Source organism: Diadema setosum, chromosome 22, assembly GCF_964275005.1.
Source record: "Diadema setosum chromosome 22, eeDiaSeto1, whole genome shotgun sequence".
NCBI classification, from domain to species: domain Eukaryota; kingdom Metazoa; phylum Echinodermata; class Echinoidea; order Diadematoida; family Diadematidae; genus Diadema; species Diadema setosum.
In genome coordinates, this window is record NC_092706.1 from 8,374,705 (window position 1) to 8,518,383 (window position 143,679).

Sequence of the window (143,679 nt, forward strand, 5' to 3'; positions counted from 1 at the left end):
TTAGAATGTACTTAGAATGCAACACGAATGTCCCCTGTAAGTCAAGAATGCCGCCGAAATGGTCTCCGATAGCGTATAAAAATAAATAGTGATTTTTCACCAGTCTCAACCCGATCATCCTTGTACCATGTTGCTTGCTACAGATTGCTGTCCTCCAGCAAGACCTCATTGGGAGTGTCAAGGACAACTACCCCCTGGGCAATTACCCCAGACCCTTCCCATGACCATAACCCTACTCCTAATCCTGAACCTAATTACCCAACTCTAACTCCAAATCTAACAGTAACTCTAACCTTTACTCTAACCTTTTCACTAACCAGTATTTAACTGGGGTAATTGTATATTATATGAGCATGGGAGATATTTTGGCAGAATTTGAGGTGCAACACCAATCCAATGGTAACTTCGATGGAATTCTTGATTTTGATTGGCTGTCGAGTATTGTTAACATGGTAGTTACCATTGGATGGCAAAGTTACCATAATTGTAACTTATATGCAACAGGCCCTTGATGTCACGAAATGTATTTATTCTTTGATGCCTGTGTATCATTCGATAAAATGCTTGTTTCACATATTTCTTTGGACATTCTATTGGAAAAGAAAGAAAGAAATAAGTTTGTATCAAAGTTGAATTAAAAGGAATAGAACGATAAGAAAACTCAAATGCTTATGAAATAATTATGCTCACTCCATTTGATGATATTTGATTATGGTACCAACGTGAGACATTAAAGGCATTGACAGATTGTTACTTGCAGTAGTAATGAAATTTGATCATTTCTCAATAATTTCAATATGTCTGTGTAAATTAAAGGACGGCTCCAGGATCCTGGAGGAGTCGCGCATGTTAAATAGTTCTGTATATAACGTCTTTGATACTGAAATAGTGGTTTGTGATAATAAATGGCAACTTGTAATATATCAGGGAAATATTGATGAATTATGGCCGGAACTGATTAACAAGTTTGGTTTTTTTTTTATGAAGCTTGCATACTATTTTTCTTTTCATTTGTATTACTAGGTGATTTTGTACAAATCTTCTATTACGATTTCTAACCTCTCCATGATGTATTTTTGTGCTTTCCAAGCACAATGATGTGGGCATTACCTATTTTGTATTTTTCCCTGTGTCGAAAATTCCATCTTTTGTCAATGATGTACATAATTTATCATTGTTTTGAAAAATAATGTCAATCCATTCACATTTGGATTATCACAGTGTATCTTATACTCGTACCCATGCAATGTGCCAATCACTGACTTATAGCGGCCTGTTTCATTGAAATGTGTAATAAATACTAACGAATCAATTATTCATGTAGCCAAGTGTCCTACCTTACTGTCAATAAAATGAATGAAGTGCGGCATAAGTATATGTGTGCATAATATATATATATATATATATATTTTTTTTTTAATGTAATTCATCATATCTGTATATATATATATGTACATAATTATGCGTAAAATGTCTTTATTTTTCATCAAGAAAAACAATGGTATGAATTTAGATTAAATCATTTATCTGCTTCCATGAATATATCCACTGTTCAAATATTACTCGAATACTTTGTTAAATTGAAGTTTTATTGTATTCTTGTATGGAAAAATTGTAATGCGTCATAAAAAAAGCCATACTGTTGGGAATATTATATATATGTACATATATGTACATATATAATGTACATATATAATGATATAATATATATATATATATATATATATATATATATATATATATAGAAAGAGAGAGAGAGAGAGAGCAGATATGAAATTGTTCAATTTTAAGCTTTAAATTGATATATGATTTGCCCTATACAAGCAAAACTATTTTTTCATTGTATGTTAGAAAAACTGCCAAAATAGGCTTTACATGCTTTCTCTTCCTGTTATTATCTCTGACTTTACATGGGTAATGTAATGACAAAACACATAATATATATCTATATGTGTGTGTGTGTGTGTGTGTGTGTGTGTGTGTGTGTGTGTGGTGAATGGTGTCAATATACTGTAAGTACGACAAAGGATGCGTAGCGAGCGCAAGTGTAATAATATTATGTACTGCATGAGGACCCTACGCATTTTCAGGTCGTGTCACTTAGTACCATAATGTTAATGGTTAATTTTGTAACAGTTTCCAACACGGAGAGACTGACAACATTCACACATGCGTCAAAACATATATTATCATGCGTGATGGCATCTGATAAGTCTTTATGGTATGAACATAGATCATTGCACAAGTGAATTTGACGTTCGAGATCAATGTATTCCAATATCTTGAAGTGTTACATACGATACCTATATAGAGTGTATAGATTGCATTACCGAGACATCAAAAAAAGTGAATCATGACTTTGCATATATCAATGTGAAGTTTGTATAATGCCGTTCATATTTTAGCTAAGATAACCAGTTTCGAGAGTCTCTTAGGGACTCAAGATCACCAATATTCATGCATTACACCAGACACAGAAAAGTGAAACACACGCAAAGTGTGGCAACTTATGCAGGTGATCGTTATCAATGCCAACAAGACAGCAATGAACACTGAATGGGACACGATCCATCTAAACAACAGCTAGCAAGAGCATGACGGCATATATCTCACGTTTGCTGCTTTGCGAACTACACAGGGTAGTATTAGCCCCCATACAAACATGCCTATCTATGAAATAGGTATATCCATGGTTATGTGTATATATTACGTACATGCTCAAATATGCGTTAATTCGTGGGAATTACATAAAAAATCTTCTTTGCTTCAATACATGGGTAGGCGCGAGAAAACAGTACGAAGTCTTTCACTATTATATCTCGTGGCCAAATATTGAGTACCTATTTTTCATAGTATCCACGGAGATAACGCTCGCCGCGTGGTATATAAATGCCCGATACACAGTGCTTTTCTGAATGAAAATAATTTACTACATCGCTGAACTAGCCTCCTATGGGCACACTGATTCTATCTTTGTTTGCTTCGTGTTTGGAAGGTGAGGGCTAATCGGCCAGTAGAAAGAGCATAAAGAGATATAGGAATACAAGTTGGATATATCTATGGTCACGTTTAGTGTTCAGCAATGAAAACTGAAAAAAAGGCAGTTTATCAAAGAGTTAATAAAACCAACACTTTATTGTTCTGATTGGGAGCACTCGGTGAACCAGAAATAAAGTAAGCACGTATATTGAGGTGATTTTCGTTATTCCCAAGGTTTGTTAGTTCGAAAATGAAATAAGGCTCGTTTACCCCCCCCCCCCCAAAAAAAAAAAAAAAAGTAAAGAGAGTGCGTAGAAATTAACCTTTGTAATCACGAACCTTATATCGTTTTCGGGTAAACGAATTTTAAACAACCTTCGGAATAACGAACTTCTTTTCAGTTTTTGTTTTCTTCCTTGTCAGTACAGGAATAATTTCGCGAAATATTACATTACAAATCCTTGTATTTCAAGTATACTTTACTCTATAAAATGGCACGCATGTCAACAACACAGATATATAAACATAAGCATGACTCATAATTATCTTTTGTATATGTCGTAGAATACACCATATTTTGGTCCCGCGTTATTTCTAACATTTCCCTGGCTAAACATCAAAAGTAGATCACTGTCTGGTCATTTACTGAAAATATATCAAATTCATGTGAGGCCACTCTGAATGAACAGCTCTTGTTTGATTTATTACATCCAAATAATCGTAACATTATATATTCCACCGTAACATGCAATACAATCACACACAAGAATGAAAATATACACACTTGCATAAATTAATTCACACTTTTTGTGTAATGTACTGGGAGAAAGCAGCAACAACACAACTGCCTTCATGCTTTACATTTACGTATCTGCGCGTGTGTAATAGAGATGCACCTTGATATGATATACATAGGAAGTATAGACTATGGCATATTAACTATGATTTAAGGCACTGGTACACTGGTTGCAATTCTATTTCACTGCTGGTTTTCAATTTGTGTGGAAAAAAAAAAACACCCAAAATTAAATTAAGGCATTTCTTTTTTGTATATGCGAGAATATGCATTGCCTTTTGTACAGTGATATTGTGTTTTTCTCTCCTTTATGGAAATTTAGTCAAAATATTTCTGTTTATCGTCTAATGGCGAGAGAAACATACCGTGCAGTTAATTGAACGCTGTATACCATGACATTTCTTGAAATAACACATATGACAAAGGTTATGGAAGTGCACAATACATAACCTTTGTCATATGTGTTATTTAAGTGCACAATACATGCGTGAGCACGTGCCTTTCTGCCAGATTTTTTTTTTTTTTTAATGCACTGTTTTTTCTAGTCACGTTTCTTAAATATGTGTTATGGCAAAAAGTGCTTTTAACAGCAGTTGTGAAAATACAATTACTTTGTCAGTAACAATGCAGCTACGATCTCTCCTGCATGTTCGGTACATCATCTTTTCTAAAGAATTAAATATTTATCTGTCCACCTTGTTCATACTTGTTAAACTTTTTTTAACAGTTTATCTCATGTACACTCCATGGTATTCTTGTAATCTTACGCATTCTCAAATTAAATTGTGACAAGTTGATTTCAATAAATGACATTTGTCACCACAAAGTATACTTTTGACTCTCCAAAACAACGCCGGCCTAATCCTGCTTCTCAACCTTGGATTTATTGGACACTGCATAAACGGGATCCGATGATACCTCGGCCTCTGCAGCTGAGGAGGAGGTTGAGGGGACATCATCTCTGGAGGTTGATGGCGTGGGAGAAGGCGCGGCTTTGGTCTTCGCTTCCCCGTTCTCTAGAGCGGTTGCTGAAGACTGGAAGTACACATTGTCATTGTATTGGCTTTCTCGTCTGTACGATAGTTGCGAAGAAATACACATAGCAAAGCAAAGGGAGAGAGAGAGAGAGAGAGAGAGGTAGATAGATAGATAGATAGATAGATAGACAGATGGAGAGATATGAAGAGCCATTTGGAGGATGAGAACGGAGAGAAAAGCAATATGATGCATTTGGTGTGACAACGAGCATGACAAAGTGAAGGCGAAGAATATCGGCATGAGATGAATTATTTTTATTTTTTATAGCAGGAATGGAAAAGAGAGAAAATAGAAAATATAAGTATCATGTAGAGGAAATGAAAGAAAACGTAGAAAGTTCAAGCATATGACGCACAGGAAAATCATCATTACGATTGTAAACGGAAAATTCACAGGCAGAATAAGGATGGTGAGAAAAATTGCCATGTCATTGAAATGCCATGTTAAAGGAAATTAAGTGAAAGAAATAGAAAGCAAATATGGCAGCAACACAAGAATGGAAAACGATTGAATCATAAGATATTAAGGGAAAACAAATAACGTTATAAAGATAGCAAAGGCATGGAGAAGTATTATAAAGAAGCGAATTATGAGAGAGCACAGGAAAGAGAGATATACAGAAAGAGAGGGAGAGAAAGACATAATTACATTAGCTCAAGATACCAAGGAAGGCAGAAAGAAAGATAAACGGAGTAGAGGGGAGTAGAGGGGAGTAGAGGGTAGATAAGACGGAAAGGCGGACGAAAGATAAAGAAAACCACTTAACACGAATTGATCGACAATGCCCGAAACATTTTCTGGGTTTGATTACATCACAAGGTCCATTAAAAGATTTAGAAAAATAGATATCTGTCAAGAAGGCAAACGCCATACATTCAATTACAAATTACTCGTGTTTAATAATTCGTTAAAAAAGCACAAAATATCACCCGGCAAGGTACCGATCTATGTCACTTTTTTTAAAAATTCAAAATCTTGTGAGTCATTTGTTACATTTACATCATTTTTAAAGAGATTGAAACATCGGAAACAGTAACAAGAATTACAAGAAAAAAACAAACAAACAAACAAACCAATGTGTTCACGCGAGTATGACATATATGAGGTGGAAGTGTCGGTTCAAAACACAAGTGAACAATCCGAGACTTTTTTTTAAACTGTTTAAGGACGTAAACGTACGTTAAAACGTAGCTGATGCGCTTGGCTTCCGGCTTATGTTACACGAACTAAATTATATGAAAACATGAGTGAGTGTCGTGAAAATGACAAAAACAACAACAACAACAACAACAACAACAACAACAACAACAACAACAACAACAACAACTTATTGAAAGTGGGTGTTATAAGAAGGGACACACCTTAAAAAAAAAATAAATTCAAGAGATAGACAAAAAAAGCACAAAAGATTGAATACAGAAACAAATGGGCAATGATGGGATACCAGTGACTGAAGAATCACATGGTTTTTCTTTTTTTTTTCACTGCTAATATCTCAACAAAAAATGAGGTTAGCTCGTTTTGGAAACCCTGCATATGTTTCCCTATACATGCTATAAGCGCTTAAATGTGCCAGCGCCACACAAAGTCAGCGAAGTTGTTATCTGTAAACTTTTATTAGCCAGTATGCATCAATACATAACGTTTCAAAAACCTCCTTACATGATAAGAAACAAAGGCAGTTTTGAGGACAGCAAATCATTATCATTTTTTTTTTCGCTTGAGCAAAACTGTCCTACCTCACGTTGTTAAAGTCGTCACATTGCTTACCCCCCACAAAAAAAGAAAAAAAAAAAGGAAAGTACATAAGCACAACATTGTCCTCTTAAACTTTCCCTTTGTTGTTTGCACCCAGCATAGCTATCAGAGTACAAACTCGCTCCATTTTTTTTTTTGTTTTGTTGGAACTGTCATGGAAACATCAGAAACAAGGGGATACCGTGTGATAATCCCAAAACAACACATTCATAGCACCCTCCGTAAATAAGCAACACACATGGAAAGAAAGACTAACGGAAAGTGACAAAGGTGTTTTAATTCTAGTCCATGGGTTTTGCAGAATTCGATTTTACAGTAATTGCGCGTGACACCCAACACCCAACACCCAACAGTAAACGCACGATGACGTGGGCATGGTCAGTGGCAAGGAACATGCTCCTGTTTCTCGCAAATTTTAGTCCACGAACTAGATATGAACCATGTTTGTAAATTAAGCTATACTTCTTTGCATTCAGGCCATTAATGTTTAATCACCATCACCGGTGTTTGTGACTGAGTGCAATTTGCTCACCTGTCTTTGTGGTTATTGCTGCCATCCGTGGTGTCTGTTGTTTGATGTGAGGTTTGATCAAATTACGCAGCACGCGTGGGAACAATGAGAAAGGGAAAAGCACAATGTAGAAGATTGGTCTTTTTTTTTTTAAGTTTAACCTTTCTCTTTCTTGTGGTGGTTGTGTTGACATTGCTTTAACACACATATTCTTCTTTCAACAACTTGCATATTTTTTCTCTTTTTTTTTGTCTTTTGCATTCCACATACGCAAATGACATTTAAAAAAATCAGCATATTAAAAAAAAAAGAAACCCACACATAAACAAATACGAAGCAAGATTTCGCAATCTTTTATGAAAGCGTTTCAATGCAATTCTTTACTTACCAGTGGGTATGCATTTATATTACCTTTTCATAGATTATGGTGATCAGTGGTGTACGTTTCTGCTGCATGTTGTTAAAGTTACGTGCAAAATTGACAAGCACAAAAAACAATAAAAAACACGACAATTTTACATTTCGTCATTCTGTTTGAGCGGACTACTGCAATTAAGAACAAGTGTAGCAAAACACGAAAAAAAAAAAAGCCAACACAAAATAACCACTACAACTGTACAAGAAAAACATATTCCTCCGGCACTAAGCTTACTGTCGCGTGTAAATCACTTATCATTACCTAATCCATGTTTCAGCCCAGTATTGTTATTATCATTATTATTATTATTATTATTATTATTATTATTATTATTATTATTATCATCATTATTATTATCATTATTATCATTACTACTACTACTACTACTACTACTACTACTACTACTACTACTACGACTACTACTATAATCATTATTATAATAACAATCAGAACCTGGAACACTTTTGCGGCAAAAATCACCACCCTCTCCTCATTAGATCGGCAACTCTGGACATAGCTTGTATCTTAAATTGGAGAAAGATTAAGGGAGACTGGGTGAGTTTACTAAATCTGCACAATGTCATTAAATAGACCCTTCTCATTAGAGAGAAAAACCAGTAAATCTAATGTTCTAAGACCTGCTTCCAATCTAATAAATCAGTTATGCATTTAGCAATCAAGTGGCTTTAAAGAGTTCTGAAAAGAAACTAACATTATTTTGTATATGTCTTTCTGAAAGGTCAAATAAAAGGGAATTTTACCCCAACCTTATCAAACACAAAGAATATTCATGAAAAATTTAAATAAAAAGAAAAAGCATCAAATCTATAAAAAAATGTGGTTCTATCTATCTCTCTATCCTTGCCCTATATGTCATTTATTCTTAGAATAAAACATGATGAGAATAATAATGATGATGATAACAATAATAACAAAAATGATAATAGCAATAATAATAATTAGTGTTATTATTATTATCATTATCATTATTAATATCAACATTTTTTTTCCAGATATGACGTTTAATGAAAAAATACATACCGTGCGTCACCATTTCGAGCGTATCCATTGATCCAGTCTTTTTTGAACTGCAAAATATCAAGCAACACGGAAAAGATTGTTGAGTGTGTTTTTCCTTTTTTTTTTTCAATGAAACAGTATTCCCAAACTTAAGGTTCTAATATAATCGCCGATTTATGAGACAACAAAGATCAAAATTTGAATTTGTAGTGATAAGGGGCCGTCATCATCGACAACTAGCAGAGGCATTTAGCCTTTTTGAAGTTTTATAACTCTGGGACTTTGTCTTAAGTGATGCGGAGCGATAGTACATTAGAGAGAGAGAGGAAGAGAAAGAGAGAAAGAAGAAGAAATCAAGTTTGGAATAGAATTTTATATAACTAACATATAAACTATGAAAAAATAAAATATATAATACGTTATGAAATCTAAAATATTAGTGTTTCATAAGCGCCAGTGTATACATTGACACACATGCAACATTTCTCGAGATCCAAAAGTGTCCATAAACTATTTGAAAAAATTCCTGCGATATAGGAAATAGAATTTGACTTGAATTGAGTTGAATTGATAAAACACAACGAACGTTCATACGACATCTAATTTCTGACATTCCGGCCTTTTCATGCAGCGTACTGAAGAGTCGATACATTGTCTTTTTTTATCGCGGATAGAAGGCATATCACTATCAATTTTTGAAACGATAGCGTTGGCATAGAGTAAAACCATATAGACTGCGTTCAGAGTGCAGCTGTTGTTCATAGTGAACACGTGGATTTTCTCTTGTAGGCCTACTATTCACTGGCCGTTATGTCCTTTTTCCCCCCTTGGCGGCTACGTTTATGTACGATGATTTTGAATGACAAAAGAAGTGGCTGAATAAAGACATACATTGTATGAATACGTATTCATATAACAACATATCATATTAATATGTAAAGAGAAAAGACCTAACTCCATTCTTGTTAAATTGAGATATTTGCGATCGATGGAAACGTTTCATTTTGCTCCGTCTGATGATGATGGACTTACATTATATCATGTTACAAAAAGAGGTTAAACCTTTTTTGCGATTAAACTCTTCATAATAATTCATATCATAAACACCTACTCTTTTCTCAAGCAGTCTCTGATAAGGACGACGCAGAGGAGAAGGAAGCAGAAGGCGAGGAGCGTGACGACCACGATGACCCAGGGCTCCTCGATGGCTGTCTTCTCGGGACCCTGCACGGAGTAGTCGAAGCTGGGCCCGTTGTCTTCCTCGATCTGGCTCTCGTATTCGACGAGGAAGAGCTCCAGCTGGCCGGCGTCCAGGGCCGCGCTGGTGCCCGTTGGGTCGTTGGGGTCACTGATCCAAAAGGTGACAGCGACGTCGGAGCCCTGCTGGACGATGCTGGTGATCATGACATTGGATGGCCTGAAGAGAGAGAGAGAGAGAGAAAACAAAAAAGAGAGAAGAAAGCAGCTGTGAATATAAAGTAATATACCGGGTACATGTATACAATTATGCATAGTATACCCATACACGCACACTAATATAATCATAATGTCAATATATCTGTAAAAATATGAATATGTAATATACATATTTAAATGTAGAATTTGTGCATATATATACACGTTACAAGCATAATATGCATGATAAAGACAGGTAAGATGATAGAATGATTAATAATGCTCTGATTATTGGTGACCATCAATAATGGATAAAATATACATTTTCATTACATTTACAAGACATTTTCATCGCAGAAATACTGGCTGTACAAGGAGACATGATAAATGTTCTTTAGTTGTCTTCGAATCTGTGCAAGAAATCAATACTAATTCATGAAACTGCGATGAATGCTATCGTCTTCACATTGTATAATGAAAGAAAACCTGTTCAGAAAGGATGATTATATTCACAGGTGTGTGACCTTTACGTCACAACTGGGCTTTTTCAAGGCATTGAGGGCGCTGTCACTTACGAAAACTCTGTGCCACCCATATTTGCAAGACAATTCTCCTCGCTGAGTGCACAGAACACGTTCAGCTGGGTAGCGACGCTCTGGGTGAACCGCAGATAATCATCTATTGTCAACTGTAACACAACGCAATACAAAAATAAAATAAAATAACAACAAAACAAAACCTGTCATCAGTCTTTGACATTAATATTTTTCACCTAAGAATCTAATCCTTCTCCTCCTCCTACTTCTAATCATCATCATCATCCTCCCCGATATAAACATCATCATCATCAACACCATCATCAACACTTCCTCCTAATCATCATCATCCTCACCAACATAAACATCTTCATCAACACCAATATCAACATCATCATCAGCATCACCAATATAAATATCATCATCATCATTATCATCATAATCATCATTATCATCATAATCATCATTATCATAATCATCATAATCATCATCATAATCATCATCATTTTTTTTTTCATTTTGGGGAAAAATTCATCATCACCATCCTTAAAATTAAAGAGCGTCACATTATTGCATAGCTGTCAAAAACACAAAGTCCCCAAACTTTGCAATATTTGACGTTTATTTCAATTCAATTTAAATGATTTTATTTCCTTATAAAGTAATAAAGAGCAGTATACATGAGTACATATCATTTTTTAGGAACTTTGAATCACATACGTTTCAACAAAACATGGATACAATATTATAATGATATCAATTTTGGTTTTACTAACCTAACGTAGAGCTCGTCACTATTAAAAAGTCACCCTAAGACTTTTTCATAACATACTGCACTTGACTCGTGCAATTGAATATCTAACATTATAATTCACAGAACAAACCTAATTGAAATGAAAAAAAAAAACAAACAAACAAATAAACAAACTACATAAGGCAAAAGAAACATTTAAAACGAGATAAGTTGACTAGATACTCGCTGCAAATGAATTATGATTTCTCGAACAACAAGTCCATACTCTGTACTGTTATTCGCAGAAGATAAAACCGAAACGTTTTAGCATCCTTGCAAGCACATGTCAGGTGTTATGATATGTTGCAGGGCATGCGCTAGAAAAAAAGAAAAAAAGAAAAAAAAGGTACACTTACAGGTAATGAATGACGGTATCATACAGTTACAGCGCATGCGTAGGAAATGACACACACACGAGTAAAACATTACCTCAGCACACTCACCGTTTCTACTGTTGTATCATACAGGATGATTGTTACAGTGCCAATCAGCTCTCCCTCATTGTTAGCTGTATGGTGTCGTCAAGGGGGCAAAAGGGGAAAAACATGGGCAAAATGAGAAAACACACATACAAATTTCGTCAGCACTTTTACTTGAATTTTAACGTTGGTATATTGACCGTTAGGTTATCATGTTTATAGCATTATATTATACACCCAAACTGGGTATCATGTGTCATTTTATTTCATTCCGTGTCATTCATCTTTACTGAGAATTATGAAAGTAAATCTTAAAAATTAAAATGATATATGTGATCTTAAGCATTTCTAAGTGATTCCATCATCACATAGAGCCAAACAAAACCCTTCCAGTAACACCTTACTTGCAACCTAATAAGGAATATTCTTGAAGTTATAACTGAAAATATCCTCTAATGAACGCATTACATGTATCACATGAATTTTGTTAAATTTACGTTTTTGCAATTATTACAAATATATTCTGCTTATACATTGCATACAATTTTCTCTGTTTATTTTATGGAAATGATGATAGATATGAAATTGAATCTGAATTTGAATTTGAACATGCGTAATATGACATGAGATATAATATAAAACAACATCATAGATATGACACACCAAACTGAGCAAAATCACTTTCCTCTGCCTATTCACAGAAGCAATATACACAATGACGTTGATGTGAATAGAGAGAGACTCATTGTTTGAGATTGCCTAAAGGCAAAGGTGATCAGTTAAATTGTTTCCTCTTTTCTTTTTCTCTCATTTTCTTACTTACAGGGTGTATCTTTTATTAGCTATTCATAATTACTCTTTTTCTTTCTCTCCCTCGTTCGTTCACACTCTCTTTGATCTTTTCATGCTGATGTATTGTGATATCTACTCATAATTGTCACCAATTTCAAACTTCAGATCTCCCGAAAAGAAACACAAAGCCCCTACCTTCGACGGCTTCGTAGGACAGCGAGAAACCCGAGGCAGTCTCCGACTCGTCGGAGAAGAACCTCAGCCACATCTGGTTCGACGTGGACATCAGCGGCTCGGCGGGAACCTCCGACCCGGTCAACCAGGCGAGGACGTTCTCGTCAGCGTTCGGACCAGACCCAACGACCAAGAAGTCTTGGCTGAAATTTGAAATTTGTTTGGCAATTTTAAAAACATTGTTTGAATAAGGTATAAACGTCTTTTACTATGTACTTCTGAGCACTTAACTTTTACTAGTATGAATCCCACTAGTTTTCTTTTACAGTCAAAAACGCACGAACACAGAAAATTGTATAGTATAATGCTTTTCATGACCAAACAAGTAAATAGATAAATAAAGAAATCACGCTTTGATTTCGCACTTGGTAAGACGAGCCTAACCTCTTTAATGTATGAGATGTATTTCATATCTTTGGCAAAATGATTCAATATCCTGTTGAACATAACGTAAAAATGACTGCTGTAAAAAAAAACAAAAAAAAAACGGCAAAATAAAAGGAAATATTATTGTGACAATATCATCTTACGATAGGAATTTTGAGAGCTATATCTATAAACATACATTCACAAAAACAAAAAACAAACAAAAATACATACTATATACAAGCAGGCAGGCAAGCATACAGAAGAGAGCTGGGAAATAAAGAAAAAAAGCAACTGAAAAGGACTTCTAGATGGCTATCTTTATTCTTATCTTGGTACCTACCCAATAGATGACTGTTAATAACCATAAGACCCATATTTTAAACGCCTTATTTCATATACAATTGTGTTTCTCTCTGAAAGATCACACGTTTTCCAGCCAGAGAATGGCAGGTAAGGCTTCATGCACATCTGAAACACAATGGAAGATAAGAATAAAGGCAGAAAAAGAAGAAAGTAGGAAAGAGACGATAAATCAGAAAGGGAAAAGAGGTGCAAAGGGATGCTGTCTACACCATCAATTGTCAATCTGAGCACCGTTTCATGAAAGGTGTCAGGCCTGACAAGTTGTCATGCTGACAATTCCAGTTAAACCCTTGGTTCTGATTGGCTGAGAAGCTATGGTCACTAACTGTAACTTTGGTGATTGTCAGAGACTGACAACTTGTCAGGGCTGACAACTTTCATAGAACGGTGGCCAGAAAAGTAAAAGGAGGAACAAGAGGATACCACCGACCTCTCTTCCAGATCCATCGTCTCCACAGTGAGCTTCACCATCTGGGATGTCTCCGGCAGGGTGATGGTGTAGAGGCAGTCCTGGTTGTTGGAGTACGGATCGGGGTAGTTGGGGGAGATGATAAAACCAGACTCCTGGAGGAATTCCGTGTTACCACACTCTCCGCCTATCGATAGAACATTAGTTTTTATTTTTGGTGTATTTTGTTCTGTTTTTGGTTTGTTTCCTTTGTGTATATTTTTGTTGATACCACAACTCACAGATGCATACAGGATCCGCGTACTCATACGTGCATTCCATTAACAAGCAGAAACTGTGACTGAAAAGAGACTGTTCGTTCTATCGTTTCTTTTGTTTCTTTTTTTTGATACACTTACTACATCTGTCCGTATCGAGGTAATTACTCCCAGAGGGCAATTACCCCGGGCTAAATACTGGTAAGTGGTAAGGTTAGAGTAAAGATTACGGTTAGTGTTAGGTTTAGGGTTAAGAGTTTGGGTTAGGGTTAGGATTAGGTTCAGGATTAGGATTAGGATTAGGTTCAGGATTAGGATTAGGATTAGGACCAGGGGAAGGGTCCGGGGTAATTGCCCAGGGGGTAATTGCCCTAGACCCCATTTGTCACTTGAGAACTTATGGGTCAAATGATTTAAAAACACGGTATTTTCCTTGTTTAGATAAATGCAGTACAATGTGTATTTGCATCATTTTTTTTTTTTTCATTTCAAACTCTGTAGGTAGTACTTGAAAATGAAAATGTGTATAAATACTTACTGGCCGGTGTGTCGATGCGCGCCGAGCCGCTGGCAGTCGGCAGCTCTTCCGCAGAGGTGACGGCCGCGATGTTGAACACGTAAACGGTGTTGGCGTCCAGGTTCTTGACGATGGCAGAGTTGGTCTCGCCACCTTCCACGTCGAAGCTGTCACCCTCGCCTTCCTCTGCCTCGGCGATGGTGATGTAGATCCGGTAGCCGATGACCTCGCAGTTGGCGTCCGATGGTCGCCACTGAAGCTCGACGGTATGCGGGTCGACCGCCTCGCCGCGCAGGAGAGTTGGGTTTTGGTCGAGGCGCTCCCAGTCTGGAGATGAAATGTGTACGTGCACGGGCGGGAAGAAAACAAACAGAGTCGTCACTGTCCGGCAGTGCTTGTTTCATAAAAAAGCTTTGCATTTATTTTAAGTTACCATAACTTATGCCATTGTGGTTATGATTCAAATTCCATATACTTCCGTCTGACTGTTGCTGCAGCTGCCATAGCAACTTCAATAATTATGCCTAATATGTGATCTACTGTAAGTAGCCTTATGAAACAATGCCAAGGTGTTGACAATGCTATGCTACAGGCGAAGAAAATTCGGTTGCAGTGGAGTTCAATTGCGACTTTTGCATAATGGAAACACACTAGCTGGCTCAGTGGTATCCAACACAAATATCTGACTGGGTTATTTTTGATCATGGATACCATCCAAGTAGACTCCCCAGAGAGGTAATCCCTTTCATGGATGTGGTAGACACCTATACACGCGCTTCTATCATATCCAAATAAAACGCTACACTTCAAGGCAACAGGGAGGACAGGGTGGTTATCTCCATGATATTAAGCTTGTCAATTCCCATCCAAGTCGTATACCATGTTGCAAAAAGCAAGGTTTTTTGGTTTTCAGGATTAAGAAAGCAGGATGGTCGTTCAGATCTTCATTGATGACAGGAATTCAGAAAGATTTCCTGCTAATGTGACCTGCCTCACTCACCATGATGGTGCAACCTGTCCAAGCTTTAGTCACACCCTTCAAAAGTAAACTATACCGGATATTCAGCTACTAGTATTAACCCTTTCATGGACAGTTACCTCAACAGACAACTCACATTATGTAAAAACCAGTTCGCCCCTCGGCTGTGGCAGGGATAACTCACCCTTTGGTGTGACTTCACAGATGTACTGGCTCTCGCGGGAGCACTCCCAGTCGTACCAGGTGCCGGCGTTGCTCATGGAGACGCAGTCCTGGGTCCCCTGCAGATCGTTGGGCTGGCCCACGGCCCAGTAATTCCTGACCCAAATTGCGGGGTTCTGGCAGTCCACCCAGCGGAAGCTGTCCTCCGTTCCCTTGTCGTACAATCCTGTGATGACATTGATAAAGTGTGATCTCATCAACCAATAGCCTCTTGCCGGCCGTGATACTGATATCATGATATCACGTGGGTTTGTATGCACGTCATAGTCGGCTCCCAAATGTGACGAGTTAAAGACACGGCAGCGTAGGGATTCGTGTTATGGTAAGGTTGGTCCTATTTGGATATATTCAAGAATCCCTTTAACGAATTGTGTACAGCTTTACCACTGATCTTTATATAAGTGCACACACACCCAAAGAATCTCAACTGGAGTCGAACGTTACCGAGGAGCATACGCTTTGATAGCAATTTATTGTATTGCAGCAGGCTGCTTTAGTCGTTGTTTTCGCATGTACCCCGGATGGAAGCGAATGCATATCGATCTAATCGAGTCACGCTTCTCTCGCCAAGTTACAAACTCGTACAAGTAGCCATTTTGTTTTCAGGGTGAGCTCTAGTCTACTGTTAGGCTCTGAATGCATCCAAACAATTGACTGTCGTAGGGAGACATTGTGAACTAAACGTCATGTTGAAAGGAAATACGATGCAGCATTTAGGTGACTTTAATAGCCAAAATATATGCATCATTCCTCTTTTGGTAAGCTGAATACATCTGCTATTTTAAAGCGTTGACGTTTATACTGACGTTTTAATAATAGATGTTCAACCTTCTTTAAGTTTTTTTTTAATGATAGATAAGGAAATCAGGAATATTATCTAAATTGACGTCATTGTTTTTTTGCTTTTGCAATCATGCAGAAGTGTATTTTATCACCTTTCATTTTGGTGGTTGCGCATTTTCTCAGACTTCCATCATTTTGTACAAAACGTACATCGGTAGATTAAGGTAACTGAGTACTCCTCAGGATCGCTAAGTATTGCTCAAATCATAATGGGTCATGTAGCAATTACTTATAATATATATACTTATATACTTATAATATCCTTCCTTTTGTTGATTAATCCAATGAGCTTAATATACCTATCCAGTAATCGCCCTGTTCAACATTGCTCAGGATGTAGTTGTACTCTTCCTCGGTCTCCATGACAACCAGGTCACCATCGGTGATCGCCTGGCAGTCGGCGCGGGCGTCGTCCCACGAGCGACTCTCCGTGACCACCTTGTAGCAGCCGTAGTTGTAGCCAGGCGCCCAACCGGGCTCACACAGCTCTGTGCGAAAAGAATTAGATACATTTAGGTCGACGATGCTAGGGAGATTGCTGATTGATTGATTGATTGGTTGATTGATTGGATGATTGATTGATTGATTGATTGATTGATCGATCGATTGATCTATCTATTCATTTGTCTATTTATTTATCTATCTATCTATTCATCTACCTATCTACCTATCTATTTATCTACCTATCTTTTCATCTATTTTGCTATCTATCCATCTATCCTTTTATGTACCCACCTATCTTTCTATCTCCATCATTGTATTCATGTAATTGTCTATTTGTTTATCTATTGATCGATCTATCCGTCTATCTATCCATCTATCTGTTTATCTTTTCATCTATTTAGCTAGGCGTGTATGTATCTCTTTTTATATATCCAGCTATCTTTCAATCTCCATCATTGTATCCTCGCAATTGTCTATTAGACTACCTACCTATCTATCTATCTATCTATCTATCTATCTATCTCTATCTATCCTTCTATATTTGTATGTACCACTGCTGTCTTTCTATTTCCATCAACATATCCATATTGTTATCTATCTTCCTGTCTATCTGTTTCTTTCTATGTAGCAATGTTTATGTATAACTTTCCCCATGCTCTCCCTGTCTTACCTTCCAAAGGCGGGGTAGTGACAGTAGTTGTCTGAGCACTCTGTACCGGACCTGACGACAGGACCGCCGAAAGGGAGAAATTGTACATGGTCCCATCTTCCAATTCACCAATGGTCAACGTTGACGAATCAGCGCCCTCTACGTCAATGACGGTCGGCTCGTCGAGACGCTGATCCTGGAAGGTGACGCGGTAGGCGACGACGTCACAGCTGTAACGTGCGGACGGTTGCCAGGTGAGGGTCACCGTGTTCGGGTCGACGGCTGTACCGCGGAACAGCTGTGGGTTGGCCTGTCTTGGATTGTAACCTGAAAAATTCACCAGAACAATGAAGGTGATTCGGTTATCGTTGCGCTGAATGGAAAGTATAGTGGTCTGATGAGTGAGAGTCTAGGATACGAGCCTTACCATGCATGGGACTTGTTACCAGCCTCTTCCTTGATGAGCTGCTGTGCCTAATGGAATAACCCACTGATTCTCAACAGTGAGGCCGGTAGATCAAGGCCCCACGGCAGCACCGACTGTGGCCTTAGGCAAGACGCTTTAACTTGCTCTAAAACACTTAAGTGACTAATTTTTTTCTTAGTGGTTACGTAAAATGAATAACTCACCGACTTGTTCCCATAGGTGAAGACTCCTTATCCCTTACGATCCTCCTTTTCAGGAACGTAAAGAATGACACCTAACAAAATACTGAATCTCGAGACCTCGGAATGTCTGCATTTTTGTCGTAATTGTAATCTAATGACGATTTCCTATTATACGCGTCAAATGATTACGATAGAGGAGGAAGAAAAAGATCTAAATAGGAACTGGTAGCATTTAATTACCTTTTTCCCAGACCTCGCAGATGTACATCATGGTGCGATCGCACTCCCAGTCGTTGAACATGCCCGAGTTGACAACTTGGCCACAGTCCTGTTTGCCGTTCAAGTCGTTGGGCTGACCAGCGGCCCAGTTCGTCTCCACGAACGTGGTGTCGGCCACGCAGTCCACCCAGCTCCACGTTCCTTCTCTAGCCTTGTCGTACAGTCCTTACATTGGAAATGTTCCACAACAACAACAACAACAACAACAACAACAACAACGACAAAAACAGTACAAACAACAAACAAAAACAAATAAATACAAAATAAAACAAATGCATCAGAATTCAAAGGGAAACATAAAAAAGGAGTAACAGGACGATTGGTACCATCAAATGAATAGAGATCAAGAATCGAGAAGATACGACACTTGTCTAATTATCAGGAGTTGGTTGGTTCGGAATCCAACCCGAGTTTGTAGGCCTTCGGGTTTTGTTTTTCTTCTTCATCATAGCTACCAAAAACACAGTGAATAATCGATACTTATTTACGTCGATGAAGAGCAATTTGACAATTATTTGGAAGAATCGACACATTTCATACATTCAATCAATTCGATTCAATTCAAATAATTTAATTTCCATATGAAGGGTAATAGAATAGGGTAATATACACAAGGTTTACATGATAATTACATTACAGTTATCGCGGCAGCGGAATAAGATGTGACTGATGCTACCTCAATTATTCATTAAGCTAATAATGGAAATACGCTCTAACGTCACAATTTGTACTAAGGGTGAGATCGATATGATTTAATTTAATTTAATTTAATTCAAGTCAATTCATTTATTTCCATTCTATTTTTTTTTTCAGCAAAACATAACACAGAATAAATCAGAAATTATATCAAAAGCTTGAATTCAACTTTGCATAATGCTTAAAAAGAAACATGCTTTAAAAGAAGATTGATCACGGAAATTGACATAAAACAACAATCAGTTTAATATGATGATTAGCTAAGCCTAAACGCAATGCAGATGTTATAGAGTGAAGGGAAGGGATGGTAAACGGGGTTGTATTGTAAAGGAAATAGGGAGCTTTAGGTTTTCGGGATAGGGACGTTCAGAGGGAAAAAAAAAACTTATTTTGATCATGCGCAGATCGCGTATCAAAGTCGATCTGTCTATCGCTTGCGCGCCTGAGTTTTCATGACGGGTTCTGGGCTATTTTTACGTCCGCTCAATTCACGACGTAGAGAGCTTCTTCATGCACCGATGATGATAATGGGGAGTCATTTGATCTTTTATAGGTTGCGTCTCTGCGTAATCTAAAGCTACTTTTCAGCACGACGCAGGGAAGAGGAGAACGTCCAGCTCAAGCGTCGTCTCAAACGTCCGCGCCGCAAATTTAAACCTCCCTATTAAGTGAAATAAGACAACCCACCTATCCAGAAGTCGTTGCCACCGGTCGCGTTGAGGATGTAGTCGTTTTCTTCCTCCGTTTCGATGATGACCAGGTCGCCATTCGAGACCGACATGCAGTCGTTACGAGCCATGTCCCAAGTCTCTAGCGTGTAGCCGACCTTGTAGCAGTGATCGTCGAAACCAACAAACCAGCCATCCTCACACGGATCTACAACAGAGAGTAATCTTTATGTTAGTATTTACTTCTTCTTCATCTTTTTTCTTCTTCCATCATAATGGATAAAGAAAGATGATATATGACTCTGATGCTGAATCAGTAGTAATGGTAGTAGTGGTAGTTGTAGTGGTAGTAGTAGTAGTAATAGTAGTGGTAGTAGTAGTAGTAGTAGTAGTAGTAGTAGTAGTAGTAGTAGTAGTAATAGTAGTAGTAGTAATAGTAGTGGTAGTAGTAGTAGCAGCAGCAGTAGTAGTAGTAGAAGTAGTAGTTGTAGTAGTTGTAGAAGTAGTAGAAGTCGGGATCTTATGGTAACTGAATCTTAGTTTACCACTAAACGCTAGCCTTTGCAGTCTAATCATAGGAAAGCACAAAGAAATGTTGATGGACGGAAGTTGTTGTTATTGCTTTTTTTTAATAGTTATTGCGCCTAATACAACTATGGCTAGAATCATTATTTTAAAAAGTTTGCGTAGGAAAGTCCTTGGGGGAACAAAAACAACAACAACAACAACAACAACATCAACAACAACAACACCAACAACAACATTTGCAACAACAGCAATTGCAACAGCAACAACAGCCCCGCCAGCAGCAGCACAACAATGACAACAACAACAGTCATCGTCTGTCGACCTACAAGTACATGAATTCCCGCCAAGGCTTTAATTTTTCTTTTTTTCTTTTTAAACCAAAGCCCGCCCTCTATTTTGGCTCCTTACTCTCTGGAGGTTGCGTGGTGACAGTGGCAGTCAATACAGGGCTGGTGACGTTGCTGGGTGCCGACAGAGTGAGCGTCCGCAGGGTGAACTGGTACTGCGTGTCGGGCTGGAGGTCCGTAATCAGCTGCCGGCTGGTGTCGCCTCCAGGGACGTCGACAATCTTGAGACCGTCGTTGTTATACGTGATGCTAACGAAGATGACCACGAAACAAAAAAAAAAAATCAAAAACATGAAACACTTCACGTAGTGTTAAGATTTATTTCTTGTGCCCCTATGGAAGCAAGGTTTGCCTGTGAATAATTAACTTTGGGCTCGACTAGGTCCACTCCACTTTAACTCTCAATGAGCACAAAATGAACCATTCATATCCTATAAATAACTTGTGCTAACCATGCATGTCAGGAATATTGTATGTGTCCTGGAATAGAATGAAAACTACGAAAATACAGGAGTGAAATTATAATCTATATTATGAATGAATGAAAACAGACAGACGCTATCCATCTCAACTTGTCATCTACTTAAAATCACTGACGTGGTACACTTTCTTCCTAAACATCGGCAATAAGACACAGCTACGACATGAAAGATCCACAATACAAAAATATCCACTCATATGATATCTGAATATCATTATTAATTCATAGCTACAATCATCATAAACAATGTAATGAAGAAGTAAATTATTTCATACTATGATTTATTTCCTTAATCATGATTTTTTTTTTCGGTCAATCACGCATAAACTCGATGACTTTCATCTACCTGTAACCGCTGACGTCACAATTGTAGTCCGATGGTCTCCATGCCAACAGTATAGACGTTGGGCTGGTGGCCGTTCCGATGAACAGAGATGGATATATGTCTTCTGGAGTGAAGTCTGTGAGCCAAGCATTGACAGAAAATCGTTAACATAATTCTAAAAGTAGGCACTACGATAATACACAGCACATCGACAGGTCTTCGACGCTTGAATCAACATTCGATTTCCCAAATAGTATGTTTCTGCAGACAAAGATTTACCAACATGATGAAAAAATTAGAAGGTAAAAAAACATGTGAAGGCTTTGTAGGAATTCAATTAATATGTGACAATGGAAATGTTGGAAGCAAACAAGAACTTCTGCAGGTATTAAATAAAAAGCCATTGCAAAGAATATGAAAATAAATCACATTTCGTAAATGGAGGAACGTTTATCCAATCCATCGTGCAATTTAAGTCGGACACGAATCTGACATTATGTTCAAATCCGACCTAAGGGGAATGTGTCAAAATGACAAATGGAAAAGCTTGCATAGTTCTGCGTTCACTAAACGGAACTCATGCTGATATAGAATGAGATCGAAATCGGGGATTATCTGTGCAATTAAAAAAAAAAAATTGCTTATACAATGTAAGTTCGTGGCCCGTGATCTGTTGTCCCTCCAATCAGTTAATCCCCAAATCTGGGGGGGGGGGGGTATTCTCACTCAGTATCAAGATGAGTGAGAGCAGCTTTAAGTTTTAAATCCTACCTTTAACGGTGATCTCACAGACAAAGGGTAGCGCCCTCTCACACGCCCTGTCGTTAAATTTAGCATTGTCCTGTAGCTGGCCGCAGTTCTCGCTGCCGTCCACGTCGGACGGCTGACCGACGTCCCATTGAGCTTGCCCCCAAAGGGATAGGTCCGAGCAGTCCACCCAGCGGTATGACCCTTCATCCGCCTTGTCGTACAAACCTGTCAGTCACACAGGGAGAAGATATGAATGATCAATCTTTCACTTGCTGTCTGTTCTGTCTTAAAGGCATAATTTACCATTTGCAGATGAAACAATAACTCAGCTTTAGTGCTTAGAACAGTCGATGGAATGTGAGTTGGGGATGGAAATATCCGGTGTACAAAAGTTAATCAGTACAATCAATGTGAAGTATTGTTAAATATACAAAATGTGAACAACAGTTATAGTATTTTATTTTTTTCTAGACTAAACCATCTACAGTTACCATTTCGGTTACGGTTTAGTGAGAAAAATAGTGACATCTTCCTATATTTTAGGCATTATTGCAAAATTTCTATATGATATGATGTTTTGTGATACCACTGACCTACACATTAGCATCAAATGTGATAACTCGAACATTTTTTTTTTAAATCACTGCTCCCAATGGTTAACAGTACCTTTAAAAGAAGACTGTGCATAATCATGCATAATCAGGTCTTCAAATGACATGTAAATGTGACCGGCAATTTGCAGAGGCCATGTACGGTATTTCAAGACATGTAAATGTGACCGGCGATTTGCAGAGGCCATGTACGGTATTTCAGGATAATGTGATTATGATGGATTACAGTGCTAATGCTGAAAGTACCAAGAGGACCCTTGCTCGAGACACGATCCTTTTATTTTTGTTCTGTGAATCTTCAATGTGAGTTGTCTAAGTGTGAACAATAATATCGTCGTTATCATACTTTGATCACCATTGGACGACGCTGAGTTTGATTTCATCATTATAACAGTGTAGCCTTTCGAAGGGCAAGTTTAACATGCACTGTACCAGCTGAAAACAGTCTGAATAATTATTCGAATAAGAATACAACATTTGGCAAATTCATGTGAAAGTCTGTGACCATCTATTGATAACTTTCAGTAGACGTTCTTGGAGAGTTTGCAGAAGACTAGCGGTATCTATTAAAGAAGACATCAGGCCTGTGAGCTTTTCATTGCCCTTCTTCTTCTTCTTCTTCTTCTTCTTCTTCTTCTTCTTCTTCTTCTTCTTCTTCTTCTTCTTCTTCTTCGTCACCACCACCATCATCGTCATCATCATCATCATCGTCATCATCATCATCACCATCCTCTTCGTCTAAGCTCCTACTCCCTACTCACCGATCCACCAGTCGTAGCCGCCGAAGCCGTGCTCGACGAAGTAGTTCATCTCGTCTTCCGTGTCGACAATGGCCAGGTCACCGTTGGGAGCGGTCATGCACTCCTGTCTTGCGTCGTCCCAGTTCCTGGCCTCGGTCACGAAGCGGTAGCACCCGTAGTCGTAGCCGAGCTCGTATCCGGGAGGGCAGATGGCTGTTAAAAGGTAGAGTAAAGGCAAGAAATATTGATCTCTAAAAATGTACATTCATGCGTATGGGTTTCCCACAGGCTCGCAATGAAGGTAAATTTTTACGTTTAAATTTATGTTGTATAAAGTCAACGATAGAGCCGGTATGGATTCTTAAAAAGTAACAAAATGCACCAAAAACGGAACATTCAACAAAGTTCAAAATGTCAGTATTATAGGACACAATGATAACAATAGGAGGATGCTTTTGCATACATTATTTCTGGGAATGCTAGGATTGAAAAATATTTTTTGTTTTGTTTTTAATTTTGAGATTTAACATTACGTAACCGGATCAATCTTATCCTTTCCCGCTAAAGCAAACATACGAAGTGAATTACTACAAGTTCAAGTTCAAGTTCAAGTTCAAGTTCAAGTTCATATTTATTCGTTTTTTCCACAATATACAAACATAAATCTCACTTTCGTAAGTGACAAAAACAATGCATACAATTGTACAGAGAAGACAACAATAATAGGAAAAAAAAAAGAACTAACAGTAGCGATACATTGCAATAGTTGCTAAGATAACGAAAGTGAAATAGTTTTCAATTTGTGCACTGTGTGAAAAAACGGAGGGACCCACTAAAAAGACAGAGCTTGTAGAGTGTGGGCCCCTCTTGTATTAGAAGCCCGATGTAAAAATTGAATTGAATTGAACTACATGTAATTTAATGAGGACAAGATGATGATTTCTTGAGCAAAATCATTCTAGGGATTGAAGGGGTGATATGACTAATGTAGAGTTAAAAAAAAAATGATACTAACAATTGAGTGAAGCCACTTACTAGACTCGTTGAAGGTCAACACGAGAATTTGGCCAATTGGTGGCAGCATTCCCTGGGCTGTGTAAGGAGCAATGGAGACCACGTAAAGTGTGTCCGGCCGCAGACCCGTTATAGTTCCCTGGACCCGGATCGAGCCCGGGACGTCGACAACAACGTCGTCGGTGATGCCCCCGTCAGAGGCGATCAGGTAGTAACCCAGCAGGTTGCAGATCGACATGCTGGGCTGCCAGGTGGCCGAGATGGTTAAGGCCGAGGTGGCCTGAGCAGTGAACTGAGTTGGGTACTGATCCTCGTCCGTGAAGCCTTCGAATACACAAACATAAAACGAAAATAAAGATGAGCAAACGAAACGGCGTCATTAAACTATGATTATGAACAATAACTGAGACATTTAACAAGCTCTATAGAACTATTAATTCTATATAATTTACTAAAATAATTAGCTCGAATGGTAGAGGAAATTAAATCCTTGGGGGATTTTTTAATTCAAATCCATTTAGAAGATACATTGACAAAAAGTTGGGTTGATATCGAAGTCATGTTTGGTTTGATTCAGTGTTACCAATAGATTTTTAACGGAAAAAGAAAACACAGTTGCGGTATTTCTAAAGAATATAAGAGTGCGCTCTTCAATGCTCTCATAAAAAGATGCCCCACGTAACCAGTAACAGAAGACAAATAATCCCGATTATTCAAACATAAGCATGCAACGAGGCGACAAGGAGATGATTTGCTGGAACACGAAAAATCGATAAGTAAAGGGCAGACCGATACAATTCAATTCAGTTCATTTCAGTTCAGCTCAATTTAATTCAGTTCAATTTGTTTTAAATTCGTATCTAAATTTAGATTGAATTAAATTAAATTTGATTAATTGAATTAAATTCAATTCATTTGAGTTTATTCAATTCAATTCAATTCGAATTATTCCATACTTCTTCCACAGGACGTAACATAATGTACGGAAATCACAAAATAAACTTGATTACACAACACATTGTAGCTGACTAAAAATCAGCGTATCAGGGCAATTACCTCCCGATACTGCCCGAGGACAATTACCCCACCCCCCCCCCCCCCCGGCTAAATACTGGTTAGTGGTAAGGTTAGAGTAAAGGTTAGGGTATGGGTTAGGTTTAGGGTTAAAGTTTACGTTAGGGTTAGGATTAGGTTAAGGATTGGGATTAGGGTTAGGGTCAGGGGAAAAGCCTGGAGTAATTGTCCAGGGGGTAATTGTCCTGATCCAAAAACAGAAGTAATCTCCGAATTGAATTGAACTGAATTTAGTTCGAATCCTAGAGCTATAGAAGTCCGGTTTCATGCAGGTTCTTGCATGCTTTTGCATCTCTTGATTTCGCTGGTTTGTTGCCAGATGAAACGGATACATTACAATTATGTAGTTATGGTTTTAAACTTACTTTTTTCTCTCTCTCTATAACGTAACGTCATAATACTTTGTCATACTGTCGCGAACAATTTTGCCATTTTGAGAAATATGCAAAACAAAAATTTAAAACTAAAAAAAAAAAAACCTAACAAAACTAAACAACGACAAAATTTCATAAAATAACGTCGTACCTTTTCGTTGTATTTTGCAGGCATATGACATGGTGGTGTCGCACGAGACATCGTCCCACTCGCCGGCGGAGTTCATCTGGACGCAGTCGTTCGTGCCACGGAGATCTTGCGGCTGACCAGGGGCCCAGTTCAACGTCTGCCAGACGCTGAGCCCCTGGCAGTCCACCCAGCGGAACAAGCGCTCCTGGCCAAGGTCGCTCATTCCTGGGGACGCAATTTGAAACACACACGAGAAATTGAATGTACATTATTCTGATAAATCTTGATACGAGGGAACTTAACACTTGTATTCGATCTAACGGCCTGTCTCCATATTTCTGATACGACGGGGGTTACTGCGGGGAGTAATAATTTCCCTTTTTAGTTGTCCGTGTTTTGCCTGAGAGAATGCAAGGGTCAGCAAGCGACCAATTCTAGACTTTTATTAAAGCAAATCTAATGATAAGAAGACACCACAAAATTAATACAGTTGGAAAATCACATTGGCAGAGTCTCGTGACCGCGGTTGGGTCGGTAATCTATTGGTTGATTATGAGTTCCTCCTGCAAACAAAATCATTGACCTTTGAATAAACCCTTGCCATCACTTACTTAAACCCTCTTAAGAGAGAAACATACTGATTCTTTAAACTTTCAAAATTATTATTTTTTTTTGATCCCCTAATTTAATTTTAATGGCGCCTATGGAGGGCCATGATGGACCAGAAATGTACGTGTCTCAATAACACGAATGAACATTGTATGTCGTACAGATTATAATTAGTTTTCATCATTTTGTACAGCTGTATCTTTGAATAACCTCTCCTGTAACATAGACTCATGATTCTGTTTTAGTCTACTGCCCCCATATTCAACAGTGTAGCTGGGAAGAGATAAAATAATATACATTCGTTTTCAGAAGAATCTGGCATGATCGATACCCACCTATCCAGTAAGTTGCTTGTTCTAGAACGCGGGACGAATTGACGAAGTCCAGTTCTTCGCGAGTATCGATCACGGCTAGATCGGAGTCGGGGTCGTCTGCCTGGCACGCTAGACGAGCGTCGAACCACGTCTGCGGCGCCACGCTGAATCGCCAACAGGTGAAGTCGGGGCCCTGCTCGTAGTTGGGCGGGCAGTTGGTGACTGGACCAAGGGGAGGTGACGGAGAAGTGTCATTGTATATTGGACACTGTTCAGGATTCTTGCAATGATCATAAGCTCTATGGACACGATTGTTCAATGTTCAGGGCTGAATGTGAGTGATACCCAGAAGCTGCTACAACACCAGCGCCTATTGCAATTTTCCATTATCAATAACTGCCATTAGTGGCCACAGAAACAAAAGAACCTAGATATTACATCTCTCTCGTATGGGGGGGGGGGGGGGGTATTTCCCCTACGTGTTACTTACACTCTTACTTCAAGTTCAAGTTCAAGTTCAAATTCATTCGTTTTTTCCACAATATGTAAACATAAATCTCACTTTCTTGAATCACAAAAAACAATGCATACAATTTGTACAGAGAAAACAACAACAATAAAAAAAAACTAACAGTAGTGATACATTGCAATAGTTGTACTGTGTGAAAAAAACGGAGGGACCCACTAAAAAGACAATGCTTGTAGAGTGTAGGCCCCTCTTGTATTAACCCGTTCAATACGGGAACCTGGTGGCCTGTGTATTAAGTCTATGGGGATTTCAGAATTTAGTATGGAATGGCTTAAGTGATCGATGCAAAAATTGAATTTAATTGAAAACAGCAGCAAATCAGCACAAAAAGTTTGTCACAAAAAAGTTTGGCAGCCCACTGAGAGACAGAAGGACAAACAGTTACACACAAAACAACAAACAGAGTAAAGAGCATAAGACAAGACTGGGGCAGCAACAAGACTACTCGTAGGGAAAGAAACTGACTTGACGACACGAAAGGAAACAAGACTATAGCGTGATAAAGAGGTAATAGAATAGACACAGGAATATGCAACAAAGACAACGATCCACTACTAGACGTGAATGGGGATCAGAGATAAGAAAAAAAAAAACCCAAAAAAATTGGGGGGGGGGGGGGCTGTGCAGAAACAGTATTTCGTAAAGTCTAGTATTATCTGTATAATTCATACATACATCAACATATCAACAACAGGTTTTCACCTTACATCGACTTCGTACACAATAAACATTTATAAATAAGATGCACTCCTATTCTGATAGTTGAAAATGCTAACCTTGGGTCGATGAACGTGAAATATTATGATTTAACAGTAAATATTAAAAACACACTAGTACCAGACCAGACATGCCTAAGCAAAATTAATATTGACATCTGATAGCTCTGAACATTGTGAACTTAATATTATTTTCAGCTGATTCCCGATCTAATATAGGAGATGTTGGTTGTTGTATAGTGAGAAGAGAAAACAAGAATACTCATCAACTAGAACTTCATCAAAAGAAAATATAACAAAAAAAACAAACAATTTATGACGATTTACTAATAGGGATTGAGCGCAGCGACATACCTCCTTCAGGCAGTGTTGTAGCATTGATTGAACCAACATCCGGGAGACTTCCGAAGGTGAAAGTTTCGGCATTCAAAGAGACAATGTAGCTTGTGGATGAGGATAGGGAGTCCGCGTTTATACTTGACGTGTCGTAGCCTTGGAAAGTAATGACCTGATAAAACGCAAAGAAAGACAAAGAACAACAAAATAATTATGGCAAAGATGATGGTGAGGGAGACTCAGGTAAAAAAAAAAAAGAACCCTACAAAAACACAAAATGCCATAGATCAAACAGCCAATAACTCCCCCCCCCCCCGCATTTGACTTGACTTACAATGTAGCTCATTATCAATCTGGGCGAGGGGTTGGGTTACTGAGAGCAACTTCTCGGAAGAAATCATTGCATTCCCATAAACCATGTCCAATAACTGCTTGCTATCTAGTTTCTTTCGACTATGTACTTTAGAGATTCCGTTTTTCTACTTTGTTTTTCTTTGTCATCTTTGTCATGAAAGAGCTGATTTCATGTGCCCGTTCTTGAACGGCCTTGGTTAGACTTAGCCAACAAACAAAAACAAAAACAAGTTTCTCTAAAATAAAAAATTAGAACGTGGTTTATTTTTGTAATGTTACATGTTCGTCGTACTGCTATTACAATATTGATTATGACCGACGGCTTTGTGCTAGTCTTTGCAGACTAATGTCGTTTTAAAGATGAAAATCTCCTTTAATTAAGTAAGTCACCACTTTGCTTTAATGCTTGGTATGGAAGCATATTCGGTGAGGCATTATTCCTCATTTACCCACTTTCTAGCAGTCTTGTTTATAATCAACATTGCAACATTGGTACGATTTTGATTAAAATGAACCATCTCCATACCCTGAAGATGAGATGCCGTTTTTATAAAGACTGTTCTGCAAAATTAATTTCCCTTTCCAGCAAACTTGGTCAATCATGATAATAGGCACCATTTTCCAAGAAGCAAGTGTCTTGGATTTATCAAAAATATTTATTTTTACATCTTTGAGCCTCCACAGTCTTTTGGTCTACTTTGAAGACCCTATACCGTGCTGAAAGAAGGGTGACCCGACTGAACCGATTTTCACTCGAGGAACGCTCGAAAACCATTTACGACTAGTACAGGCCTGCTGTCATGGAACTGCCCGTTAGCGAATATGAAGCGTATGCTTCGACTTCGGTCGAGCTGCTCGACTTCGTTTGTATTGACATATGCTTAGAGATCAATGATAAGGCTGTATACACAATCTATTACGGGTATTCCCTATCCGAGACAGGCCAGTCTTCTAGTTGCATGATACTCAAGTTACCATATAGGGCGATGTCACCTGTGGATCGCTCTTAAATCTCGAGAGTGAGAGTGGTACTCTAGGCCTAAGGTAGGCTACTCACCCTGCTCATGTTTTCTGTCTCGAGTGTGACTCTATATCCTGTGACGTCACAATAATAAGAGCTGGGGTTCCATGAAACACGTAGCGTGTCGGAGCTTACTGCCTCCACATCGAAATCGGTTGGGTTGAAGGCATCCGGGATGACATCGTCAACTGGCAAAATAGAACAGGAGATGGGGCTCCGTTAGATAACGTCTGGTAGGGGGGGGGGGGGGGGAGGGGGATTTAGTTGCAGGTACCTGCAGCTAGATCAACGTAATCTGTGGAGGCAAGCACTTGTAAAGGCAACTTGTCGTTATCATTGCTTTTTGACCCAGTAGACCATTTTGACCGACGACATATTATTTTGGACAAAATACCATTGTAATCGATTTTGCAGAATTTTATGTATACCGACAAGTTAAGTCATGGGTTTCTTTGCTAATTTGATTACTGTAGAAAGACAGGTACTTGGGAAATTATAACTCAGCTTTCATTAAACATCTTTACGGTAATTTTAGATCAGGCTCTGTACCTGCTCACAAATTTGTACATGAATGTATTATGTTACTATTATTATTATTTTGAATAACCTTCACGAACCCGTGCAGGAACAATTCTTAAAGGTAAATAATATGTGTATAATGAAATGACAGAAAGATTTTAGTGAGAGTTTAGGGCTGATATTTCAGTCAAGATAAGGAAACCGCACAGCGAGGTTGTAAGATGTGATAGGGATACATTTTTCGTATAGAACATTTTTGACGTACGTGGTCTCCGAGTCACGATATATTATAATGCAATGTATGCAGTCCCATTCAAGGTATACAATATTGGGAAAAGGTGTCATTATTGTCCATGAATGTAAGACAGGGAGAAAGAGAGAGAGAGAGAGAGAGAGAGAGAGAGAGAGACGGAGGGAGGGAACGCCAGCTCGATTTGTGTGTATTACTTGAAGTTGAAAAATATGCCTGAGCGGACCTTTAAGCGTCTCGCAAATGTATGGCTTGGCGAGGTCGCAGCGGTCATCGTAGTAGTAACCGTCGGCGCCCTCGATGTACACGCAGTCCTCCAGGTTCCCAGGGACCCTGCTCGGCTGGTCATCGCCCCAGTTATAGATGGCCCAGTTGTTGGTCGGAGTGTCGCACTCGACGTAGTAGAAGATACCCTCTGATGCGACATCATAAAGACCTGTATAGGGCAGCATCAACAGGAACACGAGAATCAAGCTATGATGGCAATCTCAACAAAGCGTGGTAGTGCGCCATTTCGGGATTCTTAAAGATTTTAAGAACGTTAAGATTTCAGATTGACCGACATAAGCTTGCCAGCACACCAACCTGACAGCAAAAGTGGTATGTGACAATGTTACATTCGATGCAAAAATAATGAGATGGATGGTCTCCTAAGTGTAAATTGACAAACCAGTGGTCATCAGGTTCATCCTTTGCTTGAACATGGTTGATGGATTCCATAAATAAACGTTATTGTTACATTGCGCAACTTTTTCATGCCCTACCTGACATTTAGTTTGAAAAGGAGTGAGGTACCTAACCAACTAAAAACAGAGAAAGGTCTTTTGTACTCATGTTCACATGAACTATCTCCGAACTGGCTTATTCACGCTGTCTGTTATGTTAAGGAGTACGGACCGCTCCGATCTGGCAGAACACCCGCCTTTTACTGCGGTATCTCCATTGCGCAAGCGTATGCTGAATGCATGATTATATTGCGGCGGGGTGAGCCGGTTGCCGCATATGATTATATCATGCATACGTCAAACGCATGCGCACATGGGACACCGCAGTTAAATATTGCGGATTTTTATGTGACGTCGGATCGGTCTATCAACTGTCTATACTAAACCTTCTGTAAATTGTTATTCATGACGTCACAATCGACAGGACCCTGGCCAGACCAAAAAGAAAAAGAAACGTCGACTGCGCATGGCAGATATCAAACTCACCGATCCACCATTGGTCGCCGCCGGAGACATCCCGGATGTAGCGGTTCTCAAGTGCGCTTGTGATGACGGCGAGATCGGCACCCGGCGTGGAGCGGCAGTCCTCCCTCGCAGCCTGCCAAGTAAGGGGGGCGCTTCCAAACTTGTAGCAGGTGGGTCCATTCGCGTCCGCTTCGATGTAGCCTTCGGGACAGTCGTCTGCATGAATGTGTGAATGTGTGTGTATGGGGGTGGGGGAGGGAGGAAATGGATGTAGAAAGAAGAAAAGTGTGGACGATGTGATTGCCGCTACACATTGTTCGTCGCACACGTCTGCTAGTTTGCCTCTAATCACCTACAACGCTATGCACAGTAAAGTTCATAGACCCTTAGACTTGGAAATATAGTAGACATACGTGTCTAATGATACGTGGTTAGTTGCAGTGGACTGAAGGTATGAATGATGATAAATATACTTCAATCTCCTTTTGAAAGCATTAGCATGTACAATTGGCTCGTTCACCTCAGTTTATGGCTCAGCTCTCTATGTTCATACTCAATCTGTATGTTGAGGTCGAAAATGAAATTTTGGGCATGAAGAAATGTTTGACCTAGTAGATGTTAAATATAGCACGAAGAAATTCAACGTTTCCCAGATAAAACTTCTTTTCTAGTGAAAATCATGTTTAACGCACAACAAAATAAACCATACATTATATTTCGTGAGATGAGGGCCACTAATTCTTCATGTGCCGTAGCACTTATCGATTGCTGTTCGATTTTTTTTTTTGTTTTGCCTTTAATTATTGGTAATTCCTCTGAACTTACCCGTATGGTAAGTTTTAGATATAATATCATCGCAGGATATGCTGTCGTTGATTTACACTTCCTCTCTCTCTCTCTCTCTCTCTCTCTCTCTCTCTTCTTACGTTCGTTGTATAAATCCCAACTAAAATCAATTCGAACAAACTTGATTCTCCAGCTGAAATGTACACTGCATGCGGAGACACCAGCGGTGCTCCTACGGGTAATAGCATGGACTTACAGAATTGTTCGTAGGTGAAAGAGAACCCGGTCGCAACACCAGCTGAGTCGGCGGAAAACCTTATGGCAAGGGTATTCGCCGTACTGATGACGTCATCGGGAATGTCCGAACCGGTCAAAACCTGAATATAAAGTAAATGCATTAAAAAATGAGAATGTTTATACTGCTACTCATTCTTCTTGGTACCGTTTAGATCTCTAAAATTCCCTCGAAATAAACCAGTAAATTCTATGGGATGCGGGATTTTCAAGGCTTTCGATATAAATCAAGGTCAGAATTATATTGAAACGTACGCTTTGTTCAACAATATGGTCTATGAGATTTTTTTTTAAACATCTCGAATCTGGTTGAAGGAATGAATGTCACAATAGGAATTTGACCTGCACATTGTACTGAAAGTGTAATCTTACTCAAAAAGTACGCATCTTTGGACAAATATTACTTTTTGTGTCATATTTTTTGATTGCCCTCCATGAGGGAAACATTTCCTTAATAGCCATTTTACACATGAGTGTTAGGCTGTTATCCAGTCATCTCTGAAAATCCCAACCCACTTGCGGGATGCAATTGCAATTGTTTTCAGAAAAAAAAAAGACCCGACTAATCAAGTTAAATTTGAACATCAAAAACAAACAAAGAAACAAACAAACAAACAAACGACTACAACACTACCACCGCCACCATCACCACCACCACCAACAATAACAACAATAACAAGAAGAAGATAATTATGATGTAGTCCTCACCAATGTTCCGAGTGGCTCAGCGCGGCTTCCCACAATGCCGAGCGTGTCACGGCCGGCTTCGAGGTCAAATCCGGAGAAGGTCAGGCGGATGTTGTATCCCTCGGTAACCTGGATAACCCAGTTGCAGAGGGCATGGTTCGGATACTGGAAGCCGTAACCCGGGGAGGAGATGGTACCGGACAAGTCCGTCAGTACCTCATTAGAGCACATGTCTGTATAAGGAGACGCAAGGGGAAACATGGGGAAAACACTTTTACATCTTCATTAGATAGCAAATCCGATGGTTCAGTTGGCTCTAAGCTCACATGAATGAGAGAAAAAAGGTGATAAGATATGACACTATGATGATAACCTCTGACTTCTATGAGATCAATGATTACAAGAGGGAAATGAAGAAAATACCTCCACATCTTCATTAGATAGCGAATCAGATGACTTATTTGGCTCTAAGCTCACACAAATGAGAAAAAAGATGATAAGATATGAAACGTCGATGATAACAGCTGAATTCTTTGGGATTCCTGACTTTTACGATCAGTGGGAAAAATAGCGGTTATTTTTAGGAAATGCTAAATTTTACATTTTGTTTTCTACCTTGACATTCGAGATTAAAACATGTTTCCTTCTAAGAACTTATATATACAATTATTACCAATTCGTAGTTTATTTATTTATTCATCTATCTATTCATTTTCTATTTATTCATATTTATTGTTTTTGTTTTCTGTTTTTGTTTTGTTTTGTTTGTTTGATTTTACAGATGAAGGGGTGGTGCATCAGTTGGTTTTAACAGATACAAACCATCGTAGAAAGTAATGCTGAAGCCTGGCATGTTGGTGCTGCCGTCAGAGGTGAAAGCCAGCCACATTGTGGCGGAGTTGGTGGTGAAGGACTCGTTGACAGGACCAGACAACTGGCCTACCCTGGTGGTGAGGTCGACAGCATTGTCCCCTGATCCCGGACCGAACTCCAAAGTATCATAGGGGCCCTCTGTAGAATTACATTACCGAAAACCAATGATGATAATGTATTGATAATTAGATCGAAGACGGTAATCAGTTACAAATCTACTAATGAAAATAATGATGGTAATAGTAATAGTAATGGCAAAAATGATAATGATTCAAGCACCACTTATTATCACTGCAATATCGATGTTATCGTGATGTCAATTGTAAAAGTAGTAACGACTGTGAAAACGAGTAAAAAAGTAGTCTACGAATCAGGCGTTCTTTTCCATTTTATCAACCATAGAATCGGGAATGTGATCAAAACCACATGGAGGTCTATTTTCAAGTTGTTTTTTTTTTCATTTGTGATTCTTTTGTAGGCAGAAATTATTTAGTTTAGTGCACACTCTCCTCCCCCCCCCCACACACACATTTTAACATAACAGTTATAAACACACCAACAAACTCTTACCTGTCATAAAATCGGTGACGACGGCTCTTATTGGTAACAATTGTTGGCAGAAAACGGTCCAAAGGCAGTACTCGTCGTTACCATAATTCTGCGGATAGTTAGGCGAGGAAATGGTCGCTGTTCCCTGGACGAGCCGAATCGTCTCCTCACAATCTGCACGAATCCCGAATAAATATGTTTTTTAAACGAAACTAAACACAGATATATATATATATATATATATATATATATATATATACATATATATATATATATATATAATTATTAGAAGAAAGAGTCTCAAGTACGCCATGGATCCAACGATTACAAAAAATACTTATTACAAAATTTTTCGGTCTGCCTCAGACCTTCGTCAGTGCAAAGACAATGAATCTATATCAATGAATATATATATATATATATATATATAATTTATCTGTTCATAACAGGTATACACACACACACACACACACACACATATATATAAATAATTATATATCCTTGAAATATATATATATATATATATATATATATATATATGATAACATGAGTATTACTATCCATAGATTTTTTTTTTTTTGCAATTTACTGCAATATTCCGTCTGAGGCAAAGACGTCGAAAAATAATCTATATTTCTGGTATTATTCGTTAATAAAAAGAGTTTACAGAAGGAAAGCATGAAAATGGAAAACACAAACCATGATCTTGCTCCGCAAAAATGGAAAATCCACTGGACGCATTGGCATAATCGGAGGTGAAATGGATCCACGCAGCAGAGTCCTTGATCATGAAAGACGCCGGTTGGACGGTGCCGGAGAATTCGGCGTACTTCGTGCTGCTGTCCGTAGGGTCATCTCCGTTGCCAATCTCTAGGACGTCATAACTGTGCGAATCAGGAGATAATGAATTAGAGGAGCCCTCTCCACCACCACCACCACCACAACAACAACAACAACAGTAACAACAACAACAGCAACAGCATCAACAACAATAACAACAAACAGAACCACAAAGGAAAACAGGTGAAAAAACAGACCATATCCAAATGCACGGTGACCTGTGTTTCTCGAGTTTAGACAAGTTGTTTTAACTGCATTGAAACTTGGAATTGACAATGATAATATCAACGATTATAAGGCTTTGGAAATCGCAACACCCGTATTGAATTGATGAAGTGTCTCTCAATGAATGGATTTACATGTAAAATTCCGCTTTAATAGAGCGTGAAAGTCTACTTTCGAATTCAAGTCGGGCGAGGGGAAAAATATTATGAGAGTGAATGTAATCTCAAGAGTTAGGATTTTTGCCATCGCCGTCACGATCAGCGTCCTCGTATCATTGTAATCATCATGGTTACAATCATTGTTATCAAAAAGATGATGTCTGATGATTGAAATAATTTTCATTGTATATTTTTCTTCTTCTTCAATATATTCTAATATCATCATCATCATCATCATCACCACCATCACTATCTTCCCCATCATCATCATCATCGTCAGCAGCAGCAGCAGCAGCAGCATCGCCGCTGTCAACATCCACAGAATCATATCATCATGATCGTCATCACCAACACCGGCAGCACCATGGTATCCTCATTATAATCCTCCTCCTACTCCTACTCCTCCTCCTCCTCCTCCTCCTCCTCATCATCATCATCATCATCACCACCACCACCACCATCATCATCATCATCATCACCATCATCGTATTCATTTCCGTCATCATCGTCATCATCCAAGATCAGGTCGTTGTCATGACAATCATCATCAACATCATCGTCTTCATCTTCGTCATCATTGCCATCATCCAAGATCAAGTCGTTGTCATGACAATCATCATCGATTTGCCAGGGCTTGGCAGCCACACTCACAAGTATTCCGTCATGAAATCTCTGATGGACAGCCTGATACGGGCCTGGTCAGTGGTGAGGTACCAAGTACAATCAAGCCTGTGCGGGTAGTCCTGGGGGAAGTTCGGGGACTCAATGACCTGGACCCCATCGACTGGGACGGCGACATTTCCCCCGCAAGTTATGTTCAAGGGCGAGTTGTTACCAGGTGCCTTATCAGCAGGAACGTCCTCTGGCATACACAAAGACAAACATATACTAGTAGTATTAATCCGCATGCTGCCCTTTGTGTGCGTATCATCTATGGTAAAATGAGGGATATAAAAGTGACACTCAAAGGCTGTCCTGTGCAAGGGAAGAGGCATTTCATGCCTTATGTGAACTGTTTCGATATTTTAGCATACAGCTGCAGAAAGACAGCAGTGGTGCCATGCATCACAAGCGGAATAGTTTACACACTCGACGTACATTCTAAAGAGGGCATGTTTTAAATCCAAGGACTAACATACCCAGGGCAATATGTGGAAACGTGAATGCCTCAACGTATCTTCCATCCTTGCATGGTAACGTAGGGGCAAGGTCAATGTACTTTTGATATACAATTACCGAAAGGAGCAAAAGGCTTCATACTAATGGCTTTCATATCAAGCATAAGATGTTATGTGAGATGGAAGTGCTAGACATTGCAGTGTAGTGGGCACTCGGCATATGGATATCTGATACAATACGATACCTGATATACATTGTAGCAAGCTCTTTTCTCTGATCAAAGATGACCTTTATTAATGTGTGCAAGTTTTGGCGACTGCTATAACGTTATACTTGCCATAAGGACGTTTTTTAGGGGGGGGGGAAGCATCACGCATCTCTTCATATTGAAATTCCACTGCACTGAAATTGGGTGGAGTGTCATTTCTGCAAAGACAGGTATTGTGTAACATGGGGAAACACGCGCCGTGCGTGAAAAGGCCTGGGGAGCGAAGTACTAACCACTGTTCCTCTCGCTTAGAGAGAGCGCGAAACCCTTCGCCGCGTTGTCGACAGTTGACGAGTCGGTCTCCAGCCGGAGCCAGACCGCCTCGTCGGTGATGGTGAGCAACTCCTGGGTGGATCCGGTGAAGCGGTAGACAACTGAGCTCGGGTCAGACGGGTCTGAGCCCTGGCCCACCACCAGGTAGTCGTAGCCGTTCTCGAGAGCGATGTCGCGGAAGTCCAGCTGGATGATGTCGTTGGCCGCTATGCCGACGTTGTTCGTCGACGGCGGGGTCGTGGAGGTGAAGACCCAGCTACAGTCCTGATAGTCGTCGTAGCCGCTTGGGTAGCCCGGGGACTCCAAGAGGAGAGGCAACCCGGATTTGAGGTCATAGAAACTCGTGCACATACGTTCCATAGGCGCCTCTGTGCAAAAAAACAAACAAATAAAGAGATCAACATGCGACCATCACCACTTTTGAAAAGGCGGAAAAATATTGAAAACATGACGAGGTTCGATGAATCTTACAGGATGTCACTCTCTCAAATAGCACGTATTGATGGTGTGGTCTCTCAAAAGAATTCTGCAAGCAATGAAGTGACGTCTAATACATACTTGTAATGCTTTACGGACTTACCAACGTCGTATTCACTGTAGGTCAGGAGGAAGCCCCGGCTCTCCCTACTCTGGTCCGTAACGAACTCCACTCTCACCGCGTTGGAGGTGCTGATGTAGTTCTTGGGCAGGGTGAGGCCGTTCAGCATCTGTTTAAAAAACGAGAACGACTTACTCCAAGACCGTCTGCAAATATTGGAAAGCTGTGATATAATTTTATATAACAGCTGCTAACTGCTGATCAACCGTGCTTTTTGCCAGCAGAATACATTGCTCGTGTGGCTATCCTTCAGAAACTTGTTGATACAAAGGTTGAGGCAGTAAAGGTCTTATCTACACAGTGTCAAGATCAAGAGAGTACGTGAATCACGATCAATGCTATGAACATACACCCTAGATGAAATTGAAGAGCATCAAAGGACGAAAACAACAGGTAGAATACCAGAGAATAATACTAATTTGAAATACAGCATGCATTTATCACACCTTTCACTAAAATGACCGGTTGCATCATTTGCCGATTAACGTAATGACATCCATCGTGTTAAACACCACGGAAACACATCATTTTAAAGAGGCAGTAGCGTGGGGAAATATGGGTGGTCCGATTGAAACGATATTCATTCGCTGCCCACCGGGGTTGCATTCGCTTAACTTTCAGTATGCTGATCGGTATGAGGCAAAAAGGTAGAAATGAAAAACGGGTCTAGGACAGTTACCCCTTGGACAATTTTCCCAGACCCTTCCCCTGACCCTAACCATAATCCTAAATCCTTAACCTAAACCTAACCCAAACTCTAACCCTAAACCTAATCTTTACTCTAACCTTATCACTGACCACTGTTTACACTGATTTAGCCGAGGTCGGGAGGGGGGGGGGGGGGGGGTAATTGCCCTGGGAGGGGTAATTGCCCTGATACGATGAAGAAACAAAGAAAAAAACAAACAAACAAACAAGCAAACAAAGAGGTTCACATACCAGCGTTTCTTCGTATTCTCCGCTCTCCCTCATCTCCGAGATTCGAAGGAAGTCGTTGGGGTCGGGGACGAAGAAGAGAAGCTGGAAAGTGAGCTCGACGCGAGTCTCCAACATGATGTCGTAGCGACACTGCAGGTTTGGAGGATAGTCAGCGGGGAAATATGGGGAGGAGATGTTGCCTGGTGCCGTTGTTATGACGACGGTCTCCTGGCATCCTGTTAGAGGACACAGAGATTATCCCAATGTTAATGTCGTGTGCACATGGCGTGTTTGATATTTCATTGTCTGTACTTGACATTTTAATCTAATGGAAACCGTTTGTTCTATTTCTTTTTTTTTTGGGGGGGGGGGAACGTAACTGGATCCAAGTATCCACGGAATATAACGTAATGTAGCAGCACAGTTTCTGAAATGGGTTTTCTCCCTGTCTGTTTATTAAGTAGTATTGTAGAAAGGAGCTAGAATCTCACGTAAATGGTGACAATAAGGATCTTGAGGTGTGAATTTCTTCAATCTGTCTCCCCTCACAAATGAAATGTGTGAAATCACAACTATTGATCCGCAATTTAATTATTGAGGGAGACAAATTGAAGAAATTCACACCTCAAGATTATTATTGTTCCCATTTACGTGAGATTCTAGCTCCATTTTACGATACTACTTAATAAACAGACAGGGAGAAAATTCACTTGCTTTCAATAAGGATATTATTAGAACGCAAAATGATATCCTAACGTCACCTGGGTATTCCAGTGTACTGGCATCGACGGGCGGCCCGTAGTCGTACTCCCTGTCGACGATCACGAGGGGACGGATCTCGAAACGGTATGGAGTGCTGGCGCGCAGTTTGTCGATGACGGTGGAGTCAGCGTTCCCGCCCGCGATGACTCGCTCCCCCTCGGAGTTGAGCTCGGCAAGGTCCGAGTAGCGGATCTGGTAGGCGTACACGTCACAGTTGAACTGTGACGGCGCCCAACTGAGGAGGATGCTGCTGTCGGAGACTGGCTCTGCGCTGAAATTGGCGGGAAACACTTCGATGGGGAAGAAGTCTGGAAATACAAAATAACAAACATTCACATCCACATTATCACACATTTACAAATTTAAAAAAATAACATTACGCACCTAAATTCTCGGCAAAAATTTGAAGGGTATCTGGAGTGTATCATTATATAATTGATTTACTTATACTTCTAATGCGTCTATATTAATTTGTAATCCGTTGAAGCGAAATGGATTATACTTTTACATCTTGCTTTCGAAAGGACATAAATGTACACCAGAAAAAAAAAAAGCCATTATTTTCATCATACGACACTATTTTGGACGTTGGCTTGTCGTATTATGTCCACAGCATTTATAGACTGCAACATAAAAAGAAAACAACAACACACAAACGGAATAATCAACCAGTGAAAATGATCTGATAGAAATGTTCAACATTCTAGAGACAAAATTTAACAAGAGACGTTAGCAAATTGGAAGGAAAGAATCACAAGACACAAGAGTGACAAATGATAAGAAATGAGGTAATCAGTAATAGGAAAAGAAGTATTAGTAAGATAAATGTTCTGTAGATCAGAATCACGACGCAATAAATACATATAAACGGGACTACGACCCCGAGGATGACAAGCAGTGCAATGAATGACATCCCCCAACAAAAAATGAAGCCGCTAGTTAAATCGTCAGGAGATATAGTCATATAGTACAGGGAGTAATCAACAGTAAATCAGATCATAACTTGCTAATCGGCGGCCGAAATTTCATAAAGAATATTTCCAATGCGTATTGATAGATGCTGAAAAGTGTTATATCAAAGCTTTTTTCCTCAACCCAGGAATACTCAAAATTAAAAAGTAAAAAAGGAGTAAGAGGCACATTTTGGAAGATAGCAAAGACTACGCGCTTACCCTTCGCGAAGATTTCGCAGATAAACTGGTTCGGGCGTGCACAGGGCCAATCCATCCACTGACCGCTGCTGATCATCTGCACGCAGTTCTGGTCAGTGGCCCCGACGTCCGGCTCGTCCGGTGCCCAGTTGGAGGTCTGCCATGGGGTCATCTGGCTGCAGTCGGTCCAGCGGAAGGTCCCCTCGGTGGACTGATCGTGGAGACCTATAGGTGGTCAAAAGCAACAGGTGATTAATCACTCGGATGTCAGATGCGAATTTGGTGTCGTACGGATTGAACGGCTGCGGGCAAAAGGCGAAGCTAAATCGCGACTGATTGCGTATCGGATTACAATAACTCTTCAGTTTTTCATGCCTTGCGTAGCACTAATTTTCTTCTTCGGAATACACGGTACGTTTTCGCTATGCGTATTTCTATTGTAAACATGATTTGCACCTATTTACGAAAAAGCAATTATAGCGTGTATATTGTTGAATGCAACATGCCAATTTATTATCATCACAAGGTTCCACAATTATGCTCTTTTCGTTTCACATAGTTTTACTGACCTTACTGATACAAGAGAAAATGATAAAAAAAGTGATGTGTAGAAGTAGTTTTTTTTGGCGAAAAATTGAATAGAAATCTGATTTGAAATTGAATTGAACCATCAGTCATTTCTTGGCTTGGCTACCCTCCTGTGGAATAGTGTATGATGGGAGTTACAATTTACTGCAGATTTATCATTAGTTGTAAAGTTATGCAACAGAGCCCTGGAGAGACATGGGGGAGTAAGGGGAATCCGCCAAGGGATTCGAACCTGCAAACTTCAGTTTGCTAGTCCCGTGCATCATCTCACTGTCTATAACGCATCTATGTACATACCAATCCACCAGTCGCCCTCCACAGTCCTGTTCTTGATGTAGTCCTGCTCGAGCTGGTTGTTGATGACCACCAGTTCTCCACCGGGATCCTTGCTGCACTCGAGTCGGGCCTGCTGCCATGTGAGCACGTCCTGAACGAAGCGATAGCAGCGGTTCAGGTAGCCCTTCTCGTAACCATCTGGGCAAATGTCTGTAATATAAAAAAGAAAAGAAAAAAAGATGAAACAGAAAGCAGGGCAGAATGTTAAAAGATGGGAACACGAAAAAGACATGAAATCGGAAATGCCCTCCCCTGCAAAGTTCTAATCGTATACTTCTTTCGTCTGAGGCATTAAACATTAGGATAGCACTCTTGTTACTTCAATATATGGGTGTATCTATTTCAATTTTGCAACATAACTTATCTCTCCTCAGTAGACGATTTTTTTTTTTTTTTAGCCCAACCTGTCAACTTCATTTTACTTTCATGGTTGTCGCTGATGAAGGAAAAAATAGCAATAGGATGTTTGTAAGTTTGTAACCACGTAGAAGCTGATTCTTATGCAAACAGTTGCTTGTCTTTTTCTTTTGTTTTCCCAGATAGAACTTGACCAATAACCCAATGTGGAAACTGTTGTATAACTTGTAGAAATTTTTGTGAATCTGTGCGTGTACCCGTCTCGTTGAATGTCCTGGCTGTGATGGTGTCACTGTAAGGCCCTAGTCCGAGATCGGTCACAATGGCGATTCGGAACCTGTACTCTGTATCGCGCATGAGATTGTTGAGCGTGTACGCGTTGGAGTCGCCTCCTTCCACGAGCGCAGTGATGGAGTCCAGTCCCTGCGTGATCCGGATGCTGTAGCCAATCACATCGCAGTTGTAGTCGGACGGCATCCACGTCAGTCGTATGCTGACAATGGATAGGGTCGTGGCTGTGAATTCGGTCGGGGTGGGGTCTCCAGGATTGGCTGTTATCAAGAGCAATTGATTTTGATAATGGGATAAGTGGTATTTACAATTAGCCTTCTGATCAACATTTTAGTCACGGCGAGGAAGTGACAATTTCATTTTTTTTTTTAATGTCAACAGATGTAATTGCACATCTGATTCAATTCCCTGCCAATTCACAAAATCACGATACTCTTCATCAATTTGATTTCATAAAAATGAACTTTAGCAAAAAATTACAAATCATCATGATCATGATCATCATCGTCATCAGCACCACCACCACCACCACTATTCTCCTCCTCCTCTTCATCATCATCATTATCTAAATAGTGTCATCACTGTACTTCTATTAAATCTCAAGCACAATGCTGTCAACGTATAACTACTCCATTTTCATATTATTGAGTTGCACTTTATCAGTCAATCATTTTTTAGTTTCTTATGATTTCTTCATTCACATTGACGTTGAATAACACATCAGAGGTGACACTTTTCTTGTTCATAGATGTACCCCATGTGTAGAAACTGAACTTAGGCTCTCTCGTCCTATAGTCATGAGCCCCAACCACTGGTCGAAAAATAACCCTTATACGTGGCGTTTAAATCCTCTGCCACACTAGATTAAATATTGAATATAATGCTTGGAGTAGGTAGGCTCTCTTGTTTTACCCAATGGGTCAAGCTCGCAGATGAACATATTTGGACGCTCGCAGGGCCAGTCCAGCCACTGTCCAGTGGACACCATCATTCCGCAGTCCTGGCTTCCGTCCTCGTCGTCCGGCTGTCCAGCGGCCCAGTTGGACGTCTGCCATATGTTCATGTCCGTGCAGTCCACCCAGCGGAACTCCCCTTCTTCAGACTTGTCGTACAGCCCTATTGGGAATAAGGAATGGCAGATCATGGGTTCGAATCCCGAATGGATATGGTTCCAAAATCCTCGTTTTGCAGAATGGTTTATGCAACGTATACACCTGCCATTATGCAGAGGTCTTGAAGGTTAAATGTTTTTTGATGTGTGAAGATCTTCAGGCAGTAGCCCACAGCACCCAGACTTTTGAAATCATTAGCAAATTGTTGATGTTGAGATACTTTTTTTTTTAAATTAAATGTTTTCATTTTCCTAATCACTTATTAGGACAGCCTCCGAGATAAAAAGTAGAAAATCTTCAACATCTGTCATGGCTGTAGTCAGATTTAAGCTGTTAAAGTTTGTTTACAAAGTACAAAAGAGATAGATAAAGAAAATATGGATAGATAAGAAATTTGGCAGGTGCGATTAAGTTCGGACAAGTTGGCTTGGACCTACAGAGAGAGATGGGCGCAAAAGACGGGGATGAAAGACATGCGTAATATAAAATATGGCACAGGAGCGCACTTTAAAGTAGGATACCATTCACAATTGTGAGAATGATAGTACGAAATATTAAATGAAAGAGTACAAATGTACTGCCTTGCGGAGTTTCTTTTTTGTTTCTTTTCCGTTGGATGGCGGAAATTGAATACTCACCGACCCACCAGTCTCCCGGGCCAGCGCGGCTGGTGATGAACTCGTGCTCCTCTGCAGTCTCGATGACGGCAAGATCTGCGCCGGGATTCCGTTGACAGATCTGGCGGGCGCCGTTGAAGTCCACGGTAAGGTCGTTGCGGAAGGAATAGCAGCGACTGTTGTTGCCGAGCTCGAAGCCGCCAGCGCAGGCTGCGGAGATTGAAGAAGAGGATGATGATCGATGATTAGCGGGGGGGGGGGGGGGGGATGAAAATTAAGAAGAAAAGAGACAGAAGAAAGACAGGTCGGGTCATACTTATGATACCATTCCGCAGAGACTCAACAGCTGCGGGCCCAACTGTAATCAGCGATGTTCGGGTAATCATGCAAAGTGTTAAATGGTTCAAACTTCGATGGCTGGAAAAAGACCTCAAAGAACTCAAACCCTATAATCTGCTTCCACAGACTCACTGTTGCTGTGGTCTCACTCTAGCATTAAAAGGATGATAAAGTTTTGGTAGAGCTGGGGCTTCAAATTTCCAACTTTTTTTCTTCTGAGATAATGAGAAACCTCTAATGAAAAATATCAAGACCATACAATTCGTGTATTTCATTTTGTTTTCATCTTGATATTTCACAAGTGGTTTCTAATAATCTCGAAAAAAAGTTAAAATCTGAGTCTCCCATCTCAACCAAAACTATACTATCCCTTTAATGATATTAATGATCGTTATTATGTTCTTTATCTGTTGGATTGACGACTGGATTGTCTTCTTACCTGCCACGGTTCTGACCTCTGATCCCGCCGAATTACCAAGACTGCCGAAGCTGAAGGTGATCGTGTCGATGAACACCGAGTAGAGAGTGTCGGGCATGAGATCGGTGATGAGGTAGATGTCGCTCTCGCCCCCGGGAACCGCCTGCACCCCGCGCACGCCGTCCTGGCCGAGCCAGGCCAAGGTGTAGGACAGAATGTCGCACTGTCGAGAGTTGGGCGTCCAGCTAACGGTGATCGAGGACGGCGACCGGGAGTCAGCGCTCACGCCGGAGGGTGAAACCGAGTTGGGCTGCTGATCTGCAGGCAGGTACGAAAAGAGAGGATTAACAATGAAGATTTAGCTAGGTAAACTGAGAAAAGAAAAATTGATAGATATGGAGATAGATAGATAGATAGATAGACAGATAGACAGACAGATAGACAGATAGACAGATAGATAGACAGATAGACAGATAGACAGATAGATAGATAGGGAAGTAAGGAGAGAGTGAGAAGTGAGAGAGAGAGGGAGAGAGAGAGAGAGAGAGAGAGAGAGTGAGGGGAAACAATTAAAACAAAACTAGAAAAGAAAACTGGAAGACAGTGCCGGGAAGAATAAATAGAAAATGTTACAGCCATGTGACTTAAGTTGCTTTTATTTCTTCCTCTCCCATATTCCTCTTTTTTTTTCCTTCCTTCCTTTTAACCTTTTCTTATGCTCTCTGTTCATTTCGCATTCGAAGTCAATTTCATGCCGTTTATATCATATTTCAGTGGCGTGATTATGAAGCATTGCGTGCGTATTATATTTTATATTAGTTTTTAAATAATCGTACTTTTTTATTTCAATAGAATGAATGATATGAAACGAAACGATCGATGCATTCAGATCAATGCCGAAATACCTCTTGGCCTGATTTCGCAGACGTAGCTGAGAACCATGTCGCAGCTGAGGTCGGACCACTCGCCCGAGATACCGTTGATGGCGGCGCAGTCCTCCTGCGGGATTAGACCATTCCCCGGCTCTCCGGAGGCCCAGGACACGAAGGTAGGCGTCATGCAGTCTGAGCCCCATCGCCAGTCACCCTCATTGGCGACATCGTACAGTCCTGGTCCATACACACAAATAGCACATTATACGTCATGTACGTGTCGTATTATCATAAACTTTCCCGTTTCCCGTTGACTGTAGACAACATAATACGTCTACAGCATTTATTTGATTTGATTTGATTTCATTAATTTCCATAACTGAATTACATTTTTTTCTTTTTTGTCCTGTCTGTCTTTTTATGGCTGTCTTCTTCAGAATGACTTTATGTTTTTTTTTCTTTTGCAAGTTTTTGAGCTGATTGTATGAGTTGTACATGTACAAGCTCTGCTTTGAGTGGACTCCTCATTTTTTTTTTTTCATTCCTCAGAGCTTAGATAATGTAAAATGTGAGAAGGTTCGATTGAAAATTGTTAATATGAAAAGTAGATGGAAGGAGGTTCATACAAATTTGGTCCTTTTTGGCTTGTTTTTAATTTACTTCCATTTCAATTTGTTTTTCGTTCACGTAGCAAAGATCAAATATAGGCACCTTTATAGGGTAACATATTTCAAGACAGTGCAGCATTTTTGTTTTGTCAAGAGTCCAACGTACCGATCCAATGAGGCGCAGACGCCGTCATGTTTGTGATGTACTCATTCTTCTCGGCACTCTGGATCTCGACCAGGTCTGAGTTCGTTTCCGCGCGGCAGTCGGCGCGCGCGTCGGTCCAGCTCTTTATTTCGGTGGCAAATTTGTAGCAGAAGCCTTCAAAGCCCTGTACGTAGCCGGTTGGACAGGCTGTTTCAGGGAGAAATGTGAGCATAGTCTAAGTTCTCATATTCAGTGATATATGAGCTCATCATATGAGATATATAAATTGAATATTAGTTTGTTTATTTCAAACTCATTTAAGTGATACTGTTGATAAGATATAAATTCACCATAAAATAAATGCCTCTACATTGTATCTATGAATTATATTGCATCGTACCGTAAGTTCAGATCTCTGCTACAGCGACTTTATTTGGCACTAAGGCGTTAAACTGATTATTCTAAACCAATGTCAACGTTGTCATCACCAAAGCATAATGCACTGACATTTATTAAAGCGTTGCACAGACTAATCAAGCGGCAATTCAGTTTTCACGTTGCGCTACGCAATGTGATCGAGGAAAGATTGTATTTGCGTAGAGTTGCATTTGTAAAAAAAAAACAAACAAAAAAACAAGAACAGAAACTAAAGTGTTCACAGACAAGCATGTAAAAGAGTCCAGTTACCTAAATTCATGCTTTGAGCTCCCATAGATTGATAAGGCTAAACAAAAGAGTTGAAGGATGCACTTTTGCCCAGATAATTGTAGTATCATCTTGACAAAATTATAGGAGAAAATATCAAATTCATGACGTTCTTCCGTCGAGATGTTTTCATTGCAACTGATTGACAATTGTCAATCAGTTGCAGAGTTTGGTGTTATGACATTGATAGAACGTAATCCACTATTCATCGGCACCATGTATCTTGATAGAGAAACAGCCAAGCAAACACAATTAGAAAGACTCTATCAAAAAAAGTATCGAAACATACGAAGGACTGGTTACCAATGGCTGGGTTAAGACAAACGTGGGATGACACAATCAAGTGAGGATGGTGGAAACACTCAAGAGTTTAACCTACGTGGTCCCTCCAGTGTGGTTACGCTGATTGGAAATGATTGCGGGTAGTCCTGGTACGGGACTACGGGAGCGATAGTGAAGAAGTACTGCGTGGAGGGTTCCAGGTTCATAACGCGCACGGAAGTTTCTTCTCCCCCTTCCACCTGTAAGGAGAAGAGGAAGGAATGAATAAAATACAGGTGCAAAAGAAAAGAAAAGAAAAGTAGAAAAGTGAACGAAGAGGAGCAGAAGGAAATTGAATAGAAGAATCAAACAAGAAACAGTAGAATGATGAAAAACGAGGATGAAAAAAGGAGCAGAAGAAGAAAACGGAAAAAGATGATAATTGTTATTGAACAAGATACGAATGAGTTAAATTTTCGAAATCCATTTAAAATACTTTGATGCTGTCATGAATTCATTAAAAAGAAAACACACGCGTCGAATACACCGGAAAAATAATAAGGATAAGCAAAACCACGTGTGCGTGCAGGTATGAATGCAGATATGAATAAAGCAGACAAATAATTTTAATGCTTCTTAAGTCGCGTTCAGAAAAAATGGCCACTTCGTCGACGAAATGACTGGTTTCGTAACACTTGGCTTCCCATAGAGCTTATCCTCGATTTTTGATAGCTTATCCCCGAAGATAAGGACAACCGTCTGAACGTAACTACAATTGTATTGTATTTCAAAATGTGGTCGCGTTTCATCAGAATACCTCATTAAATTCACATGGTAACTTCTTCTTTTTTTATCAATAATGATAATAAAATTACTACTACTACTACTACTACTACTACTACTACTACTAATGTCTCATTTATCCAGGATATCCTCTTTAGTGTTGCAACTGCTCTACCAGAGTGCAGTGGCGTATCTAGGGAAAACGGCCCCCGGGGCAAGCGCGAAAATTGCGCCCCTAATTTCTGAAAAAGTGTTCAACCCCAACCCCATCCCGGAAGGGACTTTAAAAAAAAGTCAGCATGATATGCTTTTTCAAGCACTTAAAAGGGGTCTCTTGAGGGTGATTTAAATGTAATTATAGATTTAGATAAATTTTGGCGAGCGAGCCGAAAATTTTTGTATTTCAGCTTACAAAACATGGAATTCTTGTCATTTTTTGCTTATTAAATCTTACAATTCTAATTAAGAAAATTAATGGTGACGGCCTTATAGATAACGATCTATACCAACAAACTGAGGACTTGAAAAAATACTCCAAATTAGTGCGCACGAGTGAGCCGAAATTTGTATATTTCCGCGCCATCATCACGTTTTGTTCTTATGTTCTTCTTTTTTTTTATAAATTTTAGCGAGCGAGCGCAGCGAGCGAGCCGAAAATTTCTGTATTTCAGCTTACAAAACATGGAATTCTTGTCATTTTTTGTTTATTAAATCTTACAATTCTAATCAAGATATAGTGACGGCCTTATAGATAACGATTTATACGAACAAAATGAGGATTTGAAAAATACTCCAAATTAGTACGCACGAGTGAGGCGAAATTTGTATAGTTCCGCACCATCATCACGTTTTATTCTTATCTTCTTCTTCTTTTTTAAATTTGAGCGAGCGAGCCGAAAATTTCTGTATTTCAGCTTACAAAACATGGAATTGGTGTCATTTTTGCTCATCAAATCTTACAATTCTAATAAAGATATAGACGGCCTTATAGATGAGGGTGATTTAAATGTAATACATTTAGATAACTTTTGGCGAGCGAGCGTAGCGAGTGAGCCGAAAATTTTTGTATTTCAGCTTACAAAACATGGCATTCTTGTCATTTTTTGCTTATTAAATCTTACAATTCTAATCAAGAAAATTAATGGTGATGGCCTTATAGCTAACGATTTATTGAGTACCAGCAAACTGAGGACTTGAAAAAAAAAAAAAATACACTAAATTAGTACGCGCGAGTGAGCCGAAATTTGTATATTTCCGCGTCATCATTATACGTTTTGTTCTTATCTTGTTTGATTTGGTTTTTTGCGCCCCCCCGTATGTTCGACACCTTTGGCGCCATCGTTTGATCCAATGGGCGATCGCTTCAGAACGAAAGAAATAAAATTGCAGCCGCTGCTCCGTGTAACATTTTGCCTTCTGACGATGGCATGTGTGAACACAATATACATTGTCATTTTGTCCGCGTCATCGTCACGTTTTGTTCTAATCTTCTGTTTTATATATATGAATTTTGGATCGCGAGTGCAACGAGCGAGCCGAAATTTCAGCTTACAAAACATGGAATTCCTGTGTGAACACAATAAACATTGTCATTTTTTGTTTTTATCTTGTTTGATTTGGTTTTCTCCCCCCCCCCAAGTTTTTTTTTTTCTTCTTCTTTTCTTCCCTTCTTTTTTTCTTTTTCTTCTTCGTTTTTTTTTTTTTTTCGTTTTCGGCGCCCCCAAAGAGTGGTGCCCGGGGCACGTGCCCCTCTTGCCCCCCCCCCCCCCCCTAGATACGCCACTGCCAGAGTGCTCTTCCATTATCATTACCCTAGAATTGCCAGGTATCCATTTATACACCTGCGTCGAGAGGGACATGGTCACTTGATGGTGGGTAAAACATCTTGTCCCAGGACGTAAGCACTGGGCGGGAATCGAACTCGGGTCCTCCGATTAGGAGTCGTAACCACTATGCTACATTCAATTCAATTCAATTCAAAATGATATCATTTCCATATAAAGTAATACAAAGTAATATACATAACGCTAATATACATAACACATTACGACAACCGTCATGATGACGCCATGTCGAATATGAATCCTTACAACAAACAAATAAACAAATAACGAACAAACAAACAAACAAGCAAGCAAACAAACAAACACTCGCCTGGACTTCTGAGCGTGTACCGTCATCGTTGTAACGGATGATGTAACCCGTCACCCAGCAAACGTCCGCGGGGGCATTCCACGACAGAAGAACCTCTTCGGAGCTGATGGGCGTGGCGGTGAAATTGGTAGGGATGGGGTCAAATTCTGGAAATGGTACAGAAGAAAGTAGAAAAGAAAAACACTTTTTTTAACAATTAGATACATTGGGATAAGAAACGCTACTTCTAACAATCACAGAACTCACTCAAGTTTATGTTAGCTCTAGTGCTGCCTGTACTTGCGCCAGGTACATGACCCTGTTACTACAAAACGTGCGACCAAGTCGAAAAATAGCTCATGAGATACCAGAACCATGGTAGAATGCTCTCAATCTGGCATGGTGTGGTTAGGGACGGTTTGGGTCTGGTTTGGGTTGGCTTCGCTTTTGAGCACTCGAACACAGGTGCGTTCTTGAGCCTTTAGGCAGACTGTTCCCATCCCACAATCACGGCAAAATTAATTACACATACACACTTCATGAGAATCATTACCTTCTACGGCTTCGCAGATGAAAAGATGTTCTTCTGAGCAATCTTTGGCCACAGTGTCGCTTCCATCGATGACAACACAGTCATTGCTGTCGCTGTTACCTTGAGGGGTATTCCACGAGTTGCCCGATGATGGCGAACAATCGGCCCACACGAAAGTTCCTTCCTCTTCAATATCCGAGTATCCTGCAAATGGACGCGTTCACACGTGTGCATTTGAAACGATGCTTCCACCAAAGTGTAACTATGGATAATGGAGCTATTATTTTTTGTAGCTCCATGGTTAGCACTTTATTGTTGACTTCCTCGAAAAATGTCACATTACATAGTGGAAAGAATAAAAGTTGTGGAATAAGCAAAGGTATTACATCCTGTACATTTTGTCCTTTCCAATGTTCTGGCGTAAACAAAGCAAATAAATTTGTGCCAAATGGTATTTTTCTCTGAATGTTCACTTTAAGGGAGAATTGTCGGATGTTGGAGGAAAAAAAAATCATAAATAATGTGCGTGAGGAATAAAATGAGGGACACAAAATAGATTGAGGGACACAACATCATAGAAGGAGGATGGGAAAACAAGGACATCTACTCATTTTGAAAAAAAAGGGGGAAAGGAACACCAGCACAGTACCAGTCTCTTTTGGATATAATCATAGTACTAACAGCAGGAATGACGATTGAGTCTGCATCATGTAACAAAACAGACAAATTAAAAAAATTATGAAGACAAAAAAAAAAAACCTGTGTGGATTGACGTAAACAGACTCGTAATAATGTAGTTACAGTTGATGTGCGTGTTACACGCTAACGCATGTCACAAACACAAACCTTTTTACACTTGCGCGAACACACACACAAACACACACACTCACACACACACATACACACACACACACACACACACACACAAACGTTGGTCATTGTACAGGTCTCCAAGGATAGACAATAGATTTCAACGTTCAAGGTTCAAGCTGGTTCATTCACCTATCCACGCGGGCTCAGTCATCCTTTGCTGGAAGTAATCGAACTCTCCTTGAGTGTTGATAGCCGCCAGGTGGGAGCCAGGATTCTCTGCACAGGCTTGCGCGGCTTCTTCCTGAGTGACGGGAACAGCACCCATCCTGTAGCAGACTCCGTTGGGCCCACCCTCGTACAAGTCAGGGCAACCTGAAGATAGTTTTAAATATGTGATTATTCGCAGGAGCAGATTTAGACCCCCTGCCAGACGCTAACTAGGCGTAACCCACGTGGATAATTGCTTAGGACAGCATATATCATAATCATGATTTGAGGATATAAAAGCGGAGACATTAGGCCTACTCTATCTCAGCTCAATTAAGTTCAATTCATTTACATATTTCTCAAAGGAATAACAAATCTATGTCAATGGTACGACAACAGCAATACTAAATATACATTCATATTACTGTTAAAGGTCGTATCAAACGCAAATGCCAATGATCATCTCATGGTCTAAAGGTGTCGGAAAAAAGTAAAAAAAAAAATTCTATAATCATTTTCGGATTTATAAGATTCTAATTACACACACACTACTGCTTATGGTGCTGCAAGGTGACACATGCACGCACAAACACACACGCTTACAAATCCCTTTTGGACTCTGCATCTTACATAAATCAATAGTCCAATAACAAAGTTATGAGATACTGATATCGAACTTCATCATTATTGTTGGTTAGACCACGCCATGATATCATGTTCAGGCCTTAAAACCTTGGTACACACACATAATCGTATCCAGGATCTTATCTTGTGCACGCGTGATCAGCAGAGTAGCAAGCCGAGCTACAGTAGTTTACATACCTGTAGTCTTGGCCGAGGTCAGCACGACTCCCAAGGTGGTGCCAAAGGTAAAAGTCACGGGTTCGAGGCTGAAAACGTAAGTGGTTCCGGGGATGAGACCAGTGATCAACTGCTCGGACGACGCACCCCCTAGAACGGTCACTTCTTTTACTAGTCCGCTCCAATCAGACACGTTGATATGATATTCCAGAATATCGCAGGAAGCGTCGACTGGTACCCAGGTCAGAAGTACGGTTGAATTGGTGGGGGAGCCGCTGAAGGAACCCGGTAGCAGGTCGGTCGGTGCAGGAACCAGTGGGTCTAATTTCAAAGTTTGTAAAGTAGGAAATAAGTCTCTTCGGGTTTCAGGTTCTATGGGTTCATTTTATTTTACAAAACATTCTACAAAACTGTTCTGTAAAGGCTTCTCCTTTGATTCCAGATCATCCGTTTTCTTTTTTAATACATAAACGATTGAATGGAAACACTGCTTAATCATCGTGATCATACGATAAAGTTTGTCAAATTGTGTCCCGTGTTGCTATGATAAATCAAATAGAGATTAAATTGCCGTATATTATCAAATCACTCACATGATCTACTAGTTGATGGGTATCACACGTACCTCACAGGATAAGACTTGTGTCACACGTACAGAGAAAATGCATAATAGTCTCCACTTTTCATTGCCAGTGTGTTTGAAACAACAACAACAACAACAACAACCAATTATTGTCAATGCAATGCAACGATGTTTGTCCTACAAGGAAAATTAAATAAGAGATTCCTTTAATTGTGCAGGTCCCACAAAGCTCTGCAAAAAAAAAAAAAAAAAAAAAAAAATCCAGCACACCAAAATTAATATTATTTCGAATTTCTTTAAAACATCACTCTATACAGCATCCTTGAAATTGTAAGCAAAACATGAGTGGAAAGTCACGACAAGGCTACCGATACTGGCGGCCATGTTTGACAGAGAGGCTCACGAACCTCTATCCCTTTGTTCGCAGATATACCCCGACACCGGCATTGAGCAGTCGGCATCAGACCAGGACCCAGTGGGATCCATGGTAACACAGTCTAGATCGTCGTTCTTGGGGTGGTTGGTCTCGTTCCAGTTCCTGAACGGCGGCAGGACGCACTGACCGGTCCACCGGAACTCGCCCTCCTCCTCGACATCGTACATCCCTGTGATAAGAATAAATTTGAACTTTGAACTTTGAAGTTGAGGTTGGAGGAACTTCGCAGTGGGTGTTGAGAAGGCAATAAGAATTTAGAAAAAAAAAGAACGAAAGAAAGAAAGAAAGAAAGAAAAAAAAAACAACAACAAAGAAACAAAGAAAGAATGAGAGGAAGGTAGAGAAAAGAAAAGAAAGACAAAGACTGAATAACAGACACACTTGATATGACAATATCATAATGTATTATACTTATTCAGAAATATAAAAAAAAAAACCAGCATAATAACTCTTTACTTTGCATTGCGTCAACCATTAATAAAAAAAAAAAATCATTGTGTCAAGGTAAGTGTGATAAGCCTATAACAAACATTAGCTATACCTCGGTACACCAGTGCATTTTGTCGCATTTCAGATGCGAAATTACAGTGCAGTCACTTTTCATTTTATAAGGTAATCCTACGCTTACCTCTCTTTTATTTTTATTTTTTTACAGAATTTTGTTATCTCTCTATGGCATTATAATCATCAACAGGTAACATCCTGACTGTAATCATGCAGAAATACAATTATTTAGGATTGGCTATTTACAACCAGATAAAACGATCATCTGCTACAATTTTGCTCTCTCGATGGCAAGCAAATTGCTCTCTTGCCATTCTGCACTTATGGTTTAATGATTATGACATCTCACTCTTGATAGATATGCAATTATTTAAATCGCGTCCAAAAAATCGCTGACATGCAACCTTCAATTGTTAATTTCAATTTCAAATACTTCTGCATTTTTTCTTCAAGTATATAGTGTACAAACGAAAATACAATTACATAGAAATTATGGTGCAACAGCACTTTCTAAGGAAAGCCGAAACAGTTACAAAAAAAAAAATCAATAAATAATTTAACAAAACACAGAATATTGTTGCCTTTTCTCTTGCATGATATGTCCCTGCTGCAGGGATATGCATTATAAAACATACACTGTCATCTTTGATGAGATGGCAGCCCTTTCATTCGTGACGAAACGATTAAGAAACTATTCTCAAGGGAGGAAAAGAAGATGAGTAAACAGGTACAAGTGCATGAGGGGAGAGGAAAACCATAATTACTGATGGCCAGGTTTGATTTTACTTAAAAAAAAACAACAACAACAGAATTTTGCTCCGTGACAATGAATTAACTTTTACAGTCTGCTTTTTTCATTTAGTTACAAATGCTACACTGCATTTCAACACATTTGATGAATATAACAATCTATTTATTATTTATCATTTATTATATTTTATTTGATTATCAATGTACTAAATGAACATAATTATTCATCGACTTATCATTGGTATATTGAGGCTTAGGTCCAAGTTACGTTTGGGAGCAGTGATTTTAAAAAGTTCAAGATCACATTTGATGCGCATGTGTAGGTGTGTTGCATCACAAAACATCCTACCACATAAAATGTTTGCAATAAAGCCAGAGATATCAATATATTTCTCAATAAACCATAACTGTAGATGGTTTAGTCTGGAAGCATTCTTATTATAATTATTGTTGACATTTTGTGTATTTAACAATACTTAACATCACTTATACGGATTCAAATTTTTACAGTGGTTGTTTCTGTCCCTAACTCACATTTTAGAATTATTTTAAAGCACTAATGCTGTTTTTTTGTTTCATCTGCAAATGATAAATTATGCCTTTAATTTGTAGAGTAACGCTCAAGATAAAGGTTCAAATGATGTGAACTTCACTCACCAACCCAGTACGCTCCACTGTTGAGCAGCGGCTGCAAAAAGTTATTTTCCGCCATGGTCTCGATGTTCACGAGGTCAGCATTTTCGTCTTCGCCACCGTCGCCGACGCACTCCCGTCTCGCCTCACTCCACGTGAGGGCTTCGTCAAAGACCCCGTAGCAACTGCCGTCGTAGGCGTACGTGTAGCCCGGCTGGCATGCTGGGTGAGGGTGGGGGGAGGGGTGGGGTCAAAGGATAAAGGGTTGAGTGAATTTATTTACAAATCATGTGGAACGATAAAAAAAAAAACACAGTCTTACCCTGGCATTGAGAACAGTTTTGCGAGATGTGCTATGTGCGTACGTGTATGTGCTTACATCTTGTATGTGCTTACATGTTGTTCCATGTTAGTGTGTTTGACATTGGACGTGAAATCTCTTTATTGTACTAAAGCATATTTCAACGAATAGTTAAGTCGCTTTTATGTCAAACTCAGATCAAATTGCCATTCCATAATTCGTACAAATAGATGACAAATACCAATGTTCAGGACTTTCTATTGACAGATGTAATGATTGCAAACAATCAATACGTGATTACAATAATTTCCACGCCAATCAGTCTATGACAACACGTGTTTTTCCTTCCCCACTTTAAAGCGTGTTTTTCCGTTTGTATGATGTTGATTCTTATCGACACACATTCCCCACCAAACAACTGCAGCCTTTACCGGTAGTGCTTGCCAGAACGGAAAGTGCAGTGCGGTAGGAGTAGCAGCCGTAGGTGACAGTGCAGGTCGTGAGCTCGAAGTGGTACGTGGTGCCAGGCTGGAGCCCCATCACTGTGGTCGTATCCGTCTCCGCACCGACCAGATCGATGTACGTATAGTCTGCGTCTGTATCATTGTATCGGATCTGAGCAGAGAGATAGATAGATAGATAGAAATGCATAGATAGTTAGTTAGTTAGTTAGATAGATAGATAGATAGATAGATAGATAGATAGATAGATAGATAAAGAGAGATAGACATACAGATAAATAGATAGATAGATAAAGATAGATAGATAATTGGATAGATCGACAGATAAATAAGATAGACAGATAGATAGATAGATTGAGATACATAGAAAGGTAGGTAGGTAGGTAGATAGATAGATAGACAAATAGATGAATAAATAGATACAAAGAAAGGAAGAGAGATAGAAAGAGAGAAAGAAGCAAACAAGATAAAACAAGCGTAAGAGATAGGTTAGTGATATTCTAGTTGATGTTTGGGCGTTTTACTGTTAATGATGATACCAACTGAGCATATAAGACATTATAGCCAATGTGAAATGGTGTTGAATGCTATGTGATTTGAGAAATTAGATGTTCTCCTATATAGGTGCACCGTGTAATTTGATGATACAGTGAAGAAACTTTTATGACAGTTGGGGCAATTATTTAACATTTCAAGCAAATTAGTTTAACTTTATTCAAGAAAAGTTATTACTAGTAAGCAAAAAGAACGCATTGTGACAATGGGGGTAGACGTGACACGGCATCTCAACCGTTTTTGTTGGTTGATTATACGTTACAAGCTGCGTGACAGTTGTATACTATTTGACTGCATGGATTTTCGCCGCAATAAAAGAGGCTCTTCATGTACCACATGACAAAACTACAACTAATGACATAACATGTAGCTGTTGCTGCAAAGAATTCAACTAAACAATTTCACTAATCTTACCTGTCTTCAAAATAATATGCGTTTACACACATTATAATACATAATCATAGAAATCAGACTTTGAAAAATTATACCCACATAAATTATGTAAACCTACATTCACTTGAGGCAATTGGATATACGTATATAACTATCTTTAATCTTGGCTTTAGAATGGATAACAATAAAACCCACCTGATAGCCAGCAACATCACACAGATATTGTGAGGTGGTAAAAGCCAGGCTGACCTCACCGAACCCAATGGACTCAACCCGGAAGGAGCTTGGGTAACAGTCGGAGTCGACGTAAGCTGATGACAGAGAAGAGAACACCCATAATCTTTGTACCTTAGTTTTAAATTTCCATACCAACTCTGCACGGAATTTGACGACTCTATACTAAACATGTGGAACCGTATAGGCTCATAATTTCAAAGCTCGATTCTACAAAGCATCAAAATCATTTGCAAATGATAGTCCCGTATAACGGCAGCGTATGAAAATAGTTTGGGTCAGCTGTGAATAATGGTCAACTTTCCACAAGCACATTGTTCAACTCTCAGGACAAGCTACTGCTCTGCTTCACTTTCGTCCGCTGGAGTGGAAGCATTTTTAAAATCATGCTCTTCAGAGAACATCCAGATGTCATTAGAAACAATATAAAAGAAATTACGTTGATCAGCAGTCAAAACAACAAAAGTCAGCAAGAAATATTTCTGACCAAATTCTACCCAACCCTCCGATTTGGGGGAGTATAACGGGCTATTTTTCAGAAAACGGCAGGCATTCATTGTGCATATATAACCTCTTTATGTACAATGTGCGCAATTTGCTTTTCATACCACAAGGCTCAAATAGGCCGGAATAATGTGACTGTCACCGGCATAATTTCTAACACACATTAGAACTCATATTACATGTACACAAACAACAAGGAGTAACCATAGAAGTAGAACAAACCAGAATACGGAAGGCGTGATTCTATTCGCCAATAGAAACCTTGTATTCAGTGCGCGTGTACAATCCGCTATGTATTTAGTTCTCTGGTTACCAAATGATTATACAACGCATGCAATAACTGTCCGTTAATATTGTGTATGTTTCAAATGACCTGAGGGGACTAGAGCAAAGTGGCGCTGAATGGTGCATTAATGTTCGTGCATGTGTTTCCCTTTGATTGAGACAAACCTACTCACTTTTGCGGGTGATCTCGCATATGTAGCTCATGTTCCTTGAGCACAAGGAGTCGTCATAGCGACCATTGTCGGAGGAGGTGTAAGCGCAGTGCTCTAAGCCGCCATCGGGCGCCCCGATTTTCCAGTTGAACCTGCCGAACAGCGTGCTCTCGGCGCAGTCCACCCAGACCCACGACCCGGGGATCGCCTCGTCGTAAAATCCTGAAAGCAAATTGGCATCACTCAGTGCTGAATGAACAAAATACTACATGCTTACCATGAACTAGCACTCTATACAACTGAGACATGAAATCTTTATACGTTTTGTTTTCTAAAAGGTCCCTCCATTTGTTTTTCTTAGCCCAGAGCTTTGGAAGCAGGCTTTCCCGGATTGTAAAGGCAAAAGATTACCTGTAAATGACATACTGTATCTGATTTTCTTTTTGTCATATTCTGGTTTTCTCTTTGTTCTTTCTTGGTTGAAACATGAAATGCATCCCTTGTATTTTACTCTGTTAGAATCAATTAGTGCATGAGCAATAACGATTTTGATAATCATACGCCTTTAAAACAACAACAACCACAAGAATCTTTAGTCACGTAATCACGATTGATATCTCACCAATCCACCACGTTTCTGTTTCGTCGCCCTCCTGCAGTTCTTTAATCCTATCCAAGATGTAGGAATTCTCTTCGTCGTCACCGATCACGACAAGGTCACCGTCCTCCACGTCGTCGCAATCGTAGCGAGCCTCGTACCAGGTTTTTGGTGTCTTGGAGAACTTGTAGCAAGTTGTGTTGGTGCTGTCGTATTCGTAGCCTTCAGGGCAATCAACTAATGATTGGAATGACGAACAAAGCAAATTTGTTATATGAAAGAGAATGACACTCATAGATAGAAAGATGATAGATAGATGATAGATAGAAAGATAGAAGGATGATAGATCAATAGCTAGCAAGACAGATAGATAGATGAATTAATAGATAAATGTACAGATAGATGATGGATAGATAGATGATATAGATAAATAGATAGATAGATAGATGTTATGATTCCATTTCCACCAAGTTCTTTATGAAACAAGATGTATCATAATTATGTTACAAGATATGTTATCATTTGACGTTTGTATTACCTATGTATATTGATTGGAAATGACAATAAAAACATTAATGAATGAATGATAGATAGATAGATAGATAGATAGATAGATATATAGTCCATCTTCTGTCTTGCCTTCATCCTGAGGCTTTGTACTACGCAATCCGTGGAACATTCAATTAACCCGCTAAGTGCCACATCAAATTTCTGTACATAAATTCGTGTATAACATTTGTGTCTATTTGACTTGCTGGCTCAGGAAAGGTTAAAGCTGATGTTGTGGCACGAAGTACTTACAGAATTCCTGGAAGGTCATCTTAAAGCCCCTTCTGGCCACAGAACTGTCCGTCTTGAAGCGGATATTCAGGCCGTTGTATCGGCTCACCACGTCTTCTGGCATTCCGGATCCTGTTAGCACCTATTTCAAAAAAAAAAAAAAAAAACCCAGCAACAACAAGCCATCAATCAAGCAAACTGATAAATAGAAACGAAAGAAGAGTCGCCTGAGTATAATATGCAAATTCAGTGTCACTTTAATCGGGCAACGGACAGTCGCAATTCAATAGCGTGACATAAGAGATGAACGCGTAGTATCTAATATGACAGAATTTCCTATGCAGGTAGGCAAGGACGAGTAGACACACAATTCCGAAGGAGATGCACTTACGAGATACGGAGAGTACACATCGTCATCGTTTGGCTGCGTGCCTCCTATGATCAGCTGGTCGTGACCGTTCTCGAGGTCGAACTCCAGGAAATGGAGACGGACTTGGAACCCGCCTCGCACCTGGATGATCCACTGACAGTCGGCATCGTGCGGGTACAGGCCGTTCGGCAGCATCGGGGAGTCGATCTCGCCGGACTGGTCCAAGATCGTCTTAATCTGGCAGGCATCTACCCGGGCACAAATAACAAAACAGGCCGAAGGGGTAAGAGGTTGATTGGGGAAAATTTTCAAACGTTGTTATTCTGTCAGAAAGTGTCCCTGCTACATCACCATGTACATAATTATTGTAAGGCCATGTTAGAATGATCAAGGAGGTTCAAGAGAATGGAAACACAACCGGCTTATTTCCTTTGCTAGATGTTCGATGCCGCCGCTCAAAAATATTTGAAGCATGTGCCAAATAGGATCTGCCACGCAAATAGGAAGACAATTGACTTGTGTCTCATTGCATAATCACCAGCCACTTCCTAAGGAAGATATGTCTTTGTGATGGTAATTACTTTTCGCTATCCCTTCTTGTAAAAGGTAGGCTGTACACATGAGGATGCTCGAATAGAAATTGAGCAAAAAATGCAGAAATGAAGATGAAAATTACTCGACTGTGCATACCTGGGCACTAATCTGATATATCTATCAATAAAGAATTATACTTGGAGATTATGGCATATTAATTCTATTTGTGAAAATTAAGTGGAAGAGAGATAAAATCGGCTTTCCGGGATGATACAGTTTTAAACATTTTCACATGATGCAGCTCTGATTTACACTTTTGTACAATTCCTGGACGGGATTGACTTTTCTTTTACATGCTTTATCATTCTGGAATTTCATTTCATTTAATAAATGAATAAGCAAAATATGACCAACATTATGTTAACGTTCAAAATGAATCTTCAGATTGCTCAGCAAGACGGCGACTTCGAGCATCGATCATCAAAAGCACAAATGCACCTGTGAAATTCTTTTGTACATCAATAGTAAACTGACAACTGTTTGAATAATTACAACCAGATGGAACTCCAACTCTTAAACCTCCTTGGAATGATCAACGTCAGAATTTGCACATTTTTTTTTCTAAGTGTTCATATGGACGCTGTAGATGAAATAAGAAGACCAGATACTCTTTTGAGGATCGCGATATTAAAGATAGTAAAAGGTACTCCAACAAAGTGACTGATGGGACTTTAAAAGCTGCTTTGCTAAAGAACTGTAGAACAGGCGACGAAACTACCATGTGATTTTCTATCGTTTACGGATTATACCTGGATATATATTTTTTCTATGTTTAAGACACATCCTGAAGTGTTTGATTTTATACATAAATTTCATCCGAGATTGTTTCGCTTTAATGAAAAAAAAAGTATTTGAATTATATGACTTTACTTTCTTTATTCCAGCAGCGGCAAGCTTTAGCCATGTACTTGTACATTTGTTTACTTGTATTTACGTAAATATCGTATGTATATCTTTGATTGATACACATAATAGAATAGTTTTGCTCACTATCGTCGAAGGTTAAATGGACATTGATGTCGTCGCTGTCCTGCAGATCCTCTGCCGAGAAGACCACCCATAGGTCTCCGTTAAAGGTGGAGTACGTCTTGCTCATCATTTCCCCATTTTGCATCAGCAGCTTCTGTCTGGATCCGATAACAGTAGGGTTAGACCCGTGCCCAATCTCGAGGAAGTCGTAGTTGGCTTCTGTGACGAGCAAATAAGCCATATGAAGTAGCAGGGCATTCAGAGTTTTCTTTTATAATCTTAAAGACTTACATCAGATTGTACGGTATTATATTCCTAGCAACGATACAGTGGACTTCCGCTATAATGAAGTCCTCTGGACAGGTAGTTTTCCTTTGTTGCATCGAAATTTCGATATAGATGAACAAATAAAAAATAAAATAGAGCGGATGATGTAGGAGGCTGAGTTTTTACTTCGTTGTAACTGGATTTCGTTATAACAGTGTTTGGTATAACGGGAGTGCAGTTTATTAAGGATATTGATGACCATCTATTTCCTCTGATTTTCCCAAACATGATTCATGCCTTACTGTTTTATTGTCTTTCTTGGGAAATACTTTGCTATTTCACAATTTCACGGAATGCAGCCACAACTCCGGAAGACTTATTTTAGGGGGTGACAGTACTCCTGTGACAAAGACTTAGGATTAAGATTGTGATAGTGTTTTAGGTTCAGTTTAACGTGATGATTAAGATTAGGGTTATGTTTGCGGGTGGTATTTATGTTTGGCTTAGCATGCAGATATTTCATGGGAACAAGTATCGCAGGAGCAAAAGTCATGAAACCACTTCAGGGATATATCATTCAATCTAAACAGCAAACGATGTAACGCTCCTCATGATGCCGTATTATCATACAACAATTTGACTTTAAGGGTATTTTCACAAAAGAGATTTCATTGTATTAAAACCAGAAACAAAATAACTTTTCTTAAAGAATGCACACGATCCTGTGCTTGAGATCATTGTTAAAATATAAATCTAATGACAACTCGAGTATCTTTGTTCATTCATCTTTCAAAGTAATGATTTTATATATTTTATATTTAAGTGAGAGACACGCGACCGGGAACTATACCAAACTAGCAGATACTTTTTGGAGTTTATGATTGTGTTACAATGTAATACTGTTGAATCGTGGGAAACGCTGGTTATCATTCTATTGGAAGCAATGGGGGACAGAAATGCTGTGAGGCCTTTTGACCTATGATCACCTGAACAGAATGAGCTGACCATTACCTCATGGGCTGAAGAGCCCTCGCTTTCTGTCTCTGTACTGACCAGAGAGAATTTTGATCATTGTTATGATACCACTCTTGTACTGGAAATACTGTGTCTATGGTAAGCCATTGAGGACTGCAATGCGATAATGCGTATCATTACGGCTGGCGTCGCGATCGATGTTACACCGTCTTGGGTTAAAGACCTCACGCTTCTGGCTACTCACCAGCCACCATGCTGTTGACCATGACGTTGATATTGGTGAGAAACGGCGTCTTGACGAGCCATTGACAGTATGTTCCGTTGACATCCATAGGGAAATTACCAATTGTGAGGTTGGCTGACTGGCTGTCTGTAATATCGATCTCTCCTCCACAGGAGGGACCATCTGAAAATGTGATTAAGTCATAAAGATTAAACACAGAAAGTAGAAAAACAAAACGACTGGACTTAGTAGGTAAAACCTTTTCACATTTAATTTCTTGTTGAGATGCAGGGTATTCTATATTCTGTTTAAAATCTGTAGCTATTCAATGAGAAAAAAAAAAGGAATAAATAATGTACTATTAGAGGAACCAGTTATTTTGTCAAATCATTGAAGAAAATGTTAAAGTTGACGTTTGTTCTACTGCTCAAAGCAGTAGAAAAGGAAATGTGATTCTTTTCAAAGACGCGCTATGCCAGAAGAAAACATGCACAAGTCAAAATTACTTGAATTACTACACGACTAGCTTTGCATCAATAATGTAGTCGTTGTTGATGGATAGACAAAGAAATTTGTACATGCTCGCTATACTCTATCAAAACTTGATAAAAAAAGAGGAAGAAAATCACAGGTGGTACCAATGCAGTATTTTATAATCAACTGACTGAAAACATCGGTGTTAACGTACAATGTAGATCTAACCTTGAACGTAGCCAATTGTAAGATAAAATTGCCGGTCAAAAGTTGCACTTCCCGAAACAAACACAACGGTGAGGTCGCCCCCTTCTGGAATGAACACCCGCTCATATGACACATCTCCGGTCCAGCGACGGCGATAATTCCGCCAGTCCGAGTGATCAAGACCAGTTGAAATTTCCATGAAGTCAACCCTAAATAAGCGAAGACAAGAAAACACTAAATAGCCGTGTAGTGATTGATCTTCCCATCAACCATGTCAACACTCAATATCTTTTTAAAATTGTTGCTCTAATCACCAGTCTAGACTCTGATGCGTGCGTATACGCGCGCAACATACCAGGGCCCTGTTTTATACATAGAAAGATGAAATCAAACATAAGTCAGTTATCAGCCAATCAGAATCGAGTATAAGATTATAGAGATTTAAGTTTAATTTTCTGGTTTACGTTTGATCTCAACATTTATGCTAAAGGGGCTAGACCTATAGTAGATTTCGCTTTATCCCAACAATAAAGATAGGCGTGTATTTTGTAACAGCCGTGGAGATTTACAATAAAGTTGGTACGAAACACGATTCACATTTAGACTGATGATTTAAACACTAGACATTTCGTCGCTACTCCTATATCTCCTATCTTCTCTTGTTGCACCGTATGTTTTAGCGTTGTTTAATTGTCCACTTTCCGTGTTTTGTCAAGTGATCTTTTCTCCGTTTTCGCCTTTATTTGCATATGTCGTATAGGTTTCCATTTCATCAAATGATAAAATAGACAAACGCAAACACGACACACCAACACACGCCACACACACCCACACATTTGAAATTTAGTTTGTTTCATTCCTATAATAAAAAAAAAGTTTCAGTTTTAGTTAACTGTACAACCATTACCTTTCATTTGGTTCTTCAAAGTAATTTCGCAAGAAATACCTCTTTAAAGAAAAATGAAATAAAGAAAAGGAAATAAATTGATATTGTTTGCAGTGTGCTGACTAAATATATTTGAATTCTGTTCTCTGGTAGGCTGCCGAAATTTTGTGATGGTATACAACAGCTTACCCGTCTTCAACGGAAAAGTCCCGCACGGTCACTTGAAGCCGTCGGTTGGGAAGGGTCCCAAAAATCTGCCACAAGCAGGACAGATCTGCTGTGTTCGGAGGTTGCATAATCACTACATCTACGAACAGACGAAGACGAATTAAAATTAATGAGAACTCCGGCTGATTTTCAGACTTTTACATTTGAACAACTACATATGGTTATACTTGGCAAAGGGTTTCAGAATTTACAGTGATTTGACTAAGGAATAAGAATGCTTTCAAAATCTATTACAGGAATCACAATGAACAAGGATGATGACATAGCGGCTTCACCATGAGAAAGCATCAGTGGCGGCTTAAGGAAGCAGAACAACAGAAGTAAGCATGCAGATATTCTATGCAGGTGGCTTGTTTTAAGCGAGCGGTATTGTAATGGAATTGCACTGAAACATTTCTAAAATAATTATGTTAGCCTCCTTCTCATGTATTCTTATGGTGAGCCCCCTTTCATGCATTCTTATGGTAAAACTGATACCTTGGTCAGTGTAATTTGTTTGGGTTTTCATAGTAATGGTTTCTAAGGATCACGATTAATTCCACAAATGTAAAGATAGAGCTGTCGATTTACGACTACATGACATGAAGTTATGAAATTCGCTTGGACTTCCCCTCTAAACCAAAAGTTAACAAAGAAAACTTGTCACAATTTAAACATCACGAATGGTTTTAATCTTATATCAACGAATAGCATTTGGAAACTGTTTTTTTTTTCATACGCTAACGTTACATTGTAGTTTTACAATGATGGTGTATAGATTTGAAGACGAAAATTATGTAGTCGTAAAGTTTAATGTAAAAGAATTTGTGATAGTCCATGTCTTACCTGTGTCACTTAGAGTGATGTTTTCAGCGCACGTCGAGGGCTCTGGAATTGTTCCGCTTTGAACAACTGTTAAAAGTGAAGACAAGAACAGTGCGTTAAACACTATTCTAGGAGAAAGGTATTTCACTACATTCAAAATAAGGATATCATATACAGAAGGTGATCCGTAATCATTCACTTATCACCTAATGAATATCGCATCATTTATGCTGGTCTCCTTAATCACAAATTTCTGCAAGTACATGTACATAAGTGTATATTAGGGAGCTTTAGATTTTAGACGCGCGGACGTTCAAAGAGAAAAAAACATGACCTGAGCGTGCGCAGTAACTTGATCCGCGCTACAGCGCACGCTCAGATCATGTTTTTTTTTTCTCTTTGAACGTCCGCGCGTCTAAAATCTAAAGCTCCCTATTATACAAATAATGAAAGTTTATGAGTGCAATGGACAGAATATTTCATGAGGTGAACGATAAAATGATCCATTCAACGAGGCGCAGCCGAGTTGAATGGATCAAACATTTCATCTTTCACCGACTGAAATATTCCGTCCATTGCACGAATGCAAAACATTTATTATTTGTTTTATATAACGCCTAAAAGAGATCCTTGCTTTTCGTACTTTATTAATTTAGAAACAAGAGAGAATCTGAAATCGCGAGAGTGCTCACTGAGCCATTTACGCTATAGCGCGCTGTCGCATAGCGCATACATGTACACTGCAAGACGCAAGCGTATACGCGTAATGTGCCGGGCTCTCAGTGAGCGTGCAATGGAGCAAATCGTATGGATCCAAAATTGCACGGTAAATGGAGTCGCAATTGCACGGATGGTGACGTCATAGTGAAATGGGCCGAATGATCAATGGCAAACAACCAATCAAATGACAAGGATCTCTTTAGGCGTTATATAAATGAATATATATACGAATTACGAATTATTTAGCCCATTATACGATATACTTCCATTTTTGTCGCCCGCGGAAAACATGGTAAATGAATACAAAAAAGGTATATTCTTTGCTTCTTTTTCATTTTGTCTAGAAAAAAAAAAATGCTTAAACTTACAACTGTCAGGTTCAAGGATGATATGGAAGCCACGCCCACTTGTTGAGAAATCCGAACGGAATTCGATTGTGACGTACTCAAAGCCAGTGACTTGTCGCTGTTCGACTGGATCGCTCGGCGTCCCAGATGCGACCAACAACTGCTCTGATTGGCCATTGGAGTAGACGGCAGTTATATCGAGCCAATCGCGATTCGCCTCTGTCGCCATGTCGACTACCGTTATGACGACTTCATTTGTGGGTGACGTAATGTTCCATAAATAGTGCGAGTAGTCGTCGTAAAGCATAGGGTAGTCGTTAGAATATAGATGGAGTGCTTTTCCTTCCTTAAGTCGGATATCTTGCTTCAACTCTTTATTTTCGACAACGTCTGACGGAGTGAAAGAGGGGAAAAATATGTCCTCAATCTTTTCAACAACAAAAACAGAAATGTTGATAATATGCGGAAAGGTTGTCCCTTTCAAAATATAGATCAAATTTAATTCATTTTATCTTCACATACGGTGCAACGACAGTATTATATCTATTTTCCTTCAGCAAATTAACTTTATTCAGAGATATACAGTCAACTCGTCCAGTTTATTTTGTCTATAAAAATAGAAGAAATTTCATGATATTGTAAAAAGCAAAGTGTTTTCAGTTCCTATTGTAATACTCATGAAAATAGAATGAATTATTTTGAGAAAAAACAACTGACAAACTTACAGGATACCTCGAACTGCCGGGAAAAATGTATGTTCTTTTACCTCTTGAGTATTCATCATACGATATGCTGAATCCCGTCCCATTGTTTTCGACACCGTCTGACGTAAAATTTAGTTTGAAGCTAAAGCCGAGGAAATGCTTGGGAATGGACGATCCTTGAAGAATCTGAAAACAGTAACACATACGAAACGAAGGAACAACATGCTTCAGTAGCTTGAATTAGAAGGTATTGATATACCCTGTTGCTGTCAATATTATTGTCGTACTTGACTATTAATCTCCTCTTTTCCTATCTCGTTTTTCATTCAGTTTCTTTACAATGACAATTTATGTTTATGTAAACACATATATGCTTTAAGGGAGATAGAGAATACCATTGGTGATACCATTATGACACGCGAAAACGTTCTTGAAAATTAGATTCAGTTATATTTGCCCGCAACGAAGAAACATTTTGGTTATCGGAAGACGGTAAGTTTATCTATTATGATTTCATCCCTGTTTTGTAAGAATATCTATTCGATAAATTCGCTGTAGTTAGCAACCGCTATCAAAATTAATGGAAGAAGTTTGTTGATAATTATTGTTTTTGTGATACATCAATAAAAGGTTTGTCATGAACGACACCATAGAATATAATTATTACCGTGGTATAATTTTGGTGTAGTAATTTACTTCAGTTCAATCCAGTTGAAAGACAATGCGTGAAATATAGATAAACGAACTTTGATTATAGTTATCTCAATTTTTCTTACGACGAAGACCTTCCTTTCCAAGGATGATATATTTTTATTGATGGTATTTTATTGCCATCAGATTATCATCTTTAAATCTATTACGGTGAAATCCCATTTCCGCAATTATTGATCTTTCCTGCATCTTAAGATTTCTCACAGATAAAAAAGCTGACCAAGTATACAATTTTGATAAAATCCCAATGATCACCTGTCATTTTTAAGTCATTGATTTACAGGGATTACATGTTCGCAATTTGCCATTTTTTTTTATATAGAAACTCAACAAAATCAACTTACCATCCAACCAATTAACCAACCAATGAACCAAGCAACCAAGTAACCGACCACCAAACCAAACAACCAACCCAACCAAACAACCAACCAATCAAACAAACATACGGTATCCCCCACCAACATTTTCACAAACAACGACAACGACATAACAATGACATAAAGAGCTATTTTCTGCATTAACTCTTCAAAAATGATAAAAAGATTTTGTCAAAATATAAAGGGGAAGTTGTCAGTTGCTACTGGGACGTTCGTATATACCGTAATGTAACCGTGCTCGTCTGTGACAACGAGTCGGTCGTCGCCATCCACAAGATCGAACTCGTCGAACCGTAGCCGAAGAGGCTGATCTCCGGGCGCCGTCATGGTTACGGTGCAGTCCTCGTTGACTCCATATTTGTCGGGGAACTCTGGGGATGTTACCTCGCCGGACAAAAAATCCGATGGATGGCTGGCCGGGTCGCATATATCAAAGCCTGAAAGTAGAGATGGATTGTAAGAAATCGAGATATAGCATACAGTGCACTCCCGTTATAACGAACACGGTTATAACGAAATTCCGGTTACAACGAAGTAAAATTTAGGTCCGCAACATTGTCAAATCTATGTATTTTTATTGTTTATTCATTCGGTTATGACGAAATTTCGATATAACGAAAGAAAATTGCCGGTCCCGAGGACTTCGTTATAACGGGAGTCCACTGTATTGAATTTCATTTTTTAAGTCAATAATAAGCTTAAATGTATAAAATTGAGATCATTATCATTCAATCCATGCACCGCAACTGTTTTTTCTTCCTGTGAAAAAAAAAAATCTGGACAAGGAATAAAATCTATTCAAATCTGTATCAACATTTCACATCTCAGTGCGCAAGTGTATTTTCAATTATATTACATAATTAGCAATGATATTCCGTGATCTTAAGTTTAATGCACACCACAAGGTATCAGTGTTGGATGTCAAATCGTTAAGTGGCGTGCCAGAAACTTCTAACATCGCTTGAATCGCTGTTCCCCAAGAATTACCTACTGTCAAATATTAATCGTTGGAGTTTTATATTCATTAATAAGTGCCATAATGCATGTCATTGTTGAACTTGAACTGACCACGTCAAAGATTTTAAACAAAAATTATTTGCATGTCATTGTTGAACTTGAACTGACCACGTCACAGATTTTAAACAAAAATTTTAAACAAAAATTATTCAAGCATAAATAATAAGTATGCTTTAACTAACATAGATTGGTTTGACTTGGCGTATGGCGTCTTACAACGTTCTGTTTGAATTTCTTATGAAGGATGGAGGCATATCAGATAAAAGGATTGGACTGTGTTACCATGGTTACTGCTGATCATTCTTTTTTTAATTCTAAATCACTACTGATAATCTTGTGCTTCACCATAAAGCCATTTTCAGGACAGAAACTCCATACCCCATTCTAAGAACTATTTCTTCACCTTTCCCCCTTTCCCATCTTTCTGACTCTGTTTTTAGTGTACCTTCCCCAAAATGTTTTCTCTTCGGAAAGGAACAGATTAATGAAACCGCTTGAGGACTATACGAAAGTTGATGTTTGCATAAGAATTGTTATTTTCTTCATATGTAACAAGCTGACCATTTGATAATCTGAACAGCGTTGGGCAAATGCTGATTATAATCTCCTCGAATCACGTTTTCACCCCATGGTGATAATGGAGCGATACTAAAGTCGAGTGGAACCTTAAACCCATCAATCTGGACCACGATGATAACGACAAGTATCAAAGCTCGGCGTAATGGAATAGCAAAGATTAAAAAATAAAAGATCAATAACCAAGATCGAGAATGCCCAACGCTAGGTCAAGAACTTCTTTATCACCGTTTTCATATTTGTTAATTAGAAGATAGCGGAATCGAAACGTGCAGATCCTTCTTTGTTACCCCCAGAATTTGAACTTTCCTATTTATTGATTGCGTACTCAACAAATACACATTAACGAGAATGGCGTAATGCTTAATCCTAACTACTGAAATGGTAGATATGAGCATAAACAATTCCTAACTGCCTTTAGGTGCTAATGTATGACATTAACCAAATTTAAATTGTTTGCTATTCAATTATGTCAGGAAGGAGCCAAACCCATTACCCGATACCTCGTGATTTAGTTGGGTTTAAAAAAATGAAAGTACCTGATTCTCAATAGGCGCCAATTTCTTCAATTTAGACAGTCAAAAGGTAAAAAACAACAACAATATTCAGTAACAAACTCAACTACTAGGGGAGTCTATAAGAATTTCGTAATATTCAAACAATCATTTGGGATTCTAATCTTTGATTTATTTGCAAACCTTTCAGTCAGATTAAGGGTGCAATTATTTTCATCTCTTTATTTTGTCCCCTTGAGAATGAGGCAAACGATGTAAAGATCATTACGAGCTTATTACACGATGTTCTTCAAGTGATGTGAAAATTTGAATAGGCCCTATTTATCGGTCAGGTGCCCGCATTTATCGTTATCCCGCATATTTCTAAGCTAGAGGGCAAAGTTCTGTTCAAGCTCTAACATGTTGTCTGAACTTTGAAGGGACCCGAAATCACTATATAGTTTACTCAGCAAGATAACGATATCATGTTTTCTTGCATAAATTGGTCTTGCTATCGTCATGTAATCGCACCAAGTTTCAAAGTTTAGCATAAAAATATTATTTGAATTTCTTCCGTTGTCATTCTTCTGTTTCTAAACAATATTGTCTATCTTTTAGCCAGGCAAATATTGTCTTTATTTATAATTCAGGTAGCCTTAGTGAAGCCTCAGTCTTCAACTCCCCAACATCTCTATTCAACTCTTAAGCTCAACTCTTTGACAAACAAAGTTACAGTGTGTTGTCAAGAATGTTATGGAAAAAAATAATGATGTATACAGTTATACGTCTCTTGCAATGAACTATAAAAAGGTCGGAAATATTTCTTCCTAATTACAAAATTTATGTCTGATTAATCCTTGTTTTGACAAGCAATTACAGTAGTCGACTGACTTTTGATGCACAATACTTTTATCTTTTTTTTTTTGTTAATGAACGACGGGGTCTAATGTCTAGCAAAGAAAGCAGTAAAGAAATCACAAGGACATTCGGAGCTGAAATGAGCTCTAGATTGGCGGGGAATCGAGAGAATAGTTGAAGTAATTAGGGTTTTACATTAATACCTATTAAAAAGAATAATCATTTATCCTCATATCACGGGAAGCGACTCTGTAAATGATTCACACTGCCTATTTTTTCCTCTTTACATGTCTCTTCTATCTTATGGTAAATGTATGATTTTACAGAGCACATGCGCGTATCTAAAGATCGATTCATCCATTAAACACCTGTTATTGTTTCGTTTTATTCATACTAACTTAAAGCTACGTTTTCTCCATAAGGCATAATTATCATGATAGAAAAATCAATGTCCCTGTTCAAATCATTCTACAATATACATCGCAAAACAGAGAAATTAAAATGGCATGGTATTATCGTTGGCTACCAGCTGGCTACGTTCTCATCTCTCCTTACAGTGAGATCTTTGAATTTGATACGATGAGCCTAAACAGTTGATGATTCAATGGCTTGACGAATGACATAACATACAGTGTACGTGAGCGCTGTCTTAACGTTACTAGAGAGTGTTTTAGGTTTATGGACATAGCTGAAAGGAACAAAGAAGGTTACACTAGCAAATCAAAAGAATCCAGGAAAATGGACATGACTTCTCGTCTTCAAAGAAAGAAAAAATGCTACCAGTGCCCCACTCTTAACACTGTAATTTCCGATGGTAAATACAATATCCCTGGAAGTTTACAACAATCTCACTTTCGAGAGGATATAGAGTATACGTTCTCACCATTTGCTGATGTCAAGGTGATGGCCAATAGGAATGCCAGAAGAGGGGCTATCGATCCGTTCCCCATGTTGGTAGAAGGGTGCAGAAAGCCACGCCCAACGGGCCAAAACTTTCCTCCACAATTGTGGTACACTATTTGACGGTATATTTTCAGGGCCAGGGATGGTAAATGAGCTTATATCTTTTCTTCTCTTGCTATAATACGTCCCAGGAGAATAGAAAGCAACGCACGGCCCGAGCAGAATCAATAACTAAATAGCCATCTTCTCTTGATTCAGAAGGACGTTGATTTGATGATTGCGACTACCTTCTCTTTGCTTGGTCCCGAGATCAAATCACCTTCTCTGCTAGCGGCCCATACCCAGTTATTGCTGTCAGGCTGGTAGCCCGTGGTGTATCTGAAATCTCGCTCGCGTTTTGGCGTCCTCTTGAGAACTTCTCTTTGCATAACGGTTCGAAGATAATCATCAATTAATTATTGACCTATCACTGCAAGAAGCATCGGTGAGTTCAGACAGCAGGCTTGTGAGGTTATAACACCGTCGTGATTGCGCAATATTAATATACCGTTCTCTTGGGTATTTCCGGTCTTTCCTGCGCGTGTATTGTTTCATATACCACATGAAAATTTTGATGAGTTTTAATGTGAAACTTGATTAATCCTATCTGATCATAACATCAGATTACGTTCCTCACAGAAAAGCATTGCTCTATGTATTTGACTGTTTGTGATGACGGTAAAGTGGGGTTTTGATTGATCTGATTAATTTTTCCGGCTGACAAAGTTACATGATGATGACGACAACAAACCTCAATCTATAAAGCACATAAAATAATAGCTCGCTGTATAAAAGTAATACCTTAATGATTGTAAAATATTGTACATCATACACAATGTCGCTAAAGGGAATATAGAAGAAAGCTTCAAAATTAATTGTCCATCAAAGATCATCAATTATCATGTCTTCCTACGAATGTCACAATTATATGTCTGCACAATTATAAAGTCTGCCAGTGTGAACACTGATTGGGTAATTTCTTCTTCCAAAGATAGAATTATGTATGTAACGCAGTTGCACGAGATAAATGATAGCGATCTTAATCTCAGCGTAAACACTGCGACGCCCAAAAAGGGGTAGGTTGACGTGATTAACGTTGACTTGTGATCTCAGGGCAAAAGATGGCTGAAGAAGATTGCCAAGACTACTGTAGCTCCCAATCTTAGAACTACTAAAGGAGCACAGGTAATCGCAAAATGACTCTACAGCAAAGACAGTAACATAGCATGATATTCTATAAAGTGTTGTCAGGATGTAACAAACAGTTACAAGACAGATAAACATATCATCTTTCTTTAAGTGCTGTGTTTTTACTTATTTTTTTGCCACTCTGTCCGATGTGATGATTATGAGAACGTTTTGATCGATTTGAGTGGTGTTTTTCTTTCCTTCTCAGCATTAAGTCGTACGGAAAGCAATATTGCCCGTGCAAGGGTCGATGTTACTATATATTAGCCTTTTCATCATTGTTCATTATAGCTGCGTACTTGAAATTGAAAAAGATAGATTAACCAGTTATTACTCCATTACACCTGTCATCTCTGGCAACAACAACAACAAAAACAACAACAACAACAACAAGAAACAAAACAAATCAAAGCAAAAAGGCAGTTCTTGATAAGATTTGTTTGGATGATAATTATGTGTGTGTTTTGCATTTGTGTGTGTGCGCGTGCTGTGTCTTGCAATATGCATGGGTACCACTACCAATTTTAGCAACATCTCATGGGATTCTATTCTCCTAATGAGAACGAAAAACAAATGTAAGACATAAACACCACATTTCTTCAAGTGATAGATTGGTTGTTCTATTTATCTTGAAAAACAGTTCATTTGAAATGTTTAGCTAACATACATACATATATATATATATATATATATATACATATATATATGCATGTATACATATATATATATATATATATAATTATTATATATATATATATATATATATATATATATATATATATATATATAATTATATATATATATATATATATATATATATATATATATATATATAAGTTTCATATGTTTTTACATGCAGGTACAATTTGTGTGGGAATCATCCTGTGCATCCACATGCACAGTTACACTGTCCTCCTTATAGCTTAACACCAGACCACGGTAAGAGTATACATATATATATATATATATATATATATATATATATATACATATATTTCTTTTTTTTTTCATTCTCTGCTTGTTTGTTTGCTTGTCTATTTGTTTATGAATCTTGACCATGATGTAAGTCTTTTTTCTTTTTTTAGATGGATGACGTCAGAGAAGCACTGACTGTGCAAACTGATTCTGGACTGGCGCTCCCAGCTCTTAAAGGATGACCGAGAATGAGACAGAGAGCAGGACAAGATATGAGAGACCACGCTGTTCTTGATACCTCCTTGGACAAATTGTTGTTATCAAGGCCCCCTTGCGGAAAGGAGCAGAGGTTACGCACCACTAGATACCATTCTGTATTGTTTGGTGTTTGAATTAGCCTGCACGAAGACCACAGATTAGCCATTCCGAAAACGGAAGGCGACTTGCTTTTCTCCATATCCTCAACTGCACTGATCAAAAGTTGCTTTCTTTAATTTAGTTGTACTGAGGTTAGTCTCGTGTCTTGCAATGGGCAGCCCTTTGTAAGAGTTGGAATCTACACGTTCACGAATATAAACTGCGATAGTGTAGTGGAAAAATGCATATAGCGGCAGTAAGATAGGCAGACGCAGTAGTAAACCGTTCATGCTCTCAGTATTTGTCACTCACTTACTCGTAAAATAAAGAATTATTTGTCCTTTTCCATTTCATAATCAAGTTTCTTGTATATCTTCATAAAGGAAAGTCTAAATTTTGATACGACTGATATTACTCACCGCGTTACAGTTTATATCAGTCGGTACCATTGAAACATCATTGCAATCAATAATTCATAGAAACCAAAAAATTCTCAGGACCTTATGTTCAGGTTCAAGTTGTTCAAGTTGATGTTCCAACAAACAAATGATGGGGAATACGATGAAATGTTCGCACATACAGATACACCAATGCGATGAACATAAACACATGTATAAAAGACACAGGTATATTATCAACAGAGATACAAATTAATGTTATATCATTATGGTAGAGGCAGAAACAAAAACTGCTGGAAATGGAGGGGACTGCTAAAAAGGCAGAGCTTGTGGTATGCAGTCCCCTGTTTCATAAGCAACATTAATTTCACATCTGGCTTTGTTCCAATGATTCAAAGCTACAAATAAGTTAAACCTTCATTTCATTTTTAAATGAACCTCAGACTGTCACAAAGCTGTGAAACTAAGACGTTAAAACCCCAGACGAATTGTATGATGATTTTGACGGCTTTCTGGAAGTCATGGAAAATGCAAAAGATAACTGAGAAGCACAACATTCTTTAAAAAAAAAGATTTGCTACCAGGTAATGGGAAAGCGTTCCACATAGCATGCACCCACGCAAGTTGGTGTCTACTAACTGCTGACAGGCAGAGGTTAGATCATGCAATTTCAGAGCAGTTCATAATGCATGTTTATGGTAATTATATTTCATAGATAGCAGTGTGATTTGTGGCATCTTGATTTTTGAGACTTTGAATACTTTCTGGCAGGTCTTTTATCCGGAATGGGAAACCAAGCGACACCAACGTTCATCATTTACCTTTCATAACAGAAGTTGTTCTTTAGTCCATATGGCGAGATAAAAGTGCCAAGTCACTGGCCAGTATCGCAATGTAATAGTGGTTGTGTCCATAAGATGGTTACTACGGGTATCCCAATGGACACAAATAATAAGTGGTACAAACTTGTGGAACTTTGAACTGGCTTTAAACATCTTGTATGATGCGATAAGAGCGCCCAGCCCTTACCTCCGCACGTGTTCGAGATTATTCTGTACAAGAAATCGCAGATTCTCAATGCCTATAACCAACGCTAAGAACACACTCAAATACAATGTATATGCGATGTACAATGATGCAGGAATTAAAAACGATAAAGGAAAACAAATTGTCAACACTAATGTAGGTGTGACTAAGCGAAGGTTTGTTCATCTATAAAAACAGAAAATGAAGGAGGAGAAACAAGGTAAGGGATAGGCCTAATCTGTTACCTCATGATACGAATGATCAGTCATGTCGATGGCTATAGTCAATCAGTCACAGCAGGCGAATCAAGCCAGTGTACAAACCAATCCAACATTCTTGGGCTGCTTCATTTTTATTAATTGTTTGATTGATTAATCTGTTTACTTATTCATATATGCATTTATTTAATTATTTATCTATTATTTGATTAATTAATTTATTTATTCATTTATCTATTTATTCACCTACTTTGCTATCTGGGCTTTAAAAGCTTATCGAACGCAAAAAGCGATATATTGATTTTTATCAACTCGTAATATTCGATGTTGAAGCTGGAAATGATCTGAGAAAATAATGAAAATATGCTTGATAATTTCGAGGTTCTGAAAATGTTCTTTATCTGTATTTGCTTTCAAAAAAAGTCTTCCATCGCAGATTACATCTATACCGTAACATCAGTAACTTAATGACATTTAACACCTCAGAGATACCGTAGATGGTCAGGCTGGTAAAGCCGCTAAATGGAATAACACTTTCAAAATAAGGCAGCAATGACGAAGGCCAGCTTGCCAGAAAATCCTGCAAGCTGCTTTAATTTTGTCCCGAGTGCTCCGACTACAACAAGGACCTGCATCTTCCTTCTCAAAGTCCAGAGACGGCGAAATAGCCAGGTCGTGGTATTTTTTTTTTTTTTTTTTTTAATCTTTTCCTTTTCCGTCTCGGTTATAGCTGCTGTCTCCCAATACAGCGACATCGACGCACACCTTCCGACCCCTTTCTACGTTGACGATACCGGACGTCTATGCTAGATGACATTGTCAGTTTGGACATCAAAATCTCAAGACAATTTTCATTTGGTCATTTTCAGTTATTCTCTGAGGCTCATTAAGAAATAGTTTTTTCTTACTCTCGCATGGCATTCCATGTTTTATCATCATTATCATATCATGATACTGTATCTCTTATCAAATGCCATCATGATTATATAATATCAAATTTGATAATAAACTTGATATATAACTTTATACAAATCATTAGATATCAGATTCAATAAGGAAAATATGTATGCTATAAGAAACGATAAGAATATTAATTTCTTTATAGCTGGATTAGAATCTCAGAGAAAATCATGTAAAGCAAAGTTTCTGCTAGCTTGATGACTTTTTTTCCATATATCAATCTTTTGGTGTTGACAGCACAATTATAACACTATTTCCCTTTTCTCTTGAGCTTGAATATCATCGAATACAATCATAACAATGGACTATGGCAACACTGAAAATGAGTGGTCTAGGGCAATTACCCCCTGGGCAATTACCCAGGACCCTTCCCCCAACCCAAATCCTAATCCTAATCCTGAACATAATCCTAACCCTAACCCAAACTCCTAACAATAAACCTAACCCTAACCCTAATCTTTACTCTAGCCTTACCACTAATCGGTATTTAGCCGTTGGGTAATTGCCCTCTGGGGATAATTGCCCGGATACGGGCATACATACATGTATTACGTTTAGCAGTGTCTTTTTTACATTGGTAAAATCATTGTCATTTTCAAAGGCCCTTTATTATTGGTACTGTCATTACTTTGATATCAACATAAAACATTATTGTCATTATCATTTGATATCATTGTCATCATTATGATGATTAGTGTTGCCATAACCAATATCAGCAGAGCTGTTATAGTCGATTTATAAACAACATCGTCAGAACCAATGCCGTACATAAAGAGAGTCTGGCCAACTCGGTTTTCGGCTTATGAGTTTTGAAGCCTGGGATTGGTCAAAAGTGGTCCCATGATCTTTACGGAGCCATGTTGTTACCAAAGTGGGCTCATACGTACTACCCCTTATTTGGTAGGTTTTCATTATTACGGCTGAGCGTACACGCTAACCCTGTTAACGCGTAATACGCTGGGCAAAGACATATGGCGTCCAATTTACGAGTTGGCCACACAGAACTACATGTATTATAGTTCTGTGGTTGGCCAGACTCTCTTTATATACGGCACTGGTCGGAACCAATTTTAAAGGTACTAGCCTAAAGTTCTTCTTCTTCTTCTTCTTCTGATTAAGTCTGCCTCCTTCAATAGACTGAAGATTCTTGCAGACTGGTGCTATTTACATTATAATACAATTTATTTACAGATATTTACAAGCACATAGAAAATTTGACGAAAAAAAAAAAAAACTAGCCACTGTGATCAACCATTAGACGGCTTCGAAATGATCCCACAGATGGCGCTGAAACAATTTCTCACGACAGGGAATTCCAGGGGTGGTATTCTGAGGTCGTAATTAAGTCTGTAATTAACTTCGTGATTAAGTCGTGAAGTTAATAGGCCCTTAATCATGGGCAAAATCGGTATTCTGAGGACGTAATTAAGGTATGATTAAGTCCCCTGTAATTATCTTAGGCCCCTCCCATCTAATTGTTATTCCATCCAATCAGACGCGTTGTTAGAAGCCAAAATGATGACTACACGCGCAAATATGCCCTCGATGCGCGCTCCTGCACGCCCCCTGTAATTACACCCAAGAGCTCCGTGCGCACACTCCGGTATTTGATTACAACCCCTCACCTACGCACGCGAAGATCTCAACCTCTTTGCTCACATAAAATGACAAAATTCCTCGAAGATCGGCTATATTTCTTTTTTCTCTGAATTCTACGGATACCATGATAACAAGATTCAACCGCTCCTCGGTTATCGAAGACGGTAAGCATCGTTGTGGCAGAGAAAACACGATGTAATGCGTGATATCGGAGTAGTTAATGACACTCTTTGGTATCATTAAGTTTTCCATTAACTTTCATACTTAATTACACCCTCAGAATACCGATTCGTAATTAACTCTGTGATTAAGTCCTCTCAGATGTGCACGCGCATTGATACGCGCAAACGCGTAGGTCCTTCCCGCCAAAACGCTTATTGTCATGGTAGTTAATAAACCCCCTACTTAATCATGCTCTCAGAATACCAATTCGGTAATTTAGTGCTAATCAGACACTTAATTAGCTCTCAGAATACGGCCCCTGCAGTTCCTTACAGTACTTGGGAAGAACGAATGGCGATGCGATTCAGTTCTCGAATATGGTACCTGATAGGAGTGTGGTTGCGAGGCTCTCGTTAACTGAGTAGCCTGTTTGATAATATAGTCCTGTGCTGAAAGAGGACTTTATGTATGGTAATTGGGTTAAAAAAAGAACACATATTGTGTGGGTTCCACGGTGTACCTGTTTCTTGCACCGCTGTAATTATGAAGCAGTGTGGCAAATAAAATGAAACAGGACATTTAACAATTGCAATAGCCTCGATCTGCTCTCGGAAATCCCGACGGCAAACATGGCTCATGTACAGGATTCCTGATACCCTCTCCATTGTTTGGCGTTCGTGGGCCGACAAAAATTCGCGATTGATGACTCTGAGAGATATACGTGTTTACAAAGAGATATACCATGTTAAACAACGTCTCGGATCTTTCCGTATGTTCATGCGGAATCATTCCTCTGCTATCTTTCCACGCAGAACAGAATTTTCGTTGGTCGAAACAACCTGTGCACGACGTACTGGTTTGCGTCTTTCAAGACGGACTTTCACAAACAGTGGCAAAGGTATCAAAAGCAAGAAATAAAAAGATATACAGATTGAAACTAAAAAAAAAAACACAAAGGAAAACAATAAAAGGAAAGATACTAATAACAATAAATAGCGAAAGCAAAAAGACACACAGAAATACACACCCATACATACGAGCACTACACATACACACACACACAATGTTCAAGCGAAAGAGAAAAACGAAACGCTTGGCCACATATCATTCAATAGACCTACTAACATCAACCATCTTCAAGAGGTCTTGTTTATCATTTTGTTTGTGTTTTTAATGTTGCTGTTCTCCAGCCAGAAATCTAAAGACGAGAAATTTCTTCACTTCGTGACAGTCATGTTTAACTATTGTTAGTATACAGTATCCGTGTGTGTTTGTGTGTGTGTGTATATGTGTGTGTGTGTGTGTGTGTGTGTGTGCGTGTGTGTGTGTGTGTGTGTGTGTGTGTGTGTGTGTGTTTGTGTGTGTGTATCTGGATGCATTTTGCGTGTGTTCTTGTGTGCGCGTGTATAAGCTTTTTGATTTTAAAGTGAGAACCTGCCCAATACAGTCGGTGTATGCACGTACCAACATGTAAGCAGAACTAATCATTTAAACAAAATCTGAAGGTATACGACATCATCATAACAACAGAGTATAACACACAATCGCGGAAATATCATCCTTATGACTTTTGTGACTGAATGTTTGTAGAATCTGGAGGGGTCACTTTAATTGAGGTCATACAAAAGAGCCCACACACAGCACTGTGAACTTTGCTAGCATGCATGAAAAGATATCAATTTTCGCATAGATTTGATTGAATACCTTGAACGTACTTCAGAGAGTCAAGTCAACGCTCTTACACCACAGGTGGTGTTTATCAACATCAACCATCCGTTCTAGAAATGCAAGTTTATGCGCTACCAATCATTTGAGAATGGTGGAAGGAAGGCAATTAAGTGAACAGAACGATGATGCGTGACTACAATCAAACTATTATTTCTTTATTTATTGTTTGCGGGAACATAAGTGGGTAAACAACATAAGTGGAATGACATTGAGCGCGTTCTAGCTTCATATCGAAATTCCTCGTCATGATTCTGTTGTTGCTGTTGTCGTTTTAAAGGGGATGGCTAGTAACTGATCAGTGGGAATCAGTGGGAATGCTGAGGGATGATTGTTCCAATCCTTGTGGGATTCAATTAAGAGTACATCATATATCTATTCTTGTGTGAAAATAATTTGCTTCAGAATGGTCTCATATTCAAGTACTGTGCAGTTTAATGTTTCCAGGTAAGCGTCCCTGGTCAGTGACGGGGCATTAACCTGCACATCACTTGAATATGAGACCGTTCTGAAGCAAATAATTTTCACACAACAATAGATATATAATGTACTCTTAAATGAATCCCACAAGGATTGGAACGATCATCCCCCAGCATTCCCACTGATCGGTTACTAGCCATCCCCTTTAAGTATGCACAAATTATTATGTGAGTGGTAAAATCACACGTAAACATGATTTAATCTGGATTCGACATTAACTTGTTTTTTTTTTCTCTCTGATAACATGTTAAGGCCATTAAATTCATTATGTTTAAAACGTTGTAGACCGGAAAAAAAAAAACCACCACCAACAACAACAACAACAACAACAACAACAACTCGAAATGAAAGGGGAAGGGTAGTCTGATTTGATTTTAGTTGCCCGATCGGGCCACCCCCCCAAAAAAAAATAATAATAAAAAAATATGCTTTTTGCAAGATTAGTAGCACGTGTCGCGACACGAATTGTTGTGGCCCTGGGCCCTGGGCCAACCGTTACGCTAGAATGTCGAACCCTGATTAAAGTATTGACCTTCCACAATCCAGGGGTGCGATGATGTTTGACGCGAATCAATCACAAAGAATAAACACGCGATAACTCTTACCGTTGACAGAAAAATTATGGGGTTGACTTAATTGGTTGTCGGCGATTTAGGGCCACCGTCATTATTCATTATCACAAGTACCGTGACCAAAGTCCGTGGTATCACGAGATTTGACAAAATGGAACGCCCTTGTGCGAAGTTCGTCATTATCTATTTCTCGTCGGAGTCACGCAAGAGATTCATTTCTGTGGTCGAACACTGTCGAAGTCAATCTTGCTCAAGTTGTCAGTTTTGGTGGGGCCACGACGCCCTCTCTCAAGCAATCTGTATTTAAGATTGGATTATTTGCACCCGTAGAGTAGAGGCCATCTTTATGTGCAAAATGTTAAAATTGATCACCACAGCTAATACCTGTAAAGGAAGATGGAAATTTTAACGACGTCACATTCTTGAAACACTGAATCTTCATGACGGAGCAAAAATGCACTGAGAGGCATGAACATGATGAATCTATATAAATAGGGCCTACACATCTCTTGAAACAATCTTAATCGTCTTATCGTTCGATGCGTTTTCTGAAGGACAGTGCTAATGTCAGTGTTACACTTAAACAATACTTTGGCAACGGAGGCGGGGATAGGTGGGGGATAGGAGGGGGAGGATGGTTTCATATACCTATGTACACAAGACGATGTTAAGCATACGTGTGATAGATACCAGATTGACAGTCGGTGTGCAGAACAAGTAAAGGGGAGGGAGCCTTTCGTAGTTAACATCCCTTAATCCTCTGATTATCACACAGGATAAGATGAACGTCACCACGTAGATGGATCGGGATAGAGAGAAAGAGGATAGAAAAAGAAAGATGTGTTCACACCAATGGAGAGTGATGCTGATCAAATCCCCAAGTGCCAAGTAAGAGAAGAGGGTGTATTTGTTAGATATTCGATGTTACTGTGCGGGATAGCCTTTTCCATTCCTGCCTACTTTGGTTGAACCTGATGTCAACGCGGAATATCAGCGAGTAGTAGATGTTATCACTCCATATTCTTGCAATCACTATCCTCATCTTCATCACTGTAATTAAAGGAAGAAAAGAAATGGGAAAAAATGACTTTAAGCGACCGAAATTGAGGAAAAGGAGAATATTTTATTGTGCGATCCAGCAAATAAGATTAAAATAGTATTTCTTTATATACCAGTCGGATTAGTAGAATAAATCTTCTTGATCTAATAGGATTAGCCGCGGGTAATGACAGTAAACATTGTCATTCCCCAAAGAAAAAAACTAAACATTCAAACATGGAAGAAAAGAAGCAAACAACAGAACGAGAATCAACCGATAGTGCCCCTTTTGCCTTCCTCGTGGTAGTGATCACTTTATACGGGTTAGGTGTAAATATTCATACATTTCTGCATTTTTGTTACCTAACTTGGTGGCTGTAATTATGTGATGACTGGTACTAGTCTAATCCCCTGTATGGTTTTGATGACTCGTATTCGTAAAGGAAAGGATCCGAAGTTCTCAGCCAGCCTTTATAACGTTACTGACACTGTGGCCTTTACAAACGGAGCGCTCACAAAATGTGTCCTACGAAAGACGGTAATCGACAACTCGCCTCGAACTCGAAGAATAGCAGAGTCGATATCGCCTGATTCTTTCGTCAACGGAAAGACACAGCTTCTTTTCTACGTCATCGTCATCTATCGACAAACGAGGGCGCCCTGGGCCTGCTTTGGCTTTGTTCGACTGGGTCCGTGAGTCGGCATCAGGAGATGTCAAATCTTTGAGATATAATTTCTTCAGTAGTGACAAAGAACTGCACAATGAAAAAAAGGAAATGGAGATAGATAGATAGATAGATAGATAGATAGATAGATAGATAGATAGATAGATGGATAGATAGATGGATAGGGAGTGAGAGATGGAGATGGAGATTGCAAGGATTGTTACAGTAGTTGAACGAAATTTACGTAAGTTCATTTTGTTTTATCTATTATACACTGAAGATCTGCAACAACGATATACATTGCAAAGGTGTGCGAAATTGAAAAGAAAAGGACCGTCTTTTTTAGGGGGTTGGGGGTAGAATCTAAACATTTGCTGTGTATTGAGAGATAGTTGTTACTTAGGAAATTTCTTTATAAACTGCAAGACAAGGAAAATTAGGTTTTCATCTACCAAGATAGTGTAATGCGAATGTTGAATAGATTTTCAACTGTATTATTCGTGAGTAATAATTCCAGGACCAAGACGAGAATGTGTGTGTGTGTGTGTATGGGGGGGGGGGGGAAGGGAGGGGGGGGGGGTCTGAATTATTAGAAAGGGATCTATAGAGTTCGTATCTAAAATATTGCGTACATAAACATAATTGACAATCATGTCAATTTTCACATCTAGACAAATTCCCTCCCATAGAGATAACACGTCATAATGAAGATAAAGAGAGAAGTACATATGACCTTTGACCCCACTTTGCACAGAGAAGATGGCATCTGAGCAAAAAGTGGTTATTTTGTGAAATGATCCTTGTAACATGGTCTTTACGTGTGCAAAATATAGGAAAGATAGGGCAGGTATTCACCAAGGTACAGGATGAAACATTTGTGACCTTTGACCCTAATTTACATACCTAAGATGGCGTCTGATCAGGTAGTTGTTATTTTATGAAAAAATGTACGTGACATGAACTAAACATGTGCAAAATATGGTGTTGATAGGGTATGTTTTTCTTGAGTTATTGCAATGAAAGTTGCAGAAAGAAAGAAATATTTCAATACATCGAAGATAAGCTTTAATTTCAACCAAGTTTTTTGACGTGATCCCGACATGGTATGAAAAAACGAAGGGCACATCCATGATAGCCCAAAGTCTCAGCTACAACATATTAAAATCTGGGAGAAATTCACCGAAGCATAAGTGAGCTAGTGCTCGATAGAAATAGTCATGTCAATTTTCATTTCCAGAAAAACTGCACTCCCATAGAGATAACACGTAAACTGGACAAATTCGACAAGATTACTTTCAATCCATTTTTACGAGGTCATGCTTTCATTCAATCAAAATTGTATTATTACATAACTGATAGAGCATTAAATAAGCTACAGCATCCAGCTTGAAAATTTCATCATCCTAACAAGAAGTTAAACATCATGTACCTGCTACGCAGAGGCGAACATTTTCTGTTCATGGAAGCCCGCCTCTCACGGCAGAGGTGGCATGTTATTTTTCTCGCAGACACCGAAGAGGGCGTATCCGTTTGAGTTGTCGTGCTCTGGGTTTGAACGCCAAAACTGTCCACCGAACTGGGGTCACAATCCACGGGAATGCCCGGCGGTAGTTTGGCGAGAAGAACGGCGGAGTCGGATGAGCTTGGTCGCAGTGCAGAGTTGTTGTTATGCAGGGCTGGACTGTTAATAGCACATGAGACCCGTTGCACATCACAGAATATAACGTTACACTGAATTCAGTATTCATAAACTCTTATTAGGGAGCTTTAGATTTGCAGCGCGGACGCTTGAAATGACGCTTGAGCTGGACGTTCTCCTCTCTCCCTGCGTCGTGCTGAAAAGCAGCTTAATGCCCCAGTCACACAGTGCTTTGCGATGGGTTACGTCCGCCGCGGATAGATACGAATGAGTGAACGCAGAGGGACGCAGCGTGGACGCAGGCATCCGCAGGGACGTATGTAGACGTATCTGTCCGTAACTCATCCGTAAAGAAACGCACAATGACGGCGCCAAGCCTGCGAAATTTTGAAATGTTCAAAATTTCGCAGAGGGATTCTACGGATGCAGACTTACGCAAGTAACCGCAACCAAACGTAATTTTCCGTAACTGAACGTAACTATCCGTAGCCTGGACGCAGACCATCCGCAAGAAATTTCACCTCCCGTCCGTTTGCGTTCGTTTACGTCCACCGGAAGTATCCGAAAGTAACCGCAAGTTAACGTATCTCAACACTTTAGTCCGCTTACGGATATTTGAGGACAGCTACGGATGCTGCGGACGATTACGTCCTTCCGTTTTCCACTGGCATGGGAACACAGAGACTCGTGGGAAGCCACATAACTCGTGTTGCCAAGCTGCAGCGCATTTACCTGAAGGAATGCTACAACACAGTCGGAGCAGTGGAGAGGCAGAACCGCATGGTCAAATTATGACATTTCTCCCACAAAATGGTCATTTTAGGTGGCACCCATATACTCATGACATCGGTTGACCCTTTGTTCTAATTTTTTTTTTCTTGCACTCTATGAATGTATATTGTTTACGAAAAGGCAATATTTTGGGTAAGGGATGGGATGACAGCATTTCATTCACTTTTCTGGCCGGGAAAGGTGTGTGACAGCGATAACTATATAAAATTCTCTATGTCCATGTCAAAATTCTATATGTCAATGATACGTCAAATTCTTCAAACATCCTCTCTTTCATATTGTTTGCGGATGATAATACTGTGTTTTATCTGATTCTGATTCTGATCGATTATTGATACTTTAAACGGTGAATTAACGAAGTTACTCCATTAGATAAGAGCGAACAAACTGTCAATAAATTTGCAAAAAAAAAAAAAAATGAAAACAAAATGCGTGCTGTTCAGTAATTCGCCGGAAAATTTACCGAGAAATATCACTATTACAGAAAAAAGCTCTTCGTATCATTTTTTCACGAATCGTGGAGAAGTCATACTAATAATTTACTTCACGAAAATAATATTTTGAAAATTTTTGACCTTAATCGTTTGCAATTAGGACAATTCATGCACAAACTCACTAACCATTCTCTCCCCCTTGTGATTGATTCCATGTTCTTAAAGAATGAAACTGTTCATGCATATCCAACCCGTCAATCCCATGAATATCATTTGCCTTTGACTAGGACGGTTTTTGCAAAATCTTTATTCTCATTTTCTGGACCAAAATTCTAGAATTCTCTTGACAATAATATAAAAGAAGCTTTAAGTTTTAATACATTTTCTTTAAAGTTAAAGAATTATTTGAAGACTTCGTATGCAGAAAAATAATTAATTCTTTTTTTTTTTACTTTTGATTTTCAAAATCGTTGTTGCGTCGGTTACCTCACAACTCTTTTGTTTATCAGCGAGCCCGTGCTTCTGTGCCTCCAGTGCCCTGGTTATGACCCACCATTTCCCTCTCCTCCGCCCTTTCCACCTCGGACTTCCTACCTTCCTTACTATCTTTCTATCCTCTCATCAATCTTTCCTTATAAAAGAGCCGCTTTGTGTTTGTTAATGTGCGTTGGTATGTGTGCATGTATTGTATGTGTGTATTACTCTGTCTGTCTTTTTTTTTTACTACCGTTTAGGGAAATTCTTGTTGTTGTTGCTGTTTTTTGCAATTATATATATGTGGGTTTTTTTTTTTTTTGTATGAGGGGACTGCATTCTACAAGCCCTGCTTTTTAGCAGTCTCCTCCATTTCCAGCAATATTGTTTATGCATTCACAACAGTGACGTAACAGTTATTTGTATCTCTGTTGATAATTTACCTGCATGTATCTCTTTTACGATGTTATTCTGTTCATCGCATTGTGGTACTGATTTCCTGACATCTGTGTATTCGAGTGTTTCATTGTATTTCTAATTATTTTGTTAGTTGGAAGTGACATAAATCAACTTGAAAACTGAGAACAAATTTTCTCTATAGTCTTACCCATTTTACGCTCCATGGAATATGTATTACATTTTTTGTATATATATTGTACTTGGGTGTGGGAGGGGTGTTTGAAGTCTTGATGTCTTTTTTTCTCTGGAAATTTAATAAGCATTGTTTTATTATAAAAATCTCCTTAACATAACCCAATAAGTCATGAATATCGCTGCACAACGACAACGTAACCACAGTTTGTCTATTCCATGACTGTGAGTAATAATTTTCTTACTCTGATGTTTAACTTATCGATCTATATTATTGTATATATTTGTGGTATAATTATGTTATGTATTTTTTACATTTATGAAGTTTATTCATATTTGAGTTGCACAAATAAAATTCAAACCTCAAATTCAACATTTCATATATCTTTTATCACTGTACAGCAAATTAAAGGATTACGAATTTTTCACAACTTGTACGTAATTCAATTTCGGTTTTCCCCAGTCATGCCAGTGTACAATGTAAGACAGTCCAATATGTGATAACCTTGCTGTCATAATACACTGACTTAGCAGGGATCGTCACAGAAAACAATACTGTCCATAATTATTTATAACAATCTGTAACTATCCGTAACTATCCAAAAATATCCACAGCTCTCCGCAAGTGTTCAGAACTATTTTGTGCCAATTCGTAAGAATATCCGCAAGTGGACGCAAGTATTCGCATCTGGTCGTATTTGTCCGTATCGCACGTATTTTCCCCGGTATGTTTTGAATAAATTTTTTAGTGACGGCAAAGGATCCGCGGGAGTCCGCAGAAAAATGACCTTTTTTGGACGTAACGCCGGACGCAGAGCATTATGTGACTGGGGCTTGAGATTGCGCTGGGACGCAACGTATGAAAAATAAAATGGCGCCCCCATATGATCGCTGAATGAAGTAGCTCTCTACGTCGTGAATTGAGCGGACGTTACATAGCTCAGAACGCGTAGTGAAAAACTCGGACGACGCAAGCTATGAATAGATCGACTTAACGCGCGATTTTGCGCATGCTCAGAACATGCTATTTATCTAAAGCTCCCAATGCAGAGCATGCTAATAACGCGTTGAAATGACAAGTTTGAATGCATTTAAACAGATAAACGCCATTTTCACATCACATTGAAATAAAGTCATCATCACATGGAGCAAAATAACATCTTTCCAATGATAATCTTTCTAAAAGGATTGTTACGTAACAAGATGTATTGCAAAAGATTATCACCAAATATTCTACAAACATTCTAATCTTTTCCTTTGTTTTTTTAGTAGCTTTAAACTCAAATAGAGCCTATTTTGAATAACTAACAATAGATAAATCTGGTTTGCAATTAAACTCTACAGTAGGGCCTACAGTTTCTTGCTTTCAGGATTATGAAGCTCTAGTACAAATGTGATGCTATTGCTTGAAATGCATCGGAGGGGGGGGGGGGGTCACTTTATTTTGTTCTTGTTGTTCCGCAACAGCATGCTTTATAGTTTGTTGCTTGTGGTGGATAGTACATCTGATGACATTATATACTGAAGCTTGAACATATAGATTATGCTTTCTCGACTTGTGCATTATCTATACAAGTTACATACCAGTAGTCTTCATAACTTACGATTAACTGATGCAAGTTTTAACGAGAAAACGTCTGAATAATTTGTACTTACAGGAGCCCTGAAATCCAAATGCACGTTGATTTGTGTTGATTTATGATACCGTCAACATCACTTTTGCGGTGAAAGGAATATCTAGAAACATTCCATATATTTTTAACGATTTTTTCTTCTATTTTTCTCCATATTACTTGGGAACGCCCACAAAAAAAAAAAAATCCTTCCAAACCAATCAATATTAATATTCTTGAGATGACCTCATGTGTCAATCATTGCTTAAGTACTAAAAAACTGATGTTTAACAAAAGACATTGGAATGCACCTTCCCCTCGACTCAGCATAACTTGCATGTTCCCTCGCCATTTCTTTTGTTAGTCCCATAAATATGACAGAAACATGCAAGTTATGCTGAGTCGAGAGGAAGGTACATTCCAATGTCTTTTGCTAAACATTTCAGTACTTTAGCAATGATTGACAGATGAGGTCATCTCAAGAATATTAATATTGATTGGTTTGGAAGGATTTTTTGTGGGCGTTCCCAAGTAATCTGAAGAAAAATAGAAGAAAAAATCGTTAAAAATACATGGAATGTTTCTAGATATATGTTTTACAGCAAAAGTGATGTTGAGGGTATCATAAATCAACACTAATCGACATGCATTTGGATTTCAGGGCCCCTTTAAGCAATCGACAATATACCATTTCAATAAACGCCATGCACCCCTGGAGACTTCTACAACATCTAAACGATTTCGTTTCATACAGAAAGACTCGGCATGAGAAGAATAAAACACAGGCTAACCGGATCATTATTACTAGTAGTGTATTCATAAAGCATTCTACGATGATCACTGATTATGATGATGATTTGATGATGGTACTGATTATCATGTAAGCATTATTATGAATAATTATTATGATTTTTGTTACTTTAATCATTATCGTCATCTTTATTAGTATCATGTCATTGTTGTTGTTTTTGTTATTGTTAATGTTCAGAATGTTGTCACTGAAAACAAATAAAAGAAGAAACGCTGTTTAACCCTATTCAAATAATATCAAACAAACAAAAACATGGGAGATTGAAAGTGACTCGCGTATACACGACACAGTCCCTGCCCATTCACAGACATGTGACTCACTCGATGCGGCAGGTTCTGGCATCTGCGGCAAACCCAAGCCGCAAGAGGCGCTCGACCTTTGCCCATAGCCCCTTGAGAACTATGGGGGCGCTCGTCGACGGTCTGGCAGAAATATCAGGCGGCGAACGGAACTTTCTCCTAGATTTAGACGGTGACCCCGGCTCGTTTACAACACCAGGTATACTCCTTGATGGAGAGGGCGGCGGGAGATCGGCAGAGTACTTCACGTCTGGTGCCTTCTCTCGCTTCCATGGTTTGATGGCGGCCGAGCCCATCGTTGTTGGGTGTGGTGGTGGACGTGGTGGTGGAGGTGGCGCCTCGGGAGGGGACTGACGAGAAATATATCTACCGTAGATGGCGCGCTGGTCTGCAGTGGTAGGCTTTTGATGCTCGCTCCCTCTGATATGCGCAGAACTTGGCAGACGACGCGACTTGGGATCGATATGTGGATTGAGTGGATCGATAGTGAGGTACTCGCTGTGTGCAAACCAAGAGGAAAATGCGGTGTCAATATGGATTACTATGAAATCTAAAATGCACATGCTATTACACACGCGCTGCAGTAAAAAAAAAATAAAAAATAAAAAAAAAATAAATAAAAAATCGTACTCTACTTCTGTTTTTTTTTTCTCTATCTTTTATTACCATCGCTGTGTCTTTATTTCACGTATCCCTCTTGAACTCGTGATTGATAACATTGTCGTCCGTAAATCTTGATTTGTACCGATAGCTCTGATACAGCTCTTGAGCGATTGATACTCACGACAACTGTAGCCTCACTGACTCACTCACTGCTCAATCAAATCATGCTTTACATATTTGTGATGATTTTCTTGGATTACGCATTCTTTGCGAAGGCTATGCTTATGATTTGTAAGCCTGTGCAGGTGTTGTGGCCGAGTAGATAAGAGCGCACGTTTCAGAATCGCATGAGCGTGATTTTTTAGGTTTGTGGGTTCGAGCCCCACAAAGCCATACACGTTTGCCCTTCGGTAAGGCACTTTATCTATATTGCTGCTCTCCATTCAGGAATATAAAATGGGTACCCAGTAGGATGAGAATGTTAATGTTGGTTGATCAGCATGTGCGCGCATGTAAAATGGCGGCTCGCTGGAATGCTCCCCAGGGAGTAGAGAGTGAGCACTGTTAGTGCCGGCGAGAAATAAAGATATCCAGTCACCGGGGAAAAATAGTACATGTATGTATGCACTTTGAACACTCTCTAGAGTGGATTTAGCGCAATTAAAATAATTATTTTATTATTATTATTATTATTATTATTATTATTATTATTATTATTATTATTATTATTATTATTATTATTGATTATTATGTTACACAAGTTAATTTATGCATGAATCATCTGATTGACAGAAGATGATATAGACCAAATGAAGGAGAATTACACAGTTATTGTAAAATCCTTTGTGGAGATATTCATTATGAGCTCCCTCGTGGAGACATTATTTTGTATATCTAATAATAATGTTTAATTTGTGTAAGATTTGTTATGGTCAGATTTTATGTCAGTGTTGTCTGGGGCAAATTGTTTTTAATCGGGTCCCATTTTTTCCTCTCTTCTTTTAGTCTTTCTTTTTCTTTTTCAAAACCACAAAAGCAAGAATTGCACTGTTACGTAAACTCAAACTGAAAATATATACATGCAGGTAAATGGTCAGAAGATGTGTGCGAGCTTACTGCTTCAAGGGACTGATTTTGTTTTTGTTATTAAATCTGTATTCGAAAATGTGCTGGATGATACATAAAATGTTCCAACCTTAACAGACAACACAACAACAACAACAATGATTGGCACATCCTCGCAACACCTCTTATGTATATAAGACAGAAACTTCATTTGACATTGGCCAAGAATGGCCAGGCCCCAGAAAGCACTATAATATGCCTGAATCTCCCACTCCAAAGAACGGCATCATAACAAATAATATTATTGTGTTATCAAGTATCCACGCAACGTCTAATCGCCCTATCGACAAACTCAGCCTGGTGAACATTAGCCCGTCTGTTGATCTTTGCCTCCAACGTTGAAATAGGCAACTGAAAAAGAAATGTCAACAAACAACCGAGGGCTCAGATGATTTGTTGCTAGGTAACAACAGAGAGGGCGCTATTGCACCCGTCTCAATCGCCATGGCAATAATGATGGCAAAGAATATTTCTGCTAATTACCTCAATTCATCGACACTTGTTATTGTAACGCACTCACGGAGTATACTGCTCATCTGGGAAAATTAAAAGCCTTTACAGCACACACGCTTGGACGTAAAATGGTAAGTGTCACTACGGGGCGAAGGAGTATTTCTACCATGAACAACGTCATTTCTGTCCTCTGTTACGAGGCAAGTATCAACTTCTCTATATAATATTTGATCTAAAAAGCGATTTATCAGCAACGAACGATTACTACGCCTTTTCTAATAATCAAAGTGACAAGAAGAAAGAGAAGATGGTTGGAAGAAGAAGAATAAGAGGAGAAAGAAGAAGAAGAAGAAGAAGAAGAAGAAGAGGAAGAAGAAGATGATCATGATTAAAAAAAAAAAGAGGGTTAAGGAGGAAGACGAATAGAAAGAAGGACAGGATAAAGAAGATGAAAGAATTAGGAAATAAGCTGCAAATTTTGATAAACAGACATGTGCCAAACTTCCAGAAAATGATATTTGAAGAGGAGGCTACTCTTATTTATTTTTTTTTTTATTTTTTTGGTCACCGTCAGAAACATCGACAACGAGCTTCAGATCTTCGACGCGAACACTTTAAGACGACGTTATTTAGGGAAAAAAAATATCGTGGTTTGCACATGCGCGAGACAGCTGCTGTTTCCAATGTCCAACCCGGGGGGCTGCGTCGTCTTAGTGTTCACGTCGCAGATCTACGTATTGTAAAGCTTGCTAGTACTTAGATAGCGACTTAAGATCTGCTAAGCGAACGCTAGGACAACGCTAATTAGGCAAAAAAACAAGCAAACAAACAAACAAACAAACAAAACAAAACAAAGAAAAAAAAAACAAAAGTATTCTGCACAAGAGCGAGACAGCTAATTTTATTATCCCACCAGAGAGGCTGCGTCCTCTCAGCGTTCGGGTCGCAGATCTATAAAAAAAAAAAAAAAGATCGCTAGAAGTACGTACGTACCTCTGTGATGAATACGATTCCCGGGGCTGGTAAGAGTCTAAAGCACGATTGACACTGGTGACGTCATCAAAGCTCATCGCCTGCCGAATACCTGACCGTTTTTCTCTAAATTTAGAGTCAAAGCAAATAAAACAACAAAACAGAGAGGGATCAAATCGAAATATTTTGTAATGATTTAGCAAAGCTGTTATGATGATTACGAGATTCCTTTTCATAACTATCATCCTCTCTATTTCCCATAGATAAACAATAATATCTTAATTGCATTGTATTTTCTCTCACGCCATGGAAATTCGTTGTACTTGTTTTATGATGTCTATGTGAGTTTTAAAAATCGTTGGTTGACCCTCCATGTTAAATCTATTCTGTCCTTCATAAGTATTTTATCAATTTATTTATTTATTTATTTTTCTAATATTGCTTGCCTTTCTGCCGGCTTCCTGGCCGTTTCTGTGTATAAGGTGTGTTGTTACTCTTGCAGCTGTTGTTGGTTTTATTGTTCGAGTGCCTGTGTGCGTGTTTAAGTGTGTTTGCGTATGATTTCAAGAGGGACAATGACAGAAAAAGAAACGAGCCTGGAGAACGCGAGATTATCAAAATGGGGAGATCCTTCAAAGAGACCTGCATGTTAGATAATGAAAACAGAACATTTAACAAACCTGATGAACTGGAGCAAACTTAGGAGCAGGATGAGGCAAACCAGGGCGGAGAGAGACCCGACCATCAGCAGCGGGAGAGGGACGGAGGGCATCCAGGCGACACCGATCATCGATTCGTCCTCGCCACCGAGGACTGCTGAAGTGTTGGGAATTTTTTCCGAGGCCACTTCGAGTTCGGCCATCCTACGTGAGATACAATATTGAATGAGAATTAAAAAAAACAACAACAACACTTTCGTTTGTTTGGTCACGTTGGTTGGCTATGTTTTCTTTCAGACAAAGTTCATGATCAAACGAAAAGAAATTAGCAACAGCACCGCCACCACCACCACCTTCAAGCGACACAAAGTATCCAACATTCCAAATACAGAGTAGGTAAAATGTGTCATCACTGTTTTCACGATGTTCACTTCTGTTTATTGTTACTGTTATCAATCACTTTCAAACTTCGTACCTGCCAAACTCCTACTAATACAATTTTGAATATCATTGTCATTACTACCGTAGACTCTATGTGAATGAAAAGAATGAAACTGGATTGAGTTGATTTCTTCCTCTTAAGTGGCAGCTAAAGGAAGCAATGAATTAGGGAGGCTAGAAAGCAAGTAGGGCCCTAACCACGGGACCGACAAATTACATATTAGTCCCCTCCGGAGGATGAAGAAATGAAGATTAGGGGCCTAACTTGTTACACGCCTTGCCTATCCAAGAGCAGTCTGCTGCCGAGGGACTTGAACCAAGGTCTCCAAGGACCTCGTGATCGACAGTCCCCTGACGGATTAATGTTTAGACACTCTAGCTCCTCTCCGTCCCTATCGACATGCATGATGGCACGTGATGAAATCAAAACGTCCGTGTGGTCAAAATCTGATGCGAAATTAGACGTTGAAATAGATAGACTAGACTCTAGTTCTAATTCGTTACCCGTAACGTTAGATCTAATCTGTTACAGTATTGAAATCGACTTGCTTACATTCATAGGGTTCTTGTTAACTTAGCACATCTAGTCTATTAATAATCTAAAGATACCGTTATCGCGATACAGACATCTGTGTAGACACTGGGTTGTTTGAGTACACTGATGTTTTGACCGTCGAAATTGTCTTTCGCTTTGATTGACACCAGTAACAAAGCAAAACAAACAGTTGAACATAAAAAACCCCAAAGGTATAGGATGAAACCAAACATACCTGTACTAGTCCACGAAGAGGAGATCGCCGATATCTACCCTTGTGCCAAAATTTCACCTCCTTTTTACTTTCCTCGTATGTTTTTGCCACCTTGTCGAAAGATGTAACTGCATGAATGCTGACAAGTTTTGTGCAATTTCCATGCAATTGCGCTTTATTATGCATGAGGTTGAGCAACACAAATGTCCAATGCGCGCAAGATCACATACGCAAAGCGTCAAAGCGCGCGCGTAATATCTGTGTGTGCGCCGAATGGATAAGGCGCAGCCACACTGGCAAAACGTCATGATCTTAGATCGCGATATTTTTGTACTTCGCGATCTTTTGCCAGTCTGACCGTCGGTGTCTACACCCTATATCTCCTTGATTTCTCTGTTTCGTGATGTTTAACACCTCCCTTTTATCTTTAATTTTGAATGTATTTTTTTAATGCTCTGAATTCAGGATACACACTTGCTTCAATTTGTGCGAAACATGTATATAAACCTTTACAAACATGACCAAAGTATGATGATTTGGCAGTTGAATATTGAATCTTTTGTTACTGTATGTAGCAGCTTCTTCTTCTTCTTCTTCCGATTAAGTCTGCCTCCTTCAATAGACTGAAGATTCTTGCAGACTGTGCTATTTACATTATAATACAATTTATTTACAGATATTTACAAGCACATATAAAATTTGACGAAAATAACTAGCAACTGTGATCAACCGTTAGACGGTTTCGAAATGATCCCACAGATGGCGCTGGAACAATATTTCTGACGACAGGGAATTCCAGTTCCTTACAGTTCTTGGAAAGAACGAATGGCGATGCGATTCAGTTCTCGAGTTACCTGATGGGAGTGTGGTTGCGAAGCTCTCGTCTGAAGTAGCCTGTTTAATAATATAGTATAGTGTTGTGAAAGAGGAGTAAGATTATTGTGTATTTTGTACATCATAATTAGCCTCTCATTCTTTTTTCTGCGTTGTTCCAGAGTGGTTCAATCAAGTTCTTGTAGCATTTTGGTCACACTTGAGGTGTTATGGTAGCGATTTAAAGTGAATCGCGCAGCTCTTCTCTGGACCATTTCCACTTGGTGGATTAGGTTCTTGGAAGATGGGTCCCAAACTGTGGAAGCGTACTCAACAATTGGTCGAACCAACGTTTTGTAAGCTGTGGCTTTAACATCAGAATATTTTATGCGAAGATTGCGTCTTAGAAATGCAAGGACGTTATTGGCTTTATTGACAGTATTGTTGATGTGTTGAGTCCACTTCAAATCAGAAGTGATGGTTACACCCAAGTACTTCACGGATTCAACAGATTCAAGAGGGGCGTTATTTAGATGATACACGTGTTGCACCTGTCTTCTTTTCCTGGATATTGTCAAAACCTTACACTTATCTGTGTTCAATACCATCATCCATTTTTTCGCCCAGTCACCAATTTTGTTTAAGTCCTCTTGAAGATTTTGCGTATGATGTTGATTGTCAATGGTTATGTAGGAAATTGCATCTTCGGCAAAAAGGCGAACTTTTGACTCTAGACCATCAGGCAAGTCATTAATATAAAGCAGAAAGAGGCAAGGCCCAAGAACCGACCCTTGAGGCACTCCAGATCCTACCGCTATTGGAGAAGATTTAATACCATCTAGAACGACCCTCTGACTTCTCCACTGAGAAAGCTTTGAATCCATCTCAGATTTTTCCCCCTGATACCGTATATATAGTCCAGTATCAGCTGCTCTTTATAATCTTATTCTAGCCCCAGTGGGGGTTATAGGCCTATGGCTTATTATTTTCTCTTTCTCTTCGTTGTCTTCATTTTTCATTCGTCTTCGTTTTGTTTTTGTTTTTGTTTTTCTCCGTCTCGGGTCTTCTTTCATCTGTTGTCTGCGCAATCAACCTAATCTAAATTGTTTTCGTGTTGTTCACACACAAACGCAAACACACACGCACACACACAAACATGCAAGCAAGCAGACAAACAAACAAACAAACAAACACAGAAACAAACAGAGATTTTCGTAGACTATGTTGTTTATGATGACGTTGTAATCTGTTTGGCTATTATAACCTCGCTTTTATATGCCGATTCTATTTACGACTTGTTCAGCATCCACGTAGAAACTAATCCCATATAGACAAGAGCTCCATTTATGTTTAACCACATCGTCCTTTTACCGCATATACATTTCTCAATATTCTGTCATTTCGTATTGAGCAATGCATGACATTCAGTGACTGGGAGAGGTACCAAAGCATCTTTCCTCAACAAATAGTCCTACATAACACCAGAATGACACAACCATATCATGTTGGTCTCGAATACAGAGGATAGTCTCACGTATATTGTCAGGTTGTTCAGGTTCTATGATTTGCTCCTGCGACATTTGCTTCCAAGGACAATCTGCACATTAGGTCAAACATAAAATCTACCCGCAAACATAATGCTAATCCCTATCTAAATCTTCACATCAAGCTAAACATAAAACCATAGATATAAAACCTTAACCCTAACCCTAAGCGGTGTTCAAACTGTGGACCGATCTAGACGATAATCTGCCAATGAATTCGATTCACCTCTACTGAGTATACTCGCCATATGTGACCCTGCACCACAAAATACACAAAAAGTTGCCAGACATGGATTTTTAGTTAAGGACAAATTCTAAAAGAACAGACTCTAACCTTTAAAATGATGTATAACTCAACTCAAATGGACTCTCCTAACCTACCTAGATATTGGAAAGAAGGCGCACACTCTGGAAAAGTGTGAACCGAGAAAAGAGGGTCTGAAGTACATGCTCTATCTGTTTATTCAAGCGTTTAATCTGTACCAAACCGTGCTAGACTGCTGTGCTATGAATGGGACAAAAACAGCATGTAAACCACTGGAGCACCAACAATGAAGGGATAATCAGATTAAATTGAAATTGAACATGCTCTATTAACATAATCGGTCCATGATTAATGCCAACTTTCAAAGCAATAGCATCATCACTTTAAAAGTTATCAGACTTGACATTGAAGAGTGTGCAAAGGGTCATCAAGAAAGGAAAAGGGACATCGAAGACATACCTGATCTCACTACTCTACAAAAAATGGGTTGTAGAAAAACTTCTGAAAATGCACTTTCCCATTCATTTTGTGATCCCAAACTTAAGTATAATGTAGAAGAAGGGTAGCTCTTTAAGAAGATATGCAAAACTCAATATTGACTTGGTTGACCCATTTCACCTTTTTTGAGTCCTCACGTGAAATCAAGGGGTGCGACTCTTTGTTTGTTTTGTGATGCTCGGTCACCACAGTCACATATTATTCCTTACCACTCCATTTAATTTTCCTAACGAATATCTCCTCTATACTCTCGATTTCTCTCGCTGTTGCCAACCATAGGACCGGCTTTCTTCGTCTCTTACCTTCTCCTTCTTCCACATCAGAGTTCATTTTACTACTGGCGCCTCCCCGGTGGTAGACTGTAAACTTGATACGGATGTACAGCAGAAACCATGATCACAAAAAAATTCACAAACCGACTGTTTAATGCAATACTGGTTACGTCAGATCATCATATTCATAAAAGCTCGATAGAAGTACAATATATCTCTTTAGTAAACAGATTTAGATTACCTCTTGTGCTATATACTTTACGTTCGATCGTTAAGCTTGTGAAAACATAGTTTTCATAGTGTCAGCAAAACTGTAGATTTTGCTCTTAAATGTCGATTTTGCTCTAAAATGTACACATGTGCATAAGAAATATGTGAAATAACGCTGTAATGACATAATATAACAATTTCATTGTTGTAATGACAAAAATGTTAAATAGTTAAAAGGATCGCCGGAGGTATACTACTGTATAACAGTCTAAGGAGCATACCCGATCGTGGTTATTATGTATTTTTTTTAAAAAAATTGGTTAATTGGTTCGTTTTATTTTGTTTTATATCGCTCTGTAGCTTAACTCATTACTCGCTGTTTTGTGTATTTTCTTAGGGTCCCATATCGTACAAGCTTTAGTGGGACCCTCCATTTCCATCCCCATCCTTAATTAACTTGTATTATATGCATATGAAGATTTTGTTTGCAAAAACCGATAAGTCCATATTTGCCAAATGGAGATATTTGCGATTAAAGGTCAAGAAAAATAAAGAGAATAATAAGAAAATTTTTGCTTCTTTTGACCATAACTTCAAAAATATACCTTTATATGTAAGGACCAATATATCATTTAAAAGGTATTATTTTGTACTTTATTACAGAGATCGTACTTCAAAATCTTCAAAAATGGACTTATCGGTTTTTGCAAACAAACCCTTCATATATATCTAAAAATTGCAATTGCGTTTTCTTCATCTGTTACTCATTTTCACATGTACTTTGTTAAATCAGGGTGGTTTTTTTTTTTTTGCAATCATTATAAATATCTTCTGCTTATACATTGTATATAATTTCTGTGTTTATTTGATGCAAATGAAAAATAAATTTGAATCTTGAATCTTGAGTCGACAAATCCGGCAACAGGTCCAGTGCTCATCGATCGTCAGCACTTGACTGAATCGCATGGAGCTTGTTGGAAAAAAACGGTTGTTAGGGCACAAACGATGGTCATGATTATATAATCTACCTACCCACAATGTCAAACGGGGGGTTCTTCTGGAATAAAAGTCGTGTAATTCGATCGAAATTATTCTGCACTTTTGATCTTAGAATTCTCCGAAACAACGCATCATCCTGGCAAATCAGCCAGATATGTTTCTTGATAGATCCTTTAGGTGTTTTGCAAGCAAATTCCGAATGGTGGAAGATGAAATTTGAGCCCTTCTTAAAAATTGGTTTTTGCATCATGCCAAAAAAGGCATAATCCATAGGCAACAATATTTTTGTAGAAGAAAGAGAAGAAAGAGTAAGCGTTGTTCTACTCGAAATTTACAAATACCCCATTCAAATCGCCGATTTCTTTGACAAAAAAAAAAAAAAATGTAGTAGCAGTCAGTGGTCTTTTCTGGTTAAAAACTTGTGAAATAGTGAAGTCAACAATTTAAAGAATACAGACAGACACACACACATACACATACACACTCTCTTTCTCCTTCCTTTTTTTTTCTATCTCTGTATAGTCTCTAACATGAATGTTGATACTCCGAAGTTTGAAGCACGTTCATTGGCTTCTGTAATGATGGGAATACCTTATTCTGTTAAAGACCCATTGAAGCAAGTGCATCTAGGGCACTGCAGTATGGACCTCATTGGATGCTCGTTTCCACGTTTTCCTAAACCTGCTCAGGCAGTCGGAGAAGTGATTCCAAACAAACGCTCTCGCCTTGAGAAAATCTGGTTGACGCATCGTGTAGAGCAATATACCGATAGCGGACGCATTGAATGCCATCAAAATGATGATAGTCAGAGCGTTTAAATGCTTCAAATTGTGCGTCTCACTTAGAACCACGAGATCTAGAGTGACGATTAGTGGGATCCAGGCAACGACGCAGGTGCAGATGAAAATGAAGAAGTCGAGTATGGCCTTCGAAGACATGGTTCTAATACCCATAAAGCGCTTCATACGGTGATTGTGGTTGGCGTGGCTGCCGCGACTGACGCTCGCCTGGCCGCTGGACGCGGATGGAGAGTCCGCGTGACTTTGCTCGTGCCACACGCAGACTTCTTGTTGGTGGATCTGGAGGGCGTGCTTCCGTGCTGTGCAAACGATCAACACTGCGGCGACCATGGTTACAATGATGATGACTGAAACAAAGAAAGTCACAAAGACAACGAAGGGAACTACGTAGACAACCACAATTCCTTGAATGACGCACCGGGCATCACTGATGTCGTCGTCTTCGACGTAAACCATTAGAATGACAATGCCGCTGGTGACCGCACTGAGAGTCCAGGTTAGCAGTACAACACCCACAGCCCTGCGTTCGGACACTTTCCTTATGTAAGCGAACGGGTAGCGAATCTTGACGCACATGTCCAGGGAGTGAAGCACAATGTGAAGTAGAACGTTTGCACTGCAGCCGGTGAGGGCGGCAATTCTTCCCCTAATCTGCATCGCCGTCTCGAAGTCGCAAACGTTCAGGGCATACGGTATCGTCATCGAGATGACGACGTCGATCGCCAGCTGGCTCATGATGAGGGACAGGATGATGATTTGGGTTGGGTTGAGGTTCGAGCGGTACTTCATCGTGCCAAGCATGATCAGCGCGTAGCCCAAGAAGTTTAATCCAGTCATTACCCACAGTAAGGTCTGTATGGTCTTTACTGCCCAGTCTGGTATTATAGTATTACTTTCCACTATTTCGGTTAGTGAAGTCTCATTCAAGATTTGAAAAGAGGTTGTTTTAGTTCGTAGTGTCATAAAGATCGAATGCATTGTAGGACTTGCCATGCTGGGTGGGTGTTCGATTCTCAGCACTTGCACACAAGAATCATATAAAAAGCAAAGAGTCAAAGTTTTTAGCTTTTAAATTGACCTTAAAGCTCCATTTGAGAAACAGCAGGAATGCAAGAAGGAGACACTGTTATCACTTCACAAGAGGAAGAATAAAAAATGCACTCTTTTGAGAGGTTTCCCAATCTTCAGAAAATCGACAATCGCAACCTCACGCTTCTTATTGTACGACAGAGTGTTTCGTCGATACGCAGAAGTTTTGTTTCCCAGTCGGTGACGAGGTCCTTTTAGCTGATCACATTGGAACATCGGAAGCCTTCATCATCGAAATGGTTGACGATCCTCACATTACCGTGAATACTCCATGTTTAGGCATTGGACTCAAAGGATCTACCCCCCTTCTGCAAGATTCAGTGGATGTTGGCATTGGAAATGAATCAAGTTTGACATAGAGTGTATCCCGAGGTATCCAAAAAAGACCACGAAGTCTCAGTTCCCAAGAATATGAAGTCAGGCGTATCAGGCCTGCAGCAATATATCCAGAATGAGAACCAGATGTACTGGCAAGACGACTTCGTTTGATTTTTTTTTTCTGCTTCGTTCTCGTTTCTTATTACAGGGATCACAGTGCGCTGGTCCTCACGTTGACGAATCTGCCTTCGCGACTTTAATGATGCACTTTAAGTACCTAAAAGCAAGCAACGTGTAGACTGTCCGCACTAGGCAGCGCGGTGCTCTTTTAACACTATTAACTCTCTTTTGGCGACGCCCGGGGAGGGTACCTCGTATTTGCGGAAGTCGAAAAGTCGAGAGTGCTTAACTTCCACAGGCCTTTGCTTTTGCTCATTAAGCCTTGTCCCCACAAAAGAAAATATAATAGATTATGATTAATGAATTTGCCGAGGATGGGGATATTGTTTATGGCAGAGTAGGCTTCAGCGGCGATGGGTGAATTTTGATTTACAGTTCCTAGAGTGGAAAGGCTCAAAGGTGGTTGTCTTCGCTGTTTCCTGGTCAACATCATTCATGCCGTCAAGGACTTGTCCATGAAGTATATAAAATGATAAACTATGTCCGCAATGACGTACTCACTCATTCCTATCCACGGAGCCATAAGCATAAATAACCCAATATTGCCGACACACTTTTACACACACATCAGTAGCACGCACACACACATCGACGGACATACACAGACATGCGCAGTGGGAGACAAAACAGTTATCAAAGCTCCTTCCCAAATGAAATAATACCAAATTGAAAAAAAATAGAAATGACGAACGTTCTACGGTTTACATCAAAACCTAAACAACAAACTCCAGTATATTTTGATGTAAAACTCTCAAAATGAGGAAAGGCCCGTTTTCAACGTAAAGTAGGGTCTTACTGAGATTTTCTTGGAGAGTGTCGATGAAAACGTCGGGCTCCTTAAAATTCTCTTCTCCATTTTTAAAAAAATCAATTTACTGTCATGTATGCCATTCAAACTACATCCGCCACATTGCACATTACATACGCTTTATTTTTAGAGTGGTACTCATTAGACCAATAAGTGTTTAGTATGGATTCTTTATAATATTGGTGTTGGCATATTACGCATTGCCCTTTACGTCGCCAACCCACATGTTCGATGTTAATCAGCTGTTTTGCTTTACCTATAGAATGTTAACGGTGCAGTTACATAATAATGTAATTTGAAGAATTAAAGCCAACGGTGGAATGTTAAATGTGTAATTTGATTTATGACGTATGTAATGACAAATACGAGATTTGAAATCAGAAATGTGAAATATAAAAATAAATACCAAATAGGAACGTTAAATGTGCAATGTAAACTTTGAAATCTTGCACATGACTATGTCTTCTACTCGTGTCTTTGGAAGACTTTTTTTTAAGTCTACAGATAGCGTAATCGTTGGTTGGCTGCCGATTTCGTCAGGGCGTGAAGCATCCCTTTCCGTGTCAGGGATTTAGGACAGTGTGTACAATGCTATGGGGTTCTCTATGCCAATCGGGACTCAAAGAACACGGATTCGCTAAATGCCACAATCTAAGCTTAAACCTTAATAGTATTCTTCAGAGGGGACTTAAATCCGCTGGTCCTATGCATAATTGTTTATAAACATTCATTGCTTCTTTTTCTGCTATGTATAGAACAAAAGGTTATCACTCAATATAAATTGATCATCTGCTGATAACTTTTTTTTTCTGTTAAATGGGTAATTCATTTCGAATGGTGCATGGAATCACCCAATTGCTTCAGCAAACGATTTCAAAAGAAGAGGAAATAATACTGATTATACTTTGTTTGTGGACTCTATTCTGTATACTATAGTTCAGTTACTAACAATATAACCTAGCTTTATGATATTATGTATACTTTTCTGACAGATCTTTTTAGTTCTGAGTGTTACGAACAACTTGAAAGAAAAGTTTTAAACATAATCACACGACATAATTGACACACTGTCATTTTTTTTCGGTTGTTTAATTTGAATCTCTGCACCATACGAACGTGAATAACAATGGATGTTTCGTTTATCAGATAGCGCCATCTGGTGACTAGGAAACAAGCTGAGTCGTTTGGTAGCCAGGATTTTTTCTTTCTTTTTTTTTGTTTGCATATCAAATTCATAGCAACCTCTCCTCCCCTCACTCTACTTGTTTGTTATCGTATATGCCTACAAAGACGTGTCATATTACAGTGTACCTGCTCGTAGTTGTATTGAGCAACCTGCTGAGGGAGTTAATTTCTGAAAGGTCATTTTGGGGATATTGTTTGTTTGTTCATTTCCATCCGAGAAGATGGCTGGATAGCCCATATTCAGCTATGCTAAGCTGGTCTTCCATGGGGTCCAGTTGGATGTGAGGTGGGACCACTTCACCGGGTTAAACACCCTGCCCTTTGCGATGAATGAATGAAGCGGGATCTTTTACGTGCATGAGCTGTGACTCTCTCATACACGGGACCTCCATTTTATGTCCTATCCGAGGGACAGAGTGTTTTGCCTCTTGCTAGAGGGGACGGTATGTTTACACACAACATTGCTCAGTCCAGACTCGGGTTCGAACCCGGGCCGCCTGATCGTGAGGCAGACGCGCTACCGCCTGAGCCAACTCAGTATTGGGAAGTCGAATGATGTGTAAAAACAAATACTAACTTTCAACTGATTGAACAAATTACACTACATGGACGACAATTTGTGAATCAGTTGCTACTCAAACAACTTTATGCAAGGATTTAATTAATTTGAATTAACTACATTCGTATTAAATTTACAATTGCAAGTGGTACTCTCAAACCACAGATCATTGTAGTTTTATGCAGTTCGATAAATTTTGGAGAAAAGGGCTGAGTTGTCATATTTCAAGTCTCCTTGCAGGAAATAATGAGGACTGTTTAAGACTTGACAAGTTTTTAACAGATTAATCAGACGGTTGTGTGTGTGCTTTCGAAGCAGTTTGAAATGATCTCATATTTGAAATATGGCAGAGTGACAACTACCCGAACTGCCGAATGTCGGCAAATTTCAATATTAGCACAAAGTCTGTTCCCATGACAAACCTCACTCCTGTCATGCCCGTCAAGCGAGTTTCAAGGCATGTTTTAAGCACTACGTTTTCATAGTACACAGTCAATTAAGAATGAAGATGCGATTTTAATAACTTCCAATTACACGTAAGCAAAGACCGGTCGCCAACCATTCTACAATCAGCGACTACCTCTATAAATCACTGGTCTGCCGTTGGCTGTCAATGGCCGTAAACAGATTTTTATTCTTTCTTCCTTTCTTTCTTTCTTTCTTTCTTTCTTTCTTTCTTTCTTTCTTTCTTTTTTTTTTCAATTCTGCAAATAGTTGTGAGCAGTCGGCGACCGGTTTTTGGTTTTCGATGCTGTGTCTAAAATCTTTTTGCCTATCAAACCTGTCCCCATAATATATTTTTTTCCGTCTTTCAGCGAGAAGTTCGGCAATAGGTCGCCAACTGGTAGACAACCGCGTTAAGACTGAAACTGAACTCCAATGCTTTCTTCCCCTTGACATGGATATTTTTGGTCGGCATACGTCTTGTACAAACAAAATGCCAACCAATACAAGACTGATAGTCAACCATTTGTCAAGTGGTAGTGGACCAGACTGTAACAACTACTAAAGGGCATGGTCACAAATATAGGAAGACTGATCCCCAACATCCTGCAACGACAACAATAGCATCAACGACAACAACAAAAACAAAACAACAACAACAAGTTGCAACTGTTTGTCTATCAGAAATAAATGCCAAGGGACACACGTCAAGGGACACACGACCGATTGTCAAATCGGTCGGCAATTGACCACCGACCAAAAATGGTCGGATGAGATAGTCTTTGAATAATATGTTTGACTGGGGTCTAACCCTATCTGTGCTAGGATTATATAGGAACTCGAGGCAATAATAATAGCGCTGTGAGGTTTTCCGTGCCAAACTGCGCTCAAAGCACCCATAGGTTTAACAATTTACACGACTACAATGTACCTCTCCCCTTTCACCGACACACACACAAACACTCCCACCAACTACCAATGGAAGCTTTAATTCTTGATTATGTTGCTGTCATTATGAATGTTTACTCAGCTTTTCTCAGACGATAATTACGCTGGTCTGCATTTGACGATGTTGACTGCTCGCTCCACAATCTTTGCTCCATGGAAACGGAAAGAGGATGGTGTTCATCATAATTGTTGTACCTCGTTCTCTTTATATCTCTTGATATTTATCCATATCTGCATTTACAGTTAATTTTAATTTCATTTTCAGCATGTAGTGAACATAGTGTACACAGGTATGTGTGAATGGATGTATACATCTATGTAAGGAATGTTATCAAGGTACAGTTACGATTAACAATGATTGCATTGTTGGGTGAAATAAAAAAAAAACAAATTATGTAATTATTTTGTAATTTAGAGCAAGAAACAGAGAGAAAGGGAGAAATAGAGAGAAAGCTGAGAATGTCTTAAGGCTTTGTGTGCATGTGCGTGTGCGTTTTGTGAATGTGTGCGTGTGTGAGTGTGTGTGCGTGTGTGTGGAAGGAGGGTGAGAGGATGTATCATCTCTAAATTGCACTTCCGGGTCAGAGACTAACTTAGAATTTTAAATTAGCCCTCACAGTAATTAGTGTCACATCCTTGACATCCGCCATTTCGCCTGATAATCTTGAATTGACTGTATAGACCAATAATCTATATTGACACACCGTTGACAAAAAGAGAAATGTTAATATGAACGGTGTTTATGCATATAATGCATTGCAATCCTATGTGTACACACCCACGCACGCACATTTCAATACACACATACATAGATACACAAATGTCTTATCCTACATTATGGAAATATAACCAATAGGGTTTTTTTGTTTTTTGTTTTTTGTTTTGTTTTGTTTTTTGTTCTGTTTTTTTTTAGCTGATGGTACCCTGGTCAAACAAAAACAAAAAAGAAACAAACACACACACACACAAAAAAAAAAACCACACCAATATCAAGTCTGAACGGACAATATCACAAGCACGTATGGAGGACCAATATTCGGATACGGGCTATCCAGCCATCTTCTCAGATGGAAATGAAACATTTAAGCAAACCAACCAACCAACCAACCAAGCAACAAACAAATGTTCACTACAACAAATACACTCAAGCGCACACACATGTTAATAAAATTAGACACGAACATATTAAATGTGTCATGAATATAATAAACGTGTATACACCTTTAAAGCTTTCTTTCTTCTTTTTTTTTTTTTTAGCGTGCATTGAAAATACATTGAGGTCGGGGTATTGGAGTCTTAATGAGAGTAATCATTGACAGAAAATGAGGCCGAACAGGTCCTTGACCAATATGTTATCAGTTCTTTAGAGATTAGCCTTGGGTATATCCGAAGTAGAGCAGTCTTTTTTTTTTTGACACAACATGTATTTTTTTCCTGAAGATTCGACTATCAACTTTTCTTCAACATCATCTTTTGGTTTGTAACGATTTTAAGTCCAGAGTGTACTACTGATAGCTGATCAATGACAGTGTCTGATTATTGGACGAAATGGATTAAAACGCATACAGCAGTGCGATATGCATAACAGTCCATTTTATGCCATCATTTCGGGTGGAACTAACGGCCACACGCCAAAGTAACTGTCACAGCAGTTGTGTGCTTTATTGTGACAGAAATGCAATTCATCTACGGCGTCCGCCATTACTCGGAAAAATTTATTCTGCATGTCCCGGTAGTTCTTCATCTTGTACGTGTACACCTGAAGGCCGACGCCGGTGATATTAAATGTCGACATGTAGGCAAATGCGAGAAGAAACATCCAGTCTAGACCGCGAATTATGACTATGTTCAGGGCTACCATGAGTATGGTCCAGGCTACGAGCACGCAGGTGATGAAAAGGATGAAGGACAACGCAGTACGCAGCGGTATGGGACCCACACGCCGACGCAGCGGCGGTGGAGGAAAACGCTCAAAACGTCTTCCCGCTCCGTCAAGACTCGGTCCGGACTCTGAGCTGGAGAGACCCTGCGCCGTGCGCGAAGGCCCGGAGCTTTGCCCGGGATGCTGCACCGCCATGGCTTGACTTCTGATCCTGCACGCCTGGCTCCTGGCAGTTCGAAACACTACCAGCTCTGCTGCGATGATCAGGATGACCACGCCGGCTATAACACTGTTCGAGAATGACAATATACACGTCTTACAGTTCAAATAAGTACGGTAGGCCAAGTACATTTCAGGGTTCTCTTCCGCAAAATCCACCCAAAGCCCGACGGGTATGGCCATGATCAGAGAAGACACCCATAGGAACACGATGACAACATTCACCAACTTCGGAGTCATGAACCTCTGATACAGGAAAGGCCACTTCACCTTCAAGCAGGTGTCGACCGAGAGAAGGAGGGTGCTCCCTAGCACATTTCCTGCCAGCCAGCAGAATGCAACGATGAAGATGACGATTCCACGAGTCGAATGAAACTGACATATATCGAAGAGGTACGAGATGGCTACGAGAATTCCGATGTCTACGATTATCTGGCTGCAAGCCACGGAGAGAATCGCCGAGTTGGTGGCCACCCATGGCTTGTTGTGTTTGACCGTCACGAGGACGATGGTCAGCAGCAGACCGATATTGAGAATGGTCACGGAGCTATTGGTCAAGTAGATGGCGACTTCCATCACAAAATAGAAGCTCTCCGATGGCATGGCCGAAATTATGTAGCCTTCCTATTTTCTCCTCAAAGTATATTGACTGAACACTAGGTTTTGCTTCCAAACATGTCGCGCACGAATTCAGAGCTAAACATTTCTTCTTTTCTTTTTTCCCCTCTCGGTGTGATAATTAGCTCCAGCTTCGTGTGGTCCAAGAAGTGTCATTAATCAAGCAATTGGAAAAAAAAAATAAAAAGAGAATCATCAAACACATAGCAGCTTTGTCAGGGTAGCAATTATGGTTGCAGAATGCGACTAATATTTCATCCGAGGCTTCTGAGTAAACTCATAGGTGATGTATTGCCTCTCATGCAAGAAACCTGCTCTCACTGTCCCCTCTATGTGTTCCATGTTTCCAGATGACAACCGTGATCCGGTAATAACAAGAAATTGAAGGGTCTTAATTTTCACCGACAGAGGCAGCTCGTTGCTCAGTTAGAAAGAGAACGTGAAAGAGACGGGGAGAGAGATAGGGAAGAGATAGAGAGAGGAAGAGGGAGAGAAGGGATGAAAGAGATGACAAAAAAAAAAACACAAGAAAAGAAAATGGGGAGATAATTTTGCGACGAAGAAAAAATAAGGAAGCAGATAGGCAACATGATTCAACTTCAAACTCATGCACATATGCCCACCACAGACCTGTACAAGAAAAACGTCTTTTATACAACCGTTTATATCATTTTTTCATTCCTGTTCCCGTTTAAGGGAGGGGAAGGTCACATGGAGTTTGACTCTAAGGATCAATGACAAAACGAGAAACGTTAAAAAAAAATCTTTACACGCACACGCACTCACATAGACAAATCTCTCGGTCTTTCTTTGTCTTTCTCTCTGTATAATTTCAATTTTTCTATTTCTGGATGAAAAAAGAAAACAAAATATAACTAAATATGAGCATAATTATATAATGTTCAGCTTGGATTTGTATATATTACACACACACACACACACACACACACACACATATATATATATATATATATATATATATATATAAACGGTCGATGTATCAGTTTTAATCAGAGTAAAAGAATGCTATAGAGAAATACACTGGAACCTTTTAAAAATCAAAGCTTGTTGAGTGTAGATCCCAACAAAAGTCTAGTGTCAAGAACAAGATGAGGAGCACGGGTACAACTAAAGACCAAATAAAGAAAAACATGTATACCGACAGGAAAATCGACAAGTTCTCTCCATTGCAATCTTATGATTCTACAGACCGCTGGAAAAAAAGTTGCGTTACCGCTGATATACGGTCATCTATTTTCTTGTCCTTGCTTAATTGTCCTAATACACTTACAGGGCTGGGATGTGACTGTGTTTACATCGTTTCTGTATTTATTCTTCTGCTTCCTAGTCCTTTCCACGCTTCTCATTATTTCTTTGATATACTTCTGTCCATACACTGAGGGACAGCTGACTCCTTTGTGCCCTTTTCGCTGTTATGTTGTCTTCCTGTCATGTTAGTCTTGTGGTGTGCGAGTATGAGTGTGTGTGTGTGTGTATGTGTGTGTGTTTGTACAGTTGTATGTCTGTCTGTTTGGTACTCTGTCTTCTCAGTGGGTTTCCAGACTTTTTTCTTAACCTTTTTTCTCAATTGACATTCTTTACCTGAGGGACAATAACGCGCAGAAATATGATAACCTGCATGCATAGTATAGACACAAGCGTATAAAGTGTTATATAGGATCAAAAGTTAGGGACACATGTTCATAATCACTTTAGTAAGGAGACACATCCCATTAGGGAGACAACAAAAGTTTTCAGACATAAATTATATCCCATTCAGCTTTAATGCTGTAATTGCCTATCTGCACAACGTCTCCCTAAAAGAGCATTGTACCGGTTTTTTATTTTTTTTATATGTTGTTCTTTTAATTCTAAAAGACCCAGCGGTGCAAACAGAATCAAAATTTCATAAAGATTTAGCCCATAATTTCATGTTAAAAACTGAACTTTTTGGGTGAGAATTATGCTAATGAGCTAACGAGCCCGGATGTTGTGACGTCACAGGTGCCAACTATATCACTGATTACAAGCTCTCGCATACGCGTGCGTTAAATCGTACCGAGTAGCAGACGACGCTTAGGCCCAAATTATTTAGCTAGCAGGCGGCACCTGTGTACTGTCCTACTCATGCAGCTGTCTCAAATTTCGCTGAATCAAATCGCACCAAAATTACAGGATATACTTCTAGGCATATTTCAAAATACTGTCTTATATTTGAACGAAATCGGTAATCGTGAAGTATTAATATTGACGCCGACTTTCAAGTCGTCACTCAAAAAAAAACTCACTCTTCGCGAGAGATCATGGTAAACGCGACATGCACAATCTAGAACTGAAGTTAGCCGACTAGTACTTTGCGAATGGGGAATTTACGCGGGAACTAAACTAAAAAAAGTTATGATTTTGGCGATTTGTGTGATTTACGAACTATATTTTTCATTCGACTTAGCTCAAATGGTTTATAAATAATTGATTTTTTGCTCCCGATTACTTGAAAGATTTGTCTCATCATAATTATTAGTACATGGCTAACTTCAGTCTGTGCGTGCGCAGGCAGGTAGGGCCTATGCCGCGATCACTCTTGTTTAGTCGTACAGAGCAGATTATTTTTAGCGACGACAGGAAAGTCGACAATTTCACTTACGCTTCCCGGCTTGCGATTTGGTTCCAATTAGCGTGAGCATGTGGACATGAGTCATAAAGTATTTCCTGTGATTTTGGTGCAATTTGGTTAAGTGAATTTTGAGATATCTACATGGATATGGAAGTACGCTAGCACTATACCTACACCAGCGCTTGGATCGCGAAGCGACGGCACTGTTAGTATCTACGTGGTCAGGCCACTCTTCCGAGGTATGGGTCCTACTAACTGCGACAGCCGCCACACGGAGTGTGGCGGCTGCGCCGTGGTCCCATTCAAGATCTTCATGTTGAACAAACGGGTGCCTTTGCGGCGCTATATTTCCTTAATTTTTCAACAGAAACTACTAGGAATACTCACATGGGTCGATGAAACCTAAATGACTATCATCGGCGACTGTTTGATGCATTTCATTGCTTGTGATGCACAAAATGATGTCTTATAAGCAGCTCACCTATGTTCACAGAATTCACAATCACTTGCACAAGCGCACAGAATACTTGAACTGTATTGCTAGCCTTTTGTCAAGGCCCTCTCGCTGTAACTGAAGAGCGAACGGACGAGCGAAGCTAGTCCATCCGAGCGCACAGCGCTACCCCACTCGACTGGCTCTCCACACCATACAGCAAGAGGGCCTTGACAAAAGGCTACGTATCACTTGCTACAGACGTAAATATTCATAAATGAATGATACACGCCAAAAAAAAAAAAAAAAAATGAAATAACAACAACAACATGCTGCTGGCATTTTTTTTTTCCGTACCCTTAATACGCCGAAGAAATGTGTTCCAGTAATGCTGCTTGAATCGCTTACAAAATAATAATAATAATGTCTTGATCATGCACACTGAGTTCATGAATATTCATTTACAATGTTACTAGTATTATGTACATCGACGATGCGGCCGATGGGGAAAAAAAAAACCAAGGAAAAACTGAAACCCCACCTCTTCCTCTATCTCACTGAATATGGCATCCATGATGCTGTGATTCAAATCACAATTCTATATAAACTAGACTGTTAGTAGTTGTAACTAAGCCAGCCGTGTAATTGTATACAAAATGATACAGTACTGTACTACAGTATTGCAAACGTTGAAAATGAACTGTTTGATGCATATTCATTTCACCTTGTAATTATGCACTGAGTAATTATGCATTATTCATATCCTTGAGCTTCCCTACCGATGACGTCATTATTTACGCATGCGTAGATGCGTGCAAATGGATACACGTTCAAAATGGCAGCAAGGGGCAGGTCGCTTACTCGTAAAAAATGTGGAAAATTTTGCAGTTTCCAGATGAATTGGTGAGAAGAACCAAGCCAATGAAGTAATCTATACTTCAATTCTGATCGTTACTGTGTTCATTATCGAAATTTAGTTATTGTTTATTAGTGAAGTCGCCGCATGTGGCAATAGGGGAGCTCACATAAGCGAAACTGCGGGGAAGCCGCCAGGACCGCGCCTGGCGGCGCGGTCTCCGGGGCTAGGGTCCTACTAAAACTAAACTAGATCTAGATCTAGTCCTTGGTGTTAATACGACCACCATGAGATTTATCTCGATTACAGAAACATTGAAAATCCATAAAGCAGATACCTTACCTGCAAAATTCAGCACAGAAACAACAGGGCCTGCAGCACAAGGGCCTAGATCTAACGGCAACGCTAGACCTTGGAGTCTGGACTTTCGTCTGGACTTTCTTCAACTTCTGCCAGCAGGGGTATGTATACTATAACTTTGACGCTGTGCCTATTAGCGCTGTGCACGTACAGCTGTCGACGGGGCGGCGAGTGAGTGTAGGGGCCTACTCATCAAGACTTGAACTGCCACGTAACGTTAGAATCTACTCGGTCCTTGGCTGCTCACTAGTCCAAGTCCTAGTTATAGTCTAAAGTCTATGTGTACTGGGTGCCGTTTTCTTCTAACTAGGCGTAAACCGCGATTGCCGTTGACTATCACTCAGTCCTCATCTTCGTTAGATAAGTTTGAACTGTCGAACCATTATCGCTCATCATCAATGCATAGTGCAGTTAGTGCAACGTTACGTCTTACACACAGTTTTCTATGGGCAGCACGTTCGGACAATGATGCCAATTTCATTTTGCATATCTGGAATATTCCCCACAAATTTTATCTTAATAAAAAGCTTTTGAAGAGATTCCTTTTAAAAATTGATTGATATTGTTTAACATGACTTGATTGTTTATTTCAGCTCCATAATGCAATTTCATTAAATAACAGTTTTTGCAGTACTTCATGTGAGATTTCATCGGTAAATTGACATGTGTAGTTCGTTTTGCTAAAGTCGGAAGGTGGCACCTGGGACGTATGCCAAATTGTGTGGATCGTTCGTTGGCTTGCTCGTTTTCATGTTTTTTTTTTTGTTTTTTTTCAAAAAAAAATCATTACAGGCTTATCGTGGGATTTAGAATCCTCTCTTTCCAGTTGTAGGCATCAAAAAATGTAGATTAGAATTATCAGACAATTAGAAAATGTCAGTACAGTTTTCTTTTTAAGGGATCGTATAGTTTTGGTTGAGACCTAATTTCAGGTTTCTAACATTTTTTTTTTTTTTTGTGTGTGTGATAATGAGAAACCTCTTGTGAAATATGAAAGAGCATGTAATTCCATGAGGAATTCAACATTTATTGAATAAAAATTGGTTTTGACATGGCTGAGATATCCAAAACAGAGCAATTCTAAAAAGTGTGGGATCCACACTTTATTACAATCTCTTTGTTTTGCTTTGTTTTTGGATGTTTCAGTCATTCAAAACCCGATTTTCATCAAATAAACTGAATTCCTCTTCAAATGGTATGCTCTGTACTATTTCATAAGTGTTTTCTTTGTATCTCGCAAAAAGTTAAAAGCCCAATTCTCATTTCCACCAATACTGTACCATCCCTTTAACCTGGATTAAAAGTTACATATATATATATATATATATATATATATATATATATATATATATATATATATTATGTGTGTGTGTGTGTGTGTGACCCTGCACCACAAAACACACAAATAGTCGCCAGATATCGAGTTTTAGTTAAGGGCAGTTTCTGAAAGAGCTGACTCTAAGCTTTAAAATGATGTATAACTCAATTCAATAAATATTGGAAAGAAAGCGCACACTCTGGAAAAGTTTGAACTGAGAAAAGAGGCTGTGAAGTACAGGGTCTATTCAAGTGCCTAATCTTGACTAAGCCGTGCTCCCCGTGCCATGAATGGGACAAAAAAACTTAATGTAAACCATTGCAGCAACAACAATGAAGGGATTATCAGATTAAGCTGAAATTGAGCATGTTTGATTCACACATTCTGTTCATAACAAATGTCAATTTTCAAAGCAGTAGCATCATCAAGGGTTGTAGAAAAACTGCTGAAAACCCACTTTGCTATTCAATTATGATCTCAAAATAAGGGGTAATGTAGAAGAAGAATAGCTCTTGAAGAAAATATGGAAAACTCAAAACTGACCCGGTTGACCTGTTTCACCTTTCTTGAGTCCTCACATAAAATCAAGGGGTGCGACTTTTTGTTTGTTTTGTGATGCACGGTCATATACATATACATATATATATATATATATATATATATATATATATATACATATGATACTTGTAGTCCGCGTGTTGGTACCAGTGTAGAAAATATGAAAAAGTAGAGTGGTAATGCATTTTGACAATCCAACAGTGCTATTTATTCAGACCAAATTTTCGACAATACATTCGTCTTCCTCAGGGTCGAGGAAGACGAATGTATCGTCGAAAATTTGGTCTGAATAAATAGCACTGTTGGACTGTCAAAATGCATTACCACTCTACTTTTTCATATATATATATATATATATATATATATATATATAACATATATATATATATATATGTATATGATTACATATAATATGTACAAAGCAGGACGCCGAAAATTCTTGAGTCGAATAAACTCATGCTTTATTGGCCAAAAATGCATTACCAATTTGTTTCTTCATTTCTTTGTAGAGCCAATACGTGAAATCTCAACATGTTTGGACACATACACACACGCCCGCGCGCACGCACACACACACACATCACACACAAACACACACACACACAGATATATATACACATAATCACAATAAGTGTCATATATATATACGTGTATATATAATTATATATACGTCTTTATTTCTATCAAACTACAATGTCGACACTCAACACATGAGGTAGCATCACACTGTTTAAATGAACTCATTCGTATGGATGAGAAACTACAGTTCTAAAATCGGCATTGTTGAAAACGAAGATTTTAACAAAAATTGGAGCAACACTGATAATATCACGACAGTAGTTGAAAAAGAATACACACCTCTTCGGCAGGTGTAAGTTGTCCAAAGGTTTTGCTTCGATCATTTTTGTTGTATAATGTCATTTGCTAAGAAATAAGTGGACATTTCAGATTGTTAAAGTGGAATCTTAATGTATTTGTCATAGAATCCTGATTTACATCGTGACTTATTTTAAGCACTCCTCTCCTTCCGCTACATTATTGAAAACTGAAGAATTCGAATTATTGGACGCTCAAATGTCATATAGGACTACTAGTATAAATATGACATAACGAGTTTGCTCTCTTCTGTTTATAATTCACTTTTACATTTCACAAATTTCATGACTGTTTTGAAGATGCATCAACATTATTCTTTAATTAATTTGACTTACGAGAAAGAGCGTGAAGGAGAAATAAAAGCCCAGGCTATTAAAGAATGGATTTCTACAAGTATGGGCAGTTCACACGATTTTAATGAGGAATAGTATCACAAACACGAAGTCGATGACGTGCACTAGATAAAATAAGGTCTGTACGCCAATGCAAACACAGTTTATCCTCTTTGACTCCTTTTTGCATTGTGACATAAAAGATAGGGACGCAACAGGGATTGTCGGGCCAAATACTAAGTATATGCTAATTTCGCTGTTGTTGCTCTTGCTTTTGTCAATAATCCGGTCACCAGTGAGAGACCAGTGTCCCATTTGAAATTGTTATACGATAGCAACTCTTGCTGCACTGTGTGGCAAGTATCACGGTAATGATAAGAATCCTGCTTCCTTATTAGCTGGCGCTACTAAAGGTTGCATTTCAAGCAACGGGTTGCTAACGTAACATCCTTTTATGAAACGGGCCAGATGGATTCCGTTACAAACTTTAAAAAAAATATTGTCTAGTAGAGAGATTCAATTTTGACTTGATTGTTCCATATACTGAGGAGAATGCTGTTCAAAAGATCGTGCGTTGATAGAAAGAGAATGAATTTAAGTTTAATACTTTGCTAGAATGAATGGCCAATCATGGCAGAAATGAAAGAAGAAATTGCGACCGCGATTACAAAAGAGGAACATCCAGTCAAGCACATTCAGACACACGCTGATGACTTTATTCTGTGTTTCACGGTACTCCTTCATCTTGTACGTGTAAATCTGCAGTCCGATTCCCGATGCATTGAACGTGGTCATGTACACTATGCCGAGAAATGTTACTTTCTCCAGGCCATATTCTATAAACACATTTATACCAATCAGAAGAGTGATCCACGCTGCGATTACAATGGTGATGAACAGCAACAATGTCACAACGGCCTTTTGGGGTATGTGGGCCCCCTGGTGTTGCCGAGCTTGCCGAGGCTTTGCCGGCGATTCGGCGTCAGCTCTAGTAGGTACTACCTTGCCGGATGACTTCTGAAGCGATATTACCTGACTCCGTATTTGTTTTGCTTGCTTCCTTGCGGTCAGAATGACCAGGACTTCTGCCACAATGATCATAAGAAGGAGAGAAATAACATATATGTCGGCTGCGAGCATGAGCTGTACCTCTTTGGTAGTGTAAATGGTGTAAGCCAAACACAGTGAGGAATTAGTCCGGAAGCTCATCGTTGTTGTGACAGCGGCCCCCAAACACATAGGGAAAACCCAAGCGAATATAAGCATACAAGCGGTGAAAGTAGGAGTCATGATTCTCTGGTAGCGAAACGGTCGCATGATCTTGAAGCACGTGTCCAGTGACAGTGCGGCCGTGTTGGATAAGCCTATTCCCGCCATGCCCCAGAAATATACCACGAACACCAAGATACCGGGCTTCGATTTGAACAGGCACACGTTGAAGACGTAAGGGATCACGGAGAGAATGGACACATCGGCAACAATCTGACTGCAAGCGACAGACAGGACCACGGTATGTGTTGCGATCCACGTGGTCCTGTTGCCAATGGCAGCCTTGATGGTAGCTATGAGACTCCCAATGTTTATGAGTGTCAGAGTGACAAATATTACTTGAAAAGTAATCTGCCATCCCTTCCACATATCTGGATAGATGACCATTTTCGATACACCGGGTCTTGCTTGGGTGGGAGCGTATAATGGAACAGACGTTTAAAGCCGTATTTCGTGTTGCAATGTTTGATAACAATATCGTGTAAAAGCCCTCGTTTAGTGTTAAGACTGAGATGGGTACAACACAATGGTTGTTATCCTGTTAGAACATAAGGTTGCAGGGATTTAACATATCAACATGGAATTTTCCGTTTCGCGTGAAGACTCTTCTGTGCACTGTGGCTTATTGCTTTCACTGTACAAAGTTTGCTTACAACCTCCTCTGAAAAAAAGAAAACAAGAACAAAATTATCCGCTTTTTTATAATTCGTCACTCGTTAACCGTAATGCAAACAGTACCTGTGTTATTGCCACTTCAAATGTGTCAGTTGATGTGTAGCTGACCATGAGGAGAATTACTTATTCCCTTACACAGGTGAAAGTCAACAGGCGGCAAAGACCTTTGACCAGGTATCATCTCTTTGTTGAAACTGACCTGACCAAGATACATTTATTATGTCATTGGAATAACAAATGTGAATACCATGTAATCGTATTCTCCGTCTAACATGAGGCAATTGTAAGACCACTAGATTATCGCTATGTTCCTGCCAGCGTTACAACGGGGATCTGGAAAAACATCCTTTTTAAATAATTTTCAAGCAACGAACATCTCAAAGAAAAGCAAGAGATTACCAAGCAGAGGGGTTAAGATATGAGAAGATATATAAGGATATATATTGGTAATTTCTTGCTTTCATTTGATATGCCTTGTCAGCTTTGGATAACTTAACATTACAATGTCGGAATTTCGGAGCTTCAGTATTTGTTCCAAGTTCATCCTGTCACTGCCGGTAACCAGGGATATCCTGGTGGTAGTGTTGCTGTCCGGAAAGCAGCAGAAGACAGGTGCGATTCCCGCTAGTTATTTTATTTCCCTTCCCAGCGATGTTTGTTCAGAATGATAGATCGGCAGTGAGATCTTACAGTTCTCATTTGTACGGAGAGCGAAACTCACACCTCGCTACAAACATCTCTTTAATAATGCAAGGAGCTGATGTGACGGCAGCTAAGGCTAAAAGAAATCCAATCTTTTGCGCAATTTTTGTCAATATCACCCCACCACCATCTCCACCACCATTGCTTGATTGTTTTTGTTTTCCTCACCATGTCATGAACACGTGACAAGCTTTACAACAGTCTCTGCACTTTCCCGTACACCTCAATCGCATGATTATCATCCTTTAATGAGCCTGCAGGAAAGACTGTTTGACAGTCGTGAGAGCGGCAGCATGTTGCCCCCGTTAGGCTGCCTTCACACAGAAGTATACTATTCGGGCAATCGAGTATTCGGGCTCGTTTTTCGAGGGCACGCGAATAGCTTGAATCGAACGATAGGATTTCCTCACACCGGTTCACATAAGAGGGCACTATTCGAAAGTACCGAATAGCTGCGAATAGTATAGCAAAGTGGGAATCGAGCTTGTTCGATTGTCTTGCAGCGTATACCGTCTCTCGTTTATGAAATAATGACAATTTTGGTCTGGATTTGCCCTTTAGCAAAAATAAGCATGTAGACTGACATTCTGATGCAGTTTAGAAATTATTAATAAGATTTGCTGGGATGTAGGAGGAAGAAATCCTCACTGCATGGGATGGTGAGTTGACGGTGCGGGTGATGGTGTACTCGGTGCCCGAATAGCGAATAGCGAATAGCGAATAGCGAATAGCGAATAGCGAATAGCGAATACTTCTATGTGAACGCTGTTTTCTCCCTGCTGGATGACAAAGGAATGCTCTACTTTGCGACTGTCAAAGTGCTACCGTTTTGTTGACATAGTAACGAAGGTGGGGAAGAAATGGGGTTACACATCTCTCCACCAATGAATTAAGCTGTAAACTTTCCCACAGTACCCTCGGAAAGAATCCCCCATTATCCCTCCAGTTTGTCTAAGAGCATGAAATAAGTTCCACGGCCAGTTTTGCTGTCTGTGTACCAATTCACCTAATGCGACATAACCTGAGACCTCCGATTTTACGCCCGATTTATAAATTCTAAAGCTCAGGCTTATATACAGACATGCCGCATTTCTTCGTAACATGGGCATTACTTATACATGGCTGTTTGACAGTGTTCAACGTAGGGTGCTTATTGTCCATCGTGATTGTGGCGCTAAGAAGCAGCAGGGCGTGGATGGCCACAAACTCCGTTATCACATCCGTTGCATGTAGCCAGATGAACGTGGATATTACAGTTCTCATCAGCATATCCTACATGTTCGACATCTGTAAGTTTAGGACCACACCAGGAATCACTGTCTTCATCCTTATGGCCGTTTGGCTGGCAGGGAACGTCCTGGGAAACACGCTACTTCTTTCTGTTGACACCTGCTTCAAGATTCAGTGGCCATTCACGTATCAGAGATACGTGACGCCAAGGTCTACTAATTGCGCAATAGTTGCTGTCTGGATGGCTACTTTCATTGTTGCCTCACCACTCATAGTATGGGTCAAGTTTCACGAGGACGTTATTCCTGGCCAATGTTTTGCTTACAGAACTTACACTAACGCTCAAGTGACTTTGGCAGTGCTCCTAAACGCGTTCATCTCCTGCGAGGTGATTGTCATTGTAACTGCAGAAGTGATTGTATTCCGCATAGCTACGAGGCAGTCACGGGCTATCAGGAGGCTAGCCGTGTCGGTTCATCCTGCACGCGTGTCTCAGGAAAGCCGGGCCCGCACCACATCGCAGACCGAACGCGTTTCAGCGTGGCCAGAGCTACCCCGAGCCCAAGAATTTCAGCCTGTAGGTCAGGCGTCACAGCGCACCGCGTTTTATTTCTTGCTCTACGTCACGTTTGTCCTTATGGCATGGGTATTGATGGTGATCGCCATGAATACCGTTATATTTCGTGGCCTGGATAGCATGCCTTTTCTTGCAGGCTCTTACATGACCACTTTCGGCATAACCGGCGTTGCTCTACAAGTTTACACCTATAAGATGAAGAAGTACCGCGAGGTACAGATAAAACTCATAAACGCCGTAATGAATGCAGTCGATTTCGTTCAGATGTATTGCAACAAATGTCACCGTGGCTGCGTCTACTTCATGGACGTTTGGCCATTAGGACCGGGGACTTGGACATTGCAAAGGAAGTCACATGAAATCTTATAAACTTTCTCGCCCGTCTTCTCTTGCCAGCTGCACTAAATTGCGGTCGCCAATTATGCCAACCATGTGGTCGCAAAACAATTTTACCCGTGATCAGAGTTAACTCCAGTGAAATTTAGACATGCTCTTTTTTCCCTCTACTCTTTTTCCCCTGAAAATGTAACTTACCCTTCGTCAAGATCTGTAGTTTATCTGTGAATTCTTATGAATTCTTATGTCATAACAAAACGAACAATATTAACATTAAGGCCATGAAATATCTCCTTATAGATATGTTGTCAATTATGCAGCGTCAGAGTTTGGAATTTAATGGCCAGGATTTAATGGTCGATCAGCCGCTGATGACCAAATCTAACAGTTAATTGAAGCGAAAAACTATATGCATAAGAGTTCGTTTCCAAAAGGTACCTATGCCCTTTTCATGATACTGAAATGTGCACTTTGTATTCATTGTTAGCAGTCCCATTTGTAAAATTTAAAAGGTATTAAAACACTTGTGAGAAAATGGAGGAAATCAGGGAATAAAAGATGCCTAATTTAACACAGAAGGTGATTAATCCAGCTGAATCATTACAAAAAAAAAAAAAAATCAAAATCTGTGTTCATGCTTGAATGCACTTTGACCCTAGAGTAAGGTCAGGCTTTTTTAGCTGTATATAAATTTCCAGAGGACAACTATCATGATTTTTGTTGACTAATAGCTGTGAAATGTTTTGTTTCTATGCAAATGTATTCTTTAGATAGATAGAAGAAAGAGGACAAAGTGCAAATGAGATAAAATTAATCATAGCAGACAAAAATACACAGAGTCAAAGAAACTACTCCCTAAAATAACTTTTGCGTGGTTTATATCGCCATGTATAATGTTTTAAAAGGTCCTAAAAACCTCAAAATCATCAGAAAAGTTAAGATTTTATGAGTGTGCATGTGTGTGTTTCTTTTTTTTTTCAATCAGGTGTAGACACATGTTTATTTCCGAGGCATATTTTCTCATCCAGTTGTGGGACATGAATGTACGTGTATCATAAAGTCATAGCAAGAAATCACTTATAGGCATTTGGAATTATAATCCATTTTTTTTCCTCCTTTAACCAAATGTTAACTATTAAACGAAGATTTAGCACCTATTCAAAAGGAACTCTTCATTCTGGTTGTGTGTGTGTGTATGTGTGTGTGTGTGTGCGTGTGCGTGTGTGTGTTTGTATGTGTGCGTATGCGTGATATGCATGGTAAAACTTCGCGTGGCAGGTATGTTTTTGAACATCTGTCTGTACCTTTGACACTTTCGTCCATGATTTCAATGAAACATTGTGAATAAATAAGCGTACCTTAGATATATTGCCTGAAAAATCAAATAAAGAAACTCATGTTCCTACGTTGTATGTCATTCTTTCCCATCATGATATCATAAATGGGAAATGCCATAACTTTTCTACAAAGCTGTAGGGCGGATATTCAAGAAAGTAGCTTGAAACTGACATGTTTTCATAATACACCACACCCAAAGTTTGCTTTGATGAAGTGTTTCGCTTATGACTTTCAAAAGTGAATGTCTTTTGAGTATTTTGCCAGGAAGAAGGTATTTTTCTTTTATATTAGACCTGCATGTACTTCATCTACACTCTTAAACCGGAGTGGATAAGTATGTCAGTACTCAAAATTGTGACTTTCGCTCTCAATTTGTTTGATCATTTGATATTCTCGAGCTTCGCTAACAAAAACACATGGCTCTAAATGCCTTACTTCATCTTATACGGAGTGTTTTGGGTTCAAGTGCTCTTGGTGTGAGATGAGAAAAACGATATAATAAGTTATTTACATGTATTGATGTAAAATGTTAATGATTAGGGGTTGCAACTTATGCGTGGATTCACAAATTTATATCGCTGGGTAACGTCGTCAGGATTTCTACTGAAAACTATTTTACTATAGCAATTAGCTTGGTGTCAAGCTATGGTAACTACAACTTCATGCACGGTGTCACAAAAGTCATAACGCATGTTATGATTTCTTTGCGCTGTATGGGCGGTGGAGGGATATTTTGGTGTCAAACGCCTCTCGCATAGTTGGATAAGTAATTATGATTAAGTGACAATTTGCTATAGGATGAGCTTCGCTTTGTAGCTGGAAATACTGAAACTACGTGGCTTGAGTTAGTCTATTATTCTGTTTGTGTATACAGTATATTGTTTTTATTGTTAAGTAGGAAAATGAGCTGCACATCCTAAAACTAAATTAGAACACCCTTAAAAACAAATTAGTACTTGTTATGAATATCACAGATATTTGGAAGCATGTTTATCTAGGGTGAAATTCATGGGCTTTATTTTACTTTTCTTTCTGCATAACTATTCCTGTGTAGCTGTGACATACAGAATAAACGAGAGTATAACTTTGGCTTTTATACTGAAGTATGTGTATTACTTTAACGACACTTAGGCCTAATACTGAATTGAAACGACGCCCACTCGGATTCCAACTCTTATGCATGTTACATTGTTTTCATGTAATGACATAATTATCTTATTAACAGGTTTGTTACTTGTGTAGCTTGAAAGGTATATGGTTCTACTTTGCAGGCTTCGCACTTGCATAAGAGAAGTTGAATACTTTATTTCAAGAGGACAATTTTTATGACTGCATAATAGGATTACGTAAATTGTAATTAAAGTGTTTTTGGCAATAAGGAATATGCAGATTCAAAAAGTTGGGTTTTTAAAAACGCAAGAACTAAAAATGTACATTATACTTGAGTGTATATCGTATTTTTGATAAACAGTAGGTAACCAACATTGTTGTTGCATGCCTTTTAACTTAAGTGAAGAGATTAAAGGAAGAAAGAAATTGAATTATTCAGAATTGGTATAGCCCTCCATTTCTTTATTGTAAGAACGTGTTCAGTAGCTTGGAAGCTTAGGAGTCATTACAACATGAATCTGCAACAACTCCTGTAAGAGTTCTTCATCGTTCGTATCCAATTCACACAGTTTACCATTCGGACACACAAAACAAACAAACAAACAAACAGCAAAGATAGAAATAAAAGGTACTATGACGAACCAGGCCAAATTGAACCTCTTGCGTGGAAACTGCCACAGCAAATCTTGTACAAACAAACAAACAAACAAACAGCAAAGATAGAAATAAAAGGTACTATGACGAACCAGGCCAAATTGAACCTCTTGCGTGGAAACTGCCACAGTAAATCTTGTCACGATTTTTTCGTCCTGGTTGAAAATTATGACAGTGAGCTTAAAAAAACAACAAATAACAAAAAAGAACAATAAGAAAAAAGTAAAAGGAGTAAGACTACTTCAAGAAGGAAGAAGAAGAAAACATTATACATCGGGTTGAAGAGAAGCATTCTGAGTTTAATAATCAATTATGTTTATTTGAGGAAGAAGAAAAGTGGCTGGCCGAATGGCTAGGCGTGTCGTTGGTCATCTCTCTCAGTTCTAAAGCAGCATTTCCAACACATTTTTACGTCATCAGGTGCCTCATGTGTCTGTCAGTGAGCCCAGGAATCTCGAGTGCACATCACGATCTCGACATCCACGAATCATACAACCCACGAGTCATACACCCAACGAGCTATACTGCCCACAAGGCATGCAGCAGCTGGAAAGCTAGATACTATAAAGTGAACGGGGTCCATGAGCTAGACATCAAGTAAAATAAGTCCATGAGCTAGACGGTCCGCCAGCTCGATCCCGGCATACTGGGCAAATAAGGCCAACGAGACCGACTTCACAACACGGGCTTAATTTTCACTTAAGGATTATCATTTTTAAAGTGCGATTCTAAAGCACGTTCAAGTTGGTTTTGACATGTAGATTAAAATCAGGGGAACAGAATACAGCTCAGTCTTTAGTACTCCTACGGGTTCACACTTTCAAGAGAAGAAATTTCTCACAGACAGAGAGCATTGCAATATCGGATATTTGTCTTTCCGTAGTCATATCCAGTCCCTCTGGATTTACTGATGTCTTTACGCAGAAGATAGAATAGAACTCCTTCACAATGCAGTTTTTGCCTGAGTTTCAAAGTAGTCAGGAAAAGGCTGACATTATTCTCTCGCAATGACTGCCTCTCTCGCAATGACTGCCTAGCTGCATTTTTTACACAAAACAGGTAACGTTATTTATATAGGGAAAATTATTCATTCAGAACGCATACAAGTCGACTCTGATTATCAAGCTGAAGATTTTTACTCTCTACACAAGATTAATATACTTATCATGATTATAATCTCGATGATTTATGGAACGAGCACTCGGTCAAAAAATCACAAACCACTTAAATGTTTGCTATTCTTTCTATATTAATATCCATATTCATTTTAAGTTGGTATGAAATGGTGTGGACGCGCAAACCCTCCATGCATTAAGTATTGAAATGTATAATAATTGACAAATGAATCTAATGGATGAACGCGTTGTATCTGCTTAATTATTTCGAATCTTTTTTTTTTTAAACAAAGTAGTACATGGAAGAATTGAAATGGGAGGATATTATACTGTTCCATAATAATACGACCAATTCCTTAAACATTCTCATTTTCTTTTAGCCCGACGCTGATGGTAGGCTAACAGTGCTATGCTGGGTTCCATCTTGCTAAAACTTCAACCATAACATAAAACGACTTTAAACCTCAGAGTGATGGCATATGACTGAAGATCTCATTTAGATTATTGTTAACAGCCGGCAACCCTTGATACACAAGGTGTACGCACTGGTACATGCTTTCCAAAGACCACGAGCAATTTGCTGTTGAGTTTCGCGATACTCTTTGATTTTATAGGTATATATTTGAAAACCAATCCCTGAAATGTTAAATGTTATCATGTACGTCGTCATCATAAGTGCAAAGTTCCACACGCCGTTAGTTAAGTAAATGTTTGCGGTGATCATCAGTACGACCCAGGAAATGACAACGGTGGAGACGAAGAGCAGATAATTAATCACGGCTCGAGCAGGAACCCTCCCGATGCGTCCCGGGCGGCGTCGCTCGCCACCCCGGTCCCCACTCGGCTGTGTTTCGGCGGTGTCCGTGTCACCGTTCGGGACTGACGAAGGCGCTGTCGCTAGACAGTCCGCCTGGCTCCTTATCTGGCGAGCTTGTTTCTTCGCCGTATGAAAGACAAGGGCTTCCGCAACCATTATTATCATGACCATTGATCCAACAAAAAGGTTGAAGAGTATTCTTATCTCTAGCTTTTTGTCAGTGTACAAGGTGAAGAGGAGACAATGCGCTGTTTCGTTGCTGAACTGGATCGCTGGAGTGAAACTGGCCGCCATGCCCATAGAAAGAATCCAGGCTGTCACAATGCAGGCATAGGTAACTCTTTGTGTCATTAGCCTCTGATACCTGAACGGCATTGTGATTTTGCAGCAAGTGTCAATCGACAGCCCCGTGGTATTGACAAGCACGTTTACCGCCATGCCGCAGTACGAGAGAATGAAGAATTTCAGACCCGCCTCCGTTTCAAAGAAGCACGGGTTGAACAAATTGTACGTCGCCGCCACACTAGAAATATCCACAAGGATCTGACTCAGGGCTACTGACAGAACAGCACTGTGCGTTGGAACCCAAGTCCTTCTATTCTTGATTGTCGCTGTCACGATAGATAGAAGACCAATGATGTTGAAAAACGTGATTACGACAAAGAAGCATTGGCATGTTAGTTGCACAGCATATACGGCGTTCGAAGCCATAACAAGTAAGCAAGCCCTGTAGACACTGCTCCTTAGTACCAACCTACGGAGTATTGTACAACGAAGGTGGTTTGAAAATGTGATGCATCTCTTCTAGTTTGAAGAAAGTAGCCCGTAAATTTTACAACGACGACGACGACATTAGATTGATTTGATCAAACTCCCGTTAGCTTTTCATGGACGTCAAGAGGCGAGGAAAGAGAGAACGAGAGAGGAAAGGTTTGTAATGACGAAAGCCTGTTGCGCGGATGAAGACGTGAAAGTGTCAAGTGTCACACACTCGCTCTCTCAACTTTCAAATTAATATACATTTCGCCGTATGAGTGAAAAGAAAACACATCACTAATTATCTCTTGAGAATCACCGTTGTATTTATATTACAACTACAACAACAAAAGAGAAGACAGAAGCGTAAAAACTTATCCACTATACATTGAACTACGTCCTATAGTAGCTGTCGATGATCAAAGGATTGGGACCTACTGTTGGCAGGAAATTGTTTTCCTGGGACAAAGTTCATGTCTGTTAGCTCTTAAATGGTAGCTGATGTGTTCGTCTGTGTGTCTGGTGGTGGTGGTGGTGGTGGTGGGGGAGGGGTTTTTGAAGGGGTGATTGTCGAGATATTCTTATTTCAGACCTTAAGACACTCTGTTTATAGGTAGTTTCACTAACTATTATAGTTAGAATAGATTTAATCGAGGAGTTAGAAATAATTCTTTGACTTTCTTTGTCCTCTTAAACCTTCGTTGTCACGATTTACACATTTGCGTTAAAGTTTAAACTTGCTTTATTTCTGTGTGTTTTGTCTGGTGTGTGTGTGTGTGTGTGTGTGTTTGATGCTATTTTTTCAATCGCATTTTCTTTTTTTTTCTACTCACAAATACATTTGAACATTATTATTCTATTTCCTTTTATCATTAACAAAACTATATAAATTTTCGCCTCAGCCAGTAGGTGAATCTAAGCCCACGGAGATTATGTTTTCGTTTCCGTATGTTTGTCTGCCTGTTCAGTGTGTTCAAGATAATTTGAGAACGGATGAACGAATTTCTACCAAATTTAGGGGATGTATTCATAAAAAGTGAGAAAGAACCGATTACATTAAATTGGTGTTATGTGATCAAACTCAAAGTTTAAATTTCAAATTCAGTTTCATTTCCATCAAATAAACAAAGAAAATTATATACAATGTATAAACATAACATATTTGTAATTAATGAACAAATTATATGTGATAATGAGTAATAAAATGAAAAAAAAAAATGGTAGAAGGTTATTAGGATCGTATAGGACATCAAATAAGCCTAATCTCCCAATAACCCAAGACCAAATATCAGATTTCAACCAAATATGCAGGGTATGTAATGTAGTGAAGAGGGACCTCTGAAAGAACAGACCTACGCGGAACAGCCATGGACAAACTATTGCCATTTTGGAGCCGGTAGCTTCAACACCAATATACAGGTGTAGGGACATCTACACAATATTTGGTGTAAGTCTGCTCATTACTTGCCGAGTCACCGGAAGATTAAGCTTAAGTAATGTCTTACATGATCGTCCATTCCTGAGTTTATTTTGGGAGATCAAGGTTGTTATTTATGATTCTATGACATTTGACCTTTAATTTTATGACCCCCAAATTTAGCATTTTTAAAAATTTAATCATGAATCCACCCCGCAAGTTTGGTGAAATCTTGTCATCCGTTCATGAATCACTGGGAGATCAAGCTTTCTCTATGTCTTTAATGACTCCTGTGACCCTTGACCTTTTACCTGATCCCAAATTGAATCGTTTCTTTCTTATCTCATTGTATACGTATCCTGCATAACATAACATAACATGTCTGCATATTCAGGTTTGGCACTAGCATATTTGCTTATTGATGACCGTTCAGGTGTGCCTATACATACTATAGAGCAAAAAGCAAAAAGCAAAAAAAAAAAAAAAAAAAAAAGGTCGCGAAAAAAAAGAAACACACACGAAAATCTTAAGAAACAAGGACACGTAAAAAGCGAAAAAAATACCAACAAAATATTGTACATACATACATACATATATACATATACACATATTATATTGTGCTTGTGTCTGCGTGTGTGTGTGTGTGTGTGTGTGTGTGTACGTACACATACTTACAAAAGGAAACAAAGAGAGATGTGGCAGAGGAAAAAAGTTCATCAGATTTGCTGCAAGACGCTGAGAAATCACTATGATACCAATCTGCTCCAATCACCAACTATCAATAGAACATAAGTGCAACACAAACAAAATGTGGTTTTAATGGTTCTTCATAATCCCAACAACATTGCCCAGAACAATAATTATGGATCACATTTATCTCTTCAGATCAGATGGTAAGAGCAAGGATAATATTAGATACAAACGCCTTTGCGAAATGATTGATAAAAATGCTTCATCTCTGACGTCCTGTTATCGGCATTAAAGCCACATCTACATATTCAACTGACATTCATGGAGATTTCATAAATCTTGTTTTTATAATTATAGGAACTGATACGTATCACGATTCGAATGTTAAAGGGGATGGCTAGTAACCGATCAGTGGGAATGCTGAGGGAAGATTGTTCCGATCCTTGTAGGAATCATTTAAGAGTACATTATATATTAACTGTTGTGTGCCATTTATTTGCTTCAGAATGGTCTCATATTCAAGTAATGTGCAAATTAACAGTCAGTCGTCACGGCGTGCGAATCTCGCACAGAGCGCGGAGGACGTATGCACGCTCGGAGCGGTCATGAATACATAATTAGCTGTGCAGTGTTCTTTTTAAACTATCGTTGTGCAGCCCCAGCATAACATTCACAACTCATTTTTACATTAAATGAAAGAAAAAAGCTCAAGGTCTAATTTAGTGACAATGATTTGATAGTACTGGAAAGGGAATTGGGGTGAAAATACGAGTAATTTCACGCGTTGAAAATATAAAATTTAAACCCGAAAGAAGTGGGTCAAATACGTTCTTAACCACCTTGCATCTCTTTCATACTAAGTAAGTAGGATACTTTATCTTATTTTCAAAATATGGAAAAATCAGGTCATTCTATCTTTTATACTTCATGGGATCCAGCAAATTACAAAAGTCTGTCACATCGCTCTACAATGCTGGATCGTGATTGGTCAGAAACGACGGTCGCATGACGTCATCACATCGTCTGCTACTGTGGTTTTTTGACTTCCTGTGTCGGGTCTCGAAGACTGAAACTCGGCTTAAACGTGTATTATTCTGTCATATTCTGTCAAAATTTCGTAGATGATTAAGGATTCGTTATCGCCACTTTGTGTTCGTATGGATTTGTCATTTCTTTGACTACTTGCAGATACGAGCACGTCAACAATTTCACACGTTGTAAAAAAAAACAAACACACACTTGGGTTTAGTCCCATATACTAATATTTGTGTTACGATGTTTCTCATGCCTTTTCTTTTCTGAAATGTTCCATCGTGATTTTCTTTTCAGGTTTAGTTTTACATCAAGTTGTCTTGCAAGTTACGGTTTAATAAATAAAATAACCTTGTGTCTGTTTTTTTTTTCCTTGGACATTCTCACTCCTTCAAATTTTATTTCTGGTTTTGATGATATGTCCGCTAGATTATGATTTATCCATTTATTTTTTATTTTAATTGTTATTTTTTTTAAACTGGAACTTGGAAGCTGCAGCTGGGGACTACTGGTGATTTGCATGAATGTTAATCTTAAATAATCAGATGAACTATTAATCATGCCACATGTTTTTTTATTATTATTATTATTATTATCATATTATTATTATTATTATTATTATTATTATTACTATTATTATAGAGCCCGAAGGCGTGGATTCATGAAGCAAGCAGTCTCGTTTTCTTTTCAGGGTGATTATTTGAAATGTTAATTTCCCCTTCTTCTTCTTCTTTTTTTTTTTTTTTTTTTTTTGGGGGGGGGGGGGGGACTCCCGATTCCACAGAAGACTCTCTGGAAATTAGCAATTATGAACCAGCATAGAATCAGAAGCATGTCATTGAACAACCTCCCTGATTATTGCATTTCAATGTTGGCAGCTCTATATTATAAATGCAAACAAAATACTTTCAACGACACGCCAAGCTTCGCGCAATATGTAGGAAAATCTTGACTTCGGCGATCGCAAATTCCGGTGCAAGTCTCTTTTTAGTCAGTTCTTGAACGAATTTTTAAGTAACTTACAGATATTGCATCTTTTCCATTTTTAAAACAAGCATCGGTACATGCTTCCTCTGCCGAATTATATAACAAAAAAAATTAGAGTATGAAAAGTTTTATACCAGCCAGGATCCAGCAAAATAGAGGTTTATGTTTCGAATACATCAAAACTACGAGCAAAATATAAGGTAAATTTATTGAGGAAATAAACATTGAAAATATTTTTAAGTATGGACAAATTCTATATCAAAATGAAGAGTACAAAACGGGTAATTGGACTCACCCCACCATATCGAAATCGTATACACTAGCGCTAACTGCATGGCAACTGTGTTGGAGCTTGTGCAGAGTCTCGCAAAATCCCGTGAAACTTCAAATTCGCGAGACGGTCATGCGCATCGAGTAAACACTGGCACACGGAACCTCATTATGCCTAATTTGCATACGGCGTGACGACTGACTGTTAATGCCCCGTCACTGACCAGGCGCGCTAACCTGGAAACATCAAACTGCACATTACATTTAATAGATATGCATTATTGGAGACCGAATGATTGTTATCTCTTTCTTCCAAACTACCGAATTTTTCTTGTAGAGTGTATCCAACCCATTGTATCAATGGCGTCATAAGATCACAAAATTAGATAATGCAAACACAAAATGACAATTTCTGTTTTGAGACATGCCGATATGATAATTACCTAGTCACAGCTTAAAAGACTGCTCTACAATTCGTATGACGGTGTTAAGGGTGTAAAAAGAGTGAGAAAGTCATAACTTTACGTGGCGTAGGACCAGTATAGATAATTTTACAAGCGTTTATTGACCTCTGTAATGGTGTTTTGTCTCACTTTCTCAAATCCTTCTACGAAATTCGTATTGCTAATTGTTACATAAGTACAAAGCAAAAGAGAAAGTCAGAGACAGTTGTTCTGAAAATACATCAAGAAATGAATGCAACTGGTCTTTCTAGTATTGGGTAATAAACAACCGACTTAATCTTTGATATACAAATCATGGCCATTCATATCTATGTTTTATCTAAGCTATCGTGTTGATACCAGTCTCATCTCAATTGTACTCTCGTCAACTGTACAATCAATGTTTACGAGTATCACCAATGATACGCAGGTGCGATTCCAAAGGTTCGATAGTCTTTAACTTTTCCCCCCTTATCCGCATTTTTCTAATTAACGGACATTCGGAATTGTGGGAAAAACGAATATACAAAATAACGAACCTTAATTCATTTTCGAATTTACCAACCTTGGGAATTACTTCCCAATATTGCACGAACAACCCCTGTGGAATGTGCTTATTTTAGTACGGTACTTCGTTCCTTCAAACTAAATCCAAAGACTTCCGCAACATTCCATGATCCAGATTATTTTTTTTTTTTTGGCCTTTGTCTCTTAATTCATCATAATAGACATACACAAGATTCTGCGCCTACATTCTCACTCACACACAATATCTCGCAACATTTTCATAATGCATGTCCTACATAGGGCATGTTCTCTTTTATTACTTTGATCATTCCATGTAGGAAAATGCAAAGAAAAACAATGTAAGCAAATAATTGAAATTGATCTCTGCCGAAGCAATTTCAAAATCAGGTAGTACTTTCAACATCTACGTTAGAGTCCCCTCTACCGGTTAGACGGATGCAATTGACTTTGGGGAAATGTTTTTGAATGAAACCTCGCACGTTGTCCCTCGCAGATTGGTAGTAATTTGCTCTCAACCGAGCGAACTCAGGTTGACGCAGTGTGTACAACAAGGGACCCACCGACGTGAGGTTGACGACGGATATGCTAGCTAGAATGAGGGGTCCAGTTTGCAGCGTGCACTCCTTGCAAGCGATGGCAAGGTTGACCCATATGAGGATGGGAACCCAGCCGACTATGTAAGTGACGACGAACACGATCAGGTTGACGGTACTCTTTCGCAGTGTCTTCTCATCCCGTTGCTGATCGTTTGGCGATTTCTCGTTAGTACGTTTGTTTCCTTCTACTGCTTGAATCTCGCGGGCTTTTATTCTGGCCGTCTTGATGACTACAGCCTTCAAAGCTACGGTGACTGTGAGCGACGGGAGGATACAAATGTCGACAACAGTTATCAAGAAACTCCTCGTCCCATCGAAGATATGCTGTATCGGGCACTTGCTAGTGTTACAATCTTCATCAGTGCTAGCTGCGTAACACATGGTTGAAACCCCGAGTATGATGCTGCCGATCCACACAATGGCTATGACTGCCAGATACCTTTTTTCAGAGGTCACTCGCAGATAGCGGAATGGATGACATATCTTCAGGTACGTTTCCATGGCGACGAGCATGGAGTGGTAAAAGACGCTGCACATGGCCATGAGGGTGAAACCAAACAGGGCGTGGACGTCTGTACAAGAGGAGTCACAGAAACTTCTGGCTGTACCTACCAGCACCATGCAGATGACCTGCAACATAATAGTGGCCAGCCCCAGTGAAAAGAGTAGGTAATTCGTGATGACTTGGAGTGACGGATGCTTGAAGATGCACACGACGATGAACGTGTAGGCCAGAGCGGTTCCGACGCTGATTATGTTGAGTATGGACTGGAAGAAATAAAACCAGCCGCTATCCCCATCAATTGTTGAGTCTTCGCTCGGGATCGCGGCACATGCAGTAGTGACAATGTGTGCCATGATTATTGCGTTGTTTTGATACCTCATCTTACGTGTCATCACATCAGAGCTGTATTTCTGAGTAGGGTGGTCACCTCCTGTTCTGAATTACGACAACACCCTTGGTAACACACTCTTCTTAACTGTTTAGACAAGATGTTTCAACACATCGATTGAAGATCAGATGTAAGCGTTTGAACAGTTGGCTTGAACGTGATTTTTTTTTCTGCTACTATCGTGAGCAAACAATGAACCAACGTGCTATGTTATATTCATGCTTATAGCTTTATAATACCCTCTCGCATGTTACAGTGCCGCACAAGGTAAAACGAATAAATCTGCCCGGGTTATTCGTCTCCCTGGACGACAATGCAGTCGCGTGTACGTCAACTGTCCCTGCATCCTGGCCTTGTGATTATTCGAACACCACCCATTAGCTTTGAAATTAATGGTAGTTACACAGAATAATTCTCCACTCCTCCATCAAGCACTTATTTACTCATTATGGAGGTGGAGCCTGTTTATTAACGATGCCATTGTAAATACAAGGAAGCGCGCTTACATGTTTCATCTGTCACCACCGACGAGTCCCATATCGTTGTCATTTTTTAACAGTTAGGATTTTTATCACTTTGCAGAAGTCCGCCCTGTGAGGCTGCATCTTCTGTGTTGCGCAAACTTCCTTAAGTAACTGCTTTGTGGCGTGAACAACAGTCGTTGCAATGCCTTATTACAACCAGCGAGAAGTGTAACAAACCAAATCGAATCCAAGCCAAATCGAGGGTTCAATAATCAAAACACACACACAAATACACACACACACACACACACACACACACACACACACACAGAAAAAAGAACGATGTGTGAACATGAAGAAGAACGGGATAGTGGCAGATAACAACAACAACCAAACATATTTTAAACAGTCGACAAAAGAGGATCACCTCCCTTCACTGCCCAGGATTTACCAAGATTATTTCTTTTGATATTTATCATGATAATGGGGGGGGGGGGGAGAGGTGAATCAAAGTTATATTAATACGATAATCTATGCCTTGTCGAAGTATCAAAACAACTTGACTTGTTTAAATTGGGTTTAATTTAGGTTGTGGGTAGATTTGTCATCAATGCTATCTTCCTTCCATCTCCTATTCAATTTCTACAAGAAACCATTGTGAAGAATGTCATAACCTGGAGCCATGGTCTAACGATGAATAATCTTTATGACTGCAAAGTATATTTAAAAGGAACCAGTTGACACTTCCAGTCTCCTAGACAAGTGAGACAGCATCTCATTACATCGTATCATATTTGATAAGTTGCATAAATTCATGTCCCTGTCAATCGGAGTAACCATGAATCAGTATTAAGTTCATGCACTGACAAGAGATCACCTTTCGCTATAGTATAACACGTCAAATGGAACTTTAGGGCCATGTTTTTCTACTTCATAATTTCGTATTATGTTATCTACATTCCTTCCATATGACATTTACTGATTGAAATTTGAAAATCACAACGATCAATTATTGAAAATTTGATATGAACCTGGTTGATTAAAATCTGGTAGAAATCTTCACTGAACGTGTTTCAGAGCAACAGTAAACTCCCGTCCGGGAAGCTTGAATGTGACGTCACTACCCGTAAGTAGATATCCAATATCTATCTATTAGTGGTAGTTTTGAGGGGAGCATTGAATGGATGCGTGTCAGCGAAACAATAAATAAAGCAGGCAACCAAACAGCCAAATTTGGTCAGCCACAATACAACGCACACTCTACGTCAGGGATAAAAGTAAGATTAGATCTTTGAATAGGGAAAAATCGTCCGTCTGGCTTTTAGTAGGTCCTATTACTATTTTGATATGATTAACTTTTCTTCTGGTCTGACAAGACAGTTTTCGACTTCTCCTTATAATGTCAATCTGTAATATTATCTTCGTTTCAATATGAGGCCCTCATTCAACAACGCTTTTATTACAACCTTCTGCCTTGCATCTGATTGACAAATTACCTTTAATCGACGTAAATACATGGATTATTTAACTGTATGAGTGATATCCATAATAAAAATCGCGAAATACGTGTTCGGGTTTAACAAACAAGAATTATCCTTCAGTTGGAAAACTTCTGTGTGTATCTTTTAGACACACCAAACTATTTGGCTTCATACATTTATTACACTCTTCGCATTTTCCTGATGGCGTTGTGTATATACAAGATATGGTAGTTTATTTAGAAATACTGTATTTCATCACATGTGATAACAAGCTCGGCGACATGTAATAAATTATTACTTTGTTGATGATTATGTTTTGGGTTGATTAAAGTGACATTTCACCTCCCCTGTGTCGAAAATGTACCTATGCTTATCGGTGGGGATAGGGATTATATTATCCCCATTTTCAGCATTATTGCGGTAATGAAAGGGGGTTTCATGAAAAGGCAACAAAATGACAAACAGAAACAAATAAATGGTTACATGTTGCATACTTACACTAACATAATATATCATATCATGTTAATAAACCTTCAGCTGTATGGAAAAGGGAAACATTTTCAATTCTGCCCTGCTTCCATTCAATCCTCATAAGTCTTCACTTCTTTGGCTCTAATAGAGAGAGTGAAATGGATTACACACTTTTCACTTTCGACTTTAACAACTTCAGAAAAGATAATGCTACTACTTTGAAAGTTGTCATTGCTCCGATAGTTTACATCCAGTTTTTTGTCCCTTTCATTGTACAGTTAACGGAGCTTGATGAAGATTAAACGCTTGAATTGACCATGTACTTCACAGCCTGGTTTCTCAGTTCCCATTATCCAGAGTGTGTGCTTCCTTTCCTATGATTAGATAGGTTAAGAGAGTCCATTTGAATTAAGCTATACATCATTTTAAAGCTGAAAGTCTGTTCTTTTAGAATCTGCTCTTAAGATCTCTATTCTTTTAACTTGTTGTGTTTTTTTTTTTGATGCACGGTCACGTATAAGGTTCGTTGTTTTGCAGGTTCGTTAATCCAAAATGAAACAAGGGCCGTTATTCAAAATGTTCGTTTATCTTAAAATAGAAAATAAAAGTTCGTTAATCTCAAGGTTTATTAATCGAAAATGAAATTCTGCTGGTTCGGTGATAGGCACATTTCCCCCTTTTCTAATCAACAGACTTGCAGAATATAAAACCACGTCTGATTTCGGATTAACCAACCATTTCCGGATATAAGAAACATTAAGAATAACGAACTTTGGAAATAGCAACCCTTATTTTATTCTGCGACTAACCAAACTTGCGAATAACGAACACAGCCCTTGGAATGTGCATCCGGTACCTTCTTCCTTTAAAGTGTTACACATAGGATTTCCACAACATTGTATGGTTCAGATTTTATTGACAGTTTAAGGCTCCTATACGGTTTCTTTGTTTTTCTTAATTCATCGTAATAGACATACACTGTTCGTCTACATCCTCACTAAAGCACAATGCTCTCGAAAAACTTTCATAATTCGTGTCCTGCACAAAATATGTTCTGTTTCATGAGTTTGATTCTTCTATTTAGGAAAAAAAAAAAGTTTGCAAAAATATTAATAACTATTTCAGGCGTAAGTAATTTCAAAATTAGGTGATACTTTCAACGTTTGTGTCTCCTCTACCAGTTAGATGGATGCAACTAACTTTAGGGAAATGTTCTTGGATGAAATCTCGCACGTAGTCCTTCAAAGATTGGTAGTAATTTGCTCTCAACCGAGCGAACTCAGGTTGACGCAGTGTGTACAACAATGGACCAACCGATGTGAGGTTGACGACGGATATGCTTGCTAGAATGAGGGGTCCGGTTTGCAGCGTGCAATCCTTGCAACCAATGCCAAGGTTGACCAATATGAGAATGGGAACCCAGCCGATTATGTAAGTGACGACGAATACGACCAGGTTGATGGTGCTCTTTCGCAGCGTCTTCTCGTCCCGTTGCTGATCGTTTGGCAATTTCTCGTCAGCATGTCCGCTTTCTTCTACTGCTTGGATCTCGCGGGCTTTTATCCTGGCCGTCTTGATGACTAAAGCCTTCAAAGCTACTGTGACAATAAGAGACGGGAGGATACAGATGTCAACAACAGCCACCAAGAACTGTCTTGTCCTATCGAAAACCTCCGACATGGGACACGGATGATTTTTACATTTTTTACCAGTGCTACCAGCGTAACCCATAGTAGAAATGCCGAGTACGATACTGCCGATCCACACTATAGCTATGACTGCCAGATACCTCTTTTCAGAGGTCACTCGCAGATAGCGGAATGGATGACATATCTTCAGATACGTTTCCATGGCAACGAGCATGGAGTGGTAAAATACGCTGCACATGGCCATGAGGGTGAAACCAAACAGGGCGTGGACGCCTGTGTAGGAAAAGAAACAGAGGCTCCTGGCTCGACCTACCAATACCATGCAGATGACCTGCAACATAATAGTGGCGAGCCCCAAAGAAAAGAGCAGATAGTTCGTGATGATTTGGAGTGACGGATGCTTGAAGATGCACACGACGATGAACGTATAGGCCAGAGCGGTTCCGACGCTGATCGTGCTGAGTGTGAATCGAAAGAAATTGAAGAAGCCATCCTCATCAATCGTGGTGTTCGTGATCGGGGCGGCGGCACATGTGGTGTTGTTAACGGGCTCCATGGTTGTAGTGTTATTTTGATATTTCAACGTACGCGTGTTCACGAGGAGCTTTGCTTCTTGAGCAGGAAGGTCACAATCCTGTTCTGAGTTACGACAACATCCACAGTAAGACACTCTTCTTTAAATAGTTTAGGGGAAGATGTTTCAACATTATACCATTTGGAGAGCAGATCGAATCAGTTTATTCCGTTAGTCCTGAACGTGATTTTTTCTGATATTATGACGAGCAAACAATGTACAGACTAAGGTGTTATGTAATATTCATGTTGATAGCTTTCCGATGCCTTTTCGCAAGTTAGAGTGCCGCAGAAGATAAAACGAATAAGCCTGGAAGGTTTATGCGAATTCTGCGCTATTTCCCATAGTACCCCGGATGACAATGCACCTCGTGTGTACGTCAATAACTGTCTCACCCCCATGACCTTGTGATTATTCCAACACCACCGGTTAGCGTTAAAATTAGATGATAGTCGCACAATATTCTCAACTCCTCCATCAAACACTTATTTACTCATTATTCAGACATGTCAGAAGACATGGCGGAGTCTGATTATTAATGATGACATTGCAATTTTAAGGAACGCCATTTATATTTTTCATCTGTGACAACCGACGTGTCGCATGTCGTTGTCATTGTTACAAGTAGGATTTTTATCACTTCATTATTATTCTTCACCGTTCTGTGAGGCTACTCTTTGTGTGTCCGGTAAGTTTCCTTAAGTAACAGCTTTGTGACGTCAACAATGGCGATCGCAACGTCAAGATTTACCTCCACCCTAAAGTAAAAAAAAAAGAAAATGAAACCAAATTTAAACCAAATCAAATTAAAAACAAGACACACGGAAAAAAAAAACGTGTAAGAAGAAGCACGGGAGAGTGATAGAAAGCACACAGACTCCTTTAAAACAGTGCACAATAGAGGAACATAGTCATGATAATAGGAATAATGAAGGACACTTTTTTCTCCACTACCCCGGAATTTCAAAAGTTACCATAATAATACACCCTCTTTTAAAAAAAAAAAAAAATATGATAATGCAAGGGGGGGGGGGGGCTTGAATCAAAGTTATATGAATATCGGTGATCTTTCATCAAAAAACTTAATTTGTGTAAATGTGACCGTGCACCACAAAACAAACATAAAGTCGCACCCCTTAATTTTACGTGAGGAATCAAAACAGGTGAAATGGGTCAAATAAGTTAATCTTGCGTTTTTCATATTTTTTGAAAGAGCTATTTTTCTTCTTGAGTTTGGGATCATGATACCATTTTGAATGGGAAAATGCGTTTTCAGCAGATTTTCTACAACCCTTTTTCGGGGGAAGTATTGTTATTATTATTTTTCATTATTATTACTATTGTTTTCATTATTATTGTTATTATCATTATTACTATTATCATTTATTCGGCTTCCAATCACAGATATCATATTACATTTTTCGAAGTCATAACATATACTGGAGTGGTAAGGGTGCACCAGGTTGGGCATCCTGGGTCTGGAATGAGCCAACTAAATGACTTGGGCCCTCGGGCCATCCTCCCCAAACCACCTGGTGCACCCAAAACAGTCAGTTTACAATAATAAACAAACAAAATTCATTAAGAGGCATACATAAAAAACCCAACAAAAACCCAACAAAAACAAAACAACTGTTTCTTGTAAGTGTAAATGGAAGACATGTGTAACAACCAATCTTTCTTATTCTATTCAAAATCAGAGGTCATTTTCTACATACAAAAAAACTAGCAAAAATATATGTATATTAACAAAACATTGCATAAATGAATTTCAGCCCTTAAAGGTAGGGAATCCCATTTGCATGCCTCATATGAAGAGTTGTATAAATACAGTGGTATGTTGAAGAGAGTATTATTTTAGAAACTCCCATAAAGTATTGAAAGTGAAAGGTAACATTTAGTACATTTTTATTGACCGTTAGAGTTTGAATTGAATTTTTTTTCGGGGCTCACCGTAAATTCCAGTATATTACTAGGCTACCTTTGCAGACCCATGCACTCCATGTGTGTCCATCATGTATATTTTGTGAAGAAAGTTCATCAAAACTTATAAACATTTCTATATACATTCTTGCCACACACTCTATATGTTATTACATCAGCTCTTATACTTTTAGATTTGTGTTTATAGATAAAAAATACAGAAGACTGCAACAAAAAGGATTAAGTGTGGCTGACACACAGAACTACTGAGTAGTTGAGTTTTGTGCATTATTCAAATTGTAGATAACTGTTGACTTCCAAATTTCTCAGCAGTGGCCTAAACAAGTCCCCTGAGGTTAATGTTTTGCTGCATTTTTGGAGGTCTGTAAAAGGTATCCCCCTACCTTTAAATGGCTACCGATATCAAAACCCCACTTACTTATGTATAAATTTGAAGTTTTCATGATGTTTCACAACATTTCATTTTAACTTCATTATATTTGGATAATTAACAAAACAGAACTGCAAAAAAAAAAAAGAGAAAGAGACAGAGGGAGAGAGAAAGAGAAAAAAAAAACCCAAGGGAGAGAGAAAAAAAATCATAAATAAACTTAAATTATCACTCAACGTGACTAACACTCCCACCCAACACCCAGGGAGGCAGCTCAACCAGCAATAATTACCTGCATGCTTTATATTGGGGAAAAAGACAAAACAAAAAACTACCATGGCAGTATACGGCTCAACATTAAACAAATGCACACTCTGCTCACTAATAATCACATGTACCATATCTCAAATCAAGTGCTCATAACCCGACTAAAATATTGGTATAAACTATTTCTACGATACCTTGGCAACACAATGTTTGGCAAGAAAAAAAAAGGGAAAAACTGAAATTTGCACAACTATCATAGCTGTCACATTTGCCAAAATTTAAATCAAATGCTCAAAAGCCGAGGGAGTTAAATGAATTTACAGTAATATTATATGATTTTCATTCAAAATAGTAGAGTGATCAGCTATGTATTAGAGGCCCCTATTAATTTCCTGAAATCTTTTGTACACTCTTTACTTTCAAGTCTAATAACTTTTGAAAAGATAATGCTACTGCTTCGTAAGTTGGCATTTATCATGGACAGAATTTGTGAATAGAACATGCTCAATTTCAGCTTAATCTCATAATCTCCTCATTGTCGTTGCTCCGGTGGTTGACATCCTGTGTTTTGTCCCTTTCATCGCACAGCTAGAGTGGCTTGATGAAAGAAAATAAGTGAAAAAATAGACCCTGTACTTCAGAGCGTCTTTTCTCAGTTCACACTTTTCCAGAGTGTGTGCTTTCTTTCCAGTATTTAGGCAGATTAGTAGAGTCCATTTGAATTGAATTATACATTATTTTAAAGCTTAGAGTCTGCTCTTTCAGAATCTGCCCACGTCTGGCGACTTTTTGTTGGTTTTTTGATGCAGGGTCACATATTTGGTTTAATGTGGGTTGTGTATAGAATCGTCATTAGTAAATTTTGTCAGTCATATTCTATTTTCGTGTGTGTGGGTGTGTGTGTGTGTGTGTGTAAACGCACGTCATTTCGTCTTATGTATTTGTCAAATCTCTTGTTCAATAGAAAATAACGTTTGTGTGGATATGTCAAAACTAGAAGCCATGGCTTGGTGGTGGCGATGACTGTAAAGCATATTGAAATGGAACCTGTTGACACTTTCAGTCTTTTAGACAACAGCTCATTGCATCTGACCATATTTGATAAGTTGCAAATCTACGTCCGTGTCAATCAGAGTAACCAGGAATCAGTATTAACATAGAGCAGTGACAGATCACCTGTCTCTAGTAGAATCCGTGGAACAGAGGCTTACGGTCGTGTTTCGTAATTTCGTATTTTGTCACTTATATTCGTTCCATCTGATACTTGTCGATCCAGATTTGAAAATCACAACGTTTACGTATTGGAAATTATAAAAAGAGAGTCCAGTCAATCCGAAAATCTGTCAGAAATTTTCATCAAGCGTATATCACAGAAGTAATTAACTCATGCCCAGACAGATTGGATGTGAAATCACCGCCCGTAATTAGCTATCTTATATTTATTGATCAGTGGCGTTTTTGAGGGATCATAAATAGATGCGTGCCAGCAAAACAATAAATAAAGCAGACGAGCAGGCAGCAATATTTTGCTC

The 143,679-nt window shown here is 39.1% G+C and overlaps 3 protein-coding genes across 3 annotated transcripts in view; 1 reads left to right on the top strand and 2 right to left on the bottom strand.

Moving 5' to 3' along the window:
* The window catches only part of LOC140245597 (uncharacterized), a 22,742-nt gene extending 22,518 nt beyond the window's left edge, over nucleotides 1–224 (top strand). Inside the window, exon 4 of the mRNA XM_072325161.1 lies at nucleotides 144–224. Coding sequence (XP_072181262.1) covers nucleotides 144–224 — 81 coding nt within the window. The remainder of the gene's footprint in view (nucleotides 1–143) is intronic.
* A 4,409-nt stretch (nucleotides 225–4,633) lies between these two features.
* Nucleotides 4,634–73,544, bottom strand: LOC140245598 (uncharacterized). The gene is made up of 64 exons (XM_072325162.1): nucleotides 73,478–73,544; nucleotides 69,872–70,086; nucleotides 68,624–68,747; nucleotides 67,879–68,247; nucleotides 66,812–66,877; nucleotides 65,948–66,065; nucleotides 64,894–65,081; nucleotides 64,213–64,374; nucleotides 62,748–62,945; nucleotides 61,185–61,411; nucleotides 60,815–60,935; nucleotides 60,038–60,250; nucleotides 59,437–59,637; nucleotides 58,436–58,551; nucleotides 57,263–57,446; nucleotides 56,555–56,752; nucleotides 54,615–54,812; nucleotides 53,646–53,945; nucleotides 52,806–52,988; nucleotides 51,825–52,007; nucleotides 51,293–51,438; nucleotides 48,474–48,615; nucleotides 47,411–47,596; nucleotides 46,670–46,873; nucleotides 45,786–46,082; nucleotides 45,029–45,217; nucleotides 44,191–44,394; nucleotides 43,245–43,538; nucleotides 42,592–42,780; nucleotides 41,728–41,931; nucleotides 40,555–40,863; nucleotides 39,815–40,029; nucleotides 38,858–38,984; nucleotides 38,238–38,645; nucleotides 37,269–37,479; nucleotides 36,094–36,278; nucleotides 35,416–35,568; nucleotides 34,795–34,983; nucleotides 33,994–34,205; nucleotides 33,248–33,368; nucleotides 32,227–32,421; nucleotides 31,242–31,451; nucleotides 30,283–30,434; nucleotides 28,890–29,043; nucleotides 27,312–27,512; nucleotides 26,389–26,592; nucleotides 24,811–25,113; nucleotides 23,797–23,988; nucleotides 22,446–22,649; nucleotides 21,696–21,810; nucleotides 20,930–21,117; nucleotides 20,013–20,201; nucleotides 18,591–18,794; nucleotides 17,763–18,068; nucleotides 16,948–17,136; nucleotides 15,768–15,971; nucleotides 14,626–14,931; nucleotides 13,852–14,017; nucleotides 12,651–12,832; nucleotides 11,688–11,752; nucleotides 10,491–10,603; nucleotides 9,632–9,937; nucleotides 8,542–8,588; nucleotides 4,634–4,881 (listed from the first exon to the last, which is right to left on the bottom strand). Exons 1-64 carry the CDS (start codon nucleotides 73,542–73,544, stop codon nucleotides 4,634–4,636), a joined length of 12,459 nt encoding a protein of 4,152 aa, XP_072181263.1.
* Nucleotides 73,545–81,942: 8,398 nt separating this feature from the next.
* On the bottom strand, nucleotides 81,943–96,617 carry LOC140245336 (uncharacterized). The gene is made up of 7 exons (XM_072324914.1): nucleotides 96,516–96,617; nucleotides 95,326–95,508; nucleotides 94,667–94,771; nucleotides 91,514–91,990; nucleotides 86,269–86,520; nucleotides 84,729–84,929; nucleotides 81,943–84,186 (listed from the first exon to the last, which is right to left on the bottom strand). Exons 2-7 carry the CDS (start codon nucleotides 95,505–95,507, stop codon nucleotides 84,147–84,149), a joined length of 1,257 nt encoding a protein of 418 aa, XP_072181015.1. The 5' UTR covers nucleotide 95,508; nucleotides 96,516–96,617; the 3' UTR covers nucleotides 81,943–84,146.
* Between the last annotated feature and the right edge of the window lie 47,062 nt (nucleotides 96,618–143,679).

Excerpts from the sequence above, each read along its gene's own strand:
- LOC140245598 (XM_072325162.1), bottom strand. The coding sequence starts at position 73,544 with ATGGGGAACGGATCGATAGCCCCTCTTCTGGCATTCCTATTGGCCATC. Across the intron at positions 54,813-56,554 it reads CAGTGGAGCGTACTGGGTTG|GGATGTACGATGTCGAGGAG; the intron begins GTGAGTGAAGTT and ends TTCTTATCACAG. Across the intron at positions 46,874-47,410 it reads GTCTGCGCCTCATTGGATCG|GACTGTACGATGTCGCCAAT; the intron begins GTACGTTGGACT and ends TGTATGGACCAG.
- LOC140245336 (XM_072324914.1), bottom strand. The coding sequence starts at position 95,507 with ATGGCCGAACTCGAAGTGGCCTCGGAAAAAATTCCCAACACTTCAGCA. Across the intron at positions 91,991-94,666 it reads GAATCGTATTCATCACAGAG|CGAGTACCTCACTATCGATC; the intron begins GTACGTACGTAC and ends GTTTGCACACAG. Across the intron at positions 84,187-84,728 it reads TGCTATTCTTCGAGTTCGAG|TGATGAAGATGAGGATAGTG; the intron begins GCGAGTTGTCGA and ends CTTTAATTACAG.